This window comes from Amblyomma maculatum, chromosome 1, assembly GCF_055883805.1.
Source record: "Amblyomma maculatum isolate TAMU_Amacu chromosome 1, ASM5588380v1, whole genome shotgun sequence".
In the NCBI taxonomy this organism is placed as follows: Eukaryota; Metazoa; Arthropoda; class Arachnida; order Ixodida; family Ixodidae; genus Amblyomma; species Amblyomma maculatum.
The window spans coordinates 182,415,490-182,537,385 of NC_139344.1; the positions used below are offsets into that span (position 1 = coordinate 182,415,490).

General features: G+C 44.7%; 3 protein-coding genes and 2 long non-coding RNA genes across 9 annotated transcripts in view; 2 read left to right on the forward strand and 3 right to left on the reverse strand.

The window, feature by feature from the left end:
- Positions 1-5,477, reverse strand: part of LOC146205057 (uncharacterized) — a 6,696-nt gene extending 1,219 nt beyond the window's left edge. Inside the window, exons 1-2 of one of the 4 annotated variants that reach the window (XR_014704113.1) lie at positions 5,222-5,477; positions 3,740-3,853 (exon numbers count right to left, since the gene is read on the reverse strand). This is a non-coding gene — a long non-coding RNA (uncharacterized LOC146205057). The other 3 variants (XR_014704112.1, XR_014704114.1, XR_014704111.1) reach the window with 3 other exon arrangements.
- A 3,071-nt stretch (positions 5,478-8,548) lies between these two features.
- On the forward strand, positions 8,549-10,939 carry strat (RAB interacting factor STRAT). Of its 2 annotated transcripts, none has more exons than XM_084589743.1 (3): positions 8,549-8,721; positions 8,804-8,990; positions 9,500-10,939. In XM_084589743.1, the coding sequence occupies exons 2-3, from the start codon at positions 8,835-8,837 to the stop codon at positions 9,719-9,721; spliced, it is 378 nt and encodes a 125-aa protein (XP_084445869.1). In that variant the 5' UTR covers positions 8,549-8,721; positions 8,804-8,834; the 3' UTR covers positions 9,722-10,939. The 2 variants fall into 2 exon arrangements, with proteins under 2 accessions (XP_084445869.1, XP_084445870.1); XM_084589744.1 differs by having other exon boundaries at positions 8,550-8,721; positions 8,807-8,990.
- A 3,441-nt stretch (positions 10,940-14,380) lies between these two features.
- LOC146205059 (uncharacterized) lies at positions 14,381-25,300 on the reverse strand. The gene is made up of 3 exons (XM_084589747.1): positions 24,519-25,300; positions 17,956-18,129; positions 14,381-15,214 (listed from the first exon to the last, which is right to left on the reverse strand). The coding sequence occupies exons 1-2, from the start codon at positions 24,875-24,877 to the stop codon at positions 18,084-18,086; spliced, it is 405 nt and encodes a 134-aa protein (XP_084445873.1). The 5' UTR covers positions 24,878-25,300; the 3' UTR covers positions 14,381-15,214; positions 17,956-18,083.
- A 14,761-nt stretch (positions 25,301-40,061) lies between these two features.
- LOC146205060 (disks large-associated protein 5-like) lies at positions 40,062-115,780 on the reverse strand. The gene is made up of 6 exons (XM_084589748.1): positions 115,664-115,780; positions 115,364-115,480; positions 114,965-115,125; positions 87,525-87,617; positions 44,817-45,036; positions 40,062-40,270 (listed from the first exon to the last, which is right to left on the reverse strand). Exons 2-6 carry the CDS (start codon positions 115,476-115,478, stop codon positions 40,152-40,154), a joined length of 708 nt encoding a protein of 235 aa, XP_084445874.1. The 5' UTR covers positions 115,479-115,480; positions 115,664-115,780; the 3' UTR covers positions 40,062-40,151.
- Positions 115,781-117,552: 1,772 nt separating this feature from the next.
- Positions 117,553-120,163, forward strand: LOC146205061 (uncharacterized). The gene is made up of 2 exons (XR_014704115.1): positions 117,553-117,780; positions 119,478-120,163. It is a non-coding gene; the product is annotated as an uncharacterized LOC146205061 (long non-coding RNA).
- The last annotated feature ends 1,733 nt before the right edge of the window (positions 120,164-121,896 follow it).

A 121,896-nucleotide genomic window follows, 5' to 3' on the forward strand; every position in this document is an offset into this window, starting at 1 on the left:
AATGCAGCCAGCTGTTCACAAGCAACACTGTAGCTTTTTTATGGGGAAGGTAGTGGGCGCCAAAGAAACTGCCCCTGTAAACGCACCTAATTTGCCCCTATGTAATATCGGGGACAAGTGTGTGAACTACACAAACTGCAATCAAAGCACATAACTTTTACATCGACCAGGAAACTCGGACCATACTTGTCGATGTGAAAGTTGAACGTTAGTTCTTTCATGTGTGCAAGAGAAATAAGGTCACAATTCGTTTACATCGCGATTCTAGTCCAAAATCTCCAGACATACTGTCCAGAGACTTTCGCCCCCGCAGTATAAGCCACCACTTGGGTAAGAGATTAGTAAAAGAAGTGTATAAAAGACATTAGTGCTGTTGGACAGCCATAGCTATAAAAATGGTATTGACATTGGAGTACTGCCTTAAGGCGGGGCCTAGGGCATTACAAAAGCAAGAGTTAGTGTCCGCTGGTCCTCATTTGAACGAACAAAAAGAGGGGGGGGGGAAGAAATCTACCTCAACTACATGTTTTGAGTGACACCAAGCCGCAGTTAGTATTAAAGATATCACACAGTTTTGTGGAAGATTTGGGAGCACTTTACTGCTTTCTTACAGGATTGGACAAGAGCTCACCATCTTCAGAAAGGCACGTTATATCCAAATGAAAATAGTGAATTTACTGCATCTGGCCACAACAACTTGCACACGGAGAGGAAGATGAACTGAAAATTTTATACATGAATGTACGTATTTACAACAGGTGAAACAATGACCATGATCTATGCCGAAGAGGAAAGAGATCAAAATCTAGCTCAGAACGAGTTCTCCAGGCCGCGGGGCCGTTTCATTAACTTCGGGACACCGCCCACATTTCTCATCCCCAATGACAACGAACTCACACATGACTGGCTAACAAACATTTTGGCATGTCTTTCCGCTTTCATAAGTTCTTCATCCTCTCCCTAATACAAGCAATGCCAAAGGGACAACAAATTCGTTTCACAACAAACGGAATTTAGAGAATGGACCTCGAAATGATTGGCTCACTAGGTCACATGCCAAACTCTCTCCCCTAGGAAAAAAAAAAGAGAAAAAATAAATAGAACCCATCAAAACGGTGTCCCACGTACGCAACCATTGCCCAAAGCTTGCATCCTTGGCGGCTCCTTTTACAGGGCAATTATTGCAATTATTGGCGTCCGAGTCAGCACCATTGCGGACCACATCAGAAGAGCCAACCCACATCCTCCCGCTCCGCATCATACCGTCACTGTTACACACTTGCCTTTTTTCAACGCCGCCATCTCCCACCATTGTTGACATTCAGGGTTGGAATCCTCAACGAGACCCCACTCAGCGCGCCTGCACTGAATAATAGTCACTTTTATGGGCTCCCCAACAAGGAAGAGGGCCTTACACCCTTCAACCTGACAGAGTTTTTTCTTTGAACGATAAGCAGTTCTTCCAAAAGAGGTGCTCGTTTCAAAGCTGTGCTACCTCCGGGTGATGGGTCCAGTCAGAGTACTAAGGACCCCTTAGTTGTATACTGTTCGTAAAGCTCCTGAAATAAAAATGAGCCGCCTACATGACACAGCAACGAGAACAAACTGCTTGTCCCCGCGTCTTCGAGTGCGACAGCAAAGTCCTCGGAAGAGGGGACTTCTTTCCCTCTCTGCCTACGTTTCCGTTAAGCACTGTAGCTGCCTCTCTGTGCGCGTCTCTCTGCCTCCTGTCCGAGGGCAAGTGGGAGACGGCCGCAGCTGGGCATTGAACAGGTGACCCAAAAAGAGCAGACTAATAATGGTGCCTAGCATACCCACCGATCCCTTACAGAAATCATTAAAGAAATGAAAGCAACACATCAGATAACGCTACAATATTTCTAAGTGCAAAGTCGACAACTCCAAGTCATATAAATATATGTACAGGGTCGTCCACTTCTAGCTATAACACAGACACTGCTTTCAAATCAACATTACGTACGAAACAGCCACATATCGATGCAAATCGGTGCACACACACAGGGACCCGGATGTGCTGCTTCACATGGCCTGCCACTTAGCTTTATTGTGTGGCCGGTTCGAACGCAACAGCGTTTTGAAGGCGGTGAGCATGTTATAGCTAGAAGTGGACGAGGCTGTACATCTCCGCACATTAACTAGACAGAAAAAGTGCACAGTAAACTAATAATTCAGTGTCTAGCAACACTATTAAAAGGGGATAAAGGCCACGGGGGGCTACGATTATTAGTACCGTTTTGCCTTTAAACTACAATAACATACTTGTTGCAAGCTTAAAATCAAAGATTCACACCTGTCCCACCCACAGCAATGGAACACACATCTCACTCAAGTCTGCAGAGAAAGAGCAAGCTAGACTATTACAGACGCACCCTTGGTTATTTTTCTGGCATTTCTGAGGGTGAAGAATCTGACTTGTCAGTAGCATGTATATGAATAAGAATCCTATGACAGTAAATGCATCAGATTTTCTGGAGTGGCTTTTCTTTGCTGACCACATATGAGGTGAGCTATCCAACTTGGCCTAGGTTTATTCTATGAATAACAAAGCTATAGCAGGTACACAGTCGTCCACTCAGGCTGAACATGCGAGTGCGTGGCATGCACTTTTTGAGATGCCACTGCATCCATCGCAGCTGCACACCGTAGCGAAGAGGCAGACAGCGTGAAGTACCAGTTCTAGTCCCTCTACCACCACTGGGGTCCCAAACTAGGGACCCCTTGTTTTTGTCAGGTCAGGCTCCCTCAGGGTCAGCTAGTGAGTAACCTCCTGTATTTGTATCTGATGGCAATGCTTTCCACCACCACCCACAATACGCAGCTGCGCATCATAGCAGATGTGAAGCAACAGCTCCTGGTCCTTCTATGCATAAGCCACTTTGCCTTGATGCATGCTTGCGCACCATAGTAAAGAGGCAGACGACATGACGCAGCAGCTCATGGTACCTTTACACGAGCCCCCCATTGTACTTCGATACGCACCATAGCAAATATACAGACTACGCCACACAGCAGCTCCTGGTCCCTCTATGCATAAGCCATCTTGCCTCAATATGCACCTGCGTACCTGAGCGAAGAGGCAGACGTGAAGCTGCAGCTCCTGGGCCCTCCATGCACAAGCCACTTAGCATCAATGCACGGCTGTGCACTGTAGTAAAGAGGCGAAGGACGTTAAGCAGCAGCTCCTGGTCCCTCTACACATCCGCCATTTTGCCTCGATGCGCATCTGCACACCGTAACAAACAGCCAGATGTGACAAAGAAGCTCCTGGTTTCTCTACACATAAACCACTTTGCCTCAATGCACGTCTGCACACCGGAGCAAAGAGGCAGATGATGTGAAGCTGGAGCGGCTGGTCCCTCTACGCACAAGCCACTTAGCCTTGATGCATGGCTGTGACGGATGCATTGCTATTTTGCAAACTGCATGCCACACATTCCCATTCAAGCTAAGAGTGGACGACTGTGTAAACGTAAAATACTGGTTATTTACTTCAATGGACAATGACAAAAAGTAACATGGTGGACAATGTAAAAAGAATTTGCTGCATAAAGTTTGTTGAAACCAGTTCTACATCCTACATGTAAACAAGCTAAAACCTTAATGCCGAAGGGATGTCCTGTGTGTTTAAAATCATCACGCTCAAACAACTTCAACACTGACAATCATGATTCAATATTAATAATATAGATAATGATACAATACTCACTTTTAGCCATACCAAAGAAATGAGAATGCAAAGGGATGTTGCTGTTTTTCCCCCGTGGATGACAGTTTTCCATGTTCAAAATGCTGCTTCCTGTTGGCCTACGAAATCGGCTACAGCAAATGGCATCTGAAAAATTTTCGGAAGCCTCATGCTAGTCTTCAACGAGAAAAGCATTGCCATACAGAAGCAGAACACAAATACTTTTACAACACACTAAAAGCACCAACTGCAGTGCTGTTTTTAGGATGACTAGGTAGAGGTTTTGCTGTAGCAAGCCAAATGTTAGCCTTCAATAAGGAAAGCATTCCCATACAGAAACAGAACACAAAAACTTTTACAACACATTAAAAGCATCAATTGCACAAATGCTTGTAAGATGACCAGGTACAGGTTTCTGCTATAGCCCACATCATGTGACCAGCGGTTATCAGAAGCCTTGTATGTGAGCATGATGCCCTAGATTCAATTTATGGCTATCACTGTATTAACAAGCATGGGTTTAAAGCTACTTTAATATGATAATCTAAGAACATGGTAAGAGCTTTCAGTGCGAGACATAAGCTCAGTATCATGCACTATAAGGTGCTGCATGGCTCTAGTGTAGCTTTGGCATTATCTCGCTGTCAATAATGCAGTGAAGTTCTGAGGAGCCTTTGAATATCTGTAAGGACAAAGCAACAACAATTTTGTTTTCATCTCACTTTTACTCAACTCGTTTTTTTTTTTGTTTTTTTTTAGAGCCCGCGGCTTGCATGGACTCCCAGTATGCCTGTTTTGCATAAAAGAAGGCGTTGCAGGCACCAGAGCTCACAGCCCAACTGTATCGCGGCGGCGGTATGTCAAATTCGTGCCAGAACAGCGCAGAACAACGGGTCAAGAAAAAGACAAGTGCTGACTTTTTTTTTTTCTCACATCTCCTTGTCCGGTTGTTCTGCGCGGTTCGGCCCCACATGCATAACCAACATGCGCAAGGTGCTGTCCTGGTTCGTCAAAGCTGAAGGAGAGTACTAAACCTTTAGTTATTTAGTAGCTACAGCCGTTCCTTCTGGAAACTGTAGTTGCCGTAAAGCTCGAGAGAGAAAGATCAGCGGCTGTCCATTAAAAAAAAAAAAAAAACTCGCGACGTTTTCACAAGTGTAGGCATGTCGCACGATAGGCTCGAGGAGTGCAAAAGTTTTCTCGTATAGTTTTTACAACTCAGCACGTTGCGCATGGTTAACAAATTAACTCCTTTAAAGCTCGGGCAGGCACTCCTTTATCAGAGACAGAGAAGTTGCGCGGCTTACTGGCGCAGCATCCAGTAATGCCGAGAAAGATGGCCCTCAGACTTGAGGCTGCACTTTAGTTAGTCGGCGCGGAGCCATCCTGTCAGTCTCGCCTAAAACACTCGACCGTTCGGCTGCTGTACAGAGCTGTTTCCTTACCCAAAAGCTCACCACTATCGGTGCATCGAAAAGTTCCACTAAAGAAACAAAAGTTCGGTGAAATACTTACTTTGGAATCGGCGGGTGAACAAAGTGTGCCAGCCGCACAAAGCCACAGCAAAAACGATGCTAGCAGTGCATTACAGCCGTAGGTATTTGTAACTGCGCAGAAAATGCAGAACACGGAAACGTGAAGCCATCTTCCATGACTAAACTTCAACTTGTCAGGTGGATTGGATTGGCTCATTTCAGATTTTTTTTAGGATAGGTTCGGTTTCGTTCTTTTTGAGCTCGCTGCTTGCTGCGTCTATTCAGCCACTGATTAAAATTTCACCGAAGCATCATGATAGAAAAATGTTTAATGGTCATTTAACTTTTAATCAAAAATTTTTGATGGAAGAATTCAACGATGAAACACGCAGAAAATAAAAAAAACTGTTTAATGAAAACGCTTTCTATCGCATTGATTCGCTCTGGCATCATATAATGCAGACTTGACGGTATTACTGATTTATACGCAGTTCAGACGAGCACGACGACTACAAACTATATCATAGCTGTGTAAAAGCAAATCCAGTGGCGGACGTACGGCGGCTGTCCGCTGGGCGAACGGATTCGACCATCCGCTTTCGTACGTACGCCGGAATTCCGGCGGACGTCCGAAATCGGCCGCCGAGTTGCGGCCGAGTTCGGTTGTCCGTCGGACGTCAGTGGCCGTCTGGGATAGGGCTCCTGATATCATTCTTGAATCTATATGCATGTGCATGCAGATTTGTATATGTAGTTACAGGCGGTTACAGAAAGGCTAAATTACTAACGCTAGTTGAATGAAAAAAAAAAAAGAAAATCAGCTAGGTATAACCATCATCAATTTCAAATCTTGCACATACCGAGTTGTCATTCTTCCAGTATTCTTCGCCGAGGATGCAGATTTTTACAACTTCTTTCTCTACCCGGAAAGGCACGCGTCCATAAGAATTTTTCCGTCATATGATGAATCATGGAGAACATGTAAAGAGGTACGCATTTATTAGATTCGTATAAATGACTCACATACACACACATGCACACACTCTCTCTCTCTTTCGCGCGCACGCAAATAAATTTTGCGCAATCCTTGCTACAATCGAAAAGCGAAATTATTGCTCTTATGTACAGTATAAAATTCACATTACAGCATTGCACAGTTCGCCTTAATGCTGTCGTGCTGCAGCTAAACGGCGCAAGAAAAATCGAGTAATGCTTGCATGCGTATACACATACATATATTACTGGCTAGAAGCGCCGTCACTGTGAAAAGAACTTACCTTTGGGTGACGAATCGAACTCTCGTGAAGTCCGCACAGCTATACTTTACGTTGTCAGCCGAGATCTCTCCGACTTTTTACAATCTTCTTCGCATTTCAGGTATCAATGTCAGTAGCCTCCCTCCTCATGTATGTCGCTGAGGTAGCGTCGCAAAATGAGTTCTTGACGTTCAGGAGCGTCACTCGTGGTCGCGAGGAAACAGTGGAATGGATAGAGAAGATCGAGAAGCGCGCACGCGGATCGGCGGCCGGAAGGAAGGCGCAGGAGCGCGCTTTTTTATGGTATGTATTTCTTGCCGACGCCATGACGTCACTGATCACGTGAAAAGCGGAGTCCCCGCCCCTAGACCGATTTGGTGTGAATGTAGCATCACCCAGTAAATAGCGAGCTGAACCCGCGAGGCTCCGCCCACTTTCCTCATGACGGCTGATGGGTACCTAGGTTCAGCACGGTCAGGGATTTCCCCAGCCGTCCCTGCTTTTTGTACCTGTTGTATTTTTGTTAATAATATGCATATTCAAGAGTGCATAAAAGTAATGCTTAAAACTTTATCTTGTCATTTTAGTTATTGTCTAACAAAATATTTTATACTTGCTACATTTATATGCTATTAACGCGGTAGTAATACGTTAGACACGTGACCACATTTCCCTAGGCACCCTACAACCACTGCGCCACCCCGGCGGGTAGTGCACTCTAGGGTGCGTTCCAATACCCCCTCGTAGACGTCTACTTAGACGGCTACGCGAGCAGCCGCCATCTTGGGACGCGTTCCAATTCTCGCGAAGCAGTCTCGCGAAGACGGCTTCGCCGAAGTCAACATCGATGCAGACTACTTTGCTGTCTAAACATGGCGGACAGAGCGCGTTTCGCGCTGAGCGAGTCGTGCGTGCGGTTGTTGCAGTAGTTGTGCGGTGGTCGGGCTCTTTGCGAACGCCGGAGTATATGCATATGAACGATCTTTCAAACGTGAGTTGTTACGTCAATGTATGCGCTAGCTAGAGGCTAATTTAGCTGTCTTTATGGTCGTGAGATTCATAGCACTGCAGATTCTTTTACCGCGCTTAAGAGGAAAGCGTGCGTTGGATGCTGTTGGTCTTCTCTTTTAACTTGACGAGTTTCTTCAGTCGTGATGTTATCGACGAACTCGTCGCTTTCTGGGCACATCGCCGGGAGTCAGGACGGCTACTGTACGGCGCACGTGTGTGTTTCTATCTTGCTGTAGTAGCCGTGGCAAACTCTTCCGCGGATTTTCAGTTAATCTCGGAATAACGAACTCGCCTGACGATGCCGACTTGTTGCGCATTGATTTTTTTGTGCCTGTAGATTATTAAAACGAGTTGTTGTCTTTGGTTTCCTCGTCTAGTGACTACAGACTACAGGTGTAACGGCACAGTTTTTCGTTTGCTGTAGCCGGTTATCACCTTTCGTCCGTAATCCCCTCAAGTTTACAGTATTTTGCATGTTTTCATTCGTACAGCTGTGTGAATGGGACATCTGAGAAGCATGTACACTTCAGCATCAGTAATAAAAAAGGAAAAACGGACTAACGTTCTCTTCCGTCAATTCGTGATATGGCTCATTGCGTGAGAAGTCGGTCTGCTACAAGTTAACCTATTAATAGTCTATCTACGCTGTGGCGATTACACATGTAATATTGTTGCTGCAAAAAATCGGCGAACCATTAAAAACGTGATTTTCACCTGTATTGTCGTAAATCTTTAAAGAAAACAGCGTTATAATAGTTGTTAAAACGGTTTAGTTCAACCTTTATGCCGCGAGGTGACGCTAGGCGTAAACAGGTAGACGCGTTCCAATACGCGAACCTGTAGACGTCTACTTAGACGTCTACGAAGCAGTCTTGCTAGACGTCTAAGAATTGGAACGCACCCCTAGTATAAGTCTAGTAACAACATTGCGGACTTGATGATGATGATGAGTTGATACATATCTTAGCGGTTAGATTTAGGGAAAAGAACAGAAAAAAAAGAACAATCTTACAGAAAAAAAAATAGGCACTGTACAGAGTTTGCGGCAGGATGACGCTCCACCCCCGTGCAATTCAGAATTAATGCGTAAAGTCAAAGCCAAAGAGCCAAAGTCAAAGTCAAAGCATCCAATGTTGCGGCTTACGGCGGTAGCTTGCTATAAAAATCGTGTATAGTGCAATAGTGCATAATTCCATGTTGTTTTAAACGCGCATATCAAACGAGTTTTGGCCTCCTTTGATTGCAGCTGACCAAATGTGAAACCTCGATTACGGTAAAAATTCCCGTAGTCCGTATCCTACGTACTTTCGGGTTTTCGGCCCCTGCTCATGCTTTCCTATCACCTGTCCTTTCAGCAGAAACTAGCGTCGGAAGGACACCACTGCTATGGACAACAGCGAAAACGCGCCGCGAAGTTTTGCTGGCGGTGAGAAAGAAATGGACAGGCTAGTAGAGAACGGCAAGAACAAAGTGCCCATTGAGTGCAAGTACTGCTCGTCGCGGATTCTCAACGTTGGCATGTGCGAATTGGTCTGCACACAGGTAACACAACCGCCTTGTGTTCTCAGTTTTTACCAGTCGTAAGGCGGGCGCTCCAAGTTGCGTACTTTGATCGTAATAGCAGGTTTTATTGCTCCTCGGCCCGAGTTCGTGGCTTAATACGCGCGATTACAGGTGTGCTGAAAACGATGAAACTGCATGAAGGTTGGTGGGAAGTCGTCCCAGTAGCGTGATAGTCTGCACTTTAGTGTTAAAAAGCAGTTGAGAGTAAATAAGTGCCCAAAGGGAATTCTGTTCACTTTTGATGAGTATCCATCTGTGAGTCCGTATGGACAAGAATGAGGGCAATGTTTTGCGTGTAGGCCCTGTTGTTTCTTTGTGCTTGTCTCACTTGCGTCGTAATTGGGATCAATTTCAGAACGCAAACGTTAAGCTAGCTTTTATTTCTTTTTTTCCAGTAATCACATATTTGCCAGGCAGTGTTACAATGTTTGATTGCTGTTGTGGCAACAGATTACAGATAAACGTTTGTCTTTTTGCCCTTTCCGCAGTATGACTTGCCAGTGGTGGATGGTGACAGCAAGGTGGTTGAAAAGGTGACAGACTTTTGGTGTGTAAATGACATCTACACTTTTGAGAACATTGGATTCAGTAACACTGTTGGCCAGACCAAATATCTGGCTTGTGCTGACTGCGAGCGTGGCCCTGTGGGCTGGCACAGCTTGGAGACAAGGAAATCGTTTGTGGCCCTTTCAAGAGTGCGCCATCTGTGAAACTCTTGTCATGCATCTAATTGTGGTGCATTCATAGGCATGGATTGCCTTGGTGGTGACAGTGTAGTGCCTGATTCTGTTACCCTGTGAAGTAATACTTGGTCATAGGTAGTGCTTGCTTCTCTAACTAAAGTATCGACAAGCCTGCTACATGGCTTCTCATTTTTAAAAATTCGCTTTGTAATTAAGCATTAGCTATCTAAATAAATTTTTTCAGTCCTGCTTGTAAGGGAAATGCTTTGTATTCTTCGACAGTGGTTCATACAGCAGTGCTTTGGACGACGAACTTCAGCTGTGGCATTGTTGTTTTCATTTTTATCTTCAGTAGAGGACTTTGCCATGTTTACAGTGGGTGATAATGTACAACATGTTGTATGTTTACTTTCTTTTACCGATGTTAAAGAAAACAGCAAAAGTTGGCAGTGAACCTGCAGCATTTTGCTTGATGTGCTGCTATAATGGAGTTGAATGTGCTTAGGGGCAATTTTTTATGCTGTTATGGGATTTGTAATATTGGCTTGCAAAATGCAGTAAATGTTTATACTGTTGTAGAGGTTGCATTCATGAATTTATGGGTCTTGTTGCTTTTCACATATCTTGAAACATCTATGGAGCATGTAATATGATATCACATGCTCATGTTTTCCTTATGTTTTTGGTGATACAGTGAGCAATACAAAATAAAGCTTCACATTGAGAGGCATTGCACTCGTATCAGCCATTTGACAAAAGGCAGTCAGTCAGTTTTTGTTCCAAGTTTCAAATATTGTCATTTGACATGCCATGAAGTTTGGATTTTTTTATTTGCATAGTGTCCTGTGGTAGTTATTGCTTTTGATGCAGAAAAAAAATTGGTTTTACACTCCTGAATCAGTGAAGCTGAGCTCTATATCAGTTTTTTTGTGGGCATCTCTTAAAAACCAAATGCCATAGTAGATGGCATTCCGTCAGCGGCAGCTGCTTTTCGATGGAGGCGAAAAGCAAGGCACCCTTGTACTGTGCTATGTTATTGCACGTTAAAGAACCTCCGGTGGTCGAAATTTCCAGAGCTGTCCACTACGGCGTCTCTCATAGAGTCACATTGTGACAATGAACACCATGAACCAAGCCAAACAAACCGTAGTTGATGACATTGTTTATGATACATAATTTGTCTGTCTTGTTGCATCCCAATGTCTTTATTGTATACCTTGGATCAGTAAAGAACCAACCTTGCACCCTGTTGCAGTGGCTCAGTGGTTGCAGCACTTTTAACTGCTGAATCCAAAAATATGGGATAAAATCCCAGTCACTGTGGTTGCTTTTCGATGAAGGCAAAAAAGCAAGGCACATGTAAAAACTCCAGGTGGTCAAAGTTTCTGTAGTCCCCCTTTATGGTCTCCCACATAGCCCGAGTTGCTCTGGGACATTAAACCCTATAACCACAAACCAGACCCAACCTTGCTATTTTTCCTTAGTGATGAATAATTGTGTTTTGTGTGGTGACACTTTAATGTAGCCTGACTGAGAAAATGCGTTAACCCTTTATAAAGCACGAGATTTTTATGATGTATGAGGCTGTTGTCACATTGACACTGCACATGTATTGGGTAGACTCTGCTACAGCTCCTTGGTTAGGGTACTCTCGTACTGAGCAGATTGCCCCCAGTTTGATAGTTCGGTGTTGCCATGTTTCAATGAAGCCAAAACACAAGGATTACTGTGTGATGTTGATGAACCCTGGGGCGTTGAAATTATCTCAGGCCCTCCACTATGTGGTGTCCCTTGTAGCCCGAATCACTTTGGTACGTTAAACCCATCAGCAAAATTTAAATAAGTTTGATTGCATGCATTTTAGCTTTCGTTAAGCTGGTGCAGTTTACTTTCCCATATTTAGCGTAACAAACTTTCAACAGAGGTATAGAAAATGAAAATGTTTTCTGCACATTGTTTGAAGTCTGTACTGCTGCTGATGATAGGAGCTGTTAATAATTCATTTACAGACTAAAGAATAATAAATAAATAGCTGAGCTCAACAAATTAATAATATACTATTGTTCTATTTTAAAACACTCATTAACCACCTCACACAAAGCAAAGGGCACTAAGGCTCAATGACAATTTCACCTTTGTGCTATATACCTTTTAGTGAACCTTGGAGAAATTTTTTTTCTAAAGGGGGGGGGGGGGGGGGGGGGAGGGAGCAGACTGTTGCACTAGTGTGGGGCAGCTAGTTCATCTCCAATCTTTTGCTTGGAGCACAGACCAGTGTCAAGCATGGCAGTGCCCTTCCACCTCTTTAGAAAAGGCCTGCACGCTGCAAATTTGATGTCTTGTTCTAGCGAAATCAAGCACCTTTGTTAGAAGGGGCACTGAAGTTTGCTGTGTGACAGGTTACCAGACTGTTTTCAGAGTTGAATGATATGTCATATGGCACTGGTGTTGTGCTGACATGCCATAGCTGTGTTGCTTAGGACTATGCAAATGGCGAGCATCGGTGGTCGTGGGACATATTCACTGGAGCTCACTAACCTGTCTCCTTTTTCTGTGCCTGCCTTGCTGTAGCCCTGAGCAGGAGCATAGCCAGGTTTCTTTTTTGCAGGAGAGCCCCATCAGGGTGGGCTAGGGGAAGTTTGGGGTGAATTCTAAACAACAGCATGCCATGAGAATTGAGGCAGGTGGGGTTTGAGTTTTATTTCAAAGAGGATGGCCCCTCTCCCATGGATGCATGCCCAATTTTCTGGGTGTGGAACTGGAATTGAACCTATATGCTTTTGCCATCTTTGAGCTGAGCTTAAACCTATGTAGTGTAGTTGAATAGGTATAATGCAACTAGGACTGGATCTGCTAGCTGTGAAACTGGTAACCCCATACACACACAGGTAGCTTTGCTGTAACTTTTGCTTGGAGTGCTAGGCCCAGCCCAGCAATCTTTGTCAAACTTCTGTGTAGGTCACATCGGCAATGGAAAAAACTGCAATACAGTAGTCCCTTTGTTTTGATTCACTACAATGGTAAAGCCAGCCTTTTTCAAGAGCCGGAATCACGAGTGAAGTAGCAATTATGTGGGGTTTTCTTTGTGCCTCACATGACCTTTTGGCATCTAAACTTAAGTTTAGGGTCACTGCAAAGTCTGGCTACACTGGGCCAGCCTTTTCCAGAAGACTTTATCTGGAGATTGTGTCGTGTGCACCATATCACTCCCATTGCTGATGTTCCTTTTTTTTTTTCTTCTTTTTGCTTTTTATTAGCAAAAGTGTGCTGCGCCATCTCCCGAGACAGCACTGTACTATGTCAAAAGTGGTTAGCATGCATTTTTGTTTCTTATTTTTGCACTCATGACAAATGTCAAAGGAGTTTTTGTCAGATTTTGGGAGTTGTTTTTTTTTCATTTTAGAGCATGCATTTTAGTAGTTGCCGGTGGCTAGAGCTGGATTTGGCACAGGAATGTGAATGGGATTGAGTATGGGCACTGTACTAGCCACACGCATTCGGGATGATCGTCCTGTCTCTTCTCTTCCTCATCACCAGTTTTGTTGCTTTCGTTCACCCCTTCGAATGAAGCGGAACTGTGAGTGTGTGACAAATGTTTTCTTTCCTTTTGATATCAAGCTTGTGTTGCTTGCTTTATAGCAGCTTGCGCTCAAGGGCAGTGGTGTGAAAACTAAAATAAATGAATACTGTATGTATGTGCATTGCAGCCCTTACATGTTGGTACTTATTTTTTCATTGTGCTCAAGATGCCACAGCGAAACTCCTGCCAGCATGTCGGTTCGCTTCACAGTACATTGCACGCTGTGAATTGACAGTTATATGTGCTGATTCATTGCACGTGCATCGATGAATGAGAGGTCACCTGGATGTATGTCCTACATTGCACAGAAATGTATCTCTTGAACCTCCTGCTAGCATGTCGATCAGCGTTGCAGCATGTTGCACGTTCTGAGTCAAGTGGTATAGCGTGTTGGTTCGTCGCATGCGCAAGGATGAATGCTCGCTTCTCATCTGCGTTGCATGAAAATGTGTCTGAAGTACTGGAGTGTATTGTTGCTGACAGTACACAAAACAGTAGTCAAAAGTATATTACTTAGAAAACAAGTCAGAGTGGAACAGATGGGCTTCACAGATTTTACACTCATCTTGTCATTGTATTATACACTAGTCAAAAGGTATAGGCATGGAAGACTGCTTATAAAATGCAGAGACCACAAGAATACACTGAAAAATTATTAGAGGTTTAGCATAGTTAAATACGGTATTCAGCGAAAGTTTCACAGCATGGTTATGCTTGGTAGAACTCATTCGTAGCCTGATTTAAGTAGCATTGGTACAACATACTAAGTGCAGCATCATCGCCACTGGTGTCTATGGCTGGCTTTTAGTTGAGGCATGTTTGCTCCTCGTAATAATACTTGTCGATTGTCGACGTGGCTGTTTCCACGGCACGATGTGGCGTCAACCACATGATAAATCACGTGGCCAAAGTCGCTTACAGGGTCAAGGTGACCTTGTGGTCTACAAGGTTACACTTCAAATGGTTTGATGTTTTGGGGAAAGGAAGGCACAGTATATTTATAGCCACATTTTGTTCTATGGCTCCTTGAAAGTCAATGACTAGCCCATGCTGACATTGTGTGCTGGCTTATAGGAAAGAAAAGGCACAGTATCTGGCAAATTTTTCTGTGGGCGCCTGAACCGCATAGTGACAGTTTGTCCTCTTGAAGGTTTGAATTGAAGACCAGCTCTAACTACCTTAGCGAACCTTTCGCTTCAATATCACTGGCACGAGGAACGTGTCTGCAGTGTAAAATCGTGCATCAAAAATGCAGGTGAAAACTTGAGTGAAAATTTTATGCAAAAGATAATGGTTAGTAGCATGTTTTGTTGCATATCTCTTTTCAATCATTTTCAATCTGGTTTGACCTGGCATATGCATGTGGCAAACTCTTATCTGCCAAGAGAACACTAGGTTCGCAAAGTACCCCGCCATGGTGGTGCAGTGGTTAGGGCACTCAACTTCTGTGCCCAAGGATGCAGAATCGAATCCCCGCGGCAGCAGCTGCTTTTTGATGGAGGTGAAAGCAAGGTGCCCTTGTGCTGTGTGATGTCAGTGCACATTAGAGTACCCCAGGTGGTCGAAATTTCTGGAGTCCTCCACTACGGCGTCTCTCGTAGCCTGAGTCACTGTGGGACATTAAACCCCCCAAACCAAACCAAACTAGGTTCCCAAAATGCCACATACTCTCATTTTACCACTGTGGGGTGGGCACATTTTTATCACAAATTTACCTATTATGCAGTTCATCATGAAACCTAGTTTCATCTGCATACCTGGACACACATTTCAAATTTCGTACATATATGCCCGGCCCGTACATTTGGGGACTTTGAAGTATCGATTACACTTCACAGGCTAATAAATACTATCCACAGTGTTATCTCGGAGATTGACTTCATTGAACTCGGTGAAGAAGAAATGCAGGAAGGGCTCGCTGACCAAACGAGGATAAGGATCTGGAAAGAAAACAAGGAAACTCTAACCATGCATCTTGTTCTTACGTTCACCAGTTCCATGCTCCCAGAATCAAGTGCAGTGGGCTACACAAACATTTCTGTCCGTCCATGCATACCAAACCCTCAACAATGTTACAACTGCCAGAGATTTGGCCACTGATCTCTGTCACGGCCACCACAGATGCGCCAAATGTTCTACCAAATACCACAGCTCAGAGAACTGTACAGCAGCACCATGCTGCGCTAACTGTGAAGGCGAGCACCCAGCCTATTCTAGATCTTGCCCGTCTGGAGCACTTGCCCGTACCACTACATTTTCTATGCCATTCTTTCTTAGGAGGGCCACATAACCATAACCTATTCTCTCTAGTCTAGAAAGTTCCACCAGGCAGATATTACAGGGAAAATATGCCTTTCATTCTACATTCTACAAAAATGTTGCTGTTAATGGAAAAATAAAATAAATGTGAAAGCTTACACCGAACTAGAGGTTATTACAGGCAAAACCAATTGCAAAAAAAATTGAAGGGCAGAAGCCCAAAAGAAAATTTAAGAAAAGCGAATTAGAAGGAAAATAAAAAAATGGTACTGGTGAAAGTGGTTGCTAGTGCAGAGAAGAAAAAGCACAAGGCTGGATCCAGCATGAGATGTGCTTGCAGGTGGCCATAGGAGGGGAGGTGTGAGGAGAGCCACTGAAAGCCGCGCGTCAACGCCAGAGAAGCAGCCCTGTCGTCTAGCTCGTTGCCCCAGACATCACAATGGGCAAGGATGTGGTAAGACAGGTCAGTCAAATGAAATGGTGCCAAGTTTGCGTTTGATATCTTGGACACAGATGTATTTGATATAAAGAGTATAGATAGCCCGAAAGACAGACAGGCAATCGGAGTAGACATGCAAGGACAAATGAAAGGGGGTGCATGCCGGGCAGAACAAGTCTCTTTAAAAGCAAAAGCCTTTGCACAGAAGGTGCTGGAGTCTTGTCTCAAGACAAAACTGAGCTACGTTCCACGGTGGCCACAAGAAGAGAATGCAACATAAGCAGCATCCTCAGAACGGGAGGTAAAAGAACCATCTGTGAAGGTATGAAGGCCGGGAAAGCCCCTTATGTAATACCACCAGTGGGGATCATCAGGGCACAAAATGAAATGAAATAGTGCATTTTTGGAGCAAAAAAGGATGGGGCAATCTTGTGCTGTTCTGATTTTTCATGCCCATAACTATCTGTAACCTATTCTCTATAGGCTACAAAGTTCCACCAAGAAGATATTTCAGAAAAAATATGCTTGCGCACATTTTCCAGGCTAAAAACAAGCATGGTATAAGAGCCACCTGACCTTTCTTTAAAGGAGTAGACATGTTTACTGCATTTCAGAACAGCATATGATTGTTATCTTTTAATGTTTTGTATTAAACAATTTTTGAAAAGTCACATATTTTTGGAAAAGAAATTAAGTCATTCTTTCTCCAATTCCACTTGTGAACTCCCTTGTGAAGTTATTTTATTGTGCGCAGTTTGCAGAGGCTTTCTTCACATTCATTTTGTTTATGCAATTTCTATTGACCATGGTGTTCTTCCATTTACTGCTAGTGGTTTTCATTGCTCTGCTTGTGCTTTTTCAACAATGGAGCTGAAAAGGCCTGCCATCCATATCTACCTACTTCATTTGAACTGTCAATACTAGAGTGTGTGAGAAAAGCTGCAAGATGATGTCCGGATCGATGTGAGTGAAACGTGGCACGGACGGTGACAGGAAAATAGTCTGTGGCACGCAACATTCTCGAGTGGTGCAGATATAAAAAAAAACCCTTCACTGCAATTGCTGTACTTAGCCTTTACCAGGCAACTTGGTTTTGCTTCTTAGCCGCATACTGGACCCTTAATGGCACTGCTAAAGACTAGAACATCTTAAGATGTGAGGAAAAGGGTGCTCTTTACCTTAAACTGGATTAGAGCTTGGGGGTAGCATAGTGCTGTGTTGCATGACTAAAGAACAAGCCTTGTTGCTTGGTTTCTTGTCGCAAACTATTCATCTACAGTCAGTGCAAATGCAAAATTCACATCTGTCCATACCCTAGCCATGGTGGCTTGAACCCCAAAAGAAAATTGTGCATGATTTTCATACATAAATGGTTACAGGTAAAAATATGGAGTTTAGATGCACAATGTAGGCGTTACTTAGCACCATTTACCATCTTTGGATGCTCTGATGATGGCATCATTCATTTCTCATTTAAAGTGTGTTGTGAGGGGCAAATTATGCTTTGGTGTTTAAGTACTCAGTGAAGCTGGTAAATTTTAAGGCGAAAGCCTTTCTAGGCCGATGATGAACTGTCGTGGCCGTTCGTGAGCTGTCGCAGTAGGTTCTGACACCGACATAATTTCCTCTTTTGGGTAGTTAGGCCTTCATTCTCAAATGTCAAGTAAAGGAGTCCTGAGATACCGATCTCACTGACAACAAAGCCAGAGAAAAAAAAAGATAATTATAACAAGTACACAACACGCAAGGTAGTGGTAGAAGAGAAGGAGGAAAGGTTTTTGCCATTTTTATGAGGGCAACAGCAACAACAAGCTCTTCAGCAAAGCTAAGTGCAGTTAGGTAAAAGAAAAGAAATAGAGGGAAGAGGTACAAGAGTAGAAGGGGAAGGAAGGGCTTTCGCTATTAAGCAAAGCTAAGTGCAATCCTGTAATTTTTTAAAATTAAATATTGAAGCACTTGAATGGTAGGTAGGCGACAACTCACCTGAACACTCAAAAGAAGTAGCTTTGTATTTTTCAGTGAAGATTCTTCTGTATTGTGTGAATGTGTGCTATGGTGGTGCGGCATTCCTGACAGACTTGTTTGTAAAAATGTATTAGGTGCAAACCATATCAGAGTTCCTCCACAAAGTAAGCTGTTCGGTATCCATAGTCGATCCTGGGAGGAGGAAAAAAATTTCACTCATTTCGATACTGGCTGCTCAGCAAGGTAGTTCACAAACTGTGAAACTGCCTACTTGCTTCCCTGGAGCTCAATATATGGTACTTATTAATTTGTAAATACTACATAATTTTGTACGTTGAAGGCCTAACCTATGCAATACATGTACACTTTGGTTTCCGACCAAAACTGTCCATAAAGTGAGTCATCCATAATAACGAGTCATGAATAAAAACAAAAAGGATTTTATTGAGAAAAGAGAATTGTAATTAACGACTGCTTTTGTACATAACGGTGCGCACTGGACTCAAAATTTCACAGAACATCGGCAATTTTGAGTGCATTATCCTTGTCATTGTTGTCTTCGAAAAATTGTAGTGCAGTCTGAAGCGACTCGCTTACCATGACACCCGTGATATTGGGCTTTGTGTTGGTCGAACTTTCGAGCACGAACTCCTCACTGGCCGATGAATCAGCGTCTGATTCTCTATTCACCGCCACTTTTAAAATGGCCTCTTCACTGAGCAAAGTAGCCGCCTAGTAGCTGCTTGAGATCCTCCTGAGGCGAGGAAACAGCTGAGCTGTCGATACTAGTCCCTCGCAGCTTGGATTGACTGAGATGGCTTTTGCCGCTTATATTCACAGATTTCTTCGTGCCTGCGTTCAGCTCTATTCTTTTGCATTTAACTCCCGCCATGCCAAAAGCCAGACTCAAGTTGAGGGTTACAGGCTCCTGATGCTGTGCACTTTTTTGCCTAGTTAACCTTTTTGCCTTTTCGTTCTTCTGATTCTTTCTTTTTTTGCCTTGTACTGTTTCTGTAAGGAAGCAAGGGAGTCAAGTTGGCAAGCTGCTATGCAGAGGGTTATCGAACATCCCATCTTCTTGGCGCCATTTTTATGTGTTCCCATAAAACAAACACTGCAAGCTGAAGTACAGTTTAGAATGACGGCCAGCCGACTACGAAGAGCTCAGACCTTGTCAAGGCCGCATCGTTGACTCAAAGCGAAGCCGACATACGGACTGCCTAGTGTGCATAGTTTGGCAGTTCAGCAGCGCAACAGGGACGAAAACCAGGAGCATGAGAGGGAAGCGCGTCCAGGACGGGACGCCCGGTCCCGGTTGCATGTTCGTACGTCGCCTTTCTTTTGTCGCTCTACTTTGTGAGTGTGTCTTAACTCTCACCGAACAGCGTTAACGGCTTCATGGAACACACATTGCACTTTGGGAAAGAAAACTTCAGTTCCCACCGCCACTGTAGGCACTTGTCTTTCTTCCTGTCATTTCTTTCTTACGCTTTTACCGGCCTCTCTGTTCACGTTCAGCAGAATTTATTGCAACCACATGTTGCTGTTTTCCCGACTGCGGCGGCACTTCCGCTGCACCCAGAAATCTCCTGTTTCCCCCATTTCAGGGTCTTTCTTACGCTGACCCTCGGTTTGCTGTGTACATTCTTCTCTGCTCTTTCGCTCTCCCTCCCTTAGAGCAGCGACACGCCTGCTTTGGTTCTTTGCAACCCCACAGGACTCGTTCAGGCATCGTGCCGTATCGGCTGTCGCGTAGGTTCGCGGGCCGCGCGCCCTTCTTTAACTTGCGTTCGGACTCCTCTGCTTTTTTTTTCAAGCACTGTCCATATTAACGAGACAAAAATACATGGGCCCAAGTGGGGCGCGTGCATTCTTCCCCTGTCCATTGTCCGGACAGCGAGTTTCCATATTAACGAGGCATAAATACATTGAAAAGGTTTCGTCCCCAGACAAACTGTCCATAATTCGGGTCGTCCATATTAACGGGGGTCATATTAACAGGGCACGACTGTATTTAAATCTCTAGGACATACAATGACAATAATTTAGTTAAACATTTCTTACAACCTCATATACAGGGTCGTCCACTTCTAGCTATAACACGGTCACTGCTTTCAAAGCAACATTGCGCCCGACGTAGGCATATATAGATGCAAAGCGATGCAAGCACAGAAGGACCCGGGCGTGTTGCTTCACATGGCCTGCTACTAAGCTAAATTGCGTGGCCGAGTCGGACGCAATGACGCTTTGAAAGCAGTGACCGTGTTATAGCTAGAGTGGATGAGGCTGTACACCACACATTGATGATATTGATGGCTTCTTAATTTTAAAGACGTGCAGACAAACAGGCTTCATGCCACTTAATAAAAAGCCCATCACTTTATTCCCAACCTGTTCCACATTTCATATATCATTTGCTCGATTCCTTCAAACCTTTTGCTGTTGTTTTTGTTAAGCCCGGCAAAGATCACGTGATCGAGGTTCTCTGTGTTTTACACACTTTTTTTCCTGCTCTTAGATTTTCACCAGTGTTGCGTGGCTACTACTGATGGAGACTGATATTCATTTGTAACATTTGGCTGTGATGAGTGCAATAATATTTTGCCAGTTAATCTGTCAGTATAATAGTTAATGTAGGTAAGCACCATGAGATGAGAATGTCATTTTTTAGCAATAAATTCCACTTTGCAGGGTGTTAACTCTGTACCATTTATTTATGTACTCTGGTGTTTGATGAAGATAACATTTTTGACAGTGAAGGTTTTGTGGCTCTTGCAGTTGCTTGCATGTACTGTGCACTGAAAGTGCTGAAAGATTACGAGACATTTTGGCGACTAAAGTGGTGAAAGGCGAAAGCCTGAGTGCCACATTCTGCTACGCATTTGTTGCGAATGTGGCGGTGAATGATGCTTCGAGTAAAGAGGGTGACTACTGTTTCATATTCCTCCCTTCCTTTACGGCGTGGTACATGTGTCCGCAAAGAATTTTGACAGATACTGCACCTTTTCTATCCTGTAAATCAATTTCAAATGCTGCTAATGCCTGCTGCACTAACGCCTCCTAGACATTTGGGTCTGCTTCTGTTTGCTGTGTGGTGCGGCGTTTGAGAAAGCGCGTCAAAGCGGCAAATGAAAGGGCGCACGGACGCCTGGATCGGACGCCCGGTGGGGTCAGCCTCATATATGCATGAATCGCCTTGTGATGTCATGACATGTCATGACAGTACATCGCACACCCTTTGTCCAACACAACCAGCATTTCATTGAACGCAATAAAGTTCACCGGCATTCTATAATTCGTCTATAGGAAAGGAAAGGCGCAGTATCTGCCACTCTCAGAATCCCGCTATCATTGTCGCTGTAGACAAGGGGATTTATGAAGAGCGTTTCATGATCCGGGGCATTGATTCAATGGTGATTGGGCATAAGACTTCTGGTTGATCGCTTCGAATTTGGCGGCTGGTGATGTCTCTTCTCTGTCGACCAATCAAGTGCGCCACTTGCACAGACAGCTTTTGTTGACACGCGTTGCGCAATTACTGGAGTGCTGTAGAATGCTTCTCCCTACTAAACCGCGATATCCTCGCAGCTCAAATTTCGCACACAAATAGCATTTTGTCGTTAGTATTTTTTAGTACCAAACCTGTTTGGGTACTTGACTGATTTGATCAGAAGAAGTCTGATGTTCCCATTGCATGTGGATGCGGCGATGCCGGTGCCATCGCTGGGACAGTGGTCTGTCTCATGGCTGCTGCCGCATACAATGGAAACATCCGACTTCTGATTGAATCATTCAAGTACCCCAAACAAGTTTATTATTAAAAAATGACAAAATGTTATTTATGTGCTAAATTTGAGCTGCGAGGATACCGCGGTGTAGTTGGGAGAAGCATTCTACGACGCGGCGGTAATTGTGCAACACACTATGTGAGCCATGAATCTCAGTCTGCCTGAGCAGCTTCTGGTACAAAGGAGGCAGCAGCGAAAAGGGCAGGCAGATTTGGGGTACAAGTGCTTGTTTCTAAGACTTTTGTGGCCGTGGCAGCCGCTTTTCCTCATATTCCTCATCTGTTGCGATCAAATTGTTTTCTGCTGGATTGGAAGAGTGAACATGTGCCGGAGCTTATCTGCACAAATGACTGCAGCATAGTTCTGTTTTTGTGTTCCTGCTACAATAGATCTGTACTAATGGCCACAACCAAATTCATGAGGGCTTGGTGCCACTGTAACACTCTGGAAGCTGTCAAACACAGCAGTGGCTGAATGCCAATAGTCTACCACTTTGGGTGGTATGCTGTTGTCACTCCGAGCATGCTGAACGTAGGCTACCTAAATACCAGCTCTGATAAACCACTATTGTGAAATGACATTAGCAGCACAGCCAACGAAACATGCGGGAAAACTGCCACAGTTGTGACACAAAAGCAGAGTTTGTATTGCATGGGTTCCTTCATGAGCCAAGACAGGCTCAAGAAAACTCACCACCATGGGAATGTATACCAGCGGGTTCGTCTATGATGATGTGTTCGCAGAGTTTTTGAACAATAATTACACCATACTTCAGACATAAGCCTTCATGTGATATTGTTAACATTGTAGCAGTATTCTCTCTAGATCAGGAGAGCAGTGGAAGAAGTAGGGACAAAAGCCGCATGCCGTGAAGCGCTTGGGCTCTAGAGTGGCACTTAGTGATGAAAGAATAAGACTTTGGTTCAGATCCCATCTCCCAATAGCACTCTACAACATGCAATATGCTGCTATCATGATGGGGGACGATTAACGGTAATAAAAAAGGCTTTATAACTATTTTATTCATCCTAAGGTGATTTGGCAATGCACATATTTTATGAAGAAAGATACAAGAAACGGAAAAAAAATGTATGGAGCTTTCATAAATTAAAAAGCATGAACTACTGCTAAAATGCCAGCGCGCTTTATAGTACATGGCTATCACGTTGAATGTTGAAAATGCTCTTGGCCATTGTGCAAGCCCATACAATGCAGTGAAAACTTGATTTAACAAAGATATCCCGATTCTGCCTCAGGCGCCCTTAGTTCAATGATACAAATTAACGAAACCAATTTCACGACTTTTCCCAATTTAACAAACATTCTTTGCATAAATGGATGTGAAGAAGGTAATTTTTGGTCTCTTGTGTAGAGAACACCCAAAAATAAATTAACTGCAAGCCAACGATAACATTGCAGAGTACCTTGATCTGCTTTTACTAAACTGCATCGTGTAAAATAAGATTTATATTTTGAATTGAATTGACCAGATGGCGGGTGAAGTGGTGAATGCCCTTTACCTGCTGCAGCAGTTTGCTGGAAAACACAAGTGAACTAAAAAAGTGCTGGATGCACTTCAAACTTAAGAGGAATCCGTGCGGTCTTTATTTACAATGCGCATGCAGTTAAGCAAAGACCACTGGTTTCTTTGCTGGGAGATAAGTTTCTGCTCCCCTGGTGCTCTTCTTGCTCCACTTCATCGGGATAATGGCGTCAGTTCCTGTTGGCAGCAGTTTTTTTTTTTTTTTTCAGTGCAATTCCACTTCGCCGAGGTGATGCAGCGGTAGCTTTCTAGATGCCGCTACACCATATAATTGAATTAAGTGACCAAGCAATGCCTCACTCAATTTAACAAAGTTCCCATTTTAACAAAATAGTTTGTGGCTCCCCTCAATTTTGTTAAATCAGGTCTTAACTGTACTGATTCCCTTTACCCAACTTGTCCATTACTAAGTTGCAATCAACCAAATTTGCACTCGTTTCCTGCGGCAGTGATTACTGCTTCGGACCCAATATGTTTAAGGCTGTGTTTAGCTGGGACCCTCACTTGCATTCTCAAATATTATGCATGCAGTTATGATGTATACAAGTGATAGCTGCTGTTACCGACTATATAGACACAGTAGTGGCTGACTGTGGCAACAACTTTGCCAGAATGAACACGTTCACCAATGTACACATATCAAATTAAATGTGCACAATGAGAGGGGCAAAAAATGAGAACTGCACCTTTAAGGGGGGACACTGGTCTTAAAACTATTTTCCTTATTTACCAATCAAAATTGATGCAACTTGGTGGGTTTGTGTAGTTTTTTGTGCAGATTTCAAAACTGCAATTATTTTTATTTCGTGATTCAATTATTTCAGGAGATAATTACACCAATTAGTCTAATTCTTACAAGAACAATTACAAAATGACGACTGAAGAAAAACTTCAGATGAACACAGTATTCTAGTACACTGTAGCTGGACACTAGAAAGAAAGAGGAACACAATGTTGCAAGCAGTTTTTTGATTGAGCAATTATTTCTTGTTTTATTGCATAACAAAGTTCAAAATATGGCATATAATAGTCACCAAAAAAAAGCCATTTTAAAAATTTTGAACAAGAAATTGAAAAACCTACTTGCAACATTGTGTGCTCCACATATTTGGCTTCATGCTGAAAAAGAAATTATTACTCTATCTGCAATAGGTGCCGAGATTTAATGCCGCAAAACTTAAAGGGGTCGACAATGCATGTTTTGAGAAAGAGCAAAAAAGAAACAGGATTATTTAACCCCCGTGACCCACCTTTCTTCAGTGGTACCGACGACCACGACGTTGACGACTGGCTGGCCTCTTTCGAGCGCGTCAGCACTTACAACCGCTGGGACGATTCCATAAAACTGAGCAACGTCCTCTTCTACCTTACGGACGTGGCAAATCTGTGGTTTCGAAACCACGAAGCCGATCTTTCGACATGGTCTGTCTTCAAGAAGAACTTCGCGGATGTCTTCGGCCGTCCTGCGGTACGCAAACTCCGCGCCGAACAACGCCTCAGTGCATGGCTTCAACTTCCCGAGGAAACGTTTACCAGCTACATTGAGGACGTGGTTGACCTCTGCAAGCGGGTCAATCCGTCCATGCCTGAGCCCGAACGAGTCACACATGTTCTAAAAGGTCTCACTGATTATAACCCTGTGCCAAAGGTTTGACGAGCTACGAAAGCAACGCGCTTCTACGCGGCGGGCTGCCGCACCTGCCGGCATTGCTGGCTTATTGGCACTGGCTACGTCGTCGGCGGAACAGTCTCAATTTATGCAGAATATCCAAGACTTCATCCGCGAAGAAGTTGCACGCTAGCTTCCCTCCTCCATCCAGTTCAGCCGACCGTCTGCACTTCGCAATTAGCGCCGGCCAACGCGCCATTCATATCGCCGGCTATCCGCCAAGTTATCGAGGAGAAAGTCGCCGAAGCGCTGCCTTCTAGTGTTCCCATCGCTCCTGTGCAAGCCCCACTCACTTACGCTCAAGTAATCGCTGGAACGCGCGGTCCGCTTCCTACATCGTCTTACCAGAACGGCCCTATATGTTAGGCTGTGGCTAAAGGTACGTCGGACGGACCCGATCGATGGTCTTAAAGGTACGTCCGACGGATCCGGTGCGTTTTTCTTCGGGATACGACGGACGGATCCGGGAAATATTTTTCAGAGGTACGGCGGACGGACCCGATCGGTAGGGTTCTTCCGACGGACCCAACGCATTTTTCTCCGATATGGGCCTTGGGATCCGTCGGGAAAGCCGGACGGATCCGAGATCCCCAGATGTGGTTGTAGCCATAGAGTTAATTGTAGCAACAACCAACGTTTTTAGATCCCTTGAAAACAACATGGTAGCCATATGTAGCCAAATCGTAGTTGGTGTGAGGTGTACGTGCGAGGTGCAAGAATTATGTACTACATACTGCATGCGTGAAATGTGAAATTACAAAGAATAGTACAGTGGCAAGAATAGTGCCTAGAATGGGTGATATACTACGTGATGGCATGATGATAGGTTTACGTGAGTTGGACCGCGGCAGGGTGGCAAGCACGACCAGAGCGCAAGCGCATGTAATCGCGGTGTTGACGGCCAGCCCGCGGCCCGCACGCCCGCTCATTTGGTCCTCGTTATCATGTGGATTAACGTCTATGACGGTCGTTATGTAGTTATGTAGTTTTGATTCTTCAAAGTTTCGTCACTTCCATCTGTGATGAGATGCGTCACGTAACGCATCGCTTTCTGCTCGCATTGAGGTTTGGTGCTGCAAGTTCTACGAAGCTGGGTGCCGCCGGCGTGTCTCTAGCCCAAGCATCGCGTCATTCGTGTTTGTTGGAGGTGTGGTTTGTGCTTACCGTGAGATGCTGTGATTACGGATTACGTCCTACTAGAGTGCTGTGTGAGACTACGAAGAGTGCTGTGATGAGTGCGCCGATGCCCGGACGGACATCAGTGTGTCCGTTTATGATCGGCGATGTTGCACGTGCATGTCAGTGTTTATTAGGTGCAGTAGTAATTTATTTACACGCGCTGTGCAACAATCAGACGAAAATAAGTCATCGACAATTTGTTAGCCTGTACTACAGAGCTCAAAACTCGGAAAATGGGAATGCACATGATGCAGTTTTCGCATGTTGGAGTGGACCGAAAAATAAGTGCCCAGCCCACACCGCCGGGATGCGCATTACTAAAGGTGAAATGGTTCAGGTTTCTGTAAAATAGCTGCCTGGCACAGCACCTTCCTAAATGTTCAGGCTTTGTACTATTGTTGAAGGCCACTTTCATTAATAAAGGAACGAATATGCTTTATGTGTTAATGACTAGTGCTTTTTCAACATATGTTCATTTTTTTTTTCGTTTTTCCTTAGTTTCCTTTGTTTTTCATGCTAGACAAAAACGAATAGTACACTTTTAAACTTGTCAGTCCAAAGCTGAACATGAATATCTGCCATGCATGTGACAGCTTTAATGCTAGAAAGGTTGACGTGTATAGCATGTACGTAGACGCTGCGACATCTTAGTGGCATGTTCGGCTACTTACCCCAAGGTCGTGATGTTTAATGCCAGTGATGGCAGTCGCATTTTGGTGCAGGTGAAATGCAAATGCTTCTGTTTCCTGCAAGATGTCAACGCAAAGTACAAAGCCCGGGCAGTCAAATTAGTCTGGAGCTCTCCACTACGGTATTTTTCACAGCTACATATGTCACTTTAGGATGTGAAACCCTACATGCCACAGGTAGGCTGCATTGTTTTTTAGATTTTGTAACCTCTCATCTATGTTTTGCAACATTTGGCTAATTTTAGTTCTCAAACAATTGTTAAAGATGAAACCGAAGCAGTTCTTGGCATGGTTTCCTGCTTGGATTAATTTGCTAATTGCAGTTCTTTGAAACTTGCATCAATGCTGGACAGTTCAAATAGCAGGCAGTTGAATTACAGAAATGATGTGCATCGTGCATTTCAGTTCTGACAAATGGAAAGTAACGGTCCCTTCCTTGCATGCATAGGTGCCCTTAGACAAATACATACTCGGGTGTGTGATTGTGACGCATATCGAGGGTCAACAGAAGGCCATGTGGAGCCAGTGTGATATATTCTTCATGAAGGCTAAAGTAAAATTGTACAACAGCTGCTGTACCATGCAGAAAAAAATTGATCATTTAGTGTATGATTAACTGACCATGAATACCATCTTACTCAGAGTATGATGTGATATATATCTGGTTCAGCATCCCAAAATAACTACGGCTATGAGGAACACAATAGTTGAGGGCTCCGGTATAATTTCGACCACCTGGGGTTCTGTTACATGCACTGACACCGCACGGTGCATGACGGCCTATTGTTTCGCCTCTATTGAAATGCCCCTGCTGTGGCTGGAACCAAATCTGCATCTTTCGGTTCAGCAGCCAAGCACTCTAACTACTGAGCCAGCACAACGGGGCCAAGTATCAAAATGCATGCCATTACATTTCCTTCTAGCCGGTGGTTTTCTTCACAGAACTAATGTATACAAGGAAAAGTAAATAGCAAGAAAACACTAGTTTTATTGCACATTATATTCACATTTCAGCAAACATTCTCTAGGAAAAAATTTCTCATGTTTGCATGGAAACCATGAACATCTTACAAAAACAAAACAATGCACTTACTCCACTCCAATTATTAATGGGCAAGGTTGCATCTATGCTACTACACTGCACTTATCACAAAACCACAAGCCCCATCTGCTTTGGCCAATCACTTGATGAAATTAACAGAGACAGATGTCGCACGCCACAGACTGGTCGTCTCGCAACATATCTCTGCATATGTTCCATTTCAATTTCATGCCTTTCCACTTAGCTTCAACTGTTGCCAGCATTACTAGTCACCCATCTTTTCTGAAGTTCCTTTTTACGCTGTTGGGATCAGCATTCTTGTTAACGATGGTCTCTGGAATTTTCGATGCTATCTTTTTCACATCTTCCTCATCTGGAAGAACGAAGGAAATGACAAGCTTTGAGCAGAAAAAAAATTAGGGAGACTCCAAATCTCCACCTGTAAGGGTATGGTGTGCCAGCGTTAATGGTTCTTGTCTGCAGATCCCACTGTGGATTCCCATTAATTTACATGCCCTTTGCTACAAACATAATTACTAATTCCTTAATTCATGTCTCTGTTATCTCAGATATACTCATTAGCATACGGTCGTAGGCTGACCTGTTAGGTGATAGACAACCTGGCATAGACCTCTGTAAGCCTCAACCTTTCTTAATTGGAGCTGAAACGTCCCAGAACATATTTCAAATATAACTTTGTAAGCTTGACTTAACAGCTCCTGCCATGTCGTGTGGCCTCGTGACATTTGGCTCGTGGCACTTTTGGCTTGTGCACAGGGGTCATCTGTTAAATACTGGTTAACATGCATGAAAAATACATTTTCACACAAACTGGAGGCAAATGGTCAAGTGGTGCACTGCAGATTTTGAAATGTATACCTATATGCATGCAAGGATCGCATCATATAACATGATCAAGAGTTCTATCAGTACCTGTAGTTACATAGCATTTCAATGCCCATTAAAGGACCACTTCAGACCTCAGACAATGGTTGTTGTTACCACAAGACCTGTTCTAACAGCGTACTGACACCATTCCACTGAGCGATGGACATGTATATGCATACCCTAGATAGCTCATGATTGTGGATCTCATTTATTTCTATGACTTCCAAGGAGTTCCTGTCGTCAGAAACCCTACACTTTATGAAATCGGGACAGTTGTCTTGAAAGGTGATGAAAATAAATAACCAGGTTACCTTGATGCAATGCTAAATTACAGAGGGTGAATATGCTGCATGAAGATACCAAGAAGCTTGTACATAGAAAAGTGAGAGTGAAATGGCAGGATTTTTGAAACATTGAAATAAACTACAAACTATACTTGTCAAACCTGTCATTAAGGAATGGAAATCTTGCAGTAATCAAAAACGCAACATGGAGGCCATTTTAGGTCATCTTCACAAAACACATACCCACACCTCACACACAGCTTCATACTTATGAAAGAGGACAAACCAATATGCAAGGAGTGTGGAGATGAACTAACAATAAACCATATCTTACACGTGCGCCAGAGTCGACAAAATAAGAGGAAACATTTTGTACAATTTTGCAACAGATCCCTTTCCATCCCAGCATGGTCCTAGGAGAGACGTGCAAATTTCCTGCATTTTTGGTTTCCTAAAATGTTCCTAAACAAGCTACATCCTAAAGAACATTTTAGTCATTACACACAAAATAAATACATTAAACCTTGTTCTTGGTGCATGGCAGCATTAGTCGCTTATGCACCATAAAAATCAACACAATGCTGTAAGGTATACCTTGGTTAGCTATGTTATATGAGACAAGCTTTCGGTCTGGTGTGGTCCTTAATCACGTGACAGCGCTGTCATGAGGGTCTATGTCCCAGCGATCGGAAAGTGACCTATTCTAATAATTTTACAAACTGAAGGCGATTCTACAGATTTCTAAAGACTGGAGTGCTCAAATGTTTTATCAACGTCCGCCTGCTTTGACAGCCTGGAGTGAAACTGTTGAAGAGAATACATTTTTGTACATTTAACGCGTTTCTGAAGGCGTTGCTTTCAATTACGGGACCCACAAAAAGCAGCTGAATGTCAAACGCCGCCTAGGTAGGCTTTCTAGCAAGACAGCGGTGTAGCGTGGAAAATGGCGCCGCTGACTTGACAGGCGAACTGTTCAAACTTATAGCTACTGACCACACCTGAAACACTGAATTGCGCATGATCAAGGCAGAATTTCTCTAACACTGAGCACTGGTAGCTATCGATTTCGCGCCCAATATTGTGAAAATCTGTCCTCTCTTCGATCATTGATACGTCCACACGGTTGAACATTTATGCGCCTCGGGGTAGGCCAGCCGTTGGAACATGGATGCGTGGTTGTAGCAACGATCACTTGCATGGCACACTCTGCAAAATTCCAAGATTCAGCTTCTGCAACGAAATGTGCAGCGCACATTTTCTACCGCGTACCTAAGTCCGGCGATGCATGCATATCGATCCCGATCGTTTCAAAGCTGCGCGGCCGTTCAGTCGGATCACGCTAACCTCGAGCATGCGGGGGTTTAAACTACATGTACACAACGACAAGAAAAAGATGCAGGCTAAGCACTTTGGTCTAGTCTTCCCCTAAATACCAAATAACATTGCTGTTCACAGAGAATTCGGATCATTCGCGCTTCCGGCTTTCCGGTTGTGTACTCTTGCGGTGCGGTACAGTAGGTCTTCGCCTCGACGAGTCGATGTGCAGCTCGCCGCAGTAGCAGCGCAGGCCTCTAGTAGATTCGGCATGCCTTGTGCCATGGCTCTGAGGTAGAATTTAAACGAAGAATTTAGCTAGAAACATCCTGTTTCCTCGGTCTGCATGTGAGGAACGAGCATAATGCCATTTCACATACATACTTCGGACTGCCGAATGTTCTGCACGGCGAGGTGTGTGTGTGTTGTGCCGGCGCTAGATCTTCGGAGGTCGATGCAGGACCTAAGACAGCGTAAATGCTAAGAATAGCTCGCTCGCATTACGGGCAGATCGAGGTGATAGTTTAGTGCGAAGCGAAAGCTGCTCGTGAATGTGCGTATCTCGATGCCAGCTGGTGGAGCTGGTGCAGTACGTAGCATCGCCTGCAGCTATGTGCGTGACAGCGATGCTTGCCGTACACAACCCTAAGTGAAGACCGTGATCTATGTTAGAACGGATGCACTCTTCGTAGCACCTCATCGAGAGTCGCGGCTAGCTGATATCATAGAGGATAAGATTCATTCACGCATAGCAAGCGGAATGTGGCCGCGTTCGACGTGCATATAGCCATGAGCCTGTATATCGACGTCCGCCGTATCTTTACGAGAATCGAATGGATACGTCGGACGTACCTTTAGACACTTCGTATATGTTATGCTCCACCTCGTTTCATGGCCCCTCAGTCTCCGATCTTTCGACCGCGACGCCGCATTACGAACCCATGGCGAACCGCCGACAATCGCCCAATTTGCTATGCTTGCGGGCTCCCGGGTCACGTCGCTCGCCTTTGCCGTCAGCGCCCGCTTCGTCCTGAGAACACAGTCCGTCAGTACCACTACGATCCCGAGCCGCCCTTGAGCAACGTCTCTTCTGGATCGTCTCCACCTCGGGCTCAGTACTCGACACGCCGTTCGCCTTCGCCTCGCCGACGTTCCATTTCACCGATGCTCCGGCGACAGGCTCCTACACAAGGGGAAAACTAAATGCCGCAGTTCCGGAGGCAAGAACTGCGCGTTTGACGAACTCGTTAAGTTCTCCGCCTTCTCCCGCCAACGTCATTGAAGTGTTCGTAGAAGACTTTCCCGTTCTTGCGCTGGTGGATACATGTGCTGCCGTTTCCGTAATTAGTGATGCCCTTCGCCGCAAAATTCGCAAGGTCACGACGCCGCTTTCTGCCTTTTCGCTTCGTACGGCCAGTTCAGAGCGCATCACCCCTGTGGCAGCGTGCACGGTACGAGTTTGCATCGCATCAAAGACATTACGTATCTCGTCGAGATGGTGGTGCTTTACGCCTGCTCCCACGATATCATCCTCGGCTACGACTTCCTGTCGACTCACAGTGCTGTGATTGATTGTGCCCGTGCTGAAGTTGAGCTTTCCCCTGTGTGTAATGTTTCCCTGTGTGACCCGCCTGTGCGCCCTGCTAAACTCCTTGTAGCTGCAGACACCGACATTCCTCCCTTTTCTTCTGTTCCCGTTCCCCTTATTTCGACATCTGCCCTCCCTAGTCCTGTGCTCTTTACGCCCAAACTCGCCTCCGCCCACCATAACTGCCTCCTTCTTCCTTTCGCCGTTCTAACGATTTCTGATGGCAGCTGTCATCTATGGTTCCAACCCTTTTCCCTGCCCGACGGTTGTTCTTCGCGGGGAGTGCCTCGGCTACATTGAAGGACCCTGATCGCACTTACATGTTCTCCGAACCTGAAGTTTTCCCTCACATCGCTGCCCTGACGTCTTGTGCTGCTACGAGTGATGAGCTTCCTGTCGACGCCCTTCATCGAGCTATCGCGACCGACCTTCCGTCCGCCCAACGGGACCAAATAGTTGCCCTCCTTCAGAGCTTCAGTGCATCTTTTGACGTGTCCCAGCCTTCCTAGGGCCGCGGCTTGACCGTTTCTCATGCAATCGACACTGGTCCTCATGCTCCCCTGCGGCAGCGACCATATCGCGTGTCGCCCACTGAGCGCCGCGTCATTCGTGACAATGTCGCCGATATGCTTCAATGGGGCATCATACGACCATCTCATAGCCCTTGGGCCTCCCCCGTAGTGTTGGTGACGAAGAAAGATGGCACGATCCGCTTCTGTGTGGACTACCGGCGTCTGAATAAGATAACCCGCAAAGATGTTTACCCACTACCACGAATTGACGACGCGCTAGATTGTTTGCAAGGAGCGGAGTTCTTTTCGTCGCTAGATTTGCGCTCTGGCTATTGGCAAGTACCGATGGATTCCGCTGACCGCCCGAAAACAGCCTTCATCACTCCTAATGACTTGTATGAATTCAATGTGATGCCATTCGGACTGTGCAACGCCCCCGCCACCTTCGAGAGAATGATGGATAACATTCTCAGTGGGCTCAAATGGGAAACGTGCCTTTGTTATCTAGATGACATTGTCGTTTTCTCGAAAGATTTCCCTTCCCACCTTCTGCGCCTTCAGCGTGTCCTTACGTGCCTTACTGAAGCCGGCCTACAGCTCAACTTGAAGAAATGTCACTTTGCCGCTACCAAGCTCACAATAATTGGTCATGTCATATCCAAGGATGGCGTTCTACCGGATCCTACCAAACTTCGTGCCGTCGCAGACTTCCTCAAGCCCACAACCTTGAAGGAACTTCGCAGTTTTGTCGGTTTATGTTCGTATTTCCACCGTTTTATCCGTAACTTCGCCAGTATCATCGCCCCTTTAACGCAACTTCTCGCCGGGGCCCGAACCTCTCCTCTTGGTCACCAGCCTGTGATGCTGCGTTCAGTACACTACGCCGTCTACTGGTCTCTCCCCCTATACTCCGCCATTTTGACCCTGCCTGCTCGACCGAAATACACACTGATGCAAGCGGCGTAGGTCTGGGCTCTGTTCTTGCTCAACGGAAACCTGGATATTCCGAGTATGTCGTCGCGTACGCTAGTCGTACCCTCACGAAAGCGGAATCGAACTATTCTGTGACCGAAAAGGAGTGTCTGGCCATCATATGAGCCAGTTTCGTCCTTATATTTACGGTCGCCCATTCTACGTTGTTACCGACCACCACGCGCTCTGTTGGCTATCCTCCCTCAAAGACCCCTCCGGCCGCCTCGCCCGCTGGGCGTTACGTCTTCAGGAGTACGATATCCACGTCATCTATCGATCTGGACGCAAGCACACCGACGCTGATGCCCTTTCCCGTTCACCGCTTCCTAACGACTCGACGGCTGGCTTCGTTTGTGCCTACGATATGTTGCCGCTCAACATTACCAACATGAAATCTGAGCAGCAGAAGGATCCATGGATATCCTCCCTCTTAACATTCCTGTCTACGCCCGCAGAGCTGTCTCCGTCACGTGCACTTCGTCGTCAGGCCCACCACTTCGCCACTCGCGATGGACTTTTATACCGCCGCAATTACCATCCTACAGGGCGAAAGTGGCTTCTCGTGATTCCGCGACATCTCCGTGCTGAAATCTGCGCCTCTTTCCACGCCGATCCCCAATGCGGCCATGCAGGTGTCATGAAAACCTATTCTCGACTGCGTATGAGATATTACTGGCGCGGTATGTACCGCTTCATTCGTCAATACATTCGATCCTGTACTGCCCAACGTCGCAAGAATCCACCCCCTCAGCCACCCGCTCCGTTGCAGCCATTGCCTTGCCCCAGCCGCCCTTTTGACCGTGTCGCTATCGATCTGTATGGCCCGCTTCCGACCACTTCGGCTAACAACCGCTGGGTGATTGTAGCCGTTGACCACCTAACCCGTTACGTGGAAACATCGGCCTTGCAGTCTGCCACCGCACGGGATGTTGCTTCGTTCATTCTGCATCGCCTCGTTCTTCGTCACGGCGCACCGAAAGAATTGATCAGTGATCGCGGACGTGCGTTTCTTTCCGACACTGTCGAAGCCCTCCTCAAACAGTGCCAGATCATTCATCGGAGCACCACAGCGTATCACCCCCAAACGAACGGCATGACTGAGCGATTTAATCGCACTCTTAGTGACATGCTAGCCATGTACGTTGATAGCGCTCACTCTAATTGGGACCCAGTGCTGCCTTTTGTAACGTACGCCTACAATACGGCTACGCAGACTACGACTGGGTTCTCCCCCTTCTTTCTTTTATATGGTCGTGAACCCACGTCCACCATGGATACTATTCTGCCCTACCACCCCAACGCTTCAGATACCACTCTACTGTCTGAAGCGCACACATTTGCCGAAGAATGCCGACAATTGGCGCGCTCCTTCACAACGGAGAACCAGGCTCAACAAAAGCATAACCGGGACCCTACAAATCCAGCGCCTTCATATCCCTCAGGTGCCCTCGTTTGGCTCTGGGTGCCTTCCTCAGCACGTCCGGCCTCTCATCCAAACTCCTGTCGCGCTATCATGGACCTTACCGCATTCTCGAACAATCTTCTCCCGTCAATTAGTAGTAGAGCCCTTGAACCCATCTCCAGATCATCGCTGCCGCGGCCGAGAAACTGTACATGTCGACCGCCTCAAGCCGTATTATGATCCCCCTACCCTTTCCTCACCATGAGTCGCCAGGATGGCTCCTTTTCCGCCGGGGGGTATTGTAGTAATCCCGATCGCCATCAGCTCGCGCGCCAACCCGAAGAGGTAGACGAAGTGGAGCCGGAGCCTTGTTGGCACTGCACTGTTGGCAAGCTGTTGGTTCGAACGCTACCCCCGTCGCTTTGGTTTGCGGACGTTGCATACGGTCTTGGTGCTCCAATAAACACCTTACAAGACATTCACTGGCGCAATGCACACATTTACATTTTAAAATGGCTAGATACCTCCAGGAATGTAGTCTGCTTTCCAACGTCCAAGTGTCGCCTCTTTCATTTTGATTTGCAGTTGCAGCACATTCAGTTGTCACTTTTTCGGCTGCGCGAGTTTTGCTACGTCCTCGCATCAAGACCGCGGTGAGGAACGTTTATTTCGGAAAAGAAATGTAATTTGGAGCTTGTTTGCTGCTTCCCAGTGCTCTGCATTGCACTGGAAGCAAGTGCATTCACTAAGGACTATATGGACATGTCCGATCGGCGCAAACGCGCGGCGAGCTCTACGAAGACGACGTGTCGTGCAGTTTACGCATTGGAGAATAAGTTTAACGGCGATTTCTTATCCGCGTTCACTTTTTAAAATGCCATTATCGCCGCCGTATGTTTTACGCTTCTCCAATCTAGGCAAACTGTTTAGATCTGACGATTGTGAACTCCGCCTCGCCAAGCGGACTGTCCGCCGCGCTGCCGTCATCGTCACGAAAACAATCCGTCTACCGCTTAGTTGCTGGAATTGGCGCGAGTTCAAGCTTTTTCTGTTTTGAGCTTATCTTTCTGCTCATCTGCGGCCTGCGATATCACTCCCGGCGGGTGCGACCGCTGGCAGTAGCAGTCTCCCGTGCTGGGGAACACGCTAGGCCTACTTCAGTCTCCTACACACGATCGTTCGGCGCACGACTTTCGTCGGCCTGAGCGCGCACAGCCGGGGCAAGATCACTTGAGATGATTAATCAACTATTTTTTTTTTTTCACTTTTTTCAAGAATTCTTGCCGTGAACGCACCTCGCGGTTCGGAACCAAGCGCGGCCGGCGTCACGTCTCCGCCGTCTCCCCGCGGCTCGGGCGCGCCGAGCAGACGCCGTCAGCCAGCTCCACCAATGCGGTGACGCCTTATCGTCACGCGCACCCCGAAAGCCAATGGGATTGCAAATGCCACGTTTTCTTTTTTTGCTAATTTTTATGCGACAAATGGGCGAATGTAAACAGCAAAGGCGGCAATTTGAAGACGAAAGGCGGCTCTTTCGAATGAGACCAAGATGCCTACGGTGCCGCGCACAAAATGGAAGCTACACCTCGCGGAAAAGTGGTTGTTTCGGGGGTCGTTTTCGGACCAAATTTGGCCGACATCGATTGTATAAATTGGCACTGTGACTAAAATACCTACCCTAGAGATGAAAAACTTAGCAGATAGGTAGATAAAGAGCTATTAATTTCGCAAATCACATTTTCTGAAAAATGACTTTTTCGCGATTTTTTGGTCCGAAAGATCCGCGTCCCCTCAAACTGGCGAGTAAAGGTGCCCAACTTCAACCAAACAAAAAATACCGCAATGCGCATACCAAAGCTACACCTGCACTGCAAGCTGCTTACACGTCTGCAGTAGGCGAGCGCAGAAGACTCCTGTTTATTTCGGTTCACTCCAGATACATGATACACACACGAAACACATGCTACTCATGCTGGCTGCAGCCTGTATGCAGCTGCACAGAGGGGCTACCAGCACAACTACCTCCCATTTTCTTTCATTTCGGTGCTGCATTCACAACGCAATCCACATGCAACAGTGCGAAACTGGTAAACACCACTCGCTGCTGTAGAGGCTGGAAGGAATTGGGGTGCCACATTGAAGCACCCCTAGAGGGGATCAAGCAGTGGGGTAATCTCATCTGCAGTGGCAGCAGAGGCCTTATCTGAAGGAGAAAAACACCCACTGCTTCAGCGCTGACCAAGAATTTGCTTGAATGAAACACAACATACAAGTTGAGCCCACAAACGAGTACATATGTAAGCAAATGCACAAGGCAATGCGTGCAACATTGAACATAAAGCAAACAGCTTGCACAGCGGTGCTCAAACAACGTGAAGCGGGAAATAATCCGACTAGTACAACCAAATGAAACATCAGGCAATGCGTGTAGCTTCAATGCTAGACCAGCAGAGCCAGCAGCATGGGTAGTATAACTGAGATGTAACACGAAAGCGCGGCTTCTGTTGCCAGGGAGCAAATAAATTCAAGTAGTAAAAGCTCATTAATTCGAACTTCATGCGACCTGAAAGAAAATATCAAATTATATAATGTTCACGAATTATTGAATGGCCTTGAAAAACTGACAAGAACAATTTACACTACGGTAAATTTGCCATGTATACTCACACAATAACCCCCAATCCACCCATTTCTGTGGCTAAGATCCGAAAAAAAAGTGTTAGCGTGTCCCTCCGCATTGTGCTATCACTGTACAGCCTCCTCTATTTTCGAAAATAGAGGAGGCTATGGCTAGAGCTGAGCATTGGTGCCTCCCACTGTTGTGTGGTGTAGATAATCAAGCATGGATGAAGATGGTATTTGCGAATAGAGCTCCAAGACAGATATACAAGCTGGTGTAATGGGCTCTTGAAAAATGTAGCATCTGCGGGCATATGGCCCTGGAAGCACGTCATTTGCATAGGGGATTCAGTGAGGCCATCATATTTAAATATTTTTCTGGTTTTTAATTTCTTGATGACGAAAGGTAGTAGGAAGGTTTCTTGCACTGTCACACATGAAACGAAGTTCAGAGAGTATGTTTCTGGAGTGCTGTACTGCACACCTCTTAATTACAGTAAAGTTTACGTAGACCAAACCAGCAGATGCTATAATGAAAGAGCAGGGGAGTGCAAGCTGGATATAGCAAACAATGCAAGGGGGTTCTTCGCAAGAGAAATGGGAGCACCTGGTCATTGAATCCTATTACAATGGCATTGCAAGCTATTGCATTAGCAAGCTTTCCATTTCTTTGTTAGATAAAGGCTTTTTTTTTTCTGGATGGTCACATGTATGTTCTGGTGTTTGGTTAGCAGTCTTTGGGAATAGTTCTTCCTTTTGGTTTAGTCTTTCTATGGAGTGTCATTCGTGTTTTGACAAAGGTTCTTTGAATGTAGTGTCAGCTGTTGCATAGGTTTCAGCTTTTACATCAGCTCAAAAGTTGAAATTTCTCAGTTTTGCATTCTTTTTGTTGTTGGTTTTGTCTGACTTGGTGCCGTTTTTCAATGTATTTTTTCTTGAGATGCTAGGAAAGTGAAAGGTGGAGGGGATGCTAGGAAAAGGTGACTGTCGATTTCTCCCAGTTAGATCAGACCAGATGTGCAGTCCATGGGAAGCATGGGGCAAAATGGTATGTTGTCTCCGCAGAGGAACCTTAAAGGTCCAAACACTTTGCATCGGCTCAACCACTAAGATACCATTTTCCCTAGACATGGCGATGCCACGTGGGTGCTGAGGGTCCGTAGTGTCGCACAGTACACAAACACCTGCTTTAGCAGATGCCCCCTGTGGAGGATTGGTGGAAATGGTGGAACCGGATGTCTGTTCAATTGCTACCACTCCCAGTTTCAGCGTTTCCTCTAATTGGCAAAAACGACGCAAACTTGGAATACAGGCCCTGGTCGAGCTCATCGCTTTTTTTTTATTTATACCATTTCAGTTACTGGTCATAAACTAAGCATGAATCATATGCTTTGGTGATAAGGAGTATTCATTAAAGTGCCCATTTTTAGTTTGTAGCACCTATTTCAATATTTTTTAGAGCCTAAATGCCTGCCTATTTAGGGGTTCTTAGTGCCAGCCGGGCCATCGTTATTATAAACAGTTTCGCTAAGGAACCAAAGCATCCACTTTAACAAGGCATTGGCTATCTTTACTCATGTTTGAGGCTAGGTTTATGGGGATTAACGTTCCAAAGAAACTTAGGCTATGAGATGCCGTAGTGGAGGGCTCCGGAAATTTCGACCACCTGGGGTTCTTTAATGTGCACTGACATCACATAGGACATGGGCGCCTTGCTTTTTGCCTGCATCGAAAAGCAGCCGCTGCATCCTTGGGCGCCCTAACCACTGTGCCACCGCAGCGGGGCTCATTCAGTTTTCAGTATTTCCATATTTACTGCAGGATAAAACAAGCAGAGCAGCTTCTAACTATACGCTATGGTACACAGCGTGTGCATTAATGTGCCGAGCAGTAAAAAAATCGGTTTTTGGATAGGCTTCTGGGGTTTACTATCCCAAAGCAGCTCTGGCTATGAGAGACGCCATCGTGTAGGGCTCGAGAAATTTGGACCACCTGGGGTTCTTTGACGTGCACTGACATTGCACAGCTCACGGCACCTTGCTTTTTGCCTCCATCGAAAGGCAGCCTCCGTGGCCGGTATTCAATCCCAGATCCATGGGAAAAGCAGTCAAGCACCTTGACCACTCCACCAAGGCAGAGTGAAATATCCGAGTTATTTGACTGTACCAAAGAAGCCAGAGGCATTGAAATTGTAGAGCTTATTTTTTGGTCTCATGGTTAGACTTTTTAAGCAACAAGAAAAGCTTTAATAGTGGGCTGCGTTTTTCCTATGGAGGAGTCGTGCACTGGTTACTGCAAACTTCAGTTGTATAGGACAGTAGATACCATTGTGTAATAGCAGCGCCCTGCTGTTGCAAAATGCCCTTAACAAGGGAAAAACTCTGGGCGCGTGCTGCAACATGCCTTCTGTATAAATAATAGAGCAGTTCTTTTACTTGCCTCATGAACGAAGAGTAAACAGATACTGCACTGAAGCAATTTCTCTGCCTTTGTGTAAATGTGGCAAGAAATAGTGGATAGTATATGTAGACATTGCATTTTTGGACGTAGTTATTCTATGGTACGAACAGCATATAAATACAGTGCTGATTCAGTTTCAGAGCGCAAAGTTTGATCATCCTGGAATAAATGAAAATTTGGAAGCCTTGAAATGTTTATTGTTACCTGGTATACAGTACTACATCATGCAGAAAGGAGCTGGCTTGCTGTGGCTAAGGCTGAATGTTTAATTGTGCAAAATGAGAGCCTTTTTTGCTGACCTTGTAACACTAATCAGCTGTGAAGAGTCCTTTTGTTTTGGTGTGGTATGACCAGACTCTGGTAATTGTTGAGGCATTCTTGATTCTGAAAAATGAAAGCAAATATGAAACATCCTGTACTGCATGCATAATGTTTGAACCATATTTTGGTAAGGAAATTTAATCATACAGACCTCAAAAAAGAAGAAAAAACAAAAACAAAACAAGTTTTCAAGGTGCAGGCAGCACCAAACATCAGAATATTATAAAGTGTTATGAAAGTGGCCTGAATGTTGCTAGTGTTGGCGTGATATATAAAAAATATTAGTTGCAGTAGAACATCCAAAATAAGCATACAGTAAAACCTCATTAATACGACCCTCGTTAATTGGGAAAATTGGATAATTCGGAAAGCCCATCCGGTTCCATCATCAACCACATATACTATTCTATGGCGTGAAACTAGTTAATTTGGACAAATTTGGCCACCCTTACGGTTAATTCGGACAGGCGACGGAGCTCACTTTTGTGCAGAGCGGCCATGAGGGCATGGAGGAATGCATGAGGGCAGCAAAGGTGAGGTGGTGATGATGGTGGTGGTGATAGCGGAAGCGGCGCTGGTTGTTCAACCGAAATGTAAAGGTGCCATACTCATCGCTGCAAACATCAGCCAAGAAGGAACGATGGGATGCTTCCTTTTTTTTTTTGCCTGGCTACGCCTCGCCACTTTTTTCTTTGTGCTTGCGCATGTGTCGTAGAGTGTTGAGTTGCCAAGTGCATTTGTAATCCTTTTTTTGTGAGTTGTGCACGTGCTGGGGGTGGGGTGTGAACAGCGTTATTCTCTGCAACAATCCCAACAGCGCTGCATTCTTCGGCTCTTGCGATGGCTACCGTGGCACCAGCGAAGCGCGCGAAGTATGTGGCAAAGGACTTGGCCGAGAAAGTCGAAATACTGAAGGCAGTGAAAGAAGGAATGCCGCGACAGACCATCATGTCAAGGTTCAACGTCAAAAGGAGCACGCTGAGCTCATACATAAAAAATGAAGCTTAGATTTTGGAGGCATATGATGGTCAGCAGTTCTCAGACAAGCGGAAGAGACTGCGAACGGCAGCATTCCCGAAGCTAGAGGAAGCACTGCTTCAATGGATTAAGGACGCGCAAAATTCGCAACTCCCCTTGAGCGGAACTCTCATCTGTGCACAAGCAGAAAAGTACGCCCTAATGATGTGCATTGAAGGCTTCAGTGCATCGGAAGGGTGGTTCGACCGCTTTAAGAAGAGGCATGGTTTGGTTTTTCGCAGCGTCTGCGGCGAAAAAGGGGCTGTGGATGGAAGCGTCGAAAACAGTTGGAAGACTGAGCTTCCGAGGCGCCTTGCTGCCTATGAGCCCTGCAATATATTTAATGCAGATGAGACAGCACTTTTCTACAAGGCCCTGCCAGACAAAACGCTCGCATTTAAAGAAGACCCTTGCGACGGTGGCAAAAGAATTAAAGAGAGGGTGACGGTTTCGATTACTGCTAATATGACTGGCACGGAACGCCTGCCACTGCTTGTTATTGGAAATCGCAAAAACCGCGGTGTTTCAAGAATATCAAGCAGCTGCCGGTAGACTACCGAGCCAACATAAAGGCTTGGATGACAGCAGAGATATTTCAAGCTTGGCTACGCCAACTGGACCGCAGCTTTTCAGCGAAAAAACGCAAGATACTGCTTGTCCTGGACAATTGCAGTGCGCACCACAACATATCAGGGCTGGAGAACATCGAGCTGCTTTTTCTGCCCTCTAACACCACTGCCTCCCTCCAACCCATGGATCAGGGAATAATACAGAACCTGAAAACTCGGTACCGCAAGCACGTTCTCGAACGTACGTTGTTATGTTTGAAAAGCAGGACACAAGTACGACATAACTCTTCTTAGTGCAATGCACATTCTAGTGAATGCGTGGCGCAACACATCGCCTGCAGTTATTTCAAACTGCTTTAAGCACAGTGGTTTCACTGAGAGCATTCACACAGCTGATGCGGATGACGTGGATTCCAACTCGGTGGAAGAGAGAGACTTTACAAGCAATCTGCCGTCGAATGTTCGGCTGTGAAATTATTTCTCAATCGACAGTGATGGTGCCGTTGCCGGCCATCTCACCGACAGTGAAATCGTTCAGGAAGCTCTAGGGAGTGAACAGCCAAGTTCCGAAGATGACGACGATGCTTGTGACGAACTGCCGCGTCATACTGTGAAGGAGGCTGTTGAGGCCCTGAGTGTTCTTGAAGATATATGTGCAGGTTCTGCGGACAGTGTGCGCGCACTGCATCATTTGGTAGAAGTGCGCAAGGTAGTAGTTGCGATTCAACAATCACCAATTTCTTCAAAAAATAAAGGTATGTTAATGTAGGACACTTTGTTGTGTTATTTTTTTCCCCTCTCGATAATTCGACATGCGGTTAATTTGGACATTTTCTCTCGTCTCACGAAATCCGAATTAACGAGGTTTTACTGTATTACTAATGTAGACTTTTGAATGTTACTGTAATATGTATTATGTAATGTTTATGCTGTTTTTTGAACATTATTTGAATGTTGCAAAAAAAAGTTGTTTTAATATAACCTTCCACGTGGAAATAATGGTTTCTGGGGTTTAACGTCCCAAAGCGACTTAGGCTATAAGAGACGCCATGGCGGAGGGTTCTGGAAATTTCGACCAGCTGGGGTATTTTAAACTGCACTGACATCGCACAGCACACGGACGCCTTGCTTTTTGCCTTCATCGAAAAGCAGACACTGAGGCCGAGATTCGATCCTGCATCCTTGGGCACAGCAGCCGAGCACCCTAACCACTGCACCACCACAGCGGGGCACATGTTGAAATAATGTTTCATTCATAATTATAAAGCAAAATAGCAAATATATTTTAAGCATAGAGTCCCAGCACTTTTGAACTGCTTTAAATAACACTACTTTGCAACTAGATGTTTGAGATGATGCCTGCCGCAGAGTGCACACATAGCCTATTAGTTTGTTAGGAAAGCTCTGCCTATTATCCATTCGCCACTATCATTCATAGCATAGCCATCAATGATGAATATAAAAGGTTGTATGTTATTTGTTCAGAGGTCAGTGTAGGAGTTGTGCTGTGCATATTAAGTTGTGCTTTACTGTGGTCTTTTAAAAGCGTTAAGTTGTGTACCATTACAAGTTGTGGGCTTACATGCTCGTGCAAGCTTGCTTTATCATTTTCAAGGTATTACATTTGAGTTGTTTAAATAGTGACTAAAATATTATACTAACCTTTATATGTAACACCGCTAAAACATTAGAAAAAGAAACGACACTGACAAAAACCAAACGTTCGGCTGAAACAAAAATGTAACGTCTTGCAAAATTGAGAATCATGCCCAAGAAGAGCAATAGTGAATGAGGTGCCTGTTCTTAGCATTCAGTCCGATTATTTTCTGCACACTGCACAACAAAGATGCAGTCAGTTCATCTGGTTGCTGTATCTGGGATTATACATAGAGTGGACTTTAAGGGGACTGTTTCTAGGGAGGTAACCAGGCGTGCTTGAACAGTGGGGCAAAGAAAGTGATATCCGTCAAGATACTGGTATACAGAGCCCCTTTTTATTGCTTTTTTGTTTTTAGAGAATCCAAAATTTCTATGAAAAGAAACTTCAGATTTGCTTTAGCCCTGGGGTTATAGGGGACAGCAAGTGCCAGGTAAGAGGCAAATTGCTTGAATTAGTTTGCTAACTTAACTTCCATAATTTTATTTTGGGGCCCATGCTGTTTTTTGGAGCTCATCCTCTAAATAGCATACCAGAGAAAACATTTCAATTAAACAATTTGTTGCCTTAATTACGAAGTGCAAAGATGGCAGCCTGATAGGCAGCCTCACACTGCAAGAAAGCAGTGAATACATATGGCACAGATCGCTCAGCCTTGTCACATTGAGTACACAGTGCAAGCACAAACACTTGCGCATGGGGTACCAAAGAGGTAACAAACCTGCGGGCAAAATGACTCAACGAATCGCCGTGTGGGCCTTACGTGATGCCAGTATGGGACGAAACTGCTCTACATGGCGCCACTGTTACAGTGTGAAGCCACCTATCAGGTGACATGGGCACCTCACCTTAACAACTACAGACTCAGCTGTTCCTACTTGACATCTGTATTCCTCATGATGTGCGCAACAAGTTTCTTAAATTAATATTTTTCTTGAGATAGTCCTGAAGAACAAGCTCCAATTTTGCAAATATAACATGCACCTAAAAACCAAAATTATAAAGCTACATTTTGCTAATTCGCAAACAATTGCATGGTGCCTGCCGTAGCCCCCAATGACGCTCTAGGTTGCTAGATAAAAGCTTATCTGAAATGGAATAAACCAGCATGAAACAAGCAAAATTGGAGAAATAAGCCCCCTGCAAGTGTCTAGATATATCATGCCACCAGTTGGTCCACATATTAAACGGCATGTTTCTGTTGCTTCATAGCTCAACTCTATAAATATGCTGCTATGTTGCAATGAATTTTACGTGAAAAACAGTTGATACATTAATTAAGTGCATTGAAAATCCTCCCGTTATCGGTTAGAATAAAGCTTGCAGAAATGTACCCATTTCCACACAAAAAACAAATGATACTAACTAGTCTGTTTTGGCCGAGCTGGACTTGATACAAAGAAAAAACTTGGTGCTTCAAAAACAATGTCATTTTCCTTGTCATGAGATGCCGTGGGTGTCTGTTTGTTAGAAGTGCAAGCCATGCGAGCTTTTGCTTCGGCAAGACGCCTCCTCGATGCTGCGATCCTTGCTTTTTGGAGCTCAGTGGGCACGCTCTTTTTTGGTATATGTTTAACAGCCTTCATCTGTAAAAGACCAGACATACAACCAAGGTAAGCACAGACACCAGTTGTCTAATACTGGGTAACAGATTGACAAGTTTCACATTCTAAGCAGCACTTGTATTGTGTAAATGACAGGAAATGCTAGCAACCTGGCTCATGAAAGAAAAACAACAGAGTTAAAAATGACAAGTGTGTGCATATTAGGCACCTGTCTTTACTTATTCCAAAAAAGTCAGTTCATGCAGTCTAGATAAATGTCGGTGGGTGTGTAGGTGCTACAAAAGGGTACTTGACCACAAAAGCAAAGACTTGATGCAATTGGCCTCGAGATCGAGCAGAGTCGCCACCTTGCGGCTCAGCGGCGAAACCTACTCAGTGTGGATGCCTTTTTCGCGTCGTGTGCCAGCCCGCAGTGATTTACGCGCACGCATGCGGCATGTACACGAGTGTGTTTGTTTCGCGGTTCCTGTGAGCTTTTGCTTACCTATATGCCTCTTGCAAAATAAATATAAACAGTCTCCACTCCAGTACTCCACGCTTCATTAAAAAAATATACTTGTCCGTATCGAGCATGTCATACTTGGATAAGGACATCATCCATCGCGGTCTTCGGCACTTGAGATCCTTTGACATGCAATGTCTCAAACGAAGTGGTGCTGTCGTTACCGCCGTGTGAAAGCAAAACAGGTCACTGCCGTCAATAAATGTTAATGCAAACGCTCAGAAATCGCATATTCCCGTTTCTGTTTGGAATACAGCAGCTACTAAAACATATGCCACCGCAGACTGCTTCATATAGCAGAATGCAGTTTGAACAGACCACTCTATGCCTACTATGCCTTCTGTATACACGATAGAGTTGTGTGAGTTTTTTGCTTTTAAACCTCTGTCGCGGTGTCTCAATGGTAAGGGCGCTCGACTGCTGATTTTGAGAAAGTGGGATTCAATCACAACCGTTTCGAAAGGCACTCCTCTGCTGTGGGATTTGACGGCACAATAAACAATCCCACGTGGTAAATGTGGTGTTAATAATTTAAAAAAGCGACACCAAAACCAGCCTCTCCAATCATCCGTCATAGCCGTTGCCATTTTCATGCGTTAAATCCGGGCCAATATGCATTTCTTTTTTTTTTTTTTTGTTGAAGGCCTCTGTGCATCCGTGAAAGTTTTAGTGAGCACATTTTGCTTTATAGAAATACTTGAATGTTTGGAAAACATATTCCCTGCACCTAATTGTTACCCTAAATATTACATAATACACCTAGATAAATGTACTTTACTGGTAGCCTATTATAATTATTATAATCCCTTTTCAAATGTCAAAGTGCTTTCTTCCGAGCAAACGCGTTGTTTCTGACAACCGAAGTAAAACAGCTTCATGCGGGCTTAAATATCGGTGTTTAGTTTGGGAATAAATACATTTTTATAGTCGCATGATAAAATGACCCATTTCTTTCGGAAGAGTTTTATATCTGGCATCTGTTTTAGAAGCAATCCTAATATTTTACTTCGCATAAAATTTAGTCACTGCTAAATAATTAGTGATAAAGAAATTTTCAGCCTGTAAAATTGCTTCCCAGAACATTACAGTGCCCATGCGCAGTTTATAACGATGTCTTCGCAGCAAGTAAATCGTAGCTTGCACTTTAACGTTACTGAAAATTAATCGCTGATTATTGTAAATTCTGTCAAGTGTGTAAAAGTTTTCTCACACGGTGAAATTTATTGGCATTGCAAAACAAAACAATTACACTACTAATTTACCGTTATATATTAACATCACACACATCAGAAATCCCTTATACTTTCCTCGGTTTCAGGAAATCATTTACAGTTAGTGGCGCATGCAGTAATACAATATCACATTCTATGACAGTGGCCGCAAAAAGCATCTCGGCAAATTCAATCCAGTCAGTGCTGTACACGTGAACAATCAGCTTTCCTGTGCGGCGAGATTTCCTGTATAGTGTCGGCGTGATCTCATTTTTGGGGAATACTTGTGCGTGGTTGTCTGGGCCAGAGTTGATGTCCACTCAGTCTAAAGCAACTCGCCATGCAGAGCGCTGCCAGTGCTACATTTAACCTGCTTAATCCTCGAGTCAAGTACGATATAATGAACCCGGCTTTCTCGATTCAATCTAAAGTACTGCAGGTCAGAGCACAAACCTTGCATCTACGTGGGCTTGACACTAAATTCGCCGGTCTCACTTGCATGAGACAGGCGCAAACTGTTTAAAAGTCGATAAGAAAAACAAAGCTGTCATTAGGCAGGCCCAAGCATTAGGCGCGTGAGCGCGGTACAGCGCAAGAAACGTGCAAAGTAAATCTAGAAGACTGGTGGTTGCGTGCTTTGTTTTCCTAAAATCCACTCTTCTTCAGCTGCATTGGCGAAATCCTTGGATTTTTTTCTGCAATATTGCAGAAATACTGCAGAAGGCACGTTTTTATCGCCAACAAACCCGCCGTAAACTCGGAAGCAGATCTACGCAGCGTGCGTTTCTGCGAGCGCCGCCGGCTGCCGATCCACACTACCGGAGTGACGGTGGCGCCACCTCTAGGTCGATCTCGCGGCGAATACATTAAATGCAACGGCTACTGCGCACAGGAAAAGTTTATCGGATGTAGACGTGCAGAAAAATTTAAAGTTCATCCAGGGGTGTAAGTTGATCATCTGGAGATACATTACCAGGTGGATGAGTTGCAAGGCAGTGCTAGTCTTTTTTCAAGAAGATTCTAGTAACGTTTGCTGCTAATATTATATTGCAAGGAGGTCACCAGTTATCAAGACAGGCAATGGAGCAGCTTTGTGACATTATATCGCGCAAGCAATACATTGGTAAATCATTATTCAAAGGTAGTAAGGCTTTATCAGATATGCAAAGCCATTTCACTAGGTACCAGAATCTGAAAGTTCATACTACGCTCTAATCCTTTGAAACTGACTGGAAACTATTTTCACTGAAAGAGTGCACTGGGTTTAATGGCACATAGGCAACTAAGGCCATCATGTGCCAAAAGCAAGGCTTTGTGAGTCATAAACATATAAGGAGGCTATAAAGCTAATTTAAAATACTGTAGCTGATGAAGAATTCGTTTCCTTAAAGAGTGAAACAAGAGATGAAATGTTGAGTGAACCTTATTATAAGGCTAAGTGGGGATATGAAATAGGACATATTTATGTGGTAAGTGTTTCTTAGTGCGAAAGCATTACTTTGCTATGTTCACAGATTTCTGTCCGCAGACCGCACCTGCATACAGTGTTTGCAGCAGTTTTAACTGGGAGTGGTAGAGGTTAATGAGTGGTGTCAATCGATAGAGGGAGACGTAATGTGTGTAAACAAATAATTAGGCCAATAATTTTTCTAGATAAGGTGTTTGCAGACGTTGAGTAATTGAGAAGTGGTAGAGGCTAATGAGTGGTGTTAATCGATAGAAGGTGACGTAATGTTGTACCGAAAAAATAATTAGGCCAATAAGTTAATTAGGGAATTAATTAGAGCCAAAACACGCAAAATCGTGTCCGCAGCAGTTGAGTAATTGAGAAGTGGTAGAGGATAATGAGTGGCATCACTCAATAGAGGGTGACGTAATGTCGTGACCGAAAAAATAATTGGGCCAATAAGTTAATTAGTTAAGCAAGATATGTAAAAGTAAAGACGAAAGTGGTCTCATTGGCCAATGGCCTGGTGCCACATTTGATTGTATCAAATACTAAAATAGTTAATAAATCAGTCAAAGTGCCATCACGCAACCAGAAGTAGAGTCGAAAAAGGGCATAGGAAGGAATTGGCGCACAATTTGAAAGTACTGAAGACTAAAATGGGTAAACAAGAAGTGAATTAATGTGACTTCAAAGATGCGACGTCACGCAACCGGAAGTAGAGCCAAAAAAGGCCATAGGAAGGGATTGGCACGCAATTTGAAAGTACAGTCGAACCTTGCTATAACGAACATGGATTATAGCGAATTATCGGATAAAAGAACTAAAATCAAAGTTTGGTTGTCATATGGTTTATTTCTATGGGAGTTCTTTCTGTGTAACGAAAAAAAAGATTACAAAATTTGATGCTAGATAGGTTATATGAAGCAGTTTTTTGCATCAAAACGGCAAACAATGCAAAGGAGCCGGAAAAAACATCAAGAAACGCAATTTTTCAATCAATCGAATCGCCAGCTGCAGAAGTGTTTTAAATTGCCTGCGCGTTCACGTGCCGAGTCATTTAGCGGCAGCAACAAGAACTATCTCCAACAGCTTATGGCATCCGAGATAATACCTCCGCGTGTGGTGATCTCTGAGGTCATGAACGGCCATGACCGAACTCGAGCGGCGCCGCCGAAGTGTGTTTAAATCGCCCGCGCGTTCGCGTGCTGCGTCATCTAGCGGCGGCGACGCAAACTGATCTCAGAGGTTATGAATGGCCAAGGCCGGGCTCGAGCATCGCCACCGCTGCTCGAGTTCAGCCATGCAATGGCTGACAGGCACGTGGCTGGCATGCCATCACCATTGCCTCGTCATGGCGTAAGCCCATGCCGTACCTCTGCCACTACGAAGGATCCGTGCGCACGCGCTAGACTCTGAGAATCCGTTGGCTCCGTCGTGCAAATTGCTCTCCAACATGGAATCAAAAGTGAGGTTTCATGCTTATACCAAGCTTTTAATTAAAAAACATAGTACGTTTTCGTACCTTTGTGTTGTCCATATTAGTGTGCATTTTGTTTCGTTTTATTAGCAAACTTATTTACAGGAATTTGGGCGTGTTTTTATAGAATATCGGATATAACAAACAAATTTTCGTGCCCCGTACTACTTCATTATAACGAGGTCCGACTACTAAAGACTAAAATGGGTAAACAAGAAGCGAATTAATGTGATGTAGAGGATGTGACACCACCCAACCGGAAGTAGAGCCGAAAAAGGGCATAGTAAGGAATTGGCGCACAATTTGGAAGTACGAATGGGTAAACAAGAAGTGAATTAAGCAGCTAGAAGCAACCAACAGCAGCATCCGTGCTTTCGCATTACTCCAATGCAGATTCTGCAGTGCTCTTTACTTTTTTTTTATCAGTTTCTTGATTTTTGTGTATAAACGAACAAAAATACGAATTATCTCTGCTCCACACCGCTTGTATGTTGGTCTTTCATTTCAAAAGAATAAAACTGTGCATGTGTTTCCAATGCGCAGGTGACAAATTTACTGCAATGAAATGCTCCTAATAGCTCATGGTGTTATATGTTTCAAAGCAGCTCAGGCTATGAGCGATGCCGTAGTGGAGGACTCCGCAAAATTCCGACCATCTGTGGTTCTTTAATGTGTGCTTACATTGCACAGCATACAGGTACCTTGCTTTTCACCTCCATAAAAAAGCAATCAGGGTTCCATCCTGCCTGCTTGGGGTCAGCAGTGTAATTGATTAGCCACTGAGCCACCGTGGTGAAGGAAAATCGTGCTTGATGTGAGCACAATTTCCATTCTTCTATGATGGGTTTTACTAGGTGTAGTTTATTTACTTCAGTATTCCATTAAGATTGTCATTTTTATTTAAGCTTACAGCATGCTAACTTCAAGCCATCTTTGCAGGGACTGTTTATTTTCTTTAGTTTTTTGGTGGTGTGCTTGTGCAGCACACACATTTGCTTTATTTTCACCAATTCCAACATGGCTTGGAACCCAGCAAAAATTGATTTTGTGTCCCTTTACTGCGGTTCTTATGTTGTGTATGATGTGTCCTGTGTCTGCTTCTCTCGTGTGTGTTTCCTGTGCGCTTTATCTTTAGTCAAGCAATGCACCATCTAGCCCAATTTCAAGTTTTGTTAAACTGTATGATGTCACCAATTAATGGTGTAACTGCATTTCTAAGTGGAGTGCTGTGATTATGCTTGCAGAATCAGTAAAATATGATGTGGTTCTTTATATTCTCCTTTATTACTTTTTCTACTGCCACAGACACTGCATAACAGTCTCATTTCCTTGCCGACGAAGATCAGGAGATCGTGTCAGAGGTTCCACCACGTAATTAGCAGGTGAGGTGCATTCCACGACTTGGCCTAGAGTCCAGTGCGATAACGATGCGATGTCATATTCCTGCATGCGAAGAGCCTACCTTGCGAGGCGGCTAGAGGGATCTTTCAGGGAGGATAGCTAGCAAAGCCCATGTGGCCCACCACAACGTCAAAAGGACGACCATAGAGATAAGGACAGAATTTGGCAAGAGCCCAAATGATAGCCAAACAATCTATCTGTTACTAAGTAACTGGATTTGCCTTCGTGAGGGTGCGGCTTGCATAGGCGACAATGTACTCAGCAAAGCCAGGTTTGCGCTACGCAAGCACAACGCCGAGACTAACACCTTTGGCGTCAGTGCGGACCTCGGTAGGGGCCATCAGGTTGAAATGATGCAGGATTGGTGGTGCAGTGAGGATGTGGCACAAGGTATAAAACGCATTGTCGCACGTGGGTGACCACTGCAAAAAATTGGAACTGCCGGACAGATGTTATGTTAAAGGAGCAGCAATTGAAGCAAAGTTTCGAATAAACCTAGGGAAGTAAGAGCAAAGACCAAGAAGGCCAAGTCTTTGACCGAAGTAGGTTTGGGAGAGGCAGTGACAGCATGAAGTTTAGTTGGGTCTGAAGAGACTCCTTTCCTTGGAGACAATGTGCCCTAAGATGGTTAGTTGACCAGCGGCAAAATGATATTTCTTCGTTTAGCTGCAAGCCGGCATCGGAAGAGCAAGTCAAGACTTGCTTCATGTGGTAGGGGTGGTATCGAAATCTGGAGAAAAGATGTCGTCAAGGTAGCAGAGGCATGTCTTCCATTTCAGTCCTCACAAAATGGTGTCCATTCTCTCAAATGTTCCAGGCGCATTACAAGGGCAGTTTTGGAGCAATCGGCCGCTTGCACAGGTACCTGCCAATACCTGGAACGTGCATTGAGGGAAGAAAAGTTTGGCCCCTAGCAAACAGTCCAGAGCGTCATCAATGTGTGGAGAGGGTAGATGTCCTTGCACGTAATCTTATTAAGGCGGCAGTAATCTACACAAAAGCGGATGGAGCTATCTTTCTTCTTAGCGAGCACAACAGGTGAAGCCCAAGGGCTACTGAAAGGCTGAATCACGCTGTCTTGGAGCATTTTATCGACTTGCTTTTCAAATAACCTTGTGCTCAAATGCAGATGCACGATAGCGACGCTGCCGCAGTGGTGCGTAGTTGCCTGTGTCGACATGATGAGTGACAGTAGAAGCTTAAACCAGGGAACTCTGATGACAGGCGAAGGAGGAGCAGAACTGGTGAGGAGGCTAAGAAGTAGGCAGCGTCCGTTGCGGGGAAGGATTATCGGCATCGACCGAGCAAAGGAACAGGTCTGTAGAGCTTGTGTTGTGTTGAGGTTTTTGGCATATAAGCAACTAAAGCTATCATGCACCAAGAACAGGGTGGTTTGATTTTTACTTTCTGAAAAGGAGTTGTCTATTTTTTCAAGTTCTTATAGCTTGTTGAGGAGCATTGCTTCTTTTAAGAATCCAAAAATGTGAGAAATTTCACTGAGTGCATCCTCTTCTAAAAGCAGGCTGGGATGGTAAGGGATCTGTTCATTGTGAAAAGCTGCAAAATATTTTTTTCTTAATTTCTCTAGTTTAGTGCATGAGAGTAAAATGTGATTTATTGTCAGTTCACATCCACACCTTTCAAATAGAGGTTTGTTTTCTTTCTTTAGAATGAAGCCATGTGTTAGGTGTGTGTGTCCAATGCATAGGCGGCATAGAATGACTTCAGCAAAACGTTTTGGATGGCTGCACGATTTCCATTCCTCGACGACTGGTTTGACGAAGTGTAATTTATTGTTTCATTGTTCCATGAAGCCTGCCATTTTTCTCTTAGTTTTTCCTTAATCAGTTTCATAACATCTCTATGTGGTACGTTTAGGAGTTTTATTTTAACGTTACGGGCTGCTGCAACACATGTCAGCTCTCTCGTTGCCGCGGATTTCAATATGGCTTTGCACCCAGCAAAACTTTATTGACTGCCCCTTTGTTTCTGCATCTATTACATTGTGCATTATGTCTAATTAAAGGTCCCATAGCATTTCTGTGATGCATTGCTGTGATTACACTCAGGGAATCTGTATAAATAATGCTTTTCCCAATACTTTTCTTTAATGTTTCTTCCACAGCCATAGAAATAGCATGACATTTAGCTGTGAAAACTGATGAACACTTGGGAAACTACTCTTTTCTCCCATTTCTCTTGTATTACAGCACATCCAGTGTAAAGTGCTGTCTTTGAACCATCTGTATAGAATGCTGTATAATCTTAGTATTTTTTATTCAGTACAAAGAACTCTTGTACTGTGTGCTCCTGCGGTGTTTGTTTCTTATGAAAGTGGGTTAATGTGAAGTCGCATACAGAGGGAAAAGGTACCAGGGTGGCAGTGGGCCTGGTATCTTGGGCAATATTTGGAAGTGAATCTACTATGTTTAATTCCTGGCATGCCTGTTCAAAATGGAGGATTAGTGGTTTGATTGCTCGGGGTTTGTTGTTAAAGAGTTCAAGATGGGCAGTTTATGATGATTGAATAACATAAATGTTTCAGTAGGGATTTTATTTCAGCACATATGTGCATGTCAGCATTGTTCTCCTGTCTGCGAGGGGTGGCTCATTTGTTTCAATATAAAGGCTATTTAATGGAGATGTTCTATATGTGCCAGTAGAGAGACGAAATCCCATGTTGTGTACTGAATCTAAGCGCTCCAGATACGAAGGTCTCACCGAACTGTAGACTATGCTTCCGTAATCTAAGGTAGAGGCTATTACAGATCGACAGATATGTAAAGGGCATGTCCTATCGGACTCACAGTGTTTTCTTGAGAGTACTTTCAGTATCTTTAAAGACTGAGATGCTTTCTTTTTAAGAGTGTTTATGTGGGGTAAAAACTTTTTATCAAAGGTAATGCCCAGAAATTTATGTTCATTTTTTACAGGAAGTACGGTTTTCTTTAAGTGTAGGTTTGGGGAGGTAGGCAAGCCTCGCTTGAGCGAGAACAGGACAGCCACTGATGTTTGCGGAGAGAACTGGAAACCATTTTTATCTGCCCATGTAGGTAGTCTATTTATGGTTAACTGTATTTGTCGCTCACATGTTGATATGTTCGTGCATGTGCATGCAATCTGGAGATCATCAACATAGAGTGGGTACATAATGAATCTGGGGATTTCTCTGGCTATTGAATTAATTTTCAAAATGAACAAAGTATAATAGACACCCTTGGGGAACTTCCCTTAAATAAAGCTCCTGGACAGGGCTGATCTCAAATGTACCTTAAATGAACGGTTTGATGGGAAGTCTTTCAGGCAGTTTAACATCCTGCCACGGATACCTATATCTGCTAGGTCACGCAAAATGCCAAACCTGGCTGTGTCATAGGCCTTCTCCATGTCGAAGAAGACGGCAAGACAATGTTGCTTGCGGATAAATGCCTCTCAAACAATATTTTCAAGCCTAAGAAGATGCTTTTTTAAAACCGCACTGATGGATGTCTACAAGTTTGCGTGATTCTAAAATAAAAGTTAATCTTATGTTTAAAATGCTTTCAAAAGATTTGGGGAGGTAACTTATGAGGGCTATGGGCCTGTAGCTACTAGGGGAACTCTGTGGCTTTCCAGATTTAAGGAGTGGGACTATACCAGCTGTTTTCCAGGCTTCTGGTAGCTTTCCTGAGATGAATATTTTGTTAAAGAATGTCGAAAGTGCATGTACAGCAGAATCGGAAAAATGGGCCAGCATTTCATAATGTATTCTGTCAGGTCCTGGGGCAGTTTGTTTTCCAGCAGACAGTACTCTACTGATTTCATGGCTGGTAGTTTATTGTAGGGTTCACTTGTGCTGCCAGTTGTTGGAAGCCTGTGTTTTTCAGATGTTTTTGTACTGTAAAAATGACTGCATGTAGTGCGACCTAGAAACAGCCTCAAAATGTTTTCCCAATATGTTTGCCTGCTCCTCCAGAGTTGTTTGGAAACCAGGTGCTGTTAGTTAATAGAGGAATTGCAAATGGTGAGAACCTGCCGTTTAGCTTCTGTACCTGCGCCCACATTTTTTTTTTTTTTTTTTTTTGATGAAGTTAAGCTGTTTATGGACAACTTTTCCAGAAGCTTTTTCGGCATTTCTTCGGTTGTACCGTGCTTTTGCCCCTGCTTTTTTGGGTACCTCCTGAATGTTCCCCAAGCTTTATTTTGCATCTTTTTTTGCTTTCCTGCATTCCTTATTATACCAAATTTTGTGATTGCACCTCACTATTCCGGAAGCCAGTGGGATGGCAATTTGTACTGCAGCGAGAACACTATTTGTGAACTTTTCGTTCAGTTGATCAATGTTAAGATTTTCTGAATATATTTCATGTAACCTAGCTTTTCCATCAAAAGTTTCCCAATCTGCTAAATCCAGCTTCTAACGCTGCGGTTTCATTGGGATGACAGCTGGTGATGACAGATTAATAAAAACAGGCAAGTGGTCACTCCCGTACGGATGATCTAAAACGTCCCATGTAAAATCGCCAAAAACAGATGAACAAAACGACAGGTCTAAATAGCTCATTTTGTGAGATGATGTAGAGCAGTATGTTGGTTTACCGGAGTTGAGCAAACAAATGTTATTGGAAAGAACAAGTTCCTCTAAAATTTCACCTCTGCTGTCCGTTTTTTCACTTCCCCAAAATACAGAATGTGCGTTAAAATCCCCAACTACCAAATATGGTAGTGGCAGACGACTTAAAAGGTCTTCCAATTCTTGTAAAGCTATTTTCAAGTGTGGTTGCAGGTATATAGAACACACTGTAATGGTCTTGTATGTAAGGAGGGTGGCTGCTACAGCTTTGAACCTGGTTTTTAGTTTCACTTCACGCACTGCGATGCTTCTTTGGACAATGATGGCTGCCCCTCCCCTCCTGACAGCCTGTTCGTCATAGTGGAACACTATTTTTTTTAGCACACTAATATGTTTCGGGCCTAAGTTTATTTCCTGCAAACACAGGGCTACAGGAGAAAATGATGCTAAAATGACTTTATGTCAGTTAATTTATTTAAAATTCCTCTGCAATTGCAATGAATTAGGAATGCCATCTTTTGCGTATGAAATAAATAATTGAGTTGTTTCAGGCCTCTTCTTTTTTTGGTCGATCCAAGGAGTTCCACTGTCGCAGACTGCGGTCGTGTCCATTGCGCCATCAGAGACTCTGAACGTGCGTGCATGCTGCAAATGGTCATTTCCAGTAGACCTTGCCTCGTGGGCCAAGGTCTTGGGGCCTGCTGACCCTGAGGGCCGCATGGCCTGCTTTGAAGGTGGTGGGGCAGCATTAACTGCTTCCACCTGGAGCGAGGATGTCCTTGCCACAGCCCCGCGGTCTGTGCAGGTGCAGAAAGCCGGTGCGATGCATCGCTCCATACATGTGCACTGGCGAAGTCAGTGTTCGGAGTTGGAGAGAATGTCTTCGAGGTTGCAATCCGTGTTCTAGCTTCTTTATATGATATGCTTTCTGTAGTTTTCAGTGTAATTATATCTTTTTGTTTGCTCCAGACGGGCAAGATCTAGAATAGGCTGGGTGCTCGCCTTCACAGTTCTCTGAGCTGTGGTATTTGGTAGAACATTTGGCGCATCTGTGGTGGCCGTGACAACTTTGAGATCAGTGGCCAAATCTCTGGCAGTTGTAACATCGTTGAGGGTTTGGTATGCATGGACGGACAGAAATGTTTGTGTAGCCCACTGCACTTGATTCTGGGAGCATGGAACTGGTGAACGTAAGAAAAAGATGCTTGGTTAGAATTTCCTTGTTTTCTTTCCAAATCTTTATCCTCTTAACATTTTGGTCAGTGAGCCCTTCCTGCATTTCTTCTTCACCGAGTTCAATGAAGTCAATCTCCGAGATAACACTGTGGATAGTATTTAATAGCCTGTGAAGTGTAATCGATACTTCAAAGTCCCCAAATGTCTTGATGTTAGACAGTTTGGACATTTGGTGCTTCTCGTTTAGCTCTAGGAGCAAGTCTCCACTAGCAAGTTTTGTAGCCTTGTAAGGGGGCCTAAGGCTTCTTTGAGGCACTTTACAATGGTGAAAGGGGAAATTTTCCTGGCTGGTTTGTCAGGTTGTTCGCTATGAACAATGTGGTACTGGTTTTGAAGGACGATCATGGTTTGAAAATAAAGGAGCCATAAAAAGGATTATTGTGTTCGGCCACGGTGGCAGCCACCCACCATGGAGCCCAACTAGGGGACGGGACGAGAACTTTGATATCAGTCATGCCTACGCCAGCTGTACACCTGACTATAACCAAATATGGCAGAACTCGGGGTAGTTTTGCCACACGAGGTTAACCCTCGCCGCCTGGAAGTAGGAAGAAAGGAAAAAAGTAGGAGAAGACAGGACAGTATTAAGAAAGAAGATAAGCAAGTAAAAGATGGAGGAGAGGATAGGAAAAGGCAACAGCCGGTTTCCCCCGGTCAAGTCAGACCGGAGGTGCCGTCCGTGGGAAGCGTGGGCCAAAGTGGTGTGTTGCTTCCATCGAGGGGCCTTAAAGGTCCGAACACTCGGCATCGGTTCAACCACGAGCATCCCCTTTTCCCCAGACACGACGATGTCGCGCACGGCTAATTGTGGGTGCTCGGGGTCTGCGGTGTCGCACAGTACACACAAACATCTGCTTTAACAGATGCCCCCTGTGGGAGGTCTGTAGAGGAGGAAGCAGGCGCAGAATATGAAGGGCTGAGCGCAGTCATGGCTAGATGAGGCAAATCAGCAGGTTCTTCATTGGTGAGAAGAGACACAATAGGTTGTATACTAATGAGACAATCGCCATGGCGCAAAGCAGCAGGGCAGCAAAATGAGTTAGAGACCCATAGCACGGAAAGGCCAGCAAAGATAGTGAGCACAGCATGAGGCAGCAGAAGGTACTTATGGGGCAGAAGGCTGGTGTGAAGAGAACAGTCACAGACAGAGTGAAAACAAATTTACAATAACGATGGAGCTGAGAGGAAGGTCGACGTCTTCGACAATTGAGGGCTTTAGTGCAGGGAACCGAAGGAGCAGCGTTTGGTAAGGTATCGGGCAAAGCATAGAACCCAACTTAAGTGCAAGCACAATCGATGAGAGCTTCATGACGCAAAAGGAAATCCCGACCTGAAACAGCAACCTGAGCAAGAAGGCAGCATCACGAACTTGACTGTGTACAGTGAGTCCTGGATCTGAACTTGAGCGGCGCATGCTGCTAACTGCGTGCGATATGTCCAAGCAATCTGCAAGTGTAGCACACTGGGCAGTTGTCAGTTGTGCGCAATGGACTGCTCACTCTTCGAGCCGGTCGTAGAAGAGGTTCCGACACTCGGGTACAAACATTAAGAGATAGGCAGACGACAGGGGTTGAAGTACGGAGACCAGCGACAGGTCGTGCAGTAATGCCTGCGTAAGGCACGTAACCAATGACAGGCCTTGGAGTAGCACCGACCTAAGTTGGGCGCGGCGAAAGGTGGTGATGGTGGATGGACGAACACAGGCGGCTCAGTAACCTGCTCTTGTATGGTGTGTCTGAGAGCTGCGGCCAAATATGGTGACAACTCTCGAGGGTTAGGCAGAAAAGAAAGTTGACAAGCTACCTCTTGCCGTATGAAGTCTGATTTGCTGCAGCATAGAGGTGTTGTCAACTGCAGGCGTCAATCCAGCAAGCGATTCAACCTGTTATGCTGTTGCTAAGTCAATACTCGTTGCTTGCGCAGCTCTTCAATGCTCTGGTACTGTGTGAACACTTCGGTAACCGTGCGCAAGTTGTGAGCTAACAGCATTTGAAAGGCATAGTCGTCGATACCTTTCAAAATGTGTTTTATTTTGTCGGCTTCGGATATGTCCATGCTGACGCGTTTGCGCAAGTCAACGACTTTTTCTATATAGCTGGTAAAGCTTTCGCTGGCCTACTGCAATTGTTCATGCAAGCACTGTTCGAAACGAAGTTTCCCAGCAGTCAGGTGCCCAGACTTCTTCGAGCTTTGTTTTAAGGCGCCCAAGTTTGGATGTTGACCGTGTGGTTCCAATACCATAAATTAGTGACACTGGTTAGATAAAAAATAATGTTCAGTTTCGTCTCATCGTCCCATCTATTGTAGAGAATGACCTGTTTGTATGATGTGAGCCAGTCTTCGTCATGCTCATCAGCTCCGCTAAAGATAGCCGGGTCTGGCTGGCGAAGTAAGCCATGACAGCCTCCACTTCAGGTACTTCTGGCTTCACGTGGCTATGAGAATACCGCGCAATAGGAATGACGCCGCACCGACAATCCCACATTTGAATGAGCACTAGAATGAATGCGCGCCAAGGAACGCCACGTGGCAGGAGCAAGGGTGTACCGCCCAATCTCACGCTTGCAGGAATAAGTGCGAGATGTACTGTGCCTGTCCTTTCCTGCAGACCAATTATACTTATATATAGCACTGCTTCAACGGTACTGGTCCCTGTTCCTGGGCTACATGCGATACAGCTTGTCCATATTTAATAACATTAGAAAAACGAACCTCAGGACCCTTTAAAGTCTGCAAGCTCTTCGTACATGCCTTGGACTCCCTAAATGTGTCAACAGCAGCGACAGTTCTTGTCGTCCGGGAATATCCTGTTACTACACATATTGCTGTCAGCATAATGAGAACACATATTCAACACCTAACAAGGGTCCGCAATCATCATATAGGAATCCTTCCAGTAATTAGATGACGCACTGCATTCGCTAAAGTTATAAAAGCTCATCTCACCTATATCCCTTTGCAGTTCATGCCTGCTGTAAGACCATGCTCCCCCATATGGAGTCTACATGAACCTCGAATACAAATTTATATTTCTGGAATTAAGAAGAAAGCCGGAATGTCATCACCTGCTCTAAATAAAATTACATTGGATTATCTGCATTTCAAACATCAACATTGTATACATGTCTACACAGACCGCTCAGTAAACCAAACCAGTTCTGTGGGGTCTGTGGTAGTACCGGCAATGTCAATTTTGATCACGGTTAAAACATCATATCTGACTTCTGCTGGTGCTGTACTGGCTGCCCTATGCGCTACAATTGAACTCATTTGCCAAGAACATCCACATGCACGGTCGCTCAATGGAGGCGCACTTAGGTGCAGCCCGACGCGTCGCCCGGAAGAGCTGTATTGCGCCTAGTTCTCATCGCCACTGCTGCGGCGCCACCGCTCCGTGACAAGTCCGGGCGGAGAGCTGTGCGCAGCGGCCGTGGCTATGCTTCCGTTTCGGTGTCCGCGTGGCCGGCGCTTGTTCAATTTAGGATTTATGAGCGGCGTTTCACACATTATGTGATACTACGTGCAAGTTTCTACTGATAAGGTGATAGCGGCATGTCATCATCACTGGGTTTTTCCAAGTCATTCGTGGTCTTCCGTTTACAATGAGAATCGAGGCAGTCGTGTGCTTCGCTGAGTGGGCACCCATTTAGTTGCATTTCAACCACTGTAATAACGTATTAGATATTACAATCTTGAAATCGGGACAAGGTTTGGGGCCATTTATTAAGCGCGCACTTTTCTGGAAACTTACAATTCAGGACGTAGAGTTAAACATTATTGTTCAGCCTGTTCCTCCGTTTTTACTGGAAATAATATTCAAGTGGGTACCACCACCTAACCATACTAGGTAACACAAACTGTTGCAAAAGAAACAACACAAGACAGCCAGTTCATCGACACGCCCGCAGGCTCAGGAAATTTTTTTTTTTTGTTTGATTATGAAGTCACGTGATGCACAGAAGGCACGCAAGCTTATTTTACAAGCGAACTTTCCTCGAAAAAGGTTTATGTGCAAGCGTGATTTTTTCCACTGTCTAACTGATGTTGCCGGTCCAGTTGGTCAGCTGTGGTCGCATTAGTTTGGTGAGGTCCTTAGTGTGACTGCGGTCTTCTCTCTCGCAAATCAACTCCGGAAATTGCACAAAATAGGGAAGAACGGATGAAACTAACATGTTGCACAGCTTGCTGCTTCTTCTGACCTCCGGGCACTTCATCACATTGCTAACAAAGGTGCATGGTGATTTTCAGATACCTTAGGCGTCCATCATCAAGAATTTTGATAAGTCCAGGGTTTTGCAGGAATCACAAGGCACAAAGTTAATAAAAGGATGGGGACTAATAAAATAAAATTATTGACACTCTAAAGTAAGAACTAGAAGTTATTTAAACTTTGGTAATATATAAATAATGAAAACTCGGGCAGGCACTTAAAACAGAATAAATAAAAATGTTTCATGAGATTCTGTAAAAATATTCATACTTTCTCTTCAAATGGACCTGCAAGGTAACCAGCCAAGAATGCAATCAGTGCTAACTCTATGTCAGCTGCTGGTTCACACCACACATGAATGAATCCAAGCTGACTGGAAAACTCTCTCGCAGCAGACGTGATGGCATTTTTCAAGGTAAGACTTTCATAATCACAAATGCCAAGTTTTATAGCTGCCTAATTATTGATAGGTGCATTTGCAGACTTTAATGCTTGCAAGATGCCAACCTGCACAAAGCATGGCAAAATGTGTATAATCTCAGTCGATATTTTTTTTTCGCTACTAGTACCTTCAGTATTTTCTCCGAGGTGAAAACTGCAGCCCTTGCGTCAACTCTGTCGTTCCCGCCTTTGAATTGCCTTAGGCTGCTAAAAAGCGATACTACAGGCCCGCTGTTGAGGGACTGCTTTAGGGCGTATCGGAAGCTGAAATTAAGATTCAGTTAAATGCAATGCACTAGCAAGGCACACAGAAGACATTGTTGTAAGATACTTGATGTGATCAAGAAGGTACTTAATTTGCGTCACTGTGGATCTGGTTGTCATGATTGTTGCTTCGTACGTTTGTTTGGTTAGCCTTCGCTTCGACATGCCTCCTTGGACCTGAATTTCTTCAATACGGCAAAGTCCAACTCTAACCAAGAGAGTCGCTCGTCATCTGACAAATAGAGCGGCTCCTCTTGGTGTCTCCATGGCTTCACTTATGCGATGTTGTGTAAGGCATACCATTTTGATATCATTGTCATAAAAGTGATCGTGGCGGAGCTATCGTGAAACACACATGCTTCAGGATGACACGGGGGGTTGTCCAGGAGGAAATGAAGTGCAGCTAAAGCAAGTGGGGGAAATATATCAATTAGCCTGTGCACATTCATTTTTTCAAGGTTGTTTGGCTCAACATGAGCTTGCGTGAGTAACTTAACTTGTAATGTGGGCAGTTCGGGAACACGGAGGGGATGGCTGAAGGAAGCAGGATCTTCAGTTTTATGTTCTTCCTGTAATCGTCATCTGTGAAATGCAGTGAGTATACCAGTGACTTGTCACTCGGCTTCCACCGTCTTCCTTTTCCGTCCTAGCCCTCCCGAGATATGTTTTTCAGCCATGCTGCTCGACGTGAATCGCACGGGAACTCATGGTAACTGATCTTTTCTTGCTTTCGTGGTGCACAACGGCACACAGCAGTTGCCTGGCATGGTGCTGCATACGCTTAGGACGCTGTTGACACAGACACGAAATGCAGAACTATCAGAACCACGCGGTTATGCTGCGTAGTCAAAACGAAAAAACACGCCAACACAGCCAGCGCGCTCCTTCCGCATCGCCTGCTCGTCCGTGCCGGCGGCGCCTCATCATGAAGTGGTGGCGCCCTCGCGGAGAATAATGGCGGAAACTAACTTCTCCCAATACGCGCTTCCCCAGCCATTGAGGCGCGACGCGACGGGCCGCACCAAATGCACTTCTATTGAGTGGCCGTGCCACATGACTGGTCTGTGTTCACAGATTCTAAAGCAGCCCTTCAAGGCCCGCAAGCTGCACTACACCGCAGGTCATATGACCAACTCAGAGAGATCCGCCAACTGTACCACGGCGCAATATTGAAAGGTCACAATATTATTTTTCAGTGGCTCCCAAGACACCTGCTCTAAATAAAATTACATTGGATTATCTGCACTTCAAACATCAACATTGTATACATGTCTACACAGACCGCTCAGCAAAACAAACCAGTTCTGTGGTAGTACCGGCCAAGTCAATTCTGATCACGGTTAAAACATCATATCTGACTTCTGCTGGTGCTGTACTGGCTGCCCAATGCGCTACAGTTGAACTCATTTGCCAAGCATCCACATGATTGGTCTGTGTTCACAAATTTGAAAGCAGCCCTTCAAGGCCCACAAGCTGCACTATGCCGCGGGTCATATGACCAACTCTGAGAGATCCGCCAACTGTACCCTGGCGCAATATCAAAAGGTCACGATATTATTTTTCAGTGGCTCCCAGGACACTATGGTATCAATGGAAATCACCAGGTGGGTGAAGTTGCCCGTTCTGCCCACAACGACGGAGTTCCAGTTAAAATCCCCAATACTGAGGGTTGCTTTCCCTCCTCCTCCCTATGTGTATATAGCACTGCAACAAACGCGCGCCAAGGAAAGAAAATTTCCACTGCACGACATGAGCCTAGGCCTTGCTAGTAAAAGCTCTACAAGGGGCGCGCAATTTACCATGTGCAGCAGCAGCGTTCAGGCTTTCGCACTTCTCCAGTGCAGACTCTGCAGTGCTCTTGGAATTTTTTTATTCAATGCATTCATTTTGTACTGCATTTTCTTCCTGAAAACATCCAAACCAGATTAAAACTATCTCAAGATTATAACACAACAGCATTGCTTGGCTTTGTGGCTTCGTCGGGAGCGGACGCGGGATGGCTCGCTCCATGCGAGGTGTTTCTTTCAATGGCGAAAGCCGCGGTGCGTGTATGTATGTTCCCCCCGAGGGGTACCGATTTATGCTACCTTCGCTGCCGTCGCACCAAGGTCTGAAGGAATGTGTTTTTCTGTAGTGCATGTGGAAGGAAGGCCGAACAGAATTGGAAGATTTTTAAGCCCGCTTGAAGATATGGGAGTTTTGAAGACTGTGGCAGGAATTGGACTGTACTAGATGGGACATGTGTGGCTGCTGAAGCTGTGTTCCCAGGAAGAGACGCTGGTCTGGGCCGGCAGTTTGGAGTTCCGGTATGCAGGGAAACCACAGCGAAAATGCACTGGATTCCCTTCTACGTGCCGGACAAGGCTTTTCAAAATGTTCTTTCGAGTTTGGCAAAGTAGCGAACATTCGACATGAAGAATGGTGTGCGAGTGGGTTCGAGTTGGCGAAGTCAACGACATGCGTGGCCCGAATCGTCCTTAAAGCGGTATTCACACGGGGGAGAAAACCACCCCTCTGGACAATGATGTTGTGAAAACGAGTCGCTTTTGGGCCCCTGAACCGGTTTCCCGGGGGCCCCTCGGGGGTTGGGGGATTTTATCGGCTGGCACAAAACCTCCCCCGGGAGGAGGGGTGTACGCGGCCTTTTCTTCGCTCTCCTGGCAAATTGCACTCTGCGGAAAGCGCATTTTTGTAGCTGGTTGTGGTGTGGTGGGGTGCTCCTTTGCTGTGACAGAGGCTATTGTGATCTACCAAGAAACATTCTTTTCCATTTTCACTGGCTGAAGAGTACCCACTATGTCGGTCGCGATGCGAAGTGCAATAAAACAATCTCGAGTATGTTTTTGTGGAAGATCATAGCGAAGTGGACGGTCGTATGCCACTGTTTGCGGGACGAATAATTAGTATAGTGTGTTCGTAGCAAAAAAAATAAAACGGCTGGCATCCAATGTCCCTGCAAGCAGTCTTCCAATAACAGTGACAATTCTAATCTACAGTGTTTCCCTTCAACCATTTATCACGTACAGCCTTCGCATCTGTAGTGTGATGACCAAACATATTAGTCAGAATATCTGTCACACAAAAACTCATAGCTCAAATTATTGCTAACATGCCGTCGCATGTGCACACTAATGCATACATACTTTATAACTTACCATTGTCAGGTCAGTGACTTTATACTTTCTCATCCTTGAACCCGACTGCAGCGAAGAAGCGAGGCAGGCAGCGCAGACACCGCTCTCCTCTTGTACTTCGTTGCCCGTGTGAATGCGGGAGCATGGCAGGGGGCTCCGCCAGCCGGCGTTGCCCCCGCAACCCCTCACCGAAAGGCTCCCCCGTGTGAATACCGCTTAAGGAAGGCATCACCCCGAACAACCTGCCTGACCTTTTCAAATTTGTTGATGGCACCGCCCTTGTCGTCGTACCCAGATAGGTGCAGACTTGTCTGCGGTGCAAGCTAAAAGGCCACATCTGCCGGGACAGTCAGACTACGCTGCAGCAAGTGTCGGGCGTTCGGACACGAACGCATTGACTGCGTACCAACGAAGAAGGTTGACGAAACGAGCACCTCATGGACGAGAAAGAAGCGGAAAAGGCAGCCTCCTCACATGACAACCTGGCAAGCAGCAGTAAACTTGCCATGATCAGTGCCGAGACTGTTGCTGCAGTATCAGTATCTGCCTATAGCGAAGAAAAGCAGGCAGAGGACAATGTTGCCAGTGAAGTGACAGCCAGCACAACTGAAGGCAAGGCGCCTAAGGAACACTTGAGCTCCAAGTCTACCCAGGAAAACGCTGGGTAGACTTGAAGAACCTGAGGGGCGCTCTGAATGGGCGCATTTCTTCAAATTTTCAGGCAACAGGTTTAAGAAGTCGTCCTTAAATTGTAACGAAAGAAGGAAAAGGCTGATTTCGGCCTCTGTATGAATAGTGAAATGAAATTATTTATGAAAGTATTGTCCGAGCAGGTAAGGAAATTATTTCAGGTTGGGGAATATGCATGAACTAAAAATTTAAAAAAAGTTTTCTGGTATTGTCAAATCCCCATGTCATTTGAAGATTACATTACTCTCTTAAGGAGTGACATGGGTCTTAAAATTGGTATTGTTATTTATTACCCAAATTTTATGAAACCTCACAGAATTGTTCAGTTTTCTCTACTGATTTCAAATATGCAAACATTCCTCTTCTAGGGCAATTAGTTCCAAAGGTATTAGAGAATTATTGTATTGTCTGCTTAAACAATAGGAAAAAAAATGCTCATCAGAAATTAATTTTTAATATACAGATAGATACTATAAAGTGTAAGGAGTGCAATGTTGGAAGCAGTTTTAAAATTGAGCTAATAATAGAGATTTAGCAGCCCACTGAACTTCACACTCACAGGGATGGCAATTGTGTAAGGATTTCAAGTTAAGATATAAAAGTTTTACAAGTGAAAATAAAAAATGTGCTTCCAACATTGCATTCCTTATACTTTATAGTATCTACCTGTATATTAAAAATTAATTTCTAATGAGCATTTTTTCCTCTATTGTTTGAGCAGACAATAGCAATAATTTTCTAATACCTTTAGAACTAATTGCCTCAGATGAGAACTTTTTGCATATTTGAAATCAGCAGAAAAAACTGAACATTTCTGTGAGGTTTCATCACACTTGGGCAGTAAATAATAAAGTTAGTTTTAAGACCCATGTCCCCCCTTAAGATTTATTAATGTTGGTGAGATCACAGTAAATGCTCATATCCATATATTTCACACAACTCCCATTTGCTTCATTCCATTACTGTGTTGCAATACAGAGGAGCTAATAAAAGAACAGTGAAAATGCTCAGCTGCAATTTTGTTACTACAAGCATGTAAATTTTGCGTGTGATGATGATGGACTGATTTTCATAGCGCAAGGGCATCTCTGGCCAAAGAGCGCCAAACACAAGGTGAAGTGTCAACTGAAGTTAATAAAATTTCCGAGGCGTGGTGTTTAATGATGTACTTGAAAACGGTGGTGTATAGGGCCTAAAAAATTTTAATTGTGGTGTATAGTGGTCTGAGTAAAAATTAAAAGGAGACATGTACATGTTAAAAGGCTGAGCTGCCTCAGCATCAATTTCTTTAAAAGAAAGCCATTTAAGTAAAAGAAACGGGCTGACGTCCATGTTGATAAATGATTCCATATAAAAAGCCTACTTTTAATAAATATTTAAAAATTCTTTCTAAAGTCTCGGACATTCAATTAAAACATGAAGCACTGTTAACCGCTAACTGCATCTCGAACAATGTGGTGCAGGAGAGTTTGTTAAAAGGTATGAATGTGTTGTATATGTGTGACCTATTCTCAGCCTGCACACAGCAACTTCTTTGAATCTTTCGTTTTTCTGTAGTGTACCTGCCTATCCTTGGTTTTATTGTGTGTAGTTCATTCTCAGTTGCTGCGTCCCACTCCTCTTGCATTGTTGTCGGATCATGTTTTTGATGCGTGGCTTGAGGTCCTGATATGATATGTTGTCAATGTCTGTAGTGTTTCGAAGGGCAGCTGATGCAGCAAGCCTATCAGCTGCCTCGTTACCAGGTATACAGCGGTGGCCTGGCACCCAACAGTGTAACTTTAAGTTCTAGTTTATGGGCAGACATAAGGGTGTTATAAAGAGAATTCAGGACCGGGTTCTTATTATGCCACTTCCAAAACGACAGAGACGTTAAAACACTGAAGGAGTCTGTGATTTTTTTTTTTTGCGAAGTTTATTGCCTCAGGGCATAAAAGGAATGTTATGATGGATGAAGGGTGTGGTCAAATAAATGTAAAAAGGTTGGCTGACGCAATGAAATCGAGGAGTGAACGATGATGCGGTCCCAGTGTCCAAACAGCATATGACTGCGGATTATGGGGGGAGAGGCCAGCTGCCACCAGGTGCCGGATCCGCGTTGGCTTCAACGCTGGACAATCCCACAGTAGATGATGGATGTCAGCTTCTATATTTCTAGACTTGCAGATGGGGCAGCCAGGGTGTGGATATAAATACCGAAATTGTGGCCACTTTCGGATCACTGCTGGTGTTAGGGCCACCCCAATTCTAATCCTCCGAAGCGCCACCTCCTCTGCACGAGTTAGACCGCGGGGGAGGCTTACCGTACACGGAGGTATAAGAGCACGTGTACGGCGCCGGAGGTGCTCCTTTCTTGTTAAGAGCAGGGTGGCATTGTCCAATGATGTCGAGGTTGAGTTTGAAAGGTGGGTCGCAGAATCCACTTGGCTTTGAGCACTTAAAAGGTCACGCGGGGTCCATTCAATACGAATTGGATTTGGTATGCGAGCCGCTAGACTGTGTATGTTCTGGCAGATTTCCGGGCTACTACTAACGCGTCTAAGTAGCTTTGTCACCTGGAGGGCATCTGTACGTCTGGCAGATTTCCGGGCTACTACTAACGCGTCTAAGTAGCTTTGTCACCTGGAGGGCATCTGTACGTATGATAATACGGGCCATAGAAAGCATGGGAATGGCGGTCACAGAGCGAAGCGCCTCTTGCACTGCAAGCAGTTCCGCACAAAAAGAAGATGGAGGTTCTGGTAATTGAAATGTTGACGTCTTGTTCAATGAAGATTTGCTAGGACAGTAAACTGCTGTTATCACTTCCCAGGGTTTGATGCTTGCGTCGACGTAAATTATAATGGAACCATGTGGCAAGCGGACGTCTCAGTTGGCTTGTTATCACTCAGCTGTACAAAACGCCAAGAAGGAAGAACTGGCAGTGGCGGTGGTAGTAGCGAATGTGTCAGAGCGTACGTTGTGTGAGAGAGTGTGGCCTTAAGCTTGCGTGCATCACGTCGTTGCTGCACCAGTTCATCTATTGTGTTTAGTTGTGCGTTTTCTTGGAGCGCCACGATTGGTGTAATGCGAGGGAGGCAGGTGATGACCCTCATTGCCTCTCGATTTATTGCCTCAAGTAGATCCCATTGTGCCCTTGTCAAATGCTGAAATTGGGCTTGATAAACAAGGTGCGGTTGCACAACTGCCCGCACCAACTGTCTCGCAACATCTGAGCGAGCGCCGCCCATTTTTGGAGCAATGCGTCTAATCAGACCCAGTGTCTGTAACGCCTGTTTTTTAGCGTCAGACAGCCATGTAGTTCCAGTTCCTGACTCATGAATTGTTAAGCCCAATATTTTTACCGTTGAACTTTCTTGAAGTGGGGTTCTGGATAGATGTAGACGAATAGGTGTTGCCGATAGTTTACGGCGGCCCCAGCGGTTGGCGACTGATATGAACGTAGTTTTACTGGCGGAAAGTTCAAGGCCAATGGAAGATGCATATGTGCACGTAATATCTAAAGCTGATTGCAGGGCTGATGATTGAGTCAGTAGGTCGTTGTGTGTGCTCCACACCGTGATGTCATCAGCGTATATTAAGAATTTAACATCAGAAATTTCATGTAACCGCCATGCAAGTGAGATAAACGCAATATTAAATAATGTTGGTGACAACACAGATCCCTGGGGTACGCCGCGAAGAGGGACAAATGATCCTATGGCCTCGCTACTGAGGCGTATTGCAAATTGTCTACTTTCAAGGAAAGGTTTTACAAAATTGCGTACGCTAAGTGGTAAATGGAGCATGTCAATTGAATCCAGAATGGCAGCATGACTGATATTATCGTAAGCCTTTTCTACATCCATGGCGAGGACGGTGCGTACATTGTGGCTGCGTGTTGATGATAATACTGAGGACGCCAAAACAGCCAATCCGTCTTCTGTGCCTATAGATGGTCGAAAGCCAATCTGGGCCGGGTGGTAAAAACATGATGTTCAAGCCACCACGAGATTCGTGTGGCGAGCATTTTCTCAGCAAGCTTGCAAATTGTTGGCGTTAAGGAAATAGGTCGAAAGTTGCTTAGGTCTGTTGGTGCTTTCCCCGGCTTTGGAATAGGGATCACAATAGCCGATTTCCAGCTGTCTGGTACATCGCCGTCTAGCCATACCTTGTTAATGGTGTCAAGGAGTTGAGGAAGTGCACCACCACTGAGGTTCTTGTAAACCTCGTATGTAATGGAGTCCGGACCGGGCGCTGTCTTTCGGTTGGCTTCATCTATAACTGCAAGCAATTCGGGCATGGAGAATGGGCTCGCGATTCCCTCGGTGTCGGCAGCAGATGGCAGCTTATCGACATGGGCTGGCATGCCCCACAAGTAAGTTCTTGTAACTGGTGCAGGCAACACATCGTACTTTGGGAAAAACTTGCGCGCTGCTTGTCTTGCGAAATCATTCAGAGACAAGTTTGCTGCAAAGCATGCTGTGGCCGCTGCATCAGGACGACGACAACCGTGCTCCATGGCATGGAAAGTTCGCCAAAGATGAGCATTCGATGACGGTGTGGAGAACTGCTCGCACCACAGGTGCCATTGTCGTCGTGAGAGATCACGCTCATACCTTCGGGCCTTAGCAGTAATGTAATTTAGTCTTGTATGTGCGTGCGCATAAGTTGGGTCTCTGGTTGCAGTCAATTCCGCTTGTCGACGAGCAGCCCACAAGTTGAGCAGAGGCACATCTGGTGTTGGTCGACCAACCTCCACCCAGGTAATGGTTGTAGCCTCATTTAGTGCGCTTTTTATGCGGTCTAGAAGTGATGGCGCCGACTCCACAGAGTGATTTTGAAGAATGACGCGGAAGTTGTCCCAATGGACAACTGTACACTTGCGGCGTAATCGTCGGGCCTGTGATGGATAGAGACCGATGACAATAGGATGATGGTCACTGCCCCAGGAGTCCGGCTCTAAGTGCCTCGAGGGGGTGCCGGTTCCTGACCACCACGTAAGATCTGGAGCGTATGTTCCACTCCTAGTACGAAGCACAGTCCTTGTTGGTGTATCTGGATGGTTCAGAATAAACAGCGCATCCGTAAAGGCGTCTCGCACTCGCCTGCCGCGAGAACTTAAGGTGGGGTATCCCCAGTCCGGGTGAGGCGCATTGAAGTCACCACCAACTAAAACTGGACATCCCGGGTATTGTTGCCTAACATTCAGTAACCATCCCAGGTTTATACGGGAGGGAGAGCCACCACCAGGTCTTACATAGACTGACACAACTACAACAGTTGCCTTACCAAATTTGACTGCCACTGCAACAACCTCCTGATATGGAGTACACCAATCTTCCAGAGCAAGGCGTACCTGAGGAAACCGTGTGTCAATATACGCAGCCACCTTTCCCGGAGGAGTATCCGTGTGCACACGCCGGTCGCCCATGGAAGGAGACACGTATCCACTGAAACCAGGAATGGGTGGCAACGCGTTGGTCTCCTGCAGTAGCATGGCCCATACATGAAGCTTGTTCATGCGAAGACGGGATTTGAGCTCTCCAACCTTTGTGGAGAGCCCTCTACAGTTCCACTGAAGCACACCGCGATATCTTGTAGTCACCATCTTGATTATGAGTCCAGATGTCACAAAAGCACAGATGTCAGGTTAGATAACTGAGTGACCATAAACCTCAGTAACGATTTCGAAGAGTTATCAGGCAGGGCAGCAGAAGACTTTTGGGAATCAGTGAACGGCATGGGAGTATGGGACATAATCGTTGGCGAGGCAGCTTTGATATTCGCGGTCTGGGATTCCGTTGCTCGCCTACGACGAGCAAGCAGTTCACGATGTTTGCGGAGCTTATAGACCTCTGCTAAAAGCCTTTCAATTTGGTCGTCAACTACTGTCACATCATCCTGCAGAGGTTCCGGCATGTCCTTAACGTTTGTACTCTGTTTGTGACGACGTTGTGCACTCACATTAGCGCTGTAAGCATGTGGTGTACAGATTGCCGGTGGCTCTGTCTCAGATAGCTGTGGCCATTCATCGTCGTCCAACTGGAGAGCCTCGAATCTGTTGAATGTCTGAATCGGTGGTGAAGTAACATGTTGAGACCATTGCCTTTGTATCCCACGACGGACCTTTTGAGTTGCTTTCTGCTTTGTTGGGCAAGTTGGAGAGGTGATATCATGGTCATTAGCTTTGCAAAGTCCACATCGGTAAGATACTGTTTCTTCTGGCATAGCGTCATCTGGTGTTGTAAAAGGACAGGACCTATGCATATGTCCAGGTCGGAAACAGGTATAACAGTAGACGACACTTGGTTTATATGGTCGAGGGCACAGAATGCAGCCATAATAGTATAGGCGAGTTGGAGGAGTCATGGGGCCTTGCAAGGTGACGATGCAAGAGCGCCCCTTTCCCATGCGACGAGCTTGAATCACACGATGAGTAGGGCAGTAGAGCTCACGCTGAAGTGTAGCCTGGTCCTCGTCAACGTCTACGTTGTAGACAATGCAGCGTTGTAGATCGGAACCATCAACAAGATAAACCTGGACTGGAACTGAGACTTCGCTTGTTACTGAAATACACTTAAGTGTTTGAAGACACTCAACAGCAGCCAAACTCGGGAGCCACACAGCAATGGTATTCGACTTCTTCCTGGCCGTGAAACCACGGAAACCTTTGGTTCCAAGACATGCGTCCAGGTTCGCCTGAATAACTCTGTTCGGTATCTCAGTAAGGCACTTGGTTGTCAGAGCCTTAATGGTCACTTTATAGGATGGTGATCCGGGTGTTGAAAATACCGGGTGATCAGTCGTTGTACAGGAACGCTTGCCTTGTGAACTGTTGTTTGCGGAAGATGATCCCGGTGCAATGTCTTCTGAAGGACGCTTCTGAGCACCGCGCTGTGCCGCCCGTCCAGATGGTAGCGCTGAAGACACGTCCATTGGCGTGCTCGGCTGCTCACTCACATTGGTGGAAACTCCATCACCAAGTGGAAGCTGGTTAGCCATTCCCGACCTCCGCCCTGGGGACAGATCATTCACGGGCTGATGTGCATTTTGAGACGGCATGATATGTGCTGCAGCCGATGGACCAGGAGCAGGAACCAGGAGTTGGGACCCAGGCTCGGATGTCAATTGTGCGGTCGGTAATGCCGTCGAAGGTACCTCCGCCAGCGTGCCACGGAAGGCACTAGGCCTAGTCCCAGAGCGCAGTTCAGCTGCAGGAATTATGTGATGAATGCCACACTACCAGAGGATACATGAGCGGTCGGAACTTCCTCGGACTCTGAGAAGTCAATTCTCTTGAATTAAGGATCGTATTTACGCGAAAAGTCTGTGTAAACGATCGATGTTTATATTTTCTTTTCTATAATGTGTCTCACAGCTAGCAGGATTCCATGGCATTCAGCGGTAAATATACTTGGATGTCAGTTCAGTGTTTTTGAAAGTGAAAATTGTGGCCCATGTGCTGCACAGAACACTTGAGCAGACTTCGAAACATCAGTGTAATATTCATCACAAGTGTACTTAGCCTGAAGTGACATGAAGTGCTGCTGTATGGCAATAGGGGATGCGTGCTTCCTCGCTTCAAGAAACGACAGGTCACAATTAATATGTATTTCACAAGGAGGAATCCGGAACGTCCAAGTGTTCAATATGCGAGGCAACTCTGATTTGATATGGTGGTGTTAGAGATGGTTTTCTTGAGAAAAATGCTGTGCTAGTTTTGTCAAGCAGGAGCCAGCGACATCGATGATCCAGTTTGCATAGTACCTTCATAGCATAGGTTACACAAGTAAATTCTCTTCTTCGTTGCAGAGACCATCGGTTTGCCTCGACATAAAAACTAGCAATTGGGCTCGTTCAAAAAGCGCCCATAGCGAGGCGAAGGCCTAGGAGGGTGTACGGGATCGAGCAGTTTTAGTGCACAGGATGATACTGACCCATAGGCCATCGAGCCATAGTCAATAGCCTTGTATACATGGACTCGACAGCACCGGGTCGAGTAAGCGTCGAGTAAGTGAGGTCACCATTACTCGACCCGATTGGTGTCTACACGAACTCGAGCGAGTAAGTATCGCAGCGGCGCGTAGCGTCGAGATTTGTAGTTATTGTGCAAGTTTTTTACTCGTATTTTATTCCGTTGTCTTTTACTATTGAGAGCTTCGATTATTCTTTTTTATCATTGATGAGGGCTAAAAAGCATTCAACTTCGCTGACGCTCATCGCCGCTCCGGTTGCTTTTTTATCCCTGAGTTCGCCATAACTCGACTCGCTGACTCGACAGCGTCTACATGCTTTTAGACAAGCGGGTCAAGTGAGTTAACCTACCCCCTACAAGCGAGTTAACGCGACCCGCTCCGCGGCTATTTTACTCGACCCGACTGGGTATACATGAACCCGACAACTGGTTTTTTACTCGACAGGCTTACTCGACCCGACTTTGTCGAGTCCATGTATACAGGGCTAATGCATGATAGAACTACACTATTCAGAAAGCTCAGAAGGCAGTCGCGGTCTGTGTCCCATGACCGGTGAGAGAGAATTTTTAGTAGATTCATTGCTTTGAGACACTTCAGTCGCAACTGTTTTATGTGGGCAATGAAGGAAAGTTTGTCATCAACAACTACGCCAAGAAATTTATGCTCCTTTTTAAAGGCAAGGGTCTGACCATTCAGAATAATGTTGGGGTCAGGCCTGATGCCACGCTGCTTAGAGAAAAGTACATAAACACTCTTTTCAGAGTTAAATTTAAACCCATTGTCATCAGCCCACCTGGACAATTTGTTAACACCTAGCTGAATCTGGCGTTCACAGATGGCCAAGTTGCAAGATTTGAAGCTTATCTGGACGTCATCAACATATACAGAACAAGAAATGGTTTTTGGCAGCACACTTTTTAAAGAGTTTATTTTGACTATGAAAAGTGTGCAACTGAGAACACCACCTTGAGGGACACCATTTCCCTGTATGCACTGCTTTGAGTATGCATTGCCAACATAAACTTTGAAGGTCCGTTCAGATAAATAACTTCGTATTGTATTCAACATGTCCCCTGTGATGCCAAGAAAGAAGAGGTCGCGGATGATACCATAGTGCCAGGTGGTATCATATGCTTTTTCAAGATAGAAAAAGACAGGTAAACAATGTTATGTACAAAAGCATCCCTTGCACAAGACTGAAATGCAATGAGCTGATCAGCTGTTGACCGCCCAGCTCTAAAACCAGTTTGGTTTTGATGAAGATCATTGTATTCAAGGAAGTGAAGAAGGCGACGATTTACCATTTTTTTCAAAAAGCTTGCATAGACACCTGGTTAGTGCAGTAGGCCGATAACTAGCAGCAAGTGTGGGTTCTTTTCCGGGGTTTTAATATTGGGATGATGATCGCTTCCTTCCATGCTTTAGGAAAACGTCCTGTGGCCCATATTTCATTGTGCAGGCAGAGTAGGGTTTCAAGAGTGTCCACATGCAGGTGCCTGAGCATTCCATATGTGATCCTGTCAGGACCTGGTGCTGTGTTACCACATGTGCCTAGTGCAATCTTCAGCTCCTGCATGGTGAAAGGGCTATTGTACCCTCCTGTGCACGGTCTTTTATCATGTATGTGCTTCCTCTCCTCAGTTGCCTTGTGCCGCAAAAAGGAATCTGTAATGTGTACTGAGCTGTATATGTATTCAAAGTGTTGCCCTAGTGTGTGCTTGATGTTCAAGACTGGTGCTGACAAGGGGTGTTGGGAGAGTGCTATAGCCTTTGAGTGCTCTTATTCTGTTGTAAACTTTGTGTGCATCAGAATAAGAGTTCACAGAAGAAAGTAACGATGCCCAGCTTTCTCGCTTGGAGATGCGTCGAACATGCCTGCCATTTGCCTTTGCACGCTTAAAGGCTATTAGGTTTTCGGCTGTGGGGTATCGGCGTAGTTTCGACCATGCCCTGTTTTGAGTTTCACGAGCAGTCTTACATTCTGCATTCCACTAGGGTCTTCGTTTATTTCGTGGCTTACTTGACATCTGTGGAATGTATTTTTCTGCTGCTTCTATAATATGCAGCGTGATCAAGTGCAGAGTTTCATCAACACCTAACGCATTTTCATTTTTATTGCCTGCATACTTGACAGATTGGAAAATGGTCACTTCCATATAGATTGTTAATTACAACCCACTCTGTAGCTGCCAAGAGCATAGGGGAGCCAATAGCTAAATCTATGGATGTATATGTGCTATGTAATATGTTGTAGTATGCTGGCTCTTTTGTGTTAAGTAGGCATGATCCAGAGGACGATAAGAATTTTTCAATCAGCACACCTCGGGAGTCCGTTCTTGTACATCCCCATAATGGATGGTGTGCATTAAAGTCTCCGACAAGCAGCCATGGTTCTGGAAGTTGATCAATTAGCTTTTCAAAACTTTCGCTACATAGCCTATAATCTGAAGGAATATACAGAGAACACACTGTTGTTTCATCGAAAATTAAGGTTCGTATTGCCACTGCCTCAAGTCTGTATTAAGCGAGATGCTTCTACATGGGATTGATTTTTGAGTTACAATGGCAACGCCGCCACAGGGGTGAGTGCTGCCTTGCCTATCCTTCCTGAATACAAGATACTGCTTGAGGAAACTTGTGTCTGCTGGCTTTAAGTAGGTTTCTTGCAGACAAAGCATGTTTGGTTGGTGCTCGGCAAGGATTTCATATACATCATCCAGATTATTTAGTCACCATCATCATCAGCCTGACTATACCCACTGCAGGGCGGAGGACTCTCCCATATCTCTCCAATTAACCCGGTTCTGTGCTAGCTGCATCCACTTGACCCCTGCGAACTTCTTAACCTCATCCGCCCACCTAACTTTCTGCCGCCCCCTGCTACGCTTTCCTTCTCTTGGAATCCAGTTTGTTACCCTAAGCGACCATCGGCTATCCTCTCTTTGCACTGCATATCCTGCCCATGCCCATTTCTTCTTCTTAATTTCCACTAGAATGTCAGTAAAACCCCGGCTCTCAGTCACCAGCGGCTGCGGAACAACTGACCACAGCGGCGGTCAGACCTGTGACGTAGCAGGGGGTGCCAAGAATTTGACTCTGCTGGACAGGCCGTCATTGGAAACTGACCCTGGCAACGTTTAACGCTAGAACCCTAGCTAGTGAAGCTAGTTTAGCAGTGCTGTTAGAGGAACTAGAGGGTATGAAATGGGATGTCATAAGGGTTAGCGAGGTTAGGAGGCCGAATGAGGCATATACTGTACTGAAGGATGGGCATGTACAGTGTTATCGAGGTTTACCGCAGAGGCGAGAACTAGGAGTAGGTTTCCTTGTCAATAAGTATACAGCGGGTAATATAGGCGAATACTATAGTATTAATGAAAGGGTGGCAGGCATCATAATTAGGCTTAATAAGCGGTATAAACTGAAGGTTGTACAGGCCTATGCACCCACATGTAGTTATGATAGCCAGGCAGTTGAAAGCTTCTACGAAGATGTAGAATCGGCAATGCGAAAAGTAAAGACGCAGTATACTGTACTAATGGGCGACATCAATGCCAAGGTAGGGAAAAAGCAGGCAGGAGACCAGGCAGTAGGTGACTATGGCATTAGCTCTAGGAATAGCAGGGGGGAGTGACTAGTTGAGTTTGCAGAGCGCAATAACTTAAGAATCATGAATACCTTCTCAGCAAATGGAAGAACCGGAAATGGACATGGAAAGGTCCTGATGGGGAGACTAAAAATGAAATTGACTTCATACTGTGTTCAACCCCCACCATTATGCAAGATGTAGAGGCAATCGGGAAAGTCGATGCAGTGACCACAGGATGGTGAGATCCCGAATTAGCCTAAACCTGAAGAAGGAACACAACAGATTAGTAAGAAAGAAACCCATCAACGAATTACCAATGAGGGGGAGGGCAGAAGAGTTCAGGATCTCGCTACAGAATAGATATTCAGCTCTAACCGAGGATGGCAACATTACCCTAGAAGCAATGAACAATAATTTCACAGATATCATTACTGAGTGTACTGTAGAAGTAGGCGGTAGGATAATTAGAGAGGATACCAGTAAGCTGTCTAGGGAAAGGAAGATTTGATTAAGAAACGCCAGAGTATGATAGCTTCCAATCCAACAGACCAGATAGAATTGGCCGAGATATCAAAGCTAATCAATAAGCGCAAGGTGGCCGATATAAGGAAATACAACAGAGAAAATTGAGCATGCTGTAAAGAATGGGGGAAGCCTTAAAGCGGTAAAGAAGAAATTGGGCATAAGCAAAAACCAGATGTATGCGATAAGGGACAAGGCGGGCAGCATCATCACGAATATGGACAAGATAGTCAAAGTAGCCGAGGAGTTCTATACAGATCTCTACAGTAGCCAAAGTAGTCAGGACCGTAATGAGATTGGCGGCAGGGAAAAACAGTCAGACGTTTCACCAGTGACGAAGGACGAGGTCAAGAAAGCATTAGAAACTATGAAAAGGGGGAAATCAGCTGGAGAGGATCAGATAACTACAGATTTGTTAAAGGACCGGGGGGGGGGGATATCGTGCTAGAAAAACTGGCCACCCTGTATACGCAGTGCCTGGTGGCGTCGACGGTACCGGAACCATGGAAGAATGCAAACATTATCCTCATTCATAAGAAAGGGGACTCTAAGGACCTTAAATATTACAGACCAATCAGCTTACTGTCTGTTAAGTATAAGGTATTTACCAAGGTAATCGCTAATAGAATCAGGACAACCTTAGACTGCAATCAAGCAAAGGATCAAGCAGGTTTTCGGAAACGGTACTCTACTATCGATCATATCATACCATCAACCAGGTGATAAAAAAATGCTCGGAATATAACCAGCCCTTGTACATAGCAGTCATTGATTACGAAAAAGCATTTGACTCAGTTGAAACCTCGGCAATGATGCAGGCATTGCAAAATCAGGGGGTAGACGAAATGTACGTGAAATTGCTAGAAGATTATTTAGTTGTCCCCGACAGTTCCAATAAACGATGCTCTCAGTAGCCATTTTTGTAGGTGTGGAATGTGGATGAGACAGTGGGTTTAAGACTCGCCGCCTTTATCAGGTGGCTTGAGTGGCGTATGTTTTTTCGATCTGAAGCAGTCCGGCAGGCACCGCCTCTCATTGGCGGACTCCCTAGGCGCCACTGACGCTGCGGAGTCCACGCTCACCTCCATCGCCTCTGATGAAGGCATGAAGGCAGGAAGTTTTTCAAGAGGAACCAAGTCCCGCTCTAATGTCTTTGGTGTCCCGGACGTCTGGGAGAAAGTGACCTCCGGGATTGGAAAGATTGGTGCAGCCAGTGGCTGCTTAGTGAGGAGCCGTGGTGGGAGCACGTCAGCAGCATTTCACTGCGTGCCCACCGTTACTAGACGCGGCCTGGCCCCTCCGCGGGCTACGTCAGCATAGGGAGTGGAGGAGAGAAGTCTATGTTTCTCCCACGCTTCTCCGTATGATATATTCTCGGTTACCTTTAGATTGATTACTTCCTTTTTGGCCTGAAAGGCCACACAGGACTGTGAGTATGCAGGGTGTGTGCCCTCACAGTTCACACATTTGAAGTCAGTTGCACTGCAATTATCGGTTGCATGGTCATGTGCGCTGCATTTTGCACAGGTAAAGCATCCTCGGCACGTCTGGCTATTATGCCCGTACCGCTGACACTTGAAGCACCTGCGGGGGCTTGGTATGTACGGGCTAGCTTTGTATCGGATGAATTCCACATTGATGAATTCAGGAAGTGTGCTCCGGTTGAAAGTGAGAACAATATGTTTCGTTTTTATTTCCTCATTCTTTCGCCTGATTGTTATTCTTCGAACTGCCGTTACACCTTGATTCTGTAGGCCCTCAAGGAGATCTGATTCTGTTTCATTTAGGAGGTCTCGCTCAGAAACCACTTACTGGCAGCTGTTAAGACTGCGGTGGGGTGATATTTGAACGTCAACGTGAGCAAATGTCTTTGTTATGAGGAGTTTGTCAGACTGGCTTTTGTCTGATACCTCTATTAGTAGGTCACCAGATCCTAGTTTTTTCGCTTTATAGTTAGCCCCAATGATGGCCTTCAGCGAGTTGGCAATCAGAAAGACAGAGTTCGTTCACAGGTCTAGATTCTGTTATAGAGCGCAGGACAAGAAAGTTTGGGAAGTTCTCAGTTGGTGCCGTGATTTTTTGTGTCACTTTGGTACGACTCCTTTTCAGAGGTTGATCAGGTTTTTTTAAAGGTAGTTTTTCCATGCAGTATGGATAGTCTAAGGGGTCCTAATATATGCCGCCTCTGGTTCACCCTTATGCTCACCTTATATGCAGAGGAAGGCCCCGGAGCCCCTCGCCTGGTGGACAGACGAGGAGCCCATCGGACGAGACTTGACCACGGCCTCGACCGCCACCGTTCATGGTTTCTTCCCTTCACCTCTCAACCTTTCACCACGGTACGGATGACAGCTTCGGTATGGGGGGCTCAGGGTCCGTGGTGGCGCCAAGCACCAACACCTCGTTACACAAGGTGCCTGTGCCGGGTAAATTTTGTGTGTATGTTGTTTGTAAAGCAGAAGTAAGTCAGACAAATAAAAATGAAAGTAACATTGTAGAAAAGCCGCGATTTTATCTGGCAATATTTTTTTGCAGCAGCTGCTCGCATTCCGACGCTCTTAGAGGTACATTTAAGATATAAATTCAGCAAGCTGGATGGCTACATTTCATCTACATTATGAAATGAAGCTATAAAGTGCGCTACATGCAAGCCAGAACTCAAGAAAGAGATACAATAATAAACAAGGGTTGGAATGCTCATCACGTTCTGCAGAAAGGGGTGCAAACAGGAATCTACGCCCACCTTTGTGCGACTCACTGCTATTCCGAGAGGTCGCATTCGAAAGGTGAGACACAGCGTGCTGTTTAATTCCATATAATTCAAAGAATTCCACCTGTCAAGTGCTCAGCAGCGTCATGCATGAAGGAAACGAAAAATTTTGCAAGAGAACAAATTTTCACTAAGCAGGAACCTACGCTGCAATTCAACCATGAGAAAGTACAATACTATGTTCTGAAATGTGCGATATTATTTCAAAAACTGCCTTGGCGTTCTTCCTGTTATAAGAGTGCTTCCCTATCAAGACAAACCTCTAACGAATGTTATATTTTGAGATGAGGCACGGATTATGTTCAGTGATTACGACACCATGACCTTATAACATAATTTTCTTCACATGCAGAATGCAATGAAGCACAATGTATATCAAACACTTAGCTCGCAGAGCCTTGAGTTGTTCGTGGGTGTAACCTTATTTCGCTTTATCCTACGTAGCCAAATAGCACATCTTGTGCCGTCATTCATACTGCTCGAAATGGTAAAAAGGCCTTCCCGGATTCCTGCCGGTTGCTGAACCCAAAAACGCAGCAACTGGCATACTTGTGCAATAACAGTCCTTTGTCTTGGTTTTCCAAAGCACTAAGAGCGAGAGGATACATTCTGTCGCCCGCAGCACAAGCAGTCTCCCGACTGGAGCACTGGTGCCCAGGAACCCTACGGAACATTTATGGCGACGCGTGACCACGTGACAGCGGGGAACCAGTTGGAAGCGTGGCTTTGCAAGGCGGCGGAGAGACAACGAATGCAGTACTTTCCCAGTTCAAGTAACTTTAGGTATAACCTTTCAGTGTGATATATGACGTCTGTGTTAGCCATGCTGTAGGAGCATCGGCTAGCTGCATGATATTTGTGAAGAAATCTCTAGATCTGAATGTTCAAAAAGTTTAGTTCTGCTACGGGTCGTTACGTATCATGTGATTTTAAATATGGCAATCTTGACATTTATGTGGTAAGCATATATTCACCAACAAAACTCAAACATCGCTTAGAATTTTTTGAAGCTGTCTGAGGCTTTGGAAGGTGACAGGGTTCTGTTTCTCATGGGAGACTTACTCTGCATAATCAAGAGTAAGGACAGGTCGAATTTTGATGGCCAACCAGACACCAGTGAATAATATTTGTCCGAATTAGCAAATCATCTAAACCTGATAGAAGTAGCGCACTTAGCACACAGAGGAAAGCGTAAACATTTTAGGTATCCATTTCCAGGATACGAGCCATGCCAGACTGGATCGAATCTACATTTTACCTGACCTTTCTAGGAACTGCTATGATTACAGCGTTGAGGCGGTACCTTTCAGCGACCATAGCTTAGTAATGGTTTCTATGGGAAGAAGGGTTAACTTGAGTTGGGGACATGAAACCTGTATGGAAATATGTTATGTGATGAAATATTTTTAAACGAGACAAAGAAGGAAATAGAAATTCTTTTTGGCTCTAGATGCAAGAACCATGTGTGAGAAGTGGGAAAGCTTTAAGCAGATAGTTAAGATGGAAGGTATAGAAGAGGGTGCCAACTTAAAAGTTATTGAGCGGAACAAGGAAAGAAGTGCAAGACTGGAGTTTTTGAAGAGTTTGATAGAGCTAGAAACTAATGTCCCTGGTATGTTCATGGCCGAAATTATAAGGGCAAAACAAAAGCTCGAAAAATGGACGAAAATCGTTTTCAAGGAGCGATAATTCGTGCCCTCTCAGAAAAACTACTGACAAGAGAAGTATTGAATAAAAGGGCTTTATCTGATTAAAAAGTGTATGCTAGATCCAGAGAGATATTAGAGGTTGAGTACAATGGCCCAATAGCATGGGACCAGGAGAGTAATAATAATAATAATAATAGTTGGTTCACAGGAAGGGAAAGGCGCAGTATCTGTCACACTTGTTTCTGTTGACACCTGAACCGCACCGTAAGGGAAGGAAGGAAGGTGGGAGTGAAAGTGGCAAAACTGCTTTTGAAAAATACTACACACAACCCTTCGGTCATCGAACACTGGATAAGCCAGGATTCCAAGATGATTTCCTCTCTGTTATGCCAACATTAAACAAAGCTATCACAATGCAGCTTGAAAGAGAGATTAGAGTTAGTGAAGTGGAAAAAGCCATAGAAGATTTAAATCTTGGCAAATCACCGGGTCCGGATGGTCTGAGTGCTGCCTTCTACAAGAAGTTCAAGAATGACATGGCTACAACTTTACAAAGGGAATTTGCAGAATATTTGAGTGCAAGTTTCTGCTGCCATCATTCACCCATGCCCACACGGTTACCCTTTACTACATGAATTTTCTTTTTCTGCCTTAAGAATTACAGTGTGCTCCATTCATGATGCAAATGCCTATATCAACCTTGGTTCTGAGAAAAACAATGCAGTTGCAATAATTTTACTAAATATTGTCGTGTGTCATATATGATACACCATGCAGTTAAGGGTATTTTTGCAAAAATATAAAATTTCTCAGAAGCAGCTCTAACTGAATGAGATTGACATAATTGATTAAGAAACGGCAATTTCATGGCAAACACATTTTTCAAACAGACCTGATCTAAAGAAATTATGATTGTAGCACATGGCGCCCATCTACAACTGTGCTATTTCCTGCAAATCTTTCTCAACGAAAGACCTTCGCGATGTTTTACTTCCTCCTACTAATTAAAGAATGTTGTCTTTTTCCTTGGCAGTAAGTGCGCTGTAGAGAGACCTCTAGTGTACTTTCACTGTGGCATGTCGAATGAGCACAGGACCCAACTTTCGGGTCTGTTATACACTGTAATACCCCTACTTTGACTAGAATCAGTATCTAATAAGGAAGGGGAAGTAATCTGAACTCGAAAAAGTATGTAAAATCATTCAAGTGCAGTGAATTTATTTCTTGCTTATGAAATTATGGAACACCATAAAATGACAAAAATTTCCCTTAACTGCATGGTGTATCATATCTGATACATGAGTGAATAGCCTTGTAAATAGCCTTGCCATGGATTATTGCGCAGATGATGCTGTATCCAGACAAAATAAATCCCAGTGATATCCTAATAAATTTCTGGGAGCGCTGCTTCTAGTCAGAATGAAAAAAAAATGTTCCCTATACTTGTCGAATTTTTGCAAGAAATAAAAAATTCCACCTTGTTGCACATTTAGAATTAAAATAACTAAATAATTAAGTCTGGAGAATCAGTTGCTGTGCACAGGAATTCCAGACCAGAACACACCGTGCTACTAAATAATAAAAATTTCTTGCTGTTCAAAACAGCTTAGCCCAAAGGTAATTTACCATATCATATATGATAAACTACGCAGTAAGGGGTACCCAAAGGCAAAGGTAAGGGGTATGCGGTACCCAAAGGCAAGGACAAAGTTAACCTGCGAAGTGTAACATATTTTCATGAAGGTGTTCGCGAGAAGACTCCAATCAGTAATTAAGGATTTAATCGGGCCCCACCAGACATGTGGGATAAGGGATAGAACTATATACAGAAGTATTCATGTTGCTAGAATGAGTGCTTTGGGACGTTAAACCCCACAAACCAATCATGTTGCTAGAAGCATATTAGAACTGTGTGACAGTGAATTCCTCAGGGTTGCCATGCTTCAGATTGATTTGGCAAAGGCCTTTGATAGAGTGCCACATGAAACGCTTTTCCTTTTGCTGAAGCAAGTAGGTTTAGGTTCCATCATATGCGAAGGAGTCAAACTGGCTTATATGAATTGCACCACAAACCTGATCATAAATCGTGAATTAACGAGACGTATAAAAGTTCTCTCTTCTGTTCATCAAGGTTGCCCCCTTTCACCGTTGCTCTTTGCACTTTTTTGGAGCGACTGTGTCGAAAGGTTTTGCAGAGCGATGAGGTAAGGGGCTTTGGCCCACTGGCATGCGAGGTCTGAGTACTGGCCTACGCAGATGATACGGCTTTTTTTTTTTTTGCATGGGACAGGGAAAGCATCACGGCTATACTAAAAATAACACAAGACTACTGTGACAAAAGCAGCGGCATGCTGAATTTATCTCAGTGCGCAAGACTGTGGCATGGCTCGTGGGATAAGACACCAGCTTTTTTGAGAAAGTCTAATGGTCTACCACACCGAGCACTTTGAGTGCCACTTGACTGCTATCGAGAAAGCGGCTCTACCTGGAGCAAAAAGGAAGTTGAGCTGAAAGAGTTGACGACCCGCAGTCTGCAATGTTTTTCTTGTTGCAAAAATTGTGTATATTTTACAAGTCCTACATTGTACGCGGGAAAATTGCCAAAACTTTCATCGCATTTTTGCAACTTTTGTGTGGGGAGGCAATTGGGAGCGAACGTCCCGAAGCGTAGGTGATGGGGGCCTTAGCTTTTGTAATTTGTGTTTAAGGCAGATTGTGCTGTGTTTCACGTTTCTGCGCAGACAGACATCCCTTTCTTCATTCTTTTGTCCAGTACATGCTGTCCAACGCCTTACCGGATTTCGTCTCATCAAGTGAAGGGGGTTGTTATGGTGTGTTGCGCTATCTCCGAGAGGTGGTAGCTGCTTATCGTTTTCTTGCCACGCGTTTTACTCTGAAGTAGTTGCACACAGTAAAGAAAAAAAGAAAAAGCGCCCAACGCAGGACCTCGTGGACATGGTCTTGACAGTCCCCCGACACTGACAGATTTTCAACGATACAGCTGGTCAAGATGTGTTGAAGAGGGTGAGAAAGATGTGGGTCATGCCTGCAACCAAGACATTCTTCTACCATCTACACACCGGTCCCTTACCTGTTAAAACTTGGTTATATCAAAAAGGAATTTATGTACCAAGGGGGACAAACTCTTTCCTGTGTAACAAATCAAAAGCAATTGAACACATTTTCATAGGTTGTAATAACGCTATCTTTTTTTTTTTGGATGTGTTACAGCATACCATTAAGAAGCTTCCTTTTGCACAGGAAGGTACAAGGCTCTTGCACACCGGAAGGTAAAAGGATCTTGCCTGTTTTTGACCACACAGCACCATACAATGCCATATTCTTTGTAGGACTGCACTCTGTATGACTCAGTGCTATGGATTATCGACATTGTGACACTGGAGCGAGATCTGTGTATGAATATTTTGTGATCTGTTGAAAGATGCAGACTGTGGTGCTGAAACAGAGTGGGTGTTTAAAAAGCTAGCACAAATGAAACGACTCCATTTTTCACGGCCAGCAAACGGCCAGGCAAACTTGTAAATATACATGTGTGCTGTATATTTTGTAATTATGTACATTTAGCAAAAAAAAAAAAAAATGCTTGGCAGCACAGAAGTAGCATACCCAGTTCACAATCCAAGGGGCAGAGATTCTATTCTAGTCTTGCTGAACAAATTTTCCTTTTTTTTAGCACAACTACTTGGCTCCATCGACAAGGCCTTCCCAGCCAATCAGGATTTTATAAACTGTGTGCCCGCACCAGATTTTTTTTTTTGCATCCACAGAAAGGAATGTTATCTTCTGAAACACCTGAGTATAGATCAATTACTTTTCTATCATCACAGATAGTTCAGAAGCTACCTGCACAAGACAAAATGGAGCACTGCCACTTATTCTTGTGAGGTCCACTGCAGTGACTCAGAGGCACTCTACTACTGATTCAAGAGACACGTTCGATCCCAGCCACAGTGGCAGTGTTTCGAAGGAGGTCAAATGCAAAGCACCTGTGTACTGTGCAATGTCAGTGCACGTTAAAGAGGCACTGAAAGGGGGTCCACCGAGGGTAAAAAGACAATGAAACAGATATTTAATCGTCTGTCGTCCTCCTGAAAAACTTTTCAATCTAGCTTATGTGGCGCAATAGACAAAGGTGATTTAAAACCGCATATATGTTTTCGCCCTTAACTCTTACATTGGATTGAGACAGAGTAGAACAAAGATTACAGACTGGTACCATGCTCTGCCCATGAAAACGTCGCGAGTCAATCCAGCTAGGCCATTCACTATATTTCCTTCCTTGCTCCCTCAGCAAGAAAGCAGAAAGGTGGAATTGGCAAACCAATGACAGCACTCAACTGTTTGACATTACTTATGCCATAGTTCCAGTGCTCTTTGATCATACCAGTTGGGAACTCCACTTCAAAAAATGACCAGCTTTAGTATGCAGTTTGCAGAAGCTTATGGATTACAGCACCATCTAGAAACGACCAATAAAAAGCTATTCGCTATTGTCGCGACCACCTTCTGCAAGCTTCATTCCTTTCTCCTCTTAATTATCTCTATGGCCGCTATGTGGATGAATTTTCGCTACTACCTCCTTTCAATTGATTTTGTTGCCACTAAACTGTGTGTTTATCAATAATTTCAGTCTGTAAAATCAACAAAGCTTATATTAATGGCTGTAGACATCACTATAATTCGAATTTTGACCAAGTGGGACCATCATTCCCTAATATATGGGCCCTATGGGAAGTTTTGCAACTGGTAACATGAAAGAGCATGGTGTAATGTGCAGGAATTTTAGTGAACACCCGACGTCACTGGTTGCCACACAAAATGAAAGCGGTAATTTTTAAAAATATCTTGTTAATTATCAGCTGCTTCTGAGAACTTGTCCTTGGCATGCACGCTCAGTCGCATTTCCTCTACATAATGCACACCTTCTTTGATAGCAAACTTTCCGGACCCCCTTCTAGGATTTAATGAACACCAGTAGGTTGAAATTTTCCACAGCCCTCCACTGCAGCATCCCTCATACCCAGAGTCTCCTCGGAATGCTAAACCCTACAAATAACAAACATCCCTTTACACACACATCTGTGCAGGTTTAAATGATGACAGGGAAGTAAAGAAAGGCTCCTTTGCTGCCACTAATGCTGCACACAAACATAACCTTATAACTTCCAGGTGGATAGCCACTGAAAAGCTCCAAACTGTAATATTCACTTCAAAACAGTAATATTCACTTGCTTCAAAAAAAAAAGAGAGAAAAAAAAAGGAAAGGGAGGTAAGGGGCAGGGGTGAGATTTCTTCAAATTTGCTTGCACACACAAAACACTCATCCGTGAAAAAATAAACCCTGATAGACAAGTGTGCAAGGCTGCAGCAATAAAGTCACATACTAGCAAGAAAAAAAAAAAAAAAAAAAAAGCATCATGCCAGCTTGTCACCTCTGTTCTGGTGGCCTCATTAGGCTGTTCAACGTGCCATGCATTTTCCTGGAGCTTGATGAGCTGGCCAAATTTCCTGTTGACATCTTCAACCTGAAAACCACAACATTAAGAATATGCAATTATAAAAATAGGCCCATGTTTATGTTTGGTCCTCCAAAATTCCCAGACTGCACATCATTTATGCTTCTATGGCATTCACGTTTTATTGTGCTAGCACTAGGGCTTCCACTCAGCCGAAAAGCCATTGACTCTGCAGTCCTTCTGATCTTGAGAAAAAAAAACAAAAAACAATGGAACAAACATAACTGCTACTGGGTTTCAGTCTGTGGCGGCATGAACAGATCAGCTTCGCTGGCCACCACACAAGAGCACTATGCCATCGCTGCAACCAAACACCCTAGGTGTTTAACTGCCATTCTTTTGTGTTGTGCACTGCTTTTCATCATCTTCCATCCTTGAAGAATGGACCTAGAATGCACTGCTCCTGCACTACCCTCTTAAGGTACATTAAGCTGTCCCAAAATTTTAGTTTGCGCAGCCACTATGGTGCTGAGTTGAGTCACCGGTTTCGCCGATCTTTGCCTGAAGCTTGACCAGAAATCAAAAGTGAAGTGCAATGCAATGAGTTCAAGTGGGTGAAATTAGTGCACCTAATTCATACCTGATGAGATGCACATGTGCTGTGTTTGCTGCTTGATAGGCTATTTTCAGTAACTAGAACTGTTATTGTGCCTGCTGAATATAAAGGCCTACTAGGTATTCCTATTACACATGGTGGTAGTCTGAACTTTCTTTTGTGTCCTGCCTCCTGCGCTGTCTGTTCTTGCCTTTCAAATTGAATACAACTAATCCAAATATTACATTATATTGATTACATATGATGGAAGAAATGTGCAAGCATTACTTGAGTTTGCTGTGCTCCACAGATTTATCACAAAATGTCAGTCGACACTTGAACGTGGATTTCACTGCATGTACAATAAAGTCCCCCAATAAGCTAAAAGTAGCGCCAGCATGTGAAGATTGCTGCCCACCTTCTCTCCTACGCTTTCCTTCGGCGTTCGACCCTCCCATTGGCCAAGCGCCATCATGTGCTCCATGCGCTTTTTTCTTGCTTGTTGTGTTGGCAGCCTCCTTCCCGCGATGCTAAACGCTGCGTGCGTGGCGCACATCACAGCGTTTTTTATTTGCTACGGCTCGCGCCTTTTGCACGCTGTTTTCTTTTTTTAAGTTGCTTTGCTAGAAATGCCATTTTGCTGCATTTTAGGGTGCAGGGCACATGAGCATGATGGCAAACAGTTGTTTAGAATATCATCTGCGAATGAAGATGTGGCGCGGAGGAAGGTTTCGCTGCACCGAATCGGCCATGGTCACGGCATTCTAACCTAATATGCCGCCAGTGTACGGATTCGTTCATTTTTTCCCCCTGCCAAGTGCCGCATGCCCATGCATCATATTTTTTACAGTTTTCGCGTTAGATCTCGACTAGGTATAGAATAAAGTCCTTGATTTTTATTGACTCAGCTATACTTTCTGGCGTTGTCTTTGTCGTGAATGTAAACTAACTGCATGTTTTGAGTGTGTCACCACATTTAACGAAGCACTGACAGCTACTGGGCGGCTAGATAAAGCCACATCTTTCGTGCTTTGCTTTTGTTTGGTGTGCTAGTTTTTGATTTCGCCTGCTACGCATGCAAGCGGTGATAGACCTGCAGCTGAAGTCGCAAACACACGGAAGACAACAGCTGCCACGCTTCTCAAGTTTACCGGCAGCTCACAAGTCATTCAAACCATACATAGACCGTTGCTAAATTGTTCTCCTTTGCTGCCTAGTTTCAATTTTTTTTTTTTTTTGCTGTCAATGCTTTTTCTTTCTTTCTTTCTTTATTTGTTCCTTTCTATTACAGAAAGCCGGAGCGAAAGCTAAAGGCTACAGAGCCTGACAAAGGCTTCCGCTCCGGATGACGTTCAGCGCGCAGTTTGAAAAACGTATAAAAAACATACAAAAGAGCACTTCGAATCATAAACACAACGCGCAAATACAGAAATTTGATTGCATGAAACTGAGTCACTCCAAATAACTATGGATAGGAAAAAAGAAATACAAAAGATTGGCATTTTATTGCGGATTGCTATGTAATAAATCAACTGCAATTAATGAAACAGATGAAACATACCGCTGTAGACGATATCAACAAAACCGTTTGTTGAACTTAGTGATACAGTATAGAACACTTGCAAAATAATAAAGAAAAGCACATGTAACCTCCGATACAAAAAACACAAAACAAAAAATTAAACTATGCAATTGTGATGTCATGCTTGAGTAATAGGGCTTTAAGAAACTTTTTGGTGACAGGTTTGTTAAAGTTTACGGGCGTATCTACACGATTCAACAGAAACGGTATCTGGTAGTCTGTGTGTTGCCGGCCGTAGTTTGTTCTTGTGGCAGGTGTCCTTCTGAGTACTCGGCGAAAAGAATACTGTGAACTTGGGTTTGAATCAGAAGCTTTATATAACTTATTGTTGTTAATGTATTGTACGAGCTTGTAGTAGTAGACCTGGTTTGCTTTTATTATTAAATGTTGTGAAAAAAGCGGATGCGTTGCGAGAAGATGGGGCTTGCCATAAAAGTTTTCAAATATTCTCAGCATTTTCTTCTGCAATAAAATTAAGTTATTATATTTTTGGGCTGTCATAGTTCCCCAGACGAGTGCGCAGTAAGACAGTCGAGAGTAGAAGAGGGTATAATACAACATTTTTTTCAGCCAAAGTGGAACGAGGTTCTTAATCTTATACAGACACCCAACAACTCGACTTAAGTCCCCTGCTAGACGACTAACATGCGTATTCCAAGATAAGTTATTCTGAAACCACACACCCAAAAATTTTTGTGTCGATACCTGATCTAGCAGCTTATTACGGAAATTGACGGCGATTTTGCAACATAGAGGCTTATTTATTGGTGCAAAGATTATATATTTGGTTTTGTGCATGTTTAACCTTAATTTATTAACATCGAGCCAGAGGGATAGTGAGTTGAGGTAGTTATTCACTGTGTCCTGGAGCGAAATGAGCGATCTGCCTGCGAAGAAAAGATTAGTGTCATCTGCGTACATGATTAATTTTGGCGAACTTGGTATATTGCAGATGTCATTAATGTATAAATTGAACAATATTGGTCCTAGAATTGATCCTTGCGGTACGCCGTACAGTACATTTAATAATGATGAATGCGCATTATTTATTGTAACATATTGGGAGCGATTAGTCAAATAATTTCTTATTAGATCTAATGCGACACCTCGTATACCGTAGTCATAAAGCTTCATTAATAATATTTCATGGTCCACCGAATCGAAAGCCTTCTGAAGATCCAGAAATATACCTACTGTGTAGAGTCTTTGTTCAATATTGCGTATTATTTCGTTTTTAATGTTTAGTAAAGCCTGTTCAGTTAACTTATTCTTTTGGAATCCGTATTGTGTCTCATAGATTATGTTATGTTTTCTTATGAAATCTTCCATTCTGATGTTTATAACACCCTCAAAAACTTTTGACAAAAGGGGGGCACTGATATGGGACGGAAGTTGTTGACTGAGTAATCACTCCCACCTTTATGAATTGGACTCACCCTTGCTATTTTGAGTTGATCAGGAAATATTCCAGTCTCCAGCATACTATTAACAATATGGGTAAGAACAACAGAGATTAGATCAGAAATATATTTTATAGGAATTGCCTTAATATCATCAATGCCAGCCGCAGTGCTATATTTAAGATTTTCTATCAGTCGCTCAATTTCAAGTGGTGTGGTTGGCGACATTGCCAATGAGTTCAGAATAGCAGGTTTCGGTAAGACAAGCTCTTGTACAGGTGGGCAAGTGGAAGTGTATTTTCCGCTTTTTATGAAATGGTTGTTGAGGGTATCAGCAGCTGTTGTGTCACTAAGATTTCTGTGTGGCGAGGAAACCTGAATAGTTTCCTGTAAAGCATGCCGTGCAGTTTGGCCAACTGGTGACGAACGACGGATGCACAAAGTGAAGGAGAGTTGAACCGGCGCAGAAATGGCGTATGTATGGTGTAAGACACCGACAGATAAAACTATTTTAGCGCAAAATCCCTTTCAACACTCTGTATTGATGTTTCAGCAGCGAGTAATGTTTTAACATCAACACACTGCGACAGAACGCAAGCTGAAAGGCTCTGGTAAGACCCGGCGCTAGCGCCTGCTCCGGAGAGCGTCTGATAGCCGCGCACCACGTAGGTGGAGCCAAGGTCAAAAGAAGAGAAGAGGAGCGTCGGCGCCGAGGGAGGAGAGAGATGGCGCTACATTTAGTGTATTAGGGGCTTTAGTGTACATTTATTTCTACAGTGTTACATGTGCATTACTTTGTTGCAAGTGGCTCAGATGATGGCTCAGCTCAACCTTAATGAGCTAGGTTATACCTGCAGCAGTACAAAGGCAGTACAGAGAGGGCACCAAATGCCCTCATAGACGTAAGGACATTTATGTCCAGCACTGGCTACAGCCACACTATCCTAGAAAGCAAATGAACTTTTGCTTGTCCCAAGCTGTATTTCCCTACCCTTGAAATCACTTTCACCCTATCAGACTAGCCAAACCCAATTTATTATATGCCCATAACAATGTCCGTTACTTTCCATTCGAAATGCTTCAATCTCAACCTTGTCTTTCTAATGTATGTTGCTGTCTCTCAACGTGATCACTACAGCTTTTTAATGCAAAGCATTAGGAGTGCTTTGGAGGCAGAAAACTTGGGAGATGCTCAAGCTTCACCTTAGGAGTAAAACATGACGGCGTTATTGGACTCTACCATCACTTTTCATACTGGTTGTTCTCTACCATCCGCTAGGACTCTTGCTTTAACTAGGACGACTTGCTTGGTCAGTACAGTGCTCCCTGATTTTTAGAGAAAAAGCACTAATTCACTACCATAGCTGCAAAACCCACGTGGAGTACATGAGAAGCCTGACCTTGAAGTAAACCTGCCAGCTTAGCTTAGCAACATAGGGGGGGGGGCTTAAGTTTCACCATAGGAGTAAATATGATCACACCTTTAACACAACCTTTTCATTTTTATTTACTTGTTTAAATTATTTTCCATTTTAAAATAATTTACTGTAACATCAGTACACATCCCAAACGTGCGTAAGTCTGATGTAGAATGATGCATTCACTAGGTACCCCTCTAACATATTTCAACAATGACTCTTCGCTCATGCAGAGGGCCTATTGTTTTCTCTTCTGGGATGATCAACAAGTATACCCCCCCCCCCCCCCCCCTTTTTTTTGCGTTGTGTGAGAGGGGTGTTGCCTCATCCTGTACGTGGCGCGGGAGCCAAGCGGGAGTAAGACTATGCTTCACAACCAACCCCTCTGCTGTGTACCTCATGATCTGGTGCCCGCGAGTCTAGACATAAGTGGGACCTTGCCCGCAGAGACAAAGGCTGTCTGTTCCCACTGCCTGTTCCCACAACATGGCATCAAAACCTGGGAACGGCAATCTCCAGGACTAGGAGAACTTCTGAAACTTGCAACCAGGCTGCGACGGATAAAGTAACAACAGGGTCTGTGACCGACGCATTTATGCAGAGGATAAGGAAAAATAGAACAGCGCATTGATAGCAAAATACAAAGCTAATCAACAAGGCAAAGGCAACTCTGCAATAGACAGATCTCGGAGCACTGTGCTCACTCAGTGAAAGGCTTACGGCCAACAAATATGAGCTTCTCAAATTGAATGAAGAGTTGGAAGATGACATAGCAGATGAAGACTTTGCTTCTGAATTTGAAGGCTTCATGCGGTACGAAGATGCTGTCAAGGGTATGCTTTGCCAACTCAAGGCAGGAGAGGCCGAGCTGCTGAGATTTCAGCACCTCCTGACAGCTCAGTTGGCAGAACCATAGCGGGGGAGCCGAAATATTGGCTGTGAAGCTTCACATCGCAGTGTAGTGAAGCAGCCCACTCTTCAATTCGCAACATTCAACGGAGAGCTTCAACAGTGGCGCAGCTTCTGGGAACAATTTAAAGTGCGGCGAACAAAAATTTTCGATCCACAGTACGCAATAGAGTGAGAATAGAAATTTTTGCTCCAGCAAAGAACTCTGCGTGCGGCTCTCGTTTGCTGCACAGCAAAGTTTCATTATAGGACTGACCAGTTTAGGTCAATTTGAGAAATATATGCCACTATGTTTTGGCCTTAAACCTTGTGAAAGTTTATTAATATGGTGATACCATGTTACTGTACAATTTTAAGTATTTCTTTACCTTTTAGGGCACCGGAATAGGCATGTGAAGGGCTAAACGTAGTTTCTCACTGATTCTAGAGGTATTACATGGCTTTATGACAAGCTTTCACTATATTGAGGGGATGGTACTGTCACATATTTAATACAGACTTTCTCTTGAAGAGCAGAGCTACACACTAATATTCACACTGCTGTAGCTGCATTCTAGAAAAAGTTACAGTTGACTAAAACTTCAAATGCGTTTTTCTCATTTCGGAGTTTTTGGGCACTGTACTCACCCTTACGGGGCTTTTTTCTATGTTGTTTTTAAGTGACATCTACAAATTAGGTATCATTGTTATTGCATTAAAAAGATCTAGGGGGTGATGCTATTTATATTTCACTGGTGCAATTGTACTAATTGCAAACGAACATGGTAATGAGAGCTATTTAGAGAAAAGTGTATGTAGTAAGAGTTGGTCCATTTTCTTGCCTATAAGTTGTTTTCAAATTAATAAAAATAGCATCACCCCCTAGAGCATGTCTTTGGCATTGAGTCTATGCAATTATTTTTTGTGTTTGGAAAGGCGAAATTGCTAAACCCGTAAGAAGTACCCTCTGATTATTGTTTAAATCTACAACAGTCCCTGAACCAATGTAGCTACCAAATATTCAAGTACAGATTTGAAATCAGCGTGAAATACTGGTCAAGACTGAAAAGTTTCATTCAAATTGGGCAAATAAGAAAAAATTATTTTAAGACCCACATCCCCCCTTAAGGTGCATTAAATGGAAAAACAGTTTGACTAACGTTTTTTTTGTTTTTTTTTTTTTAATTTTCAAAGGATATACCTTTTGCAACAAGCTTACTCATGTTTTCACAACCATACATAAAATCCATGTTATAGAGAGTAATGTGCAAACACTCCAATGGGGAATGATTTATTTTTTTTCAATGATTTTGCTGTTGCCGACTTTGCCTGCTTGAAAAACTTCTGTGCAAGTTCGCTCAAAACAAGTTCCACTCTGGTGCCGTTTCATCATTAGCTGACTTTCGAGCGTTTTCTCTCACACAGATGAGCAAACTTCGAGTGTTGTTCACAGTACTGAATATTCTCTCGCATTCAGCATTGCTGTGGGGAGGATGCCCAGCATAACCGTTGAAATTCAGTGGAACCTGAGCGACCCGTCGAAACTTCGAACATTTCTTAATTGTGACCACTGCACGTCGCACCTTGACTCATTCAATATGTCCGCTGGGGCCTGGTATGCTTGCAAGTTGGCAAACTCGACTTCAAGTGCGTCGATTGCATCTTCTCTTGATTCCCCGCTCTGCTGGGGTAGAATAGCAGGAGGCGCCATAATAAATTGACGTACGCAGCTGAATGAAGCAGTCTCGAGACCTTGCACTAGAGCAACTTCAGCCATCCTGAAGTTGACGTCCTGTAGCGGGAATTTGTGGCAAATGTAAATGCACGCTGCTCTGAAGTACAGCCGCACAGCAGAGAAGAACTGCTCTCTTGTGCTGCCAATGACTATGTCTTCATTTTTTTTTGTTTTGTTTGGTTCTCTAGCTCCATAGTCAACTTCCAGCAATGAATGACATCCCTTGATAACACCTGGGCACACAGATCTAGTTGGGAGATCTCGAAAAGGTGGTTCAAGAGGCCCCTCAGCACATGAATCTGAGGAGCCTGTGCCTGAAAGAGAGAGTTTGTCTTCTCAAAAATCGGTACAACATTCTGGAGAAGGCAGCATGCCCTTCTTAGCTCCGATGACAATAAAACAGGTGCTCTTCACGGGTCACGCAGCTGGCTTCTCTGGATTCCTCGGGATGAAGTTTCAGTTTTATTGCTTGCGGTCCAGAATGAGCTTCTTTTCTCTTTAGCGAGTGTTCATCACCGTCAGTGCTTTTCTTCCTGGGGCCTGCAGCAGTCTTGAGAAGGTGAGTAGCAGACTTTGGGGTTATCACAGGGTTCTTGGGGGTTTGTGAGGAAGTCCTTGGAATCTCTTACGACTCCAAAAACAAGCTCTACTTGTTGCACTGCTTTGTTTCTGATATAAAAAGCTAAGTAGTTTTTCAATGGTCTAGCAGCCTCTTCAAACACTTCCCAACGACAGTCAACGTGTCGGCGAACGTTTCAACATGTTCCTGACCTCGACGTCATGCATCTTTAATAACTCTTCAAGTCAATCTTTTCATTTCGAGTTTTTTTTTTTTTTTTTTTTTTTAGGTAGAAAAAGATGTCAATCAATGCCTCATCAACCTTCGCAGGAAGACATGAAGCTCCTTTTTGGGTGGCCAAGTTGATCAGATGGCATGGGCAACCAAACCTTATCAAACCTGGTCGAGCCTCTCTCAATACAGTAGAAACACTTTTTCTTACCGATCATGACATTGGCATTGTCCGAACTCACATAGCCAGCATGTTTCCAACAGGAAAATTCCGGGAATTCATCTCGTCCAAAACCAGACTTCCGATGTTGTGACCCGTCACTTCCTCTTGGATTGTTCCGAGGCAAAGACTACGGCTTTCGACTCTATTCGTCTCTTTAACAAATTATGTCACGACAACAGGGTAGAGCTGCGTATCCCTATTATTACTGCTATCCACAGTGATCGAAAATACTTGCCGTTTAAGGTCATCCAACAAAGTAGTCTTCGCGTCGGCGGCCATTTCCCGAACAACTGATATCTTTGTTCGTCCACAGGCGCAGCGTTTCGCTTCTTCGCACTTGGGGAACATCTTCCGGAAAAGCGGCCCGGCATGATCGCCGACACTCAGCGGGATGTTGCGCTTAACCAAAAACGCCGTGAAGAGGCATTCTGCACGAATCACACCGAGGTCATTGTTGCTGAGTGCAAAACTTTCTAGACTTGACTGGCTGCCCGTAGTTCGCACATCCCCTGATGCTTTTTAGAAACGATGTGGACCTTGATGTCAGACTTGCCACCATGCGAAATGTTCATGTCACAGGCACACGTGGTGCAAAATCCGAACTTCTTCCCTTTCTTTGACAGCACGAAGCACGGAAATTCTGCTGTATACGGTTTCAAAAATACTTGGAAATACTGGGGCTTCAAGCCAGCCATTGCACTGCGAAGCAGCTACAGCTAAAAAATTCAGGGGTCACTTTGGCTCACTAAAGTGCTGCAAGGTGGAAGCCTTCCCTGCCACGCTGCTTAGGCATTGACTGCGAGACAGTTTGTGATTGACTAGAATTGTGACAGATAATGCGACTTTTCTTTGTTGTCAATCAGTTTTAAACGCCGCTGGTACCTGCTGTACTGCGTCTATTTCTATATATGCTCTGTATGTGGTGTTCGAGGAAGCGCCAAATGAAAGGCGCTGGACGGATGCCTGGATCGAACGCCCGGCAGGGCCATGACGTCACGGCCGATGACGTCACCATGTGATGGCTATGGAAGTCTCGAAATGTCTAACCATTACTATTTGTTAGTGATAGTTAACCATGACTTGCATTTCCTGAGTACTAGTTAATGTCTGGTTACTTAACTAGTAAGTGATGGTTACGATAGTTATGACGATGGTTAGTGATAGTTACGTAAATTATGAAATTATTTTGAAAATGCAGTATATCATGCTCAGATATCATCCGATTGCTATTGATTAAGTATTGATTCAATGGTGATTGGCATATGCCCAGATAAGACCTGCACCCGAAACGCGGACACTCTCACTTCGCCGGACGAAGCAGCTAGCCGCACAAAGGACGAGGCCAACACTGAAGTGACTAAAGACCACAACCGGCACGTACAAAGGCAACAGCGGCCCTATTTTCGACACACATGGTCGCCGTTCGGCGCTATGTTTCGCTGATTGGTTCTCAGAACAATCACGTGTTTCAAATTGCTGTCTGTCGAAATGGCTTTTTGCGGTGGCGTAAAAATGATGTGAGCGTGAGAACTAATTTTTAGTAGCACTATTCATGATCTTTGGATAGTATTTATAATTTGAAGGGAAAACAGGTGTATAAATGATAGAGAGAAAAGCACTTATGCTTGTATTACGACTGGGGTAAAATGAACTGCTCAATGTCAAGAGCCGCCTATTGAAATCTGATTGGCTGACGTGGTGTGGCGGAAAATAAGTAATGCATAAACATTATATGATGACGTCAAAATGACGTTTCATTACATAAAGAATGTGCTGCCATTGTTGTAAATGACCAAAGTTGGGTACCACATTTCGGACCACGAGGCCGCCGCGTAAAAACAAATATAACGAATTTGACATGGAGTTTAGGCGGCTGTTAGCTCGCCGCAGTTTAGTAGACAGTTTTGTGGGTGGCGAAGTATGCTGAGACATTTTGTTGTAATTGCAAAAAGCACTGAAACGATGTCATAAGGATACTTTTCAGCTGCGCAACCTTTAAAAGGATTAATAATAAAGACGCAAATTACAGCCGCACGAGGGCTCTAGCTGCACTGATAGAGAAACTATCGATCCGCACCTTTGTTGCCAAGCGCAGCAATGGCGGCCTGCCAACTCAAGCAGTTGATCTGCATGAGATGAGGCATTTCAGAGACCACCGCGGGTTTGTGAGCACAACCGGAGGGGTCACATGGTGCGGTGGCTGTGCAGGAACTTGGCGTGACAGGCAGCGAGGGATCACCAAAGACTGCCTTAAATGTCAGCCCTAAACACTGCCATTTTTGTCTAGCACTATGCACTGACTGCAATGTTAATGAATTGAAGAGCCTTCCCACGATTGGGAGGAGGGAGGGGGGGGGGGGGGAGCAAGCAAATATACTGACTGCTTCTATTTTAATAAAGGAATGTATGTGCCATGTAAAGTGTAAAGCCCAGGGGATCTGCTTCTGGGCCATGACGTGCGGCCTGTAATGCATTTCCAGTGTTCTCAATTTCTTGGTGGTAAGAAGGTTTTTTGTCCTACCCTCTCCAATGGAAAGGAACTCCACTAGTTCTAAATTAGTGCCACTACATGGCTCAGAAGCAGATCCCCTGGGCTTTACACTTTTGATACAGACTGTACATAGAACACGTTTGCTAGCCTCATGCGATGTTTCATGTATAGGTTTGTTTTGATATGCATGCGGGCTCACCATTTGCTTATTTTTTAGATAGTTATGTGGGGTTTTATGGCGTATAAGCAACGACAGCTATCATGCGCTGGACACAAGGTTAGATAATCTATCAGATGTCTAGGGTTATGATATTTAAATTTGATTTAAAACATTGGCTTTCTTCAAAAATACGCAAACAAAAATCGACGAGTGCTTGTTCGCCTAAAAGTAATGCACGGTGAAATGGAATGTGTTCAATGTAAAATACAGTAAATTATTTTTTCCAGTGTTCTTCTAGTTGTGAGCATGAAATTAAAATATGATTAACTGTGAGCTCGTCACCACACATTTCACATACAGCTTTGTCTTTTTTCGTTAGCAGGAAATTATGCGTGATGTGCGTGTGACCTATACGTAAACGACGTAAAATTACTTCGATGAATCGTTTCTCATGTTGGCATGATTGCCATTCTTCTAATAAGGGTTTTACGTTATGAAGCTTGCTAGTTCATTTTCCCAAGTGGCCTGCCACTTAGCTCGCAGTTTGCAATGCACTAATTTCACACAATCTCTATGTGGCACTTTGATTTGTTTTATTTGCACATTTTCTTTGCCCGTGCAGCACATACATCTGTTCATTCATTACTCCTTATCCCAACATGACAGAGTACCCAGCAGAATTTTATAGCACGTTTTCGTGTTGTCATAATTACCGTGTTGTTTATAATGTTTCCTATCAGTGGTTCAACAGCATTTTTGGAGTTTAATTGCAGTGATGACGCTTAATGAATCTGCGTAAATGATGCTGTTTTTGATGTTCTCATCAATATTTTCTGCACGGAGACATAAATAGCGTAGCACTCTGCTGTAAAAATTGATGCAGGTTGAGGCAGTCGTATTATTTTCAGTTTTATCCTGTACTATTGCACTACCAACATAGTCTTCAGTTTTTGAGCTATCTGTAAAAATGCAATGTAATTTTTATATTTTTCTTTTAATGCGAGGTATTCTTGTAATATATGCTCATGTGGTGTGCGTGTTTTCTGAAACTGTGTTAGTGTGAGGTTGGAAAATGTTGGAAGGGTGTACCATGGTGGGAGTGGTTTATTTCTTGGGGCAATACTTGGCATTTCGCTAATGTCAAAGTCTTGGCACATTTGTTCAAAGCGCGTGAGAAGCGGCTTAATCAACCGGGGCTTGTTGTTGATTGTTCTAGATGGACATTTTGTGACTATTGAATAATGGATGTTTTGGCTGGGAACGGGTTTTAAGGATATATGTGCATGTTAGTGCGGTTCAATCTTCTAGGGCAGGTTGATTTGTTTCTACATAAAGGCTGGCTATTGGAGATGTTCGGTATGCACCAGATGACAACCGCAAAATAAGACCGTGTATGGAATCAAGTAAGACGGTCTGGGATAGGACTCAAGTAAGATGGTTTTAAGTAAGATGGTCTGGCAGAGCCATATACTATGCATCCATAGTCCAACTTTGAGGGCACCACAGAGCGATAGATTTGTATAAGGCATAATCTATCGAACCCCCACCATTTTCGCAACAGCACCTTTACTTTAGGACGTTAAGGGCTAGGGTAGCTCTCTTTTTCAGGCAGTTTATGTGGGGTACAAACGTAACTTTTCAGTCAAATGTGACACCTAAAAATTGATGTTCTTGTTTTATTGGTTGTATGGTTTGGTTCAAGTATAGCGTGGGATTGATCTGTAAGCCTTGTTGCAATGAAAACACAACGGCTACTGTTTTTTAGGGAAAAAACTTAAATCCATTGCCGTTTGCCCATGTAGATAGCTTATTTAGAATCATTTGTATTTGTCTCTCACAGGTGGATATGTTGGAGAAAGTGCATGCTACAGTCGAACCCGGATATATAGAATTTTGGTTATATCGAACTCACGGAATATCCCCTTGAAAATCCCATGTAAAAGTATAGGAAAGCCGCACTATATATTGAACTCAATTTCACCGGTCGTTCAATATATCAAACTGCACCATGCACTAAAAAGTGTGCCTTCCCCAAAGATGATCGCATCACCCTCGGCCGTTTGCCGCATGACGTTTTCAAGTCACGCGGGGAATGAGAGGGGACAGTTCGGCGACGGGCTGGTCTAGGACAGCGCTGCGCCCATTCCCCAAAGGCGCGCACATCTGCGGTTATCGTCATTATCGTCTCCCGCGCGCCAGCACGTGACGTTTGCAAGCCATGTGCGTGAATGAACCAGAGAGAACCGGTGGGAACGGGACGGGAAAAACCCGATAGAGCAAAGCGCAAGGGTGTGCCCATTCTTTTGTAGAGCTATCTCTCTCCTTCCTCTTTCCCTACCTTCGTTCGCAGTAGCACGCGTTATGCATGCGCCAAGCCAGCTCAGCCTGTTTTCAGACAGAACGTCGGACGCTTTCTCCAGCATGTGTTGCGAACCCTCGCCTGCGGACGTTAAGAAGCGGCAGATCTCTCTCTCTTTTTTTTGCGAGTCGTCCATTCTTTTTGCTGGGCTGTACGCGTGACGTAGCGTAAGATATGGCGGCTACGGACATTAAAAAGCGGCAGATTTTTTTTTTTGCGATAGCTGTTTATCCATGCATGTATGATTCAACGAAAGCATGCGGTCAGCTCCGATCATGACACTGGCTTTTAGCATTTTTCGCTTCAAACAGCATTTGCAGCTATCATGCATTCCAATGATTTTGTGGCAGTGGACTACGCCCACCCCAAGCGCGGCGTGATAATCGAACCAGGCTTGTGCCACGGCCGCTCGATGGAAGCGCACTAGGTGCGGCCTGCTACGTCACCCGAAACCGGCGGGAGGGGCCTACTTCCAGTCGCCACCGCCGTGGCACTACCGTTCGGGGACAGCCGCGCGCGGAGAGCTGCGCCTGGCTGCGCTTTGAGGGAGTCGTTGGCGGGGTAGAAGCCTTTTATTTTAAGGATATAAGAGCTCCGCTTCACACAATTTGGCAACAAGAATTAGTATATACTGTCATGTCTAGTGTGACCATGTCAGCACTTGGCGCTTGCTCGGCAAGGATGTATACTGGAGTGTACCCCGAAAAACTTAGTGACGATGGTTCAAGGCCACTCGATTGGAGAGCTCGCATTACCGTGATGTTGCATTCGGATCCATTTGATCACATTAAAATGTGACCTGGCTGTGAACAATTAGAAGCTGTTCAGCTGCCATGGTAGCCTAATGCATAACCACTTAACTATGTCGCGAATTCCGTATGTCATTTTCATACCATTTACTCATTCTCGCATACAGCTTTTATACACAAATTGATGTCAACCTGTTCTAAGCTGCCATCGGTATCCAATAAAAAAATGTCCTACTATGAGCAACCTCTGTGAAAATGCGACATGTAACCAATCTTTCTATCTCATTGTGACAAATTTTACGGTGAAAATATGAAGATGCTTATTAGGTTAAATCTAGATGATAACCTGGGATCTTCTACTCAGTTGGAGACCTTAAATTTTGTACACCAGAAAGCTATCCGCCATGGCTTCTCGCATTTTGCATGACCGGACAAAGTATACGCACGCTTGATAGAGCCGGTCTGCCTCAAGGTGCTACGTATATGCGCCGAAAGTTTTTATTACTATTTTTATTGGCTGCTCGCAAACCCATACAATTTTGCTAGTTCGTAATTTTCAATGGAAGAATGCGCATCGAGTGTTGCTGTTGTGAAACGCTTAGCTGTGATCACAAGAATGTTCACGCATCAGAGCGCAACTGCAGCCGAGATTCAGCGAGCAGCCGAGTACGCTTATTTAATGGCCACACAAAAAAAGAAAATTACCAATCGCAGACGGAAAACCTTTATTGAGAGAAGTTTATGCCATAGCCATAAACATCGCTCCACTGTTGAGTTGACATTTCCAGCCCAGCTTGCTATCAGTGGGGGCAGCAGCTTAACGATATCTTGCATAGCACCTTAGCATGGGCACGATCACTGTTTTTATAGATCAGATGCAGGTACTGTGTACGGTGAGAAAATAATGATGAAATCAAAAGTTCACACAGCTTGCTACTTCGCCGGACCTCTTCAGACTGACAAAGATTGATTTCTTCCTTTGCGGCGTACTTCAAGCCTCCATTGTCCTTGGTTTTTATTAACCTGTAACTGGTCCGGTTGACTCATATTTCCTGCAACAGACTCTTGCATGGTCGATTCAGAACCATTACCAAATATCGCATAAATTAAGCAACAGCCTGGTAGCGATAAACAAAACTTGGGGTTCTTAAGTCCCCTTGAGGAGCCTCGTTAGAGTGCCAGCACTTTGCTACCTGCTTATTTACCGTATCCCGTAATATCTGCCCCTGTCTCATATCAATAGAATGCAGCCTTAAGCCACCCCATTTTATTAAATAGCACCCTACACATAGCTATATAAAGCCCCTCTTTACCGAAGCCGTACGAACGTGCCCTATAGGAGTGTAGTGTGCCTGACTTGGGATCTAAGGGTCCCGCTTTCAATAATTCTCATTTCACCCTTACATCTTATTGACTCTCTCTGGTTTGGTAGCTCCTGCCACATTGAACATGTCATGTGTTCTCATTGCGCCAAAGGTGTCTGGCCATATCACCAACTAAAGTGCCTCTTACCAGAGAGGTTTTTTTTTTCGACTTTCCGCCGACAGAGTGGGCGCCGGATTTTCTGTGGAACGTGGCTTTTCATTTTATCGCATCGGCTCAAACAGTCTCAACAGTATAAACAAATGTTGTATGGACAGGCTCCTTTACTTGCAAGGCCACGCAGACTAGCGCGGCAAAATTTAGAACAAATTGCATGCTTATATAAAAAAAAAACTTCGTAGCTTTTTCTCATAGTCATCGCAACATAACCTGCGAAAAAAGCTTCTGGTGCTACCTCATCGTGTTCATCTGCTTCACAACACATCGTTAAAAATCCTAGTTCACTGGCCAGCTCCCTGGTAACTAAATAGGTTAAACAACGTGACGGGAACACAGGAAAAGAGGACAACACAACTAGCACGGTTGTGCAGTCTTCTTCTCCTGTGTTCCCGTCACGTTTGCACGGTTAACCTATAATTAATCACCAAGTCCAATTTGCTGTCCCTTGTAACAAATTCAATGGCAGCTGATAGGGCATTATGCTTCAGCATCTGGACTTTTTAACCTCAGCGCCGCTTTCATTTCAGAGGAAGCGAGTGCATTTCCACTCCTCGCTGCTGTCTTTGCCTGAAGCGAGCTCAGCCGATAAAATTAGACGGTCTCTTAGATGTCTCTAAAGCGCAGGATGGCGAAAGCCTACCCTTCTCCTATCATTTGCCTCTCATCGTTTGCCACAGTTCATCATTTCAAGTCGTCGTTTGATATATTGGTCGTTTCTCAGTCATGATGAGTCTGCCTGCGTAGTCATTGTAGCCCTTATCACTCCTAACTAAGGAGGTTACTCATTTAGAATCAGCAGTGGTCATTACATGCCGTCGTTTCACATATTGGTCATTTCGTAGTCATTAACAGTAATGATGAGTCATGCCTAGCTATTACAGTCATTACCACACATCGCTAAGCACGTTTACTCATTTCTAATCAATTGCGGTCATTACATGTCGTAGTTTGACACACTGGTCATTACAAATCACTTTAGTCATCATTAACCATTATTAGTCATTAGCATTAGTCATTACCTCTATCAATGTCTATTTATAACTTTTATTGATTACCTATCACCATCAATCATTTTCATTCTTAATCTCCCTCCTTGCACGTCCGCTTTTGCGACTGGCACACTAGTGCACAGATGCGACGCACAGATAACAGGCACAGCTTCTGTGCATAGATTTTCGCTCCATGAGCCTAGAACGGCTTTCACCTTAAAAAACAAACGAGTCCAGTCTCAACGTTAACGTGCTTGCACACATGCACACAAAAAAGTTTGAGTTTACCCCGCAGACACGAGGCGAACGCGCCCAAAAAGGAAGCAAACCGCGCGCTCAGAGCCGGCGACCCCGGCGGCGACGTGTCCCCGAACAGTGGCGCCCTCAGCAGAAATAGTGGGTGCAACTGTAAACTCCCCACGGACGCGCTCGCCCATTGACGGCGGCGCGACGCAGTAGGCCGCACCCAGTGCACGTCCATCGAGCGGCCGTGCTTGTGCAATCAAGCCATCATGGGCACTCTGCCAAGTTCGCTCTCTGCCATGACGTTATCCCTACGCAGCATCTTGGCACGCTGCCAAGAAATGAGCTGTGGATCAGACGACCGAAACGTAGTGGCGTGCGCCATCGACATGCAAGCGAAAACGCTTGCCGTTTCTGCCGCGGCGACGCAGAAACCTTGTTTTGAGCTGCCGCAGTAGCTCGAACGGCGAGAGGGACGCAGTTCCAACAAGTTGGGAATTTTTCGCTCTGTCGCTGCCGCTTGTCACTGAGATTGCTCAATCGATTGCATGTGAGCGAGCTGGCCTTAACGCTATTTTTTTTCTTCCAAATTCTCGGGTGCAAAAGTGGAGGGTGGGTTGATTATGCGACAAACACGGTATCGTTTTTTCGCATCGTAAGTGCCGTCACAAGCCGATTTCCGTATATCGAATTACCGATATATCGAACTATTTCGCGACCCCCTTCGAGTTCGATATATCCGGGTTCGACTGTATTTGTAGGCCATCTACAGAAACGGAATACATTGTGCACTTGGGGATTTAATGAGTTCATTTTTACTATGAAGAGCGTTGTGCTTAGAATGCACCCCCGTGGTACACCATTTTCTGTTGTAAATGTTATGGACAGAGCTGTGCCTAAGCGGACTTGGAATGTACGATTAGTCTGGAAGTTGTTCAGGCAGTTCAGCATCCTGCCATGGATGCCTAGATCTGCTAGGTCGCGCAGGATACCAAACCTCCACGCGGTGTCGTAGGCCTTCTCCAGGTCGAAGACCCCAATGCAGTGTTGCATGTAGCTGAATGGCTCACGAATCATATTTTTCAAGACTGACAAAATGATCTGTTGTTGAACATAATTTTTTAAAGCCACACTGGCGTGCATCCAGAAGTTGTCGGGTTTCGAGAACAAAGTTAAGTAGGATGTTTACAATGCTTTCAAAGGATTTAGCAATACAGCTAGTAAGGGCTACGGGTCTGTAGCTGTTAGGATTTGTGAGGGGTTTACCTGGTTTAAGAAAGGGTACTATTACAGTAGAACCCCGCTTTAGTAAACTCTCATATAGTAAAGTGAAACAGAAAGCCCAGTTCATTGTCCATAGACAACTGTACATTTTCTCCCGTCGCGCCTGACCGCGGCGACGACTCCCACGATGTGACATCGCCACCCGTACACTACTCAGAATCGCGAGGCAATGATTTTTTGTATTTGAAAACAGAAAAATAACACCGAGTGTTCTTTCAGGTGCCTTTACCACCAGGCTTAGCAGCAATCAGGAGAAGCTTACTTTACAAAAGCCTTGGAGCCGTGAGGGAAAGCTTGCAGGAAAACAAAATAAAGCTGTCTACAAGCATTGAAAGGAGGTGGCACAGTCCATTCAGAAAGTAAAGGATAGTAAAACTGCAGCAAGAAATAGGGAAGGGGAAGAAACAGGCAAACATTCACAGCACTGTGCAGCACTAAGCATGAGGCAACGGAGGCAAGCAGTGAAAGCATGGCGTGTGCGGTTCTGTGTTAGCTGCAGTCACTTGACCCCTGCAAACTTCTTAATCTCATCCGCCCAGCTAACTTTTTGCCACCTCCTGCTACGCTTTCCTTCCCTTGGAATCAGTTTGTTACCTTAGGCGACCATCAGTTATCCTCTCATCGCACTACACGTCCTGCCCCTGCCCATTTCTTCTTGATTTCCACTAGAATGTCAGTAACTTGAGTTATTTCTCTGACCCACTCTGCACGCTTCCTATCTTTTAATGTTACCCCTACCATTTTTCGTTCCATAGCCCTCTGGGTTGTCCTCAACTTAAGTAGAACCCTCTTGGTCGCCTCCATGTTTCAGCCCCATAGGTGAGTACAGGTAAGATGCAACTGTTGTATACTTTCCTCTTGAGCGATACCGGCAAGCTGCTAGTCATAATCTGCGAGTGCTTGCCAAATGCACTCCATCTCAATCTTATTCTTCTTGTTATTTCCTTTTCATAGTCCGGATCTGCGGTTACTACCTGTCCTAAGACATACTCGCCTACTACTTCCAGTATTTCGCTACCTAATGTAAACTGATGTTCTTTCCCGAGGCTGTTGAACATTACCTTAGTCTTCTGCATATTGATTTTCAAGCCTACCTTTCTACTTTTCCTTTCATCTAACTCATCTATATTACCCGCTAATACTTATTGACAAGGAAACCTACTCCTAGTTCTCGCCTCTGCGGTAAACCTCGATAACACAGTACATGCCCATCCTTCAGTACAGTATATGCCTCATTTGGCCTCCTAACCTAAGTCCTATGACAGCCCATTTCATACCCTCTAGTTCCCCTAACAGCACTGCTAAACTAGCTTCACTAGCTAGGGTTTTAGCGTTAAATGTTGCCAGGGTCAGTTTCCAATGGCGGCCTGTCCAGCGGAGCCAGGAATTCTTAGCACCCCCTGCTGCGTCACAGGTCTGACCGCCGCCGTGGTCAGTTGTTCCGCGGCCGCTGGTGACTGATGGCCGGGGTTTTATGGAACTAATCATGAGAGGTTGCAGCCAATGACTGCATCAAGGTGGCCAACTCCTGTTCTGGTGAGGGAGTCCGTTGCCGGAGGTGTTCACTGACATCAGGTCACACCCCAAACCCGTTTATGCAATTCCATCGACACGCGGATTTTTTCGTTTTTTTACCGATGGAGAATTGCGCGGCACCGAGATTTGAGCCCCGGTCCTCTTGCATGCGAGGCGGATGTCCTACCACTACGCCACCACTGCACCGCTGCACATTTATTGCCTTTCAAAAGGCAGAAACAGCGAAAAGTGACACCGTGTTCATGCAAGGTTTTGGTTTTCACAGGAAATCATACTTGGTTGTATTCGCAGCTACGTTGTCCTCATGCTCAAGAGGTACTTCCATAAGATGTAAAAAATTTTATAACTAAAAAAAATTGCGAGAAGAGATGATAAGAGTGAGATTGAAGGTATTTCAGTGTTTTTTGTTTTTTTTTTTCATCAAGCAACAAGACGTGTTCAGTAAGTGCCCATTTAACTACCAGACTGCATCTTCAGGACCATGTTCTCACCAACAATTGATATAGTAGTAAAGATTTTTGCTGGCCCCCAGTGACTTTACTATAAAGGGGTTCTACTGTATGGCCTTTTTCCACGCTTCCGGTATTTTGCCGGTTGTACAAATTTTGTTAAGGAATTTTAGTAATGCATCTACGTCAGCCTGTGAGACATGGGCAAGTATTGCAAAGTGCGCATTATCAGGGCCTGGTGCTGTTTTCTTTCCTGAGGTTAACACTCTGTTTAGTTCACGTATTGTGAAAAACCGGTTGTACTCTTCATGCAAACCTGCTCCAGAAGGAAGCTTGTGTTTTTCTGCGATTGTTCTGTGCTTTTGGAATGTGTGCGTGCAGTTGGATGAACTTCATATTTCTGCAAAATGCTCCCCCAAAATATTGGCCTGTTTTTCTAACGACGTCTGTGTGCCGGGTGGTGTCAGCATTGGGATTGTGAATGGGCTATAATTTCCACTGAATTTCCAGAGCTGTTCTCACATCTTTTTTGAGGATATTGAGCTGTTAATAGAAGAGGCATATTTTTGCCATGAGGTTTTTTCGGCGCTTCTCCGGACATACCGCACTCTGGCTCTAGCCTTTTTTAAATTAGCGAAGTTCTCTGTTGTCGGATATCTACGGACGATGCCACAAGCTTTGTTTTGTTGCTTCTTCGCTGTTTTACATTCCTCCGTCCACCATACCTTGTGTTTTTTCTTTGCATGTTCTGATGTTTGGGGTATGGCTAGTAAAGCTGCTGATATTATACATCTAGTAAACCTTTCATTTATTTCTTCTGTATTCAACTCCTCGCAGTATTCTTTTTCAAGTGTGGTATTAATTTTAAAAACTGACCAGTCGGCAAGGTGAAATTTCCAGCACTGTGGCCTCGTTGCGATGATGGATATAGATGATGTTAGCTTTAAAACCGTAGGTAAATCATCACTTTACCAAGGGTAGTCTAAAACATCCCAAATAAAATCATTAAAAATTGATGGAGATGCAAATGGTAAATCGAGGCAGCTCACTTTCCTAGAGCTGGGACAGCAATACGCTGTTTTTCCCGTGTGTTAGCCTGTGTATTAGCTCCATGGCCTCAACCATCTACCGCAGCGGGGACAAGGACGGTGCGGTCGCTTTGCGATCAACTCACGCCTGACTGGCGATTGTTTGCGCCCACTTCGCAGTGCGGTGCGCCAGCACAGTTTTTTGCAGCTGTCTCTATCTAAGAACATTGGTTCCTGCAGGGGCGTTGTGGTTTTTCATACTTAGCGCCAATATATAGTAGCAGACAACAGTGCTTTTTTCTACCACTTTATTTCTCTTTTTCATCGGAATGCGTAACCCAATTGTGTGTTTGTGCAACCTGGCACCATCCTACTGCACACGGCACATGCACTATCAGCGTCAAATGAAACTCAAACAGTGGGACACGTGGCGATAGGCCCAACTGAGGCCGCCTTCCTGTTGTTATTAGAGAGAGGCGCGAATTTCTGGTTCACGATAGTTTGCTTCCATTTTCTTTGGCGTTCGGTTTCTTTTTGCCACTGAAGTGCCACATTCATATACTTACCACTGATCGCAACAGCCGCAGCGCAGTTTCTCTGGCGAAAGAGGCTTATCAGAAAAAAGAGCGATTAAAAACATCACGTAGCGCACCGACCGTTTCCGATCGGCCGCCTGCGCTGTTCGCATCGCAACCAGATGCTGATAATATGACATCGGTGGAAGCACAATCAAAGCGCTGTGCATGGTATAATCGGTGCCAAGTATGAATGTAGTGCTCCAGTGGCAAAGCAGAAAACAAACGCCAATGAAATTAGAAGTAAACTATCACGAACTGGAAATTCGCGCCTGTCTCTGATAATAACAGGCAGGCAGCCTGCTGTTTGCGTTTCATTTGACGCCAATAGTATGTCACAATTTGAAAAAAAGGAAAGAAAGAAAGAAAGAAAGAAAGAGAATAAAAAGGCGAATTGTTGAAAATAGGGCCCCAGGTTTGCAGACGTGCTATCGAGCTTTGGATATGTATTCGTGGCCCTGCTAGTAGATGACAGAAATCACTACAACCTTGCCGCCGCTGCTGATACTATGAATACATACTGTCCTCTCGTGGCAGCACAAGGTAGTGGGTGCAGTTTTAATAGATTTTCACGTTTTATTTTTCACAAATACAATATTTCCAGTCAAATTTCAAGCAAGATCGTAAAATCGTAAGGCTGGTTGAAATGCGTACATTTTGCGGAAAATTCAAAAGAGTTGGCAGGTATGCACTTTGCGGAATGTTGCAGGCGTGAAATATTTCCAGTCTTGCTGCACCAATTTGGCCACCAAAATCTAATTTAAATATCAAGTTATCCACAAATCCAAAAAATGTAAACAAATATAATGGCCAACAAAGTAGAGAGTGGAGATGCTTGGAGACATGCTGAGCGTGCAATCAACATTCAACTACAGCTTTAAATACTTCAGAGACAAAAGCATATGGAGAAGCGGTCGGCAAGAGTCACAGAACCCAAAATGCTCAGCACTCGCACGCAGGACAGGGCCACTGCTGTAACACAGTAATAGCTTTCCACAAAAGCCTGCAATGAGAATACTTTCACACCAAAGTCAAAATTTTTGGCAAAAACTCTAAAGAAAATTCAACTTCAGTCATGCGCATATTTTGTTTTGTGTTGCTTATTTTTGCTGCATAGCTGGTACCTAGAGTATACATTTGGTTCGAGATCGAATGCAAATGATAGCAAATGTGATTTGAACCTAATAACATTAAAGCGGTAACCGCATGATGCGACAACCCCTAGCGATACGTCGCGCGCCACCGCCGCCAATGCCTGGCGTCGCTGGTGCATACTGCACGGAGCGACGGGGCTGAGCGACAGAGGCACGCATTTTCAGCATTGCTCTGTTACCGCCGCCTCGTCATTCGGCCAAGGGGAGTGCAACCACGCCATATACAATTTCTAACACTAAACAGCATGAAGTACAATTTTCTTATAACCCATCGCATTTTAAAAGGTCACAATGCAGTGGTGCACAACTACACTGCGATGCCGACTTGCATTGCAAGCAGTGACTTTCTCCTGCTCCTTTAGAAAATTAACAATATCTATAGCCACACTAACCTTTTTTTTTCTTTTGCTGCCCTCTTATGCTTTTACTGAATTATCTCGATGCACTCATATATACACGGATCAGACGAAGTGAGTGCGTGCAAATACCAGTTCCTTCACCCCCCCCCCCCCCAAACCAGACTAGTAAAACAAAAACGTCACACGAAAAAAAAAAAAAAAAAAGCCAGAACGAAAGTTGAGCACCCCAAAGCCCTCTGCGATTGGCTACCTCGCGAGCTGCTACCGGGCGACACAAGTAATTTTCTAAAAAACCCAGAAACTGAGCGACAGCGACGAGCAGCAATGCTTTGGCGGCCCTCAGCCCGTTGCACGGCATGTCGCCGCGAATTGTCACCTCATGCGGTTAGAGCTTAAAAGTTCTTGTGTTGCGGCCGAATATGACACCGGATGATAATGCCATTAAATTTGTCAGTGTGACAGGGGTATAACACGCCTCAACTAATGAGCCTTCTTGCCCTAAGCATTGAGTGAAAGTCTTGCCAATGACCCCAAGTACCAATCCTAATTTACCTCAATTTACTTTTTGATAGTCTTGCTTGTCTATGTTAAAGGGGTAGGGACACCAAAATTTTGTGATGCACTTTTGTATTGTAAATAGTGAATATAGTGTAAATAGTAAATGGCATTATTAGTAAGCAGCAGTTTCGGTTTGTAGTTGCCAGGTTTTTACTTGCAATGAAAAAACAGAAGCCATAACACTGAAATGTCACGTGGGCCAAAAAGTCATGACGTCAATGAGTAGGCATGTTGTCTGCTCTGTTCGCAGTGTGACTCCGCCGTATGCTCTCATGGCGGAGCTACACTGCAGAAACAGTTGGTCAACTGCATTCGTAAACGTGATTTATGCGTCATTTTGACGATCCTGTCACGCCCCGCCAACACGAACTATTCGAAAACACGCTGTTGTTGCCAGCGAACAGCTGTCGCCAATTCGCTCTCTGACAACTTGTTGCTCGTAACAGCAGATGTTGACAGCTCGCTTTGCTACAATTTGCCCAAATTCCAATGCTATATGCGAGTGGATAGGAAAAAATAAAAAGCGGGTGAGGCTTTGAATATGGAAGCGCGTGTAAAGTCTCGCGAGTATATAGTTTGAATCGTACTGATTGAGGCACCGCTTTCTTGTGCTGTTTTGAGCGAATCTGGGGATTGTTGAAAGAAAATTCACAAATTTAAGCAAACGAAAATGATCAAGTATAGTTTTAGCAACAGTGAACTGAGATTGACAATTGTGTACATTCCAGAAAGTGCGTACATCCCACGACACGCCGGCGTGACCCCGGTGCGTCGAGCAATGCGGCCTGGAACAGTCATCGACACTACTTGTGGAGAGCAAATTAGGCCCATTGAGGACAGTCGCCATATTCACGTTTTATCAAGCTTACTTTATTATGAGATAGGCGTCCTTTAGTAAAGCAGCGACGGAAGACGAACCTTTATTACAGCTTTGAGTCGCTGACCTGTTCCGAAGTGCCGCCCAGCGAAACCAACTAAGCCTAGTGACGAGTAGGGCAGGCAGAGAGCAGCGCAGTTCGTCTTCTGGCACGTCCGCGGGAGGTGCCGTTGTCGAAGGCTCCACACTTGTTCAGGCATGCTATTGTTGCACGAGTATATCAGCAGTCCTGATAACATGTCTTTTCTGGTACAAAGCCAAGGAAATTTGCCATTTGCATCAAAGCAGCGCCGCCGCCTACTGCGGTCTCGGCTGCGGCGACCGACAATAACGCCGTCCGCTGACTATTGCCGCATCATCGGCGGCAGCCTTCGCAAATTTTAGTGAATGAATATTGCCATCAAGCATAATTTTGGCTACAGTGAGCAGTCACGCTGTCTGTTACAACGCTGCCACGCTGGTATACGTACGGGTGCAATAGAATAACCAAAACGAGCTGGCCAGCAGCATAGTCTCTTACATCAGAAAACTGCGCGATGATGTTGCAAATACTTGGTTATGGTTTTTTTCACTGAACCTGCGTCACAGTCAACGCACTAGAGATAGGTTCGGAATGCAAGAGGGAGCATTTCCACAAACTTTAAAAAAGAATTAAAATATTTTCTATGCCTCCCTTGAGTCTACTACTTGACCGCGATGGTCCTCAAACACAAAGGAAGCGTGTGACAAGTTTGCACAACCTTGTAATTTGATGCCTCTACCCCTTTAAAGGAACCACCTGCCCAGCTTTGGTTTCATTTTGACCTTCTTTTGAATTGTTCTTTAAAGTTCCCTGGATTATTCGGTCATGACTCATGAACGATGCCAATATATTGGTGTTGCTGACTACGCTGGGTTTTGTGACACAAAATTCTTACAGAATCGCATAAAGTTGTCCGCAGTGTCTGAAGTCTCTACCCCTACCAAAGTTGGTGCATGGAACCACCACCTACCACAGTTGGCAGGTGGGAAAACGAAAGTCTCCCCTCTCCTTTTGTCAGGAAGAGATGAAGGACTTGATTGTAATGAAAGTATTTAATATAGTACGCCTCATAAGTGTAGTTGAAAATGCATACAGTTTTGTATTTCCTCCGTATCAGCCAAATCAACCATGCTAAATTCTTTAACATTACTCTCATGCGAGTACAGTGGTGAGCAACCTTGTCTATAGCGTGCCGACGGTGCTCTGCGGAGCAAGTGAGCGACATCTACCGTTAGGCTCTGGGTTTGAGCTACGCGTCCCATGTGCATGCGTGGCAAATCAGACTGAGGCCTGTGCATCGCTTCCTTTCCCAGCCCCCGTCTTGTGAGTACCTTTCGTGCCACTAGGGTCGCACTGCTTGCATTAGTGAGGCTGTGACGGTCGCCAGAGTGTTGCGATGCCACCGTGTTTCTCTACTGTAACGAGACGGCCAGGCAAGCAAGCACGAATGATAGCGCGCGTTCCTGCATATACACCACTCGCCGCCACTGAGCTTTATCGTGGAGGAAGTCAAGTTCCTAGATCTGTACGGATGCCAAATGCTTTGTCCATTATAGCTGATAATCCGGACCAAAAACACGGCATCAAACAATACGCCTGCAACACAGGATCAAAACAGACACCAAGAAACCAACTAGGCCCAGTTCTCGCACTCCTAACCTGCGGCTTGTGTGAAACGCGCGATCACCCGCTATCATTTGCAAAATTTGCTTTTGAACCCAGCGATCCCCCGATATCACATTGCACTTGCCTAGCCGCTTCGTAATTCACGCGAAACGCGTTGGGTTTCTAGCCGCTGTTACATATCATTAAGTGTGTACCTGGCGGCATGAAGCGCAAGCACTGAGCGGAAATGAGGCCCAGAACTGACGAGTAGGCACTGTTTTGTTTTGGCCACGCATGCGCACAGGATTCATAACTCAAACCCATGGCTTAACGTTAGATGGCGCTGACTTGCTTCGCGGAGCACCGTCGGCGTGCTCTAGACAAGACTGCTTACCTCTGTACAAGCTTTTCTTACGAGCCATACAGGCAAGTTGTTGCTCATTACTTGAAAGTGCCTGTCAAATGCACAGCACATCCTGATCTCCTTGTAGTTTCAAGAATAGGAATAGGTCATTCAAATGTTTGGTTCAGCTTCTTTTTAGTTGGTAATAGATACCACTGCAGCTGTACGTTTAAAATTCCAGTCAGTAACACAACTCTGTTTTTGCTTAATTTAACTCATGCACACATGGATTGTACACTGCAGACTATGCTCAAGTAGTGCAGGAATCTGCAACCTTCCAAATGTCAGCTGGAGGTTGAAAAGACATTGGTACAAGCAACTTATAAAACTTGAGAGCAAATATGCAAACCAATGTAGGCATTTCCACTGCATATCAGCAAATTATGAATGTGGAAATAGTACCTGAAAGTAAATCATGTCCCAGAAGCCTTGAAGGTCTTCACATGTAGTTTTCTTCTCTCCGAGATTGTTCTCACAGACATGGATCAGCCCAACGAACTGAGCAAACCGTTCCTTTATGAGCAAGTTAGCTTGTCCAACTGCACTCCTTATGTAGCCTTGTGCTGAAAAGGGAAAATTTATTGAGCGATTGTTTGAACGCAGACCAGGCTGCCTACAATTGTGGGCTTTTAGCTTGTTTGCAGGAACCTACAATTTTGGGATTGCGACTTTTCTAGTTTCGGGCTTTACTTCATTTTGCCAACGCGTCAGGGAATATTCGTTGTGTATTTTGCAGGCAGTACGGACAGTTCGGGCAGCTACTGCGGTAGCAAGAGGTATGGTAAGAAGAAAGTAGCTCACCTTCTTCGTTAATATTTGGTCCTAAGGATACACTTTCCCAGTGCTGGCACGTGTTTACCAAGCGTCTGGTCTCTTTTTCAACTAAATCTCGGTAGTATGATGCGGCAGATGCCATGACTGCAAACGAAAAGAAAGAAAAAAAACAAAACAAAACAAAAAAAAACGAATGTCAGCACGTCACTCCGAAAACCGTTATAGAGCCCTAGAAAGCGTTTAGCAATGAACTGGGCGTTACAATAGAACCTCGCTGGTGTATTGTGAACGAAATACAAAAACTTTGCTACCTTCACGATTCCTTACCACGAATTCCGTGCTAAGAGAGCACAAGCAACGTCGTCGCAACCGCAACGGGCAACGGGATGAGAACGGTTACGATTGTGAAGAAACCGCGCAAAGTCACGAGCAGTGTTGCCAAATGTCGACGAGCAAAAGTAGCTAGATGGCAGCGTGAAAGTAGCTAAAAGTAGCTAAAAAATCAAGCAAGGAGCTAAAAGTAGCTAGATGTTTTCTTAAGAAATTTTATTTTATATTTTGCATATATAACGCATTTATAGGCAGCTCTATTATTGTAAAAATTAAACACAGCTATCAAGATATGGCAGGCGACTACGCCTGACAAGTGCTAACTAACGAATAACGAATGATGAATGTGCTCAGGTTTCGATTCCGATAATTTAGGCAGACGATTTCGCAAAGCGTTAAGGCCTGCGCGCTAAGAAAAGTCGAGGTGCGAATGCATCACTGCTCTGTAAACATGTAAAGAATGGTCGTTTATCTACTTTTTTGCACGTACACAGAAGCCTATGAACGGAGAGCTATGAAAGGTGTAATGACTGTCTAGGCGATATCTTCAGTCCGCGACTCGGCGTAACTCGGACCGGTGGGCCTCTTGGCCTCTTTTATCCGCTCGGTGCTGACCGCGCATGATCCGCAGAGAGAGTCGAATCAGACAGTCGATTCCAGGCGCCTTATGGTAGCCGTGCAAAGAACGTTAAGAGTTTAAATAATAGGAATGCGTACACACATGCACAATAGTGTACCGCGAGCACGACTTCGATGCTCATCGGAGCCCCAGCGCTGCGCATAGGCGACAACCGTCAGAAGCTGCGCCGCCGCATCAGCCGCATCGCCTCGCCTCTTTACTTTGTGAGCTATTTTTTTATTTTTCCCATTGAGGCGGACATGAAGGAAGCTCATGGAGGCAGAGGCGGCGAGGCATACCAACACCCTTTAAGTGGCGCCTTGTATTGCATCCTCCTCTCTCTTTTCAAGTGTTTCCTTCTTTCTCGCAAGATATCTTTGTCTGGTTTGCGTCTTGTTTAAAAACTACCAGATGACGTTATGTGCCTGACGTCAGTTTCATCATGTGTAGCATGATGTGTACCGTCTGTGGGAAGATTTTTCACGCCAGAATAGTAATTTTCCGAAATGTAGCCAGCTTTAAGCTAGATTTCACCAAAATAGCTAGATTTGTAGCTAGATTTTGAAGAAAGGAGCTAAAACAGCTACTCGTAGCTAAACTACCTTTCTTGGTAGCTGGCTGAGTCCAAAAGTAGCTAAATCTTTGAAGAAAGGAGCTAAAACAGCTACTCGTAGCTAAACTACCTTTCTTGGTAGCTGGCTGAGTCCAAAAGTAGCTAAATCTAGCTACAAAGTAGCTAAATTGGCAACACTGGTCACGAGAGCGAAGCGTTCACGCACGCTACGAAAACGGCAGTCGGCGCCAGTGATTGGTGCAATAAAGTATAAAGTGATCACATAGGTCGTGTTTTCTAGATTAAAAATTGTTTGAATAAATAAATATTTTTATATATTGAAATATATTTATGCTCATTTTAGGATGCGCGAGATACAATAAATTTTTTGACGCAATTGAAGTCATTGTTTAAAAATAAGCAATTTATTACGTCACATCCGCCAGACTACATACAAATCCTCCTCCCTACCTTCTTTCTTCACGCGCATGCGCAGCTTATCAAGATCGCGCGGTGGCGACCGTCAGGTGGTCCGGCCCCTCTTGAAGTACCTGAACTTGCAGAGAGCCGGCTCCGTGAACTGCGCATGCGCGCCCAGAACCAAAGTGGAAAGGAGGATGCGTGAATTTTCTCGACGAATGTGACGTCAAACAACTTTTAGTATTTGCTTTTTTCTGGAAATAAGCCTCAAACCCAGATGCCACTTACCCCGTTTCGAGCCATCGCACCCGAGCAAAAGCTGGCGCGCTTTTCGGGCAACGGGTGCTCGCGCCTTGCGAGCCCTAGGTCGCTTTTCATGCGTCGGCTTGTTGTAGTTTGCGGGGCATCATCCCGATAGATGCAAATTCGGTGAAAATCTGATTCAGTTTGTGGATTGTTGCCCTAAATTCAACAGCGTAGCCTTCGGTCCTGTCGCTGCCCTGTCTGCAGCCTCCGACTACGGTGAGTCGTACGCGAATGATGGTGTTTCGTACATGCCCGCGAGCTCTAGGTAAAGCATTTGTCGGCGTTCTGCTACAGTCTTGCAGTTTTTTTAACGAGTTTTTACACGGCAGTGCAGCTATGCGGTAGTCACAATTACTGACGCGGCGTAATCACGCGACAGTCTCCGGGCGAAGGCATGTGGAGACTGCATAAATGCGTCGATCCCGTTTCTTCGCGCTTGAAACCGTTGCATACCTGCTGCTGTGCACCGATCGGTCGCCGGTTGCTGTTGTCTTCGGGGTGCACTGGGGTATTGGGACGTACGCGGCGACTTACAGATGATGTGAAACTATTTGTGAGTCGAGAGTCACGGAAGTTTGTAATTTGCTTTTTTTTTTGAAATTCTTCGTTTGTGGCCTAGTTTGTTTGGGCAGTAGCAGGCATTTTGGTGTGGTGCGCCAGCGTGAACGCGCTGGTTTATGATCAGGAGGTTTTATTGCCTTCCTCGCAGCTTCAGCAGATAGAGACGGTCGTGCTTCCGTCAAAAAACTGTCGTAAGGTATTTATCTATGCGGCCCATACGTGGTGCTGCAGTGCAAGAGGTCAGCTTCTTTACAGTGTCGACGAAGTGCTAAAGAAGGGGAGTTGCTGGCTAGCTGAGAGATAGTATAAATGTAAACTGGCCCAGTGCGAAATGAGCCCCGGAGTGAAACGAGCCTACTGCTCATCATAAAATTGCTACAAGATACGGGCGTATACCCGCACGAATGTATTGTGCTTGTATGCTCACACGTTCCACTGTCGAGTACTCACATCGGTGCATGCAGCAATGAGGGTGACTCTTCGGCTATCATAGGTTCTTGCCCATGAGAGTATCTGCCCTTTTACTACGAAAATAACTGCATTGGTAGAACTCGCTGAGCTTGTTTATATAGATTTAACACTTCAGATGCATGTTTATACCGCAGAATTCCCTAATATATATCTTTTGCTTGCTCCAACAGCGTCATCACTTTGAGAAAACTGGGAATGATAGCAGAAACAATGCCTCCATAAATAGTGGGCAGTGCTTGGCTTCAAGCTGCTGTCAAGGCCATTGACAGCTTATTTGAAAACAAAGCAATAATTAACCTGAGGTGGTTCGTTTTGTTGGGGGGAGTGAGGCACCGTTGCATGTACAGCCTTTGTCAAAAGTGTAGAGCCCGGGGGGGTCCGCTTCTGAGCCGAATAGTGGCACTGATGTAGAATTAGTTGAGGCCTTTCCCACTGAAGGGGGTAGGACAAAAAATCTTCTTGCCATCAACAAAGTTGGAATACCGGAAATTCATTACAAGCCGCAGGAACTGGCCCAGAAGCAGACCCCCTAGGCTCTACACTTTTGACAAAGACTGTACCTCGTAATCCTGTCAAAGAGCTTGGCAGTTGCTGCTATAAGCACTCTTCATTACAATTCCATGCAAGCCGCAGCATATTCCGCACTTACTGCACACATGATTTAACTTAGTCTCTTTGTTTGCTATTTAAGTGTTTTGCAAGTGTGCTAAATATTTGTATTTGTGCTAGCATTGACTGCCAGTCTCGTTACTGCCTTTTTCCTTCTGCGGCAGGCACTCTCACTTGCTTTACTCAAATCAAATTCTACTGTGAGTGAGTTTGCTGAATTTATGCAAACTAAATGTAATTGCTGTATTACTCTCATTTATTTACATTTACAGAGGCAAGGAATACTCTGGGCCGACGTACGAGTTTCCTCCACCAGTTGGATTCCGCTGCTACCTCAGTAGTGCAGTGAGCTGTAACTGGTGTGACCAAATGGACACTCTCACTCCTACTGGTTTAGAGCGTGCTCCTAGTTAAGTTTAAAATATCTTGCTTGCAATGTATTTAATCTTGTTGTGGAGTATTGTCACCCTTGCATTTGCTGATATGTTATTATTTGGAAAGCATTCAGAGTGATTTTGGACGCATGATTTGCAGTGGCGGGTGGTCGAGAAGCACAAATGTGTGACTGCAATTTTTTGCCTCTCTAGTTTTCAGCCTTTAGAATTAAAGCAACAGATTGATATGTGAACAGGCCTGGCATGGATTAAAGAGTTTGTCATATACAACAACACTTGACCCTTGCGGGGGTAACACAGCTGTGGTTATCTGAGCAAAAGTTCTCTGTATGTGATGGTGTCCGAAACATGGCATTGTCTTAAGTAACTTGGCATGGAATCGGCCACTTCTTGCACTCTCTTGACAGCATCTATTGTAATGTGTGCTAGGCGACATGCCTTCGGATCTGTTGTATGTTTGCAGCAGTTGCCTTGATGTATCAAGATGGGGTGGTTGTTGCGAGTTGGAAATTCCTATTCTCCCGACTACACCAATAAAATGTAGTGAAGCCAAATACCAGGAACCAATGTGTTACATGGTTCATTGTGAAGGCTTGCCATTCTCGTAACTTTGCCAAATTGCTAGAAACATTATTTTTAAGCCTGGTCTTCTTTTGCTCATAGCACAACTCATTTCGTGCATTTGTCAACTTTTTGTGGTTTATGGTTGGCACATTTTGCAGAGGGTGACAAAATTTGAGCTGGTGTGCCACGAAGGTTAAATATCTGTTTATTGAACTCTTCTCGGGAAGCTACATGCAAATCCTGCCTAATGTGGCTGTGAGGGCTTCGCACTTGATTGATGTACCGGTGCATTACTTGTGGCAGCTGGTCTACATTGTACAGGACTGCCACTTTGAGGAGCACCAGCACTGCTATGAAGCAGATTCACAGCATTGTTCCTGGTGGAGGCAAACCACTGTAGATGTCCTCATTCCAGTGCAGCTTCAGCCAGTGAAGTTTCACAATGCCCGTGTTGGACAAACAAGAGGCCTATGAACTTAAGCATTTCACTTAGTCATTTCTTCCAAACATCCGTCAAAACAAGCAACCTGTTGGTTTCCCCAAAATCCCTGTACAATCATATTTATTTTTATTTTTACAAATAGTTTGTATCATAAGCTGGAGAGCCTTCACTCAAGTATACACTAGGTTCCTATCTACGTGAAAACTACACGCTTGTTTGCCAGTGTCAGCAGATCGTTGCTAACGATTGTGGAAACCCTCCTAAACAGAGATAAAACTGAGAACATGCAGCGATCATGTGTACATACTCAAAAGCAAGTGGGTACGGAAACTATGTGCACCTTTGGCCACTAGTTGGCATTACAGGTGGTTGTAGTACCTGAATCGCTAAAAGCTGAAATCAGAGCTTCTTCTGACAGACTCTTCTGGCTTCTTTGCTGCTAGTGCGATAAAAAAAATCTGTAGCTGAAGTTGCTGAATCACACACTTTCAGTGTTTTTTGTTGTGCGGCCTGACACGAAAATTTCTCTGTCTAAGGTGCCACCATTCTTCAGATACACATCGCTTGTGTGTCACCACTTGGTGCGATGTTACTCTGTGTCACCATGGGTAGAGACAGACAATTGGAGGAGGAGGATACGCTACAACAGGACATGTATTTGCAGACTAACGGGAAAAATAAGGAGGCCTTAGGAAAGCTAAAGAATACGGTAAACGCTGCCATGAGGCTCACTGAAAGAATCTCCAATCTAAAGAGAGGATTGCAGGAAAAGGAGTCAAGTCATTTGGTACAGGCATTCGTGATCAGTAGAACAGTTTATGCGACGCCTTGTATGAATATGGACGTGACGGAGGAAAACAAGGTGGACGCTATGATTAGGCTGGCGTATAAGGCGGCCCTTGGGTTACCTAACATTGCTTCTACCGAAAGTCTGTGGGATTCATCATCATCAGCCTGACTATACCCATTGCAGGGCGAAGGCCTCTCCCATATTTCTCCACTTAACCCGGTTCTGTGCTAGTTGCAACCGCTTCACCCCTGTGAACTTCTTAATCCGCCCATCTAACTTTCTGCCGCCCCCTGCTACGCTTTCCTTCCCTTGGAATCCAGTTTGTTACCCTCAGTGACCATCGGTTATCTTCTCTTCGCACTACATGTCCGGCCCATGTCCATTTCTTCTTCTTAATTTCCACTAGAATGTCGGTAACTTGAGTTATTTTTCTGACCCACTGTGCACGCTTCCTGTCTCTTAATGTTACCCCTATCATTTTTCGTTCCATAGCCCTCTGG

Excerpts from the sequence above, each read along its gene's own strand:
- strat (XM_084589743.1), top strand. The coding sequence starts at position 8,835 with ATGGACAACAGCGAAAACGCGCCGCGAAGTTTTGCTGGCGGTGAGAAA. Across the intron at positions 8,991-9,499 it reads GCGAATTGGTCTGCACACAG|TATGACTTGCCAGTGGTGGA; the intron begins GTAACACAACCG and ends CCCTTTCCGCAG.
- LOC146205059 (XM_084589747.1), bottom strand. The coding sequence starts at position 24,877 with ATGTGTGACTCGTTCGGGCTCAGGCATGGACGGATTGACCCGCTTGCA. Across the intron at positions 18,130-24,518 it reads GTCGGTACCACTGAAGAAAG|GATCGACTATGGATACCGAA; the intron begins GTGGGTCACGGG and ends TCCTCCTCCCAG.
- LOC146205060 (XM_084589748.1), bottom strand. The coding sequence starts at position 115,478 with ATGGCATCTGCCGCATCATACTACCGAGATTTAGTTGAAAAAGAGACC. Across the intron at positions 115,126-115,363 it reads ACCAAATATTAACGAAGAAG|CACAAGGCTACATAAGGAGT; the intron begins GTGAGCTACTTT and ends TTCCCTTTTCAG. Across the intron at positions 87,618-114,964 it reads GGGACATGATTTACTTTCAG|GTTGAAGATGTCAACAGGAA; the intron begins GTACTATTTCCA and ends TGTGGTTTTCAG.